Source organism: Echeneis naucrates, chromosome 18 (assembly GCF_900963305.1).
Source record: "Echeneis naucrates chromosome 18, fEcheNa1.1, whole genome shotgun sequence".
NCBI classification, from domain to species: domain Eukaryota; kingdom Metazoa; phylum Chordata; class Actinopteri; order Carangiformes; family Echeneidae; genus Echeneis; species Echeneis naucrates.
The window spans coordinates 14,468,284-14,590,179 of record NC_042528.1 but is presented as its reverse complement, the minus strand read 5'-3'; the positions used below and the strand labels follow the sequence as shown (position 1 = coordinate 14,590,179).

Below are 121,896 nucleotides of genomic sequence, written 5' to 3'. Positions count from 1 at the left end.
GACACTGCAGTTACTTATTGGTGGTTGGAACAAAGTGCTAGAGTCTTACGATTACCCTGCATTTGGAAATAGATGAAAGAAACATGGTTGTAAGGAGCAGCTGCCATCTTCCTGACAGATATTTTTAACCACCATTCTGGTTACGGTGATTCCTCTCAGTTTGTGTCAATTGGTTTCTAATGAACTATAACGGGACTTGAATCTTAAGTTAACAGCGCAATCCACACAACAGGCTATTTCTAAAACTCTTTAAATATCACATCATAATGGAGAAGCTTGATTCTGTTTTACACACACACACACACACACACACACACACACACACACACACACACACACACACACGTCCAAATAATGTCCTGAGTTTGTCTCTGCAAACGGCTGTGTAGACACCAGCTCCATGACAGCACAAAAAACCAAACAGGCTATTTACAGCAGGTGCCTGGAGAGTGTTTTTTCTGGAGGATTTTATGGAAGCCCATTGGAGTCTGAGGAAGTAATAGTAATAACAATAAGGTAATAGACAATACTGATGAAAAAACAAACAAACAAAAAAAATAAAATAAAATAAATCGCTCAAAATGAATTACATATTAGGAAGACCTAATTGAAATATCTACTGTTGGATAATGGGGATTTATAACTGAACTTGGGGTCGTGAATCGAACCAGTGACAAAATCTGATAAAGTTGCAAGTTTGAGGTTAAAACAAATCAATTACTAATTTCAACAAGTACAACATTTTAATTTTTTAATGTCAACATAAAAATCATATTTGGAATCAATATAGAATTACCCCTTGGGATTAATAAAGAATTTCTACTGATTCTGATTGAACTTAAACTTATAAAAATGTTTCACTATTTCTAACATATATACTTTTTATTTTTCCAGCACAAATGATCTTCCATAGAATCCCCTTTATTAAATTACTTATTACTTTCTACAAATGTCAAGTGTCATTTCCTAATGTTTACACACAGGACTTTAAGCTCTCTCCATCTTTTCCACCAGGGATGAAAACACCAGATGACCACCAGTTCACATGTTGACTTCTGGGGGGACATTATTTTTTCACACAATGAGTCCAATCAGAAAAAAAGAGAATGTAAGGCCCTTTTGTATAGGTGGTGGGCAAAATATCCCACATGAAGTCCAACTGCAATATCAATAAAAGACCAACACCTGTACAAAAGGCATCTGTGCTGATCATGTGACACTCAAACATGACTTTTCAGTGAATCAGGACTCAATATCTAAAAATAGGCTGATTTACAAAAAGAGCTTTCTAAAATATTTCTGCTCACTGCTCCAAAATCTGTGTTCTGGTAGCAGCAACTTGGCATGACAGGACTCTCAGGGACCTGGTCTGGATTCCCAGTGTGTGTTTAAAAAGGAAACGATAAAGGTACCAGAGGTGGCATGAAAACAGGCAAGCACCACTTCATTCCTCTTGAACGCAGAAAAAAATTTCAGAGGGCACCAAAGCTGCATTCATAAAAGTAAATAATTTCTAACTAAAGTCTAGTCTATTAGCTAAAACTGGATTTTCTTAGTTAGAATTAGGAAATGCGGCAGAAGATACAGGAAAGGAAGAAAACCCATCCATCTCTGACTTGACACCTGGTTACATGCTTTGCTAGAGGTGCAATGGAACTCCAGGTCTAAGAGCCCCAAGCAACAGCTCTGGAGATTCTGCTCAGCTCCTTGTGAGACAGGAAATGGCATCAGGAAAAATTGTGACAAGTATGAGTTGTAAAACATGCTGTGGAAGGACAAAGGCCTGATAAGCTGCATTTTGACTTGACTCATCTCCAAGGTGGGGCTGTTAAAGTAATCTATTTATTTCATCTCCACCACAGCATATCATCTTTTGAGTGTGGAGGTGGGTAAATCATCAGATTCCTGTTGAGATGTCCGTTAACATAACTGTTGAATGTAGTCCAGGTCTAATTTCTTCTGTGATCCTCATCCTGCCAGTCTACCAGCCTGTTTAAATTAGATTTGATTAGTTAGGTGAGAGCTTCATACTTATCATTAGGTTTCCTAATTTTCCTCCTTGTTATTAATTTTATTTTTCAGCACAGTTTCATAGCAGTATATTTCCCAATCAGCACATCTTTTTGTATTTTTGTGTTGCTCTTTGAAGCACTTTGACCCACATGTTGGTATGGAAGGCGCTATATAATTTATTTACATTATTCATTTCTGAAAGGCAGGAGTTTTTTTTTTTTTTTTTAACAGAGCATTTTCTTCTACATCACTTCCTTGTAAATGCTGAGCAATGTCAAAGCTACGACAAGCTAAGCCACACCCCTGACATCTCTTTGAAGTGTAAGCACTGACTGAATTTCAGGTCCAACTTCTCCTTTAAGGGAAAACATCTGTATCTCAAGGGTCACTTACTGACTTAATCTGAAGCTTACCTGGAAAATATGAGTAAATAGACACTGCAATATGATTACTTAACTAAGATAACCAAACATACACAAACAAATAGAAGTGGATCTCAGTTCAGCGAACCTGACTATGATATGGATGAAAGACACACACCTTTAGTCCACTGTGCTGCCAGTATGAACACTGATACACAACCCCTGTGAATCATGTGTATTCAAGCCCTTTGTACTAAGGGCCACTAATTGTTTTTAAGGCTTCACTGTGTGTGTGTGTGTGTGTGTGTGTTGCGACAAGGCTGTACTGTGACATATTGCATAAAGCACTACCACCACCTCTCTGGTGTTAGAGTTAACCATCAAACTAAATCTTATTAGCATCCTTTGTTATCCACAGTGAGGACTGAAGAGCACTACCTTCCTCTCTGTGTGTGTGTGTGTGTGTGTGTAAGACAGAGGTCAGAGTGAAAGTGCAAATCAAAAAGCATATCAGTGTGTGTCTGTGTTTGTCACCACCCTCAAAAGGGAGTCTGTAGGTGTGCGTATTGCTGTGATGGTGTGGAGGTGTTTGGAGTGGGGCTGTTAGTCAGGCGGGAGGAAGGGGAGGAGTCAGACAGCTGCAGTTCCTCCAGCTTCTTCAAGTACTCGTCTCTGAGGGCCAACAGCTCTTTGTAACGCTGCTCCACCGGACTCTGCTGCTGGATTGCGCAGATGTGCACGCACACGCCATACAGCCACATAACACACATTAGACACAGACAGGAAAAAACAGGAGAGGATGACCTGAATCAAATGGCCACACATCAAGCTCAAACCTGACCCAATAAATAAGATGCTGGTAGGTACATTTCACTTCATTCTCCATATGATTTCAGCTGATTCACACTTACATTTGCTTTTCCTCTTAAAATATTATTGAAATCTAATCTAAATCTAATATTTTAAATACTTTAAATTTAGAACTAGCCTTCTTCTTCTTGGCATGTTTACTTGAACCCCTAAGGTTGCCAGGCTGAAAGTTGCCAAAGATACTAATAGGTAATCAAGGTGAACAGTAATGGTGGGCACTTCATTCAAACCCTGCTTCAGGTCTGTGCATATATTTCATATTAAGAGGCTTCTGGGCCCCTAGAAGTCCTGGGGCAAGGGTAGTTAGTTGCTCAGGTCACAGTCTCTTATAGCAAGCATCACAGTGCTCCTACCTGCTGTCGGATGCGTGGATTCCAGCGTATGTAGTATGTGACCCACAGCTCCAGGTGACGCATGCTGGCGACGGGATAGAGAACTCTGCCAGATTCAGGAGTGTAAAAGGGGTTCAGGTAAATGTCCATCTTCCCATTGACTAGAGACCATAGGGACACAGTCTTTGATCTCAAATCCTGAGCAGAGAAGCAACAACATGTTAAACAATCTAGTAAGCTGCATGGAGGCAGGTATAGAACCCTAGAGTATTCAGTGTTAGAAGTCCAGATGGTCTTACATGCTGGTCTCGGGCACTCTCACAATTGTAGAGAAAGGTCCCAAAGCGACAGCTGTAGAGATGATCCAAGATCATCAAAAGGAGGCGCTCGTTAAACTCAAAAGCTGTAGGGAACTGAGGGGAAAACAATTTTAAAACTCAATACATTCCAGCTCAAACGTGCAATACTAGGGCAGGGCAATGACTTGATTAATTCAAATTTGTAGTTTAAAGATGATCTGTTTTTTTAAGTAATGTTTTTCAATGTCCCATAGTTCATGTGTGTTTGAGTTTGTCATTCCCTTATCTGGGTCACTAATGTATAGATGTATACAGCAGGTAAAGTAAGTATTGAACACGTCACCATTTTTCTCAGTAAATATATTTCTAATGGTTCTACAGACATTACATTTTTACCAGATGTCAGTAACAACCCATGCAATCAGAACATGCAAAGAAATCAAATCTTAGATGTCCATTAATTAAGTTATGTGTGATAAAATTGAATGACACAAGGAAAAAGTGTAAAACACACTTAAATTTATTTAATACAAACGCCTTTGGTGGTAATAACAGCTTCAAGTCGCCTCCTGTATGGAGAATCTAGTTGCATGCATTGCTCAGGTGTTATTTTGGCCCATTCTTCCACATCAAAAGCGTTCAAAACTTGAAGGTTCGATGAGCGTCTTTTATGAACTAAACTTTTTAGTTCTTTCCATAGATTTTATATTGGATTCAAGTCAGGTGATTGGCTGGGCCATTCTAGCAGCTTTATTTTTTATTGATATTTTTATATATTTATTTATAAAATCACACCTGAGCAATGCATGCAACTGGTTTCTTAATTCGGCCTGTGTTTCATCGCTGCCCTGCCGACAAACCAGGGCCGTCAATCCCGAGTTACAAGGAGGGCGCCCATCAGCGTCACGCACCCGTTGCTGGATCACACTGAGGTTGTCTGGGCAGAGACGTTAGATTTGGGTGTTTCACAAACTTAATGATCGGTTATTGTTGCGTGTTTTAACGGACCGCCAGGTCCGCCGTCTGCTATACTCGGAGGAATAATTTTAAGTTTCTGCCTGTTTAGATTGTCTTCACCAAGCTAAACTGTTTTGAGTTATCCCATTCGAAATATTTATTTGTTTGTATTTGCACCACCACGAGTGAAAAGCAAGTTGCTTTGTCAGTCTACAACCAGACACCGGGCTACAGACGACCTTCTGTATGTTCGCCCTCTGTACTCTGTAGTGGAAAGCAGTATTATCTGCATTTACAAGAACCAGGTTTACCCAATAACTTTGGTGGAAAAGGGTATTAAATATGTCACTGACCTGTTTTGTCATCTGCCAAACACAATCGATGAACTGAACAAAGATTGGTGATCTGTCCTGGTCAGCATGATTCTTGTCCCCGTGACCTATCCTCTACAAATACACAGTGAAGTGAGTCACTTTTAGTTTACCGAGCCACAGTGGATACAGAATCATACCAAATAATTAAATGTGAAACTGATCATTTTACTTACTGAGGCAAACTTGTGTCCAAAGCTGATCCACTCCTTTTCGATCAGCACCTGAAGATAATCTTCATCAGATTACTTCTTGATTTTCTCTCTTTTCACCACAGCTTTATTCAAAAAAATAAAACCAGTGCAGAGGAACTACTGCAGCTGTCACATGTGTGTTTTCATTAGGGTGCTGACCTGGAAGCCTCGGAGAGTGCGGTAATGACTGTCTAGCATCAGCATGGCCAGAGCGGTGAGTTGAGCAGTCCTATCCCAGCCATCGCTGCAGTGGACCACAACAGAGTTCCCACTAGAAACCTTGTCTGCTACCTGGATGGCTCCTGACAGCACTAGCTGCACATAGACAGGATTCAGACTGTAAGATTACAGTTGAAGTCCAAGAAGAAAAAATATAATGTACGGCTGGACACAGATTCTGTCCCTTACCTTGACATGTTCCAGCCAGTGTGTGGACTCCAGACTGGACAGCCAATGTGACTCTTCCACATTGGGGTAGACAATGTCTTTGAGCTTCTTAAGGGACTCCCTCATGACATGGATATTCTGGATGTCCAGAAAAATTAGCTCTGCATTCTGGTACTCGTCCCCCTCATAGCCTCCTCCAGTGGCCTGGATCAACAGTAAAGCATCATGTTATTAAATATAGAAATCAAGCATATTATCCTTGATTCCTCATTTAGAGATTTTAAATGTAAAAAACATCTTGGAAGCTAGTAAATCAAATCCAATTAAATGTATTAATTTCCTTTAAGAGGCAAAAACTTTGAGCAGAGCCACCATCTACTTTGACCGGTTGGGTTGAGAGAGAGAGAGCAAGAGATCGCAAGAGAGAAAAATAGAGATTAAGTCAAAGAGAGAGGGACTGAGAGAGGAAAGGCAGGGAGGGGGTGGAGAGAGAATACGAGCAAGAAGATGCAATAAATATGCAGATTGTACTTACATAGATAGTAATAGCATGTATCAACATTCATAACAAATTCATTATTATTCTTTTGTTTCCTATCTCCTGTGACCTTTGAACCCTGAAGGCACCTCCCTGGTGGCATTTCTACCTACACATGACAATACTTCCCATCCCCTCTTTGCTCTGACTCCTTAAACAAGTTCTTGTCCCTTGTGAAACCTGACAGTACTTCTTGTCCTAGCTAATCTGAGAAGATTTCCCATCCTCTCTGACTGACCTATAATTCTTGCAGTATTTTATTGCCATTCCCATCTGACTCTTAACAGGACTCCCTGTCACCTCTGACCTTGTTGGCAACTGCATTGACATTGGGTCTGGCATCATATATGGTGAGCTTGGTGGTGTTGTTGGCTTCCCTGATCAGCTCCAGGTAGCGCTCATCATCCTTGTTTCTCTTCCCAGACATGCCAACCAGAGGCTGACTGCAGCGGATAATGACAGCCTGGTTTTCCCTGTGGATCCATGATAGGACCTAAGGAACCAGGGAACATGTGAGTACTGTGGGATGTGGAGACACTGCCAAGTGGACTTAGTAGAAAAAGGACAGCTCCTGAATGATTGCATATTTTTATTTATTTATTTATTTATTTATTTATTTATTTATTTATTTTTTTTTTTACAAAAATTGTAGAAGGTCTGTTCCTGGGTCAGGTCAGCGACAACTGTGAAAACATGACAACGGTACACATGACTGCAGAGCAACAGCAAGCCATGAAAAAGAAGCTACTATATGCTCAATTATACTCCTTCTGTTTTAATTCTCTATTTGAAGCCAATGCAAGACCCATTTCACTCCAGTAAGTAAGAAGACCCAATGCAAAAGTTAAGCTCCTGAATGATTGCATATTTTTATTTTTTTTACAAAAATTGTAGAAGGTCTGTTCCTGGGTCAGCTCAGTGACAACTGTGAAAACATGACGATGGTACACATGACTGCAGAGCAACAGCAAGCCATGAAAAAGAAGCTACTATATGCTCAATTATACTCCTTCTGTTTTACTTCTCTATTTGAAGCCAATGCAAGACCCATTTCACTCCAGTAAGTAAGAAGACCCAATGCAAAAGTTAACAAGTGCACCCCAGGATAAGCTCTTTGGTCTCTTCCAAAACATGGGATAGCTTTACACAGGCCAGTGTGAACCTCACCGGGATGCGTCCTCTGGATCTGAAGGTAGCCACTCTCCTGAGGTCCTCCTCTTTACTCTTAAAGGGCACAGCCAGCACAGTGGGGTAGGTGTCACACAGCTCATAGTTCTTATTGATGAAAGTGATACGCCACTTGTTATTGGGTAGACCCTAGGAGAGACCATAGTTATCTTCATCATTAGACACCAATTTACACAACTGTAACACTATTTCTGTTTTATACAATAATCACTTACATTTCAAAACCATGTGAAGCCAGGTAAGTATTGGAAGCAAAAAGCAGGTTTGGAACAGATTCAAACATTTATGCATGCACACATGCACCGGCTGACAATTGTATTGAGTGTTTGCACATTAACTCGGTTCTAGCCAACTCAAACATCTTCTAGTTCCAGAGTTAAGCTTAAGATCTGTTTAAGGTAACTGATATCAGTTCTTTGTATCAACCTTGTCCGCAGCAGCTTATCGCTCAGTGGCTGCTGACTACAGACATGCTAACAAACACACAAGTAACAAGAACAACAGCTGGAGGAAAGTTCAAGTGTTTATTTCTTTGCACAAATAAACACTTTATCTTTACACTTTATAATTCTTTTAATGAACACTGAAATCATTAGACTGAGTATTATCAGTAGTTTGAAAATATAGGTGTAAGACAACTTGTATATGACATAACTACAATGCATTTAAGGTTTTTAAGTCCTATTCCGTGAGTTGTTTGGTTGTATGAACCTCGCTGACTCACTAACCACTGACCAAAAGAACATGGCAGCAGGTTAAGACAAAATAAAAGTTTTCATGGTGGTAAGTAGCCCGCTATATTTATTTTAAGCCAACCAAAGAACAAACAAACAAAACAAAAAAATAGTAGTGGAGGCCCTCCTGCAGAAATGACACCAGCAGAGGAACTAGCACTCAGCCCCAACAGGGAATGGCCTCAGGGGCCAGTATGTCAGAGGCATAGTCCACTAAGTTCCCTCCCCAGGTGTTGCTTCATCAGTTTGTATCAGCTGTAAAGGCTAATTATATGCCTATATCTTTCTGTGAGAGGAGACACCTCATTAGGCCCATCATCATGCAAGTTGCACAAAGCTGACTTGTTGATGCAACCCCAAACCCCAAAAAAAAAAAAAAATCTTCACCGTAAACCAATCAGGCATAACTTCATGACCACCTGCCTTATATTGTGTTGGTCCCCCTTTTGCTGCTAAATTGGCCCCGACCTGTCAAAGCATGGATTCCCCTGAAAGTGTGCTGTGGTATCTGGTACCACAATGTTAGCAGTAGATCATCACTAGTTCTGTAAGTTGCAAAGTCTCCATGAATCAGACCTGTTTGTATGGCACATCCCACGATTGGCTCGATTGAATTAAGCTCTAGGGATTTTGGAGGCTGGGTCAATCCATTAAACTCATTGTTGTGCTCCTCAAACCATTTCTGGACCATTTGTGCTTTGCTGCATGTTATATTATCCTGCTGAAAGAGGCCATAACCATCAGGGAATAACATTACCATTAAAGGGTGTACATGGTCTGCAACAAGGCTCAGGTACGTAGTATGTGTCAAAGTAACATCCATATGAATGGCAGGACCCGAGGTTTCCCAGCAGAAAAATATCCAACGCATCACACCGCCTCTACCGGGTTACCTTCTTCCAGTAGTGCATCCTGGTGCCATGTGTTCCCCAGTGACTGACATACACACACACCCGGCCAAAACAAGATGTAAAGGAAAACGTGATTTATTAGGTCAGGCCTCCACTTTTAATAGATGCTGACCACTGCAGACAGAGAACATCCGAAAAGAGCCGAAGTTTTGGAGATGCTCTGACTCAGTCAGCAAGACATCACAATTTGGCCCTTGTCAAACTTGCTCAAATTGAACACTTGCCCATCTTTCACGCATCAACTTTGATGACAAAATGTTCACTTGCTGCCTAATATATCCCAGTCATTAACAGGTGCTATGATGAGACAATCAGTGTTATTCATTTTGTCTGTCACAATGTTACATCCGATTAGTGTACATCCAATGGATCCCCTGAACACAGATGCTCAACTCACACCTGGCACATGGGTGAGTAGGTCTTGTTTAACACTGTGCATTATATGCATCTATGTCCTCACTTGCAGTAACTGAAGTTTTCTTCTATTTGCATTATTATGGATTTGAAGGCAAGAGGGCGATAGTGGTTTGGTTTAGTGGGCTGTGGTTCTTTGAGTGTGGCGATTATGGTGGTAGCAGTCTGGTATGATTGACAGAACAGTGAGTAGAGCACTAGCAAGAGTTTGTGGGCACAGGCCTTCAGTACCCTTGCTGGAATGCCATAAGGCCCTGGAGCCTTGCTTAGCTTGCATCAGCTGAGCTGGCACTGTACATCCTCCTCTGTCAAGGGGGCTGGCTTGCCTACTTCTGGTACGGGGAGGGTTTCCAACAAGGCTTTCCTCTCAGCTGTAAAATCCAATATGTCAAAATGGACAGAAAAATGTGATCAGTTGTCAGTTGGTTATTGTTCAGGTGTTGTATTTGGATTCACATGCCTTCTTGGTGTTCATGTTGGCAAAGGTACTCCAGTTTATCAGTGAATTTCAGTTTTGCCTTGAAAACTAAATGTTTTATTTTCCTGTTCGCCAATTTAAGGCTTGAGCCTAAAGGCTTTGCGTTTTTCCTTGGGGCTTTGTCTTATTTGTTGAGTGATCCAAGGTGTAGAGTTGGGATAATTTTTTATTGTTTTAACAGGAATGCTGGTGTTTATGCAGAAGTTGATGCAGTCTGTAATGATGGAAACTCTGTCATTCAGATTTTCATCAAAAATGCTCCAAGGCTCCCTGACAGTGCATGCCAAAGAGCCTTGGAGATGGGCAGTGGACTCCTCCAACCACTGTTGTTGTGCTGTAGCATTGTGGCTTGTGGCATTTCAATTCTTGTCTGTACAATGGAAGTAAACAGATGACATTGTGATCTGCAAGTCCAAATGGTGGATACGAATGGGCATGAAATGCATCAGTAATGTTATCGTAACACATATCCAAAATGTTTCCCCTTCCTCATAGGAATATGAGGAAATTAAAATGATCTGAAATTATGGTAGTACAGTGTCCAGTCTGCATGAGTTGAAATCCCTCAAAAGGAACACAGAAGCCAGGGGATACTTGGCTATCATGGCATTAGGATCCTCGGCTATCAGCTCTGCTGCTGTCTTGTTGTTCCTCCGCACCACACTCTTTTCCGTGGCCAAAGTTCCCGTGGCAGATCCACAGCAGGCCTTATTTTGCACAGAGGTGAGGTCTGGAGTAGCAGGAATTCATCATGGTTGTGGGTGAGTAGCCTGTGGCCAGTTTCATTTCGTACTGCAAGGTTATCACAGGCCAACGATAGAATTGCAGGCGAGTGATGATCACTTTGAGCAACTTGGTCATGTTCGAGACACTTAACAGTACCTAAACATACATAGACAGGATGTGGTGTGGAGTAAAATGGAGAATGAGCTGTGCTATTGCAGGGTGCATGCGCCATCTCTCGCTTTTCCAGCTTAAGAACAGCATTTCATGGAAATGGTAAACAACACTGTTTCACCGTGTTCACCGATTTGGAGCTTGAAGAGGAAAACATCCACATCCAGCAAAAAGGAAATAGGACTGCGCTAACTTTCAACAAATTTCACACTGATGGTCAATTGCTCTGGGACCTCAAAATCACCATCTGGCTCTTTTGAAAGGATAGGCACCATGAAAATACCAACATGGCATAATTAAGTCAAATGTATATCAAGCGGGAACATATGTTCTTCTCCCCAGTGTATCAACACTCTTTTTCAAGAATAGACTTTTTCCTGTCAAGCCATTCAATTAAAACAAAAATTTAACACCAGCATAGACCCAATTATAAGTCAGTGACCATGCACCATTGTCCCACCACCTTAAAATAGAATAAGACAACTAAAAAATGCTAAATTACACCTAGAAAATATCTTATTCGAAAAAACAAACCAAAAAACTGAATTTATACAACTCAGATACCACATTTCTGAACAAATCAGGCAAATTTCTTGCAAATCAACTCCAACAAGAAAGAAAATCTCTTATAGGTGCAATTTAGGACTCAAACAGCAAATACACCCGATTACTGCAGGAAATCGATCATATCCTCCATAGATTTTATCAAAACCTATATTCAACCACAACCAAAACCTAGAAGACATTCAGGCCTTTCTCAAAAGTCTAAATTAGCCTAAGCTAATTTAAGAACAAAGAAACTTGTTGGATGTGCCACTGACCTTGAACGTATTTCTGGTCACAGTTGGTGCCTTTATTCTTCAAGACAGTGACAGAGATTAAAAACACTTTTAATGTAAGAGTTATACAAATTTCATGAATTACTACTGCAGATCAACTGCAAAATGTTACTAAATGGATAAATCCAAATGCAAATAACTGTTACAACATCAGAATCTCTCACTTGCCCTTCATTAACATGATCCTCAAGCTTCATAGCTTTTCCAAAAACACAATTATTGCCTCCACCCTCTTAGGTTGGTGGAAAACTCATTAACTACAGATTCCCAACTGGAACCATGTCTGTTCTTCCCGATCATGCACAACGCAGACTTTGTAAATAATTAAGATCCTCTTCATCTCAGCATTAGGTGCACCCAACTCTATCACATCTTCAAGGACAAATTACTTTTGAAACACACATTTATTTCAAACTTTTGAAATAAAAGAAAAATAAATTTTGTCCAGTACCTACAAGTGAGAAAGACAACAGCCTCCATTCCTCCTTACTGGTTTTGCTGTAACCGTGTCCTGGGTTTCTGGCATGCTGGGGCCAATGGGATTTCCAGTGGGAAGGGTCCCCATGCATCTGGGGGCAGAGCCCAGGCCTTCCCGGAGGGTGAGGGGGCTGGCGGTGACTGGTGGTGACTTTCGATGGTTGACGTGTTGGTTCCTGGTGACTGCCAGGGTGACTGGCGTGCCCCTGTTGCTGCACTGCGCTGGGAGGGGGTCCGTTTGGGGGCTTGCCAGATTCCCTGGGACAACTGCCCTGCCTGCAGGCACTTGGACTGCTTCACCAGTGGCCCTCTGGCAGGGGACTGGGCCCTCACTTGCCTGCCTCCTAAATTGCACCACCTTCACTCTTCACACACCTATTTCTCACTGGCACATTTAGGCACACAACATACATCAAACACGAATACACCACACCTTGGTGGACGGACCGGGGCGGGTTCAGGGGACACTCTGTTGGGACAGGCTGCAGGTCAGCAGTGTGCTTTCCCCTCTGACTTGCCCTCACCCTCCTCTCCATTCCCATCCTGTCGTACTGCTTAAGATCCCTGGTGGGCCTCTTTGGCCGTTGGGGTGCCTCTGACTCCTCTGGTGGGTGGGGTGGTGGGGATTGGGGTACTTGATGGTGGCTGTTAATGGGCTGGTTGGTGGATCAGGGGCGCTGGGAATCTTATATGCATTTGCTTGGGCGGTTCAGTGGTTCTGGCAGTTACCCACTTGGAACATGGGGTAACGGCTACGCATACAGCGTGACACGCAGGGTGGCGTGCCTGGGCCCTGGCAATGGTCTCACTTACATTTAGTGAACTTGCCAGCTCAGGTTGGGTCACATCATGAAGAATTGATTAATCTTGTCAAAAATGGGCTGAGCTTTTCTTTTAATCTATCACTATGTACCCGATTTTTGACTGCTCCTCAAAGTCCAGATAGGTGCACCTATCTGAACTTACATCTCCCCAGAGATCTACACAGAAATCCTCCAGACTTTCATAATCTTGACTGAGGTGGCAGGAAAGCATCCTTCACTCCAGTACTTCCTACCAGCACCACCTGCTGCCCGTCCCCTGTCCATCCTTTTGCATTTTGCCTTTGTTCACCCCTACATTCACTGAGGTGTAGCACTGCCACCCCTGCATACCAAGGGCATTTTAATCAATAAAGATAAACAAACTAGTATCCAGGTAGGGTTTGCTGTGGTCACATTCACACTTTGAAAGTGCAATTACTTAGCTGCAAGACTATAAGTGCATCAATCTCATGAAAAGTTGACACCGTGTGGTGTTTAACTATGAGGACAAATGAACACAAAAAAAAAAGAAAAAAAGAGAAAGGAATTCATATAAACCACATTTGTGGAATGGGGGATTCACTAATTACAAAAAAGCACAGCTTTTCCTTAATTCTAAGGGTATTTTCCTCTGCACTGTTAAACTGACTTATCTGTTGTTTCTGGAATGTGTACAGAGCAGCAGCTAAAGAGATCAAAGAAGACAGTTCAGGAAGATCAAAGAAGTGGTTAATTTTCTCAGGCTGCTGTTTAACGTAACTTCATGTTTTATGAACAAGCTTACGTATAAATGTGTAAAAGTTTACTTTGTTTTGACAATTTAGTTTTAACACAATATGTCAGTGATATCAAACTATCACAGAATGAGGACTATGTGACCATTCCACCCAGTCCTTGTTCCATCACTGATTCCTTCTCACCTGGCGTCTGAACTCCTCTATGGGCTTGTAGATGTTCCAGCCATTGTCGCCATACTTCTCCTGAGACACATATGCAAACAGAGGCTGGACAGAGCACAAAAGAGGTTTCACTAAGAGACAATAATATACAACAATGAGTTGATTATTCAAAAAAAGGGTTAATTTGCTTTCTTCTCAAGAAGATGTAGAAAAACTAGTCCATGCATACCTCTAACCTAGAATACTCTTATTCATTACTATCAGTATCTCTTAAAAGTCTTCAGAAAAGACTTCAGTTGATTCAGAACGCTGCATCACTAACATTAACAGGAGCTAGAAAAAGAGATCACATTTCTGCTGTGCTAGTTTCTTTTTAACTGGCTCCCAGTAATGTTTCGCTCTCGCGCCCTCTCCCTCTCACCCATGCATCTACATTTCAACAGTAACTTTGTTTCTTCAGTAGTACATGTTTTGCCCCTCCTGTCCTCATCCTATAGGTGCTGTAGGATCATCTCTGCGCCATGTTCCCACTCAGTACTTGTTGTTAAATTTAGTTATAATTACACACCAGAACACTCTTCCCATTGTAACCTGTTCTTCTCACCTACTGCTAATACATACTAGGGATGCAACAAAATTCTATATTTTATTGAACCGTTTAATACGCCGTTCGGTTCAATACACAAAGGCAAACTTGGCACAGCACGTGCTGTACAATTAGACACAGTAGAGAGAGCAACACTGCTCTGTTCCTGAAGTCCCTTAATTTCCCAGGAGCCAATAAGCACCAATCAGCATACAAATACTGGAAAAGAGAGTGGAGAGTAAACCTTGAGCAAACATAGCAAGTGAACGGGACTCAGAAAAAAGAAAATTTGAAGAGGTGCCTCTTACAAGTCCTACAATGACAACGGACAACGAACAAAGCACGGTGTGAAAGCATTGCTTTGCAGTTGTTTAACTATTTTGAATTGATGCTGCACTTAATTTCATGTTCACATTTGTTGATTGTATTTGTAGCAGTGGGTTAAAATGTTTTAATTTTATTAGATACTACACTTTCTATTTGATATTGCCTATTTTTGATAAAGGGTAAGATGAGTGCTCCCTTTTTAATAATACTACATCTGTGCTATTCTCTGATATTCTATATGTAACAGTTAAGTAGTTTCTAATTATGGTGGCGACAATAAAGTTTGCTGTTTATTTTCTTATTACTGCAGTTTTTTATGGAAGGGTGTTAAATTTTTAGAATAAAATGGTTTGACTATATCTGTGCTTGCTTTTAATTATTTTTACATGAAATATATTGCCTTTTCTAGTGAGTAGTTTTTTATTAAAAGATATTGAAACCGAACCGTTACCATGGCCCAAAAACCATGATGCATACCAAAAAACTGTACCGTTGCATCCCTAATATTTACTATTGCACATTTAGAACTATGTATGTTTTGCTTGTATCTTCCATGGCATCTTCTTTTCTCCTGTTCTTGTTCTGTGTCCATCCCTCTACCCCCATCCTCTCCTTCATGCTCACTCTCACTGCCCCCTCACCCCAAAAATCGCTGCTTCTCTCAACCCAACCAGTCGAGGCAGATGGCTGCCCTCCGTGAGCCCATTTCTGCCCAAGGTTCCTGCCTCTTAAAGGAAGTCTTTCCTTGCCACTGTCACCAAGTGCTTGCTCTGTGAAGCATATGTTGCGTCTCTAACAACTCAATAAGACAAGCAGGTCTAGACCTGCTCTCGGTGCCAAGTGCCTTGATGTAACTTTGTTATAACTGGGGTGCTATACCAATACATGTGATTTGATCTAAACATCAAATTCTATAGACAAGCATTATGGTCAATCAAACCCTGAGCCTGAACATGTAAACCGTTCCTACAGGTTTTATGTTTTGTTTTTTAAACAAATGCTAAACACCTAGCACCTTCTGATTGTAATTGAAATGCCGTTCCGTCCATGTACAGGATTAGTGCTAGTGTCATACAAAGAAATCTGCATAAATTCAGACTTTTTTCCGAAATAAAAGGAATAACTGGTCAAGGAGCCATGTTCTCATGTTGTCAGTTGACTTTTGCCTTTGACTTTGATCTTAAGCGAAGTTAGCCAAGGGATGGTGGGCCTGATGTTTATGATCTTCACTGCAGATCAGACTCACACTATAAGCTAGTCTGAAGCCCCTTTATGTGGCTGGCCCCTTGTTGGTTGGCATGCAAGACAAAGAAGTTTAAAGACAAAACCCTGTTCCTTTATAAAGCTGGTGCTTGTCTGTTGTACAGTGTAGCCTTGACAATAGATTAGTTCGCAGAATAAATTGAAAGAGTTTCACTGTCTTCCCTAGTCTGGACTAGGCACATAGCTAAAGCTGTACAAAGGCTCAGACACAAAATTCATCATCCAAAGCCTTGCCGGTGGACAGGTATGTATTTTCATGAACAATGGGCTTTGAAACAGATGCAGGCCAGTAATGACTGCTGCTATAAATACACAAGTGATCAGCATAGGAAAAATATTCCTTATGACCGTGTGAGGTGAAACCTTGAAAACATGATCATCATTCTGTTCCAATATTCAATAGGTGTACCTTGTGGGCTTTTGAGTGAGGACATCTTGATCCCTACCTTACAGCAAGGGGATGGATGTAGTCAGACCCAACTTACCAGACCATGTGAGACAGGGAAGGCATGTCTGAAGAGCAGCTCAAAGATGTCTCTTCTGCTGTGGCCCTCCTGTTTCAAGGCAAACCTTAAGTTCCTCATGTCCTAAAGAGACAAAAATGGAAAACCTGTACCAGCAATACACAAATAGGTTCACACATACAGCACTGATGGCAGATAACATAAACAATAGTTTCAAGAAGTAACTAACTCCTGTGTGCTCTTATGCGGACACATGATTTCTGGGTTTTATAACTGAATTTCACTGAGCGTGGTAAAGTGATAGGTTCACATTGGACTCCTCAGATACTTCCAAACCACATTCTAACACCAATAAACCTGGAGTCCTAGTGTAATTCTATTATTGTGAATTATGTTTCAAGTGTTTTTTATAATATATATTTCATATCTCACATGAAAGCAATGCCATATAATTGTCATTTGCTAAGATACAATTAGCAAAGTAATGAAATGAAGGTCACAGTCATCACCCCATTAAAGAAAGATCTTTTATGGATGGTAAGGAAATCATTGCAGGAAATATCATGATTCTATAACATTGAATAACACCACCTCAGCAGTTGAGGTGGTGTGGGCATCTGGTTAGGGTGCCTCCTGGCTGCCTCCCTTGGGAGGTGTTCCAGGCACGTCCAGCTGGGAGGAGGCCCCGAGGCAGACCAAGGACCAGGTGGAGAGATTTTATCTCTACTCTGGCCTGGGACGCCTTGGGATCCCCCAGTCAGAGTTGATCTGGGGCTCCCTGCAGAAGTTGCTACCCCCGCGTCCCGAACTCGGATAAGCGGATGAAGATGGATGGATGGATGGATTAATGAATGAATAACACCATAATTCAAGTGTAACAATTTTCAGTCTACAAAGTCACCATTCTGTAATTTTTCTGGCATAAATTATAATAAATAAAGTATGGGAAGGAGTTATATATACCCATACAGGAGCTTAGTTAAAGAACAAAGACTTGTTGCACGAATTACATGACGATTAGATATAAATAAAAAACACACACCTTGCAGGTGATATCCAAGCCATAGGAGTTTTCTCCTCTGCTTGATGCCCCACCCATCTTCTCCACCCGACTAATAGCACCAAGTGGAACATCCAGTGTCACCATTACATCCTACAAAAAAGTGTCAGTGTAAAAAATAAATAAATAAATAAATCTTTTAGTCACTATTATTTCAGTTTTTGTGAAGTTCCTTGCCATGATGAACAATCAATATGGACCACCAAAGGAAAGAGTGTAGTTCTTCATTATAGTGGTTGATTTCAATATTCATGTAGTGGCAGCCTTAGTTCTGCATTAAAGCTATTAAAGGCATTTCCCAGCTTGTGAATGAACCTACTCACTTCTCAATCATACTCTTGATCTTGTCTTTACAAAAGGCCCTGAAATTGACCAATTAATATTATTTCCCTACAACCCTTTTCTCTCCGAACATTACCTAACATTTGAGTTTACAATAATTGGCTGCGCCAAATTTAAAGAGAACATTAAGTCATCATTTGCTATATTGCCATGACTAAATTCAATGGAGGATTTCACCCCTACACAGATTGATGAACTTGTGAATAGGACTATGGCCTCACTGTGTTTAAAACCTGATACTGTTTCCCCTCTGTAGATGAATCCTGCCTAGCCTGGAAAAAAAGATGAAAAACCTCTTCAAAATGCCAGAAGCTCCTACGATTCAGCATTGGTTGAAGTAAACAAGAACCCCAGGTTTTTCTTCAGCACTGTAGTCAGGCTAACAGAAAGACAGCACAGTTGAACTGTTGATTCCTTTAGATCTCAGGAGCAAGGACTTTATGGGATTTTTTTCAAATAAAACTGTAACAATCAGTAATGTAAGAGAGCTGATGTAATTCATCAGCTCTTAACTACAATTGGCCTACATAAAAAGAAGGCTAGTTTCAACCGTTTCAAAATCCAGACCATGAACTAGTATTTTAGACCCGATACCGACCAGGCTGTTAAAAGCGGTCTCTGTACAAATTAAAACATACATTTTGGTTCATATCAATGTGATTTTATTGTTGCATTATATATGACACACTTTCAAGCTCGATCCAGATGTCTTTGCTAATGACTGACCTATATCTAACCTTTCATTTTTACAAATTCGTGAGAAAGCAGTCACAAACCAATTATGTGAACATCCGCAAAGGAATGGCTTGTTTGTTTCAGTCAGGTCTTATAGTACATCATAGTACAGGAGTTTCCAAGTTCTCCCTGTGCTTGCCTTGGTTTCATCCAGGTGCTCTGGTTTCCTCCCAAAGTCCAAAGACTTGAATGTCTAGGTTAATTGGTGGCTCTAAATTGCCCATATATATATATATGAGTGTGAATGTGAGTGGTTGTTCATCTGTCTGCCTCCAGGTGCTGTCTGTGTGATGGACTGGCAGTCTGTCCAGGGTGTACCTTGCCATCACCCGGAGCACCTTGGAGAAGCATCATCTAATCATCTTAACACTCTGGGGCTCGAGCTCCACTACTGAGAATTCTGGGGTCATTTTTGGCCAGGATTTGTTCTTTGTACCACACATAAAACAAGTATTTCAGACAGACTTTTTTCACCTGAACAATAAAAATTACAGTAGCTAGAAAATGATAGCATTTCTCCTGTGCTAGCTTCTCCTCACTGGCTCCCAGTAAAATTCAGAATAGAATTTAAAATCTTTCTCCTAACATGCAAAGATCTTAAAGACCAAGCTCCATTGTATCTCAGAGAGCTCCTAGTTCCTTGTTGTCCACAGTAGGTCACTTCGCTTTTGATGTAGATTTATTTGTAGTTTCTAGAATAAATCCATGAGTAAATCAGGATGCAAATCTAGCTATCAGGCTCCTTTTCTATGGAACCATCTCCCAGTATCAGTCCAGAGGGCAGATTCTGCAGCTTTCAATTTCAGGCTTAAAACCTTCCTTTATGACAAAGCCTACAGTTAAAAAAAAGCTAAAGTTCAAGCCCTGTTTCTTTAGTTATGCTGCAATAGGCCTTGACTGCTGGGGGATGTACTGAGAACCTCCCTCCTACTCGCTCTTTGTCTCTCACTGGCTCTGTGGCTCTCTCTCCCCTATAGAATTCAATTCCATTCAAGTGTTTGTCATTGTATTCACAAATTAGTGTTTAAAAAAAAAAAAAAAAAAAAAAAAAAAAAAAAATCACATCCACACACAATAATTAAAATTCTAAAATTCGACAACATAGGTCTATCGTGCAAACCTGCATCAAACAGTAGTAGTGTGCAAATAACGTGGTGCAAAAATTTGCATGAATAATTGTTAATGAGATTTTGGTGCAGTCATGGTCTGGGATAAAAATCTGAATCTGGATGTGAGTCTTGAAACAGCATCTGCCTGTGGGGAGCAGCTGTTTATTGCCAAGGTGTGTGGAGTCTTTTGAAATAGTGGAGGCTCTTTTGAGGTAGTGATTGGTGGCAATGTCGTGTAGAGGGAGTAGTGAGCAGCCAATGACTTTTTCAGCTGTGCATATGGTCTGCTGCATTGACTTTTTCTCTGCAGCTGTACCACAATGCAATGTTGAATGTTATGTTAAAAAAATCAATAGCTAAAAAGTCACAAGCAGCTTCTCTTCCAGGTTGTTTCTCCTCAGCAGCCTGACAAAGTGGAGACGTTGCTGTGCTTTTTTGGTGATTTCTGTGGTGTTTATGGTCCAGATGATGTTATTAGATATATGAAGGCCTAGGCACTTGAAAGAGTGAACCTGCTCCACATATGCTCCATCAATACACAGTGGTGTTGGATCTTCTCTGGGTTTCCTCCTGAAATCTTGATGACTTCTTTTGTTTTGGTTGTGTTTCATTTCCGGTTATTTGTGTTTCACCATCTCAACAGTCTCTGGATCTCATTTCTTTAATTGGACTGGTATCACCCTGTTATGTAATTAGCAAACTTGATGATGCTGTTGGTTAGGTGGGCTAGGGACCAGTCATGGGTATACAATGAATAAAGCAATGGACTTAGCACACAACCCTGGGTGCACCTGTGCTGAGCAAGATGGAATAGGAGAGGTGCATGCCAAGACTGACAGCCCGTGTTCGGTTGGTGAGGCAGTCAGTAATCCACATGCAGATGAAAAGGGGAGATCCAGGTGACGCAGCTTGTTGACCAAGTAGTCTGGGAGGATGGTGGCGACTCATCGCCACATGTGCTGCCATGGAAACTACATCCTCAGTGGAACTTTGGGTCAAAGGAGGATGGGGGACAAGACCTGATGGCATGAGAGACCAGTCTGACTGATGTTAGTGCCACTGCTCTGTAGTTTAAGTCGTCAGCTGGGGCTGTCTTTTAGGCACAGGAATAATGATGGTGGACTTGAGGCAGGATGGTATGTTCTAAAACAATGAAGTGTTAAAAACTGTAGTTGAGACCCCAGCAAGCTGACTAGCGCAGGACTGAAGTGCCCTGCTTGGTATCCAGCAGATTTCCTTGGGTTAACTACTCTCAATATACACCTTACCTTGCGTTCCTGCACAATAGCAGTTCCCTTTACCTTGCAAAACCATGCAAAGTAGTTTTCCAGCTTCTCTGCTAATGAGGTGTCTGTATTGACAGCCTGTTGTTGTTGGAGCTATCTTTGTAGTTGGTGATATGTCTTAGCCCCTGCCACATGCCTGTGTTGTTTGACATGAGATGGCCCTCTACCCTCCTCTTGTACGCTCCCTTTGCTTCCTTGATGCCTATCTTTAGTTCCGCTCTCACCAAGCTCATATCTCCTTGTCCCCTACCAGAAAGCACAGTTGCACTTCTTAAGTGGTTTTTTAACCTCTGCAGACATCCATGTTTTCTGTTAGGGAAAAGACCTGATGCGGGGGAAATGCAAACAGCAGTAATTATCCCTGACGATATCTCGCAAGGGAGATAAATTGGTCTGCAGAGGACTGACAAAGCTTCTAGGTCAAGGGAGCAGTGGTTAGCAATAATCCTGCTATTAGTGCCCCAGTTGTTATTGAGGCAGATGCTCAGTCCCTCGCTTCTTCTCTTACCAGAGTCCTCGTTCCTCTCCTGTCGGTAGCTAGTGCAGCCTGCAAGCTGCACTGCTTTGTCGCGGATGAGCTTGGAAGAGGGATAAGATGCTTGGAAGTGAAGTCCGGTGTGGTAGCTTCCTTAGCCTAGCTAGTAGGCCTTGACCGACAGCCTTTCTTTTGCTTCCGCTCCTTCCGCCATCTCTGCTGCCTGGTGGAGCCGAAAACAAACCAGGGAGAGTCCGGTGGTCATGCGTTGTCCTTCGGAACATTGTGGGTGACAGGAATTCCATCGAAACAGTCAAGCTGTACCATAATCCAATGTCTATGAGGTCTTTCTGTTCATAGATTAAGTCCACGAGAGTCAATAACCCTAACCCTACACTCCACAAACACAGAACACCAACAGAGCCACCATGTTGTGCAAATAAAAAAATAAAAAAAAAAGAAAGGGGGGTGGTTCTACTGAACAAAGCCCCCCACTGCCTTTCCTTGCCTTGTTACTTCTGCCCCACTCATCTTCTCATTCTCACAACCCAACCCAACGAGGCAGATGGCTGCCCTCCCTTAGTGTGGTTCTGCCTCCTAAATAAAGTTTTTTCTAGCTACTGCCACCACATGCTTGCTCATGGAGGGATATATTGGGTCTTTTTAATAACTCCATAAAGAGTTTATATGTAAAGTGTTTTGATGTAACTCTGTTATGATTTGGCACTAAATTAATACATTTGCTTTGTAATATTATTTGATTATTGTTATTACATCTCAGCTTGGTTACAAGTTGCAATACATTTACTTCTTAAAGTATATTTGCACAGTGCCTACTTTATATGCAGCAAGAACAAGATCTTAAAAGCAACAGCATCACTAGCATAACTGGTCAGAGCATCAGACCTCAGTTTCATTGCAAAAAATATGGCAGCAAATAATCACAGAGATAGGTACGTTTTATGAACTGAAGGTGAATTATCATAAATGTAGGACTATATTTACTTACTTTTTTATTTTTATACTTTATGCATTCAGCTTCAGCTTCTATTTATCCACGGGAAAAAGGTTGTGGTGATTTGGGTTTTGTTTTTTGTTTTTTTCCACAAACCTAAGATACTTATTTTGCTATCAAGAAGCCTAAAGAATTGTGAAGATATTAGCTGGTGTGAATGTTTTGTCAATAAATAAATAAATAACAAATAGGTTCAATGTTAAAGTTCAGTTGGCAGTCAAGTGTCATTTCAATTTAGCAAAAGGTGTTTCAAATAAATGTTATGATGTGGAGAGAGCTCCAAAACATTTTCACTTTTAGTCAGTTGACAGTTTGGTTCACATAATCAGGATAGAACCACCTACAATCAGCAACAGCCAAGAAAAATCCAGCTCTCACTCTCACTGTCTAACTAGCTCTCTCTCACACTTACACACAAGGACTTACAGTGTCTGAGCTTTTGAAGTAGAGTCTGTAGTTGGTGATCAATACTTTTCCTTTCACAGCTCCACTGAAGGGACAGATGTAGATGATGTCTTTATCTGAAAACAAATAAAGCCACCCATTTCACTGTGTTATTTATGTCTGAGTCTCTCTGGCTGAGGCTTTGTCATAGCAGTGCCAAAGAGTCCAGCTAAAGTCTTGGGAGTACAGAGAAGAAGACAGAGGAGGAAAGAGATGCAACAGGGGTACTGTATGGCTGTGAAGGAAGCAGCGGCAGTGCATTTAAAAAGTGTGGACAGCAGCAGAGCTTTCCTCGTCTCATTAACCACTGAAAGCACTTTAAATTCATATATCATTCACAGGACAAATCACTGACCTTCAGATTACCACCATCCTCAGGTTGTCTATAGTTCTGTAGCAACAGTCATTATGGACATGAGGATAGGCTCACCTGTAATTCTCTCCTCTCCTGGCAGCAGACTGACATCTGCTAGCAACTCCATCTTCAGAGATTCTCTGGAAGCCTTCACACACATGCACGCACAGGCACACACACAGTTGTATTAATAAAGAGGGGTGGAAAAGCAAACAGATGAAGATGTGAAATTGTGAAACATCTGTAAGACTCGAAGTTTCATTTGTGAAGTATTAACATAGTTAATTGTTAATGTGTAAAAACAACTAAATGGTTCCTCAATATTTACTTAAGATCATCATTTAAAGATGCAGTGATCATCATCTTTAAAGTAAGCTTCTTGGCCCTGAACCCATAGATTCTGCCTGTAAGATCCTCTCAGAATCCACTAAACTACACAGAACGTCTCAGAACTTTGGGACCAGTCATCCTGAGTTGAGGTTTGGAGATTTTCCCATTTTCTCTGTTTTAATAAATTTTCAAAACATTTCTTTGCCAGAATAGATTATTGACTCAAGAGCAGAAATGTCTCAGTAGACAAGATAAATGCGTGTGCCGCAAATCCACTTACACTGGAGATGTGCGTATCCATGGCATTGGAATTGTAGACTGAAATTGGTGAGGCCATTGCTCGGGGGGTGGGGGGGGCTTCTACAGGCTGAGAGAGACAGATTGTTAGGCGGGAGCGGGGTCCTGGTCACAGCTGGACCACATACACTATAACCTGCAGGACTGTAGGGTAGCTTAGTCTACTGAGCTATATATATATATTTATTTTTTTTTCCTTTTCCCTATTTGGGGTCACCATAGCAGGTATGCTCTGTGACTTGCATGATTGATTTGGCCACAGTTTTTACACCGTTCCTGTCAAGACCACCCCATTTGTCTGGACTAGGGACCAGCACAATCCTGACACTTATTTGCATGAGATGAAAAACCTGCATTCTGATTGAGACAGAGATCTCCTCAATCTGAGACTTGTTGAGCTGAACCTGTGCTGAAAAACAATGCTGCAGCATCACAGGCTGTGACAGCAATGACGCATCAAAACTCACAAGACATGAAACTAGCAAGACTAACTGCTTCCTCATTCTCTGAAAGTGTCTGTCATTAGAGGGAGGACATCACCATGACAACTGTTTTTATTCTGATAAATGTTGTGTAGTATATTGAGAAAATGAGCTTCATATCACAGCTTCCTGTTTCTCAGGTTGATTCAGTGCTGAGTACCAATCCTAACCCATCAGTACAAGGGTACTGATAGGAGTGAACAGGTTAACTGTAGCTGTGCCTGAAAGGGACAGCAATATCCTGATAAGCCAGGCTCTCATCAATGTTGCACACCATACACCATGTTTGTTCAATAAAAAAATTAAATATTCAATAACATTTTTGAAATGTGCAATTCAATCAAGATTTTTTTTATATATTTTTAGATATTTGTCATGTAAATTTTGATTATACATTCTTTTTATTATTTTAATAGCAAATTTAATGTTTTTATATCTTATCTAGTTTATTCTTGTATTTCTATTTTACCCAAAATGCTTCAATTATGAAGACACATTTTATGCTTCTTGGCCATTTGCTGATATTTTTCAGTATAAACAGCCTGTGCAATAATTCACCTATTCATAATCAATCTGTTACAGCAACATCTGACCATTGACCTGAAACTCAATGATGATGATATGTTTTGTAAAAAATTACCAATATTTTTTAACTCATTCATCTGATGGCACGTTGTTTTATTTTGGATTAAGGGGGACTATGAGGGACTAGACCTCTTTTTAACTAGACCAGTTCACAGACTGGTTCCACTGTGTGACTGACTTGTCTAGATAGTAATAAAGAGCAGTGCACCAGCTTTGAGGTCTGAACAGTGAGGCTATGGGTTTCTCTCAATCGGCATCAGAGTCCGGTCTGACCCAGGTATTGTTAATACCAAGTTTCACACACCTAGAACATGAATCTGGATGAGATGAAAGGTTCTCTAACGCCCCTTAAGTTAACTTTAGCAACTTGGCCGCTGTGGTCGGTACGTCTGTGGAGTTGACCAGGAAATAGCAGAGGCCTATATGGTAGGACGGCTCGCTCCAGCCGAAATTCAGGCGGTTTCTCCGCCACAAAACTCCAAAACACCCGATAACCGCATCCGGGGAACACTTAGCGAGGATTCAGCTGGACTCCCTGTGGCGAAGTGTCTTTACTTACCCGCAAAGTGGGATTCTCCTGCGGCTGAATGTCGAGCTGTTTCCCTCGAGCAACAGCAGGAATTCACGATTGTCACGTGCCGGCTTGTCATGACGCCGATTGGCTGGTTGTCAAACTTAATATCGCAATGAATACTGGGAGACGTTGTTTCCACAGTGGTTGACATATTGCACATATTGCATTGTCGCATGCATTTGTCTGATAACTATTGCTATTTCTGTTTATTTGTTTGTTTTTGTTAGTTTGTTTTATGAACGCAGGTAAATTTGTATATGCAAAATGAAAAATATGTAATGGTTTAAACTGACGATAGATATGTTTTATGTATTCCACATCTGTGGCTCATACAAAACTCCATGTTGCCTAGTTTAGACATATGTTACATAGATCAAACATGTTATACCTCAATATAGCAGTATCCAAAAACTCTGGCACCACATTCACAAGCAGTGGCGGCTGGTCAGTGGAGGGCGCATCAAATCAAGAGATGAAAATCAAAAGAAAAAACAAATATGCTGTGAGATGCAAATAGTTATTGAAACATTGTGTTATTTCGGTCTGTGGGTGACTGTCAATAGTAATTTAAAATTTTATTTGGTTTTGAAATTGTTTTTATTTTATTTTATTCACCTATTATTGAAGTTCGTGGAGATATGGGAGCAGCAGGCGTTGCATGAACATGGGGTAGCGATTATTCACCACCTGCAGGATGAGGACAGGGAGAGAGAGGAGAGGAACTGTTACACATAGTTAGAACTGGGAGAAACAGGGACTTGCATGCATGCAAGAGGGAGGGAGGGAAGGAGGGAGGGAGAGCGAGAGGTGCTCAGTGCTTCTCTCTGCAGTCTAGCCATATAGCAGCATGGCTAAAGAGTAGATGGACTTTAACTTTTTAAAAATAAGCTCTGTCATTCAGAGAGGTTTTAAGCCTGGTCTTGAAAATTGCTAAAGAGTCCGCCACCCTACTGATACTGGAAGTTGGTTCCATAGAAGAGGGACCTGATAACTGAAAGATCTGCCTCCAGATTTACCCTTGGAGACTCTAGGAACCACAAGTAAACCATCTCTAGAGCAGAGTGGCCTACTAGGACAGTAAGGAACTATGAGCTCTTTTAATCCAGTGTGAACCCTCAAACATTTGATAAGCATGTGAGCTGAGGCTCTCTTTTAATTGTTTTGAATTAGATTCTTCACAAGACGCTTCTATGTACATCCTGTATGCATCCAAGAAACATCAGCAGCAAATCATTAGTATTGTGTCGTGTATTTTTTTTTTTTTTTTTTGTAATCTAATTTGATTTGACAATTCATTCCCAGATTTTGTATACTATCAAATATCTGAAAGGAACGAACGTTATCTTTGCAAATAATATAAATTCCAGATGGAACAAAGTAAATGTTCATGTTTTTCTTCCTGCTAATGTGTAAAACAAACTGAACCCAAACCAGGAAGAAAAAAACAATACAAAAGAACAGTGGTCTTGAAAATGTTACACCCCTACTTTATGTAGTTTTTCTTTTTTCACTGCAGTATAACTGAAGTTCTTCAGTAAAAGTTATGACCAATGAACCAGTGTTGCATGCTCACATTTTAAAAAATAAAAAGGACCAAAATGTTATTTTCTACCTTCTTTTTGCCCACATTGCCCCCAAGTGTTGTGCACTAGTAGGAGCAATTTGGAGATTGGCGATGAATATCAAAGATTATGGAAAATGATCATTGATATCAAAGACTGTTTACTTTAAGTAGTGAATTTCGGGGCACCACCCTGTTACCAGGGACCAATGTCCAAATTAGCAAACTCAATATACAGTCTCAGAGGGTTAACAGAAGGAGTGAAAAGTGAAATGTGAAACTGTTATGAATCTAGCAATTGTCACAATTATAGCCACAATAATCACAAACAATGACAGTTTAAAAAAAACAGAATTTATTCAGTAATAATTATTCAAAATAACATCACTCTGGATAAATAGCTGTTATAGCTTGATTATCCAACAGGTAACATACATAATAAGAATGGATAAGCAATATCGATAGCCTTAGTGATGGTGATAGCTATAGCGGTAACAGCAGTAATACATATGCAGCAATGCAGCACGCTAATAAATAGTGATAGTAATGACAATCACAATAGCACAGCAACCGCAAGTGTGTGTGTGTGGGTGCGCGTGTGTATATGCATATGGGGAGGAGAGAATAGGAGTGTATGACCGTATGGGAGTGTGGGTGTGTGTATGTGTGTGTGAGCAGTAAAGATGGCCAGAGAGTCACGTGAGTGATGTCTTTAATTGCCAAGATGGCGACGGAGTGGTGTCGGCTACGCACTTGTCTGAGCCAAGGTGGCGACTGATTGCCGTGTGTGAATTTGTGTCAGGGGAAGAAAAGAGAAGGAGAAAGCGATCGCAGACGACATCACCGCATTTGACTATTACAATATCACTACACAATAGCCGAGCCGCGAACAGAGCTCACGGGTCGGGTATTGGTCCTTTAACTAGTGATATTGCTCAATCACTGATCACGGTGACGGCGGACACGAGATCTGTAGCACCAATCAATTTTACAATTTATGGGATTTCAGGGAAATAAAACAAAGCAAAGCAAATCAACAATCCCAAATAAACAAAATACATGGTAAAACAAAATGCAATTCATGCAATTCTAACTGCCCAGACATAAGCCTCTTACTTTTGTTGCTCCGCTCCTCTGGAGTAAGGGAGTAAAAGGGAGAGAGAGATTAGCTCCGAGTGTCCGCAACGCGTTCTTCGGCTCGGTCAAGCGGTCCGTGTTGCTTCTCAGACACAGCGACGTGATGAGTTCTTTGGCAGCAGTGGGGAAGATCACGGAAGATAATGTTCTTTGTTAGCTTCGGGTAACAAAGTTGGCATGCTGGTCTTTGCAGCAGGTGGAATCAGATCATTGCGTGGCGGTCCGTGCTAGGTTCAAGGAGAGGAGAAAAAAAAGAAAACAAACAAACAAAAAACACAGCAGTCTGTGCTCATCCAGCGAGTTGACTGTGACCCAGGTTTTGTGGTGGTAGGATCCAAATGTTTGGTGTTGCTCCCTTCGGTGATCCGGTCGAATCGAAAGCTGGGACAGCTCTCTACTGCAACTAGAGCCTTTGAAAAAGCGAAAGTGAATGGTTGCCATGGATGTTTATCACCTGGGTGACGTCACCGGTGTGGATCGTGTGGGTCATGGCGCTGTTTCCAAACAGGCAGACAACTCTGGCCCAGGCTTCTGGAGGGACATGTAGGCCTCTCTATGATCCTTTTTAGAGCACACGAGAGGCAATCCCAACACAAGCTTGTACCGAACTGTGACTTCCGTCTACCATTACACCCCTATGTAATCCAAGGTAAATTGCGCTCCCCCACAAAAAAATTTTTTGCACTAGTCACCACTGATGTGAAGATAAACATTTATTATGAATCAGTCAATCAAAACTAATGTAAAAAAAGACATATAAACATAATTGTGGTGGGTATGGACTTTATTTTGAAAGACTGTTGCTGGAGTTCCTTTTCCTGTCTGTACTGTGTGTGGGTTGCTGACCTTTCCCCAGAGGATGGTCCCATCCCCCGCCCGTGGCACTGAGGCTGAATGCACTCACCTGTTGCCAATCATCATCTCCAAGCCTATAAGACAGCTGCAGACTTCAGCATCAGTGCCAGAGTATTATCGCCTCTATGCAGTGGTACACGGCTCCTCTTCGCGTCAAATAAGTGTTTTGAAAAGAGATTTATCGTACCAGCTTACCTTGGCTCTAATCCTGTCCTCTGTTCTTTCCAGTGTCTCCCTCCATGCCTCACACCAGTTCCCAGACCAGCACTCTCTTCCACCTGTTTAGTTTCACTAAACAGGTGGACTGATGTGCCTTTGTTCCTGTACCTTGTGCTACAATAAAACCTATTTTACCAGCCTTCCTGATCTGAATCCGAGCGGTGGTTTGTTGTTGGACTTCTGTGCTAACCATGGACTGTCTGTAATGAATGCCATGTTCAAGCATAAGGATGCTCGTAAGTGTACTTGGTACCAAAGCACGCTAGGCCAAAGGTCAATGATCGATTTTGTGATTGTGTCATCTGATCTGAGACCGCATGTGTTGGACACTCGGGTGAAGAGATATACAGAGCTGTCAACTGATCACCACCTGGTGGTGATTTGGGTTAGGTGGTTGGGGAAGATCTGACCTGGCAAGCCCAAACGTGTAGTGCGGGTGAACTGGGAGCGTCTGGAGGAGGCCTCTGTCCAACAGATCTTCCACTCTGACCTCCAGTGGAGCTTTTCTGGCATCCCTGTGGATGTTGGGGACATTGAGGGGTTGATGTTCAAAGCTTCTATTGCTTAAGCTGCCATGGGGAGCTGTGGCCTCAAGGTTCTAGGTGCCTCAAGGGGCGGTAACCCTTGGACACCATGGTGGTGGTCAGGGAGCCGTCTGACTGAAGAAGGGAGCCTTCCAAGGTATGTTAGCCCAGGAGACTCCTGAGGTGGTTGGAAAGTACCAACAGGCCAGAGGGACTGCAGCCTCAGCGGTGAGGGAGGCAAGGCAGAGGGTGTGGGAGGAGTTTGGAGAATGCATGGAGAAGTTACTTTCGGGAGTCACCAAGGTGTTTCTGGAAACCATTCGGCATCTCAGGAGGGGAAAGCAGGGTCATTTATGGTAAGGATGGGTCACTGTTGACCTCGACTAAGGAGGTAGTCAGACAGTGGAAAGAGCACTTTGAGGAACTCCTCAACCCAACTTGCACGTCCTCTGGGGTGGAGGCAGGGCTGGAGGATGATGGAGGATCAGCGTTGATCTCCCAGGAGGAGGTCTCTGAGGTAGTTAAACAATTCAACAGTGGCAAAGCCCCAGGGATTGATGAAATCCATCCGCAAATGCTGAAGGTTCTGGGTGTTGAGGGGCTGTCGTGGTTGACACGCCTCTTCAACATTGCATGGAAGTCTGGGACAGTGTGAAAGGAGTGGCAGACCGGGGTGGTGGTTCCCTTGTTTAAAAAGGGGGACCAGAGGATATGTGCCAATTACCGGGGTCATCACACTCCTCAGCCTCCCTAGGAAGGTCTACTCCAGGGTGCCGGAAAGGAGGGTCTGTCCAATTGTCGAACCTCAGATTGAAGAGGAACAATGCGAATTCCGTCCGGGTCGTGGAACAACAGACCAGATCTTTACTCTTGCACGTATCCTGGAGGGGGCCTGGGAGTATGCCTATCCAGTCTGTATGTGTTTTGTAGACTTGGAGAGGGCTTACTGGCATGATGCACGAGTAGGGGGTGAGGGGCTCTCTTCTGAGGACCATCAAATCCCTGTATTCCCAGGGCAAGAGCTGTGTCCGAGTCCTTGGCAATAAGTTGGACTTGTTTCGGGTGGGGGTTGGCCACTGCCAGGGCTGTGCTTTGTCACCAATCCTGTTTGTGATTTTCATGGACAGGATGTCGAGGCGTAGTCGGCGGGGAGGAGGGCTGCAGTTCGGGGAGCTGAGGGTTACATCCCTGGTTTTTGCGGATGATGTGGTCCTATTGCCTCCATCAGTCTATGACCTCCAGTGCTCACTTGATCAGTTTGCAGCCGAGTGTGAAGCGGCTGGGATGACGATCAGCATCTCTAAATCAGAGGCGATGGTTCTTAGCAGGAAACTGGTGGATTGCGTACTCCAGGTTAATGGAAAGGGAATGAGTCTTTCCCCCAAGTGAAGGAGTTCAAAAACCTTGGGGTCTTGTTCACAAGTGGGAGAACCTTGGAGCATGAGATTGACTGGAAAATCGGAGCAGCAGGGGCGGTGTTGCGTTTGCTCTACCACACTGTTGTGACGAAGAGGGAGCTGAGCCAGAAGGCAAAGCTCTCTATCTACCAGTCAGTCTTTGTTCCTACCCTCACCTATGGTCATGACTGAAAGAACGAGATTGCAGGTACAAGTGGCCAAAATGGGTTTCCTCAGGAGGGGGATGACTTCTCCCTTAGAGATAGGGTGAGAAGCTCGGCCATCCATGAGGGACTCGGGGTGGTTAGGTGGTTCAGGCATCTGATAAGGATGCCACCGGGACACCTCCCAAGGGAGGTGTTCCTGGCATGTCCGGCTGGGAGGAGGCCACGGAGCAGCCCGAGGACCAGGTGGGGAGATTATATCGCCACATTGGCCTGGGAGCACCTTGGGCCCCGGATAAGCGGATGAAAATGAAGATTAAGTGAAGTTAGCAACACCAGTGGCCAAAGTTAACTGTATACCGGAGGCCAGAGCAGGCGACATCCAGTCATACCTGAAACTGCTAGGTGAGGATAAACGTAAATGTGGTAAAATTGTTATTCATGTCGGCAGTAGACACCCGACTTTGCCAGTCGGAAGACATACATTAATGTGGAATCAGTGTGCAAGTTTGCTAAAACAATGTCGGGCCCTGTAGTTTTCCCCGGCCCTCTCCCCAATCGGACCAGTGATGACATGTATAGCCACATGTGGAGGTGGTGTCCTGAAAACAATATGTGCTACATAGAAAACTGGAAAATTTTCTGGGGGAGTATATATATAAACCACATGTCTCTGAAGTCCCCATTTACTAACGATGTTTCCCTGAAGTCTCTGTCTCAGTCTCAGTTCCTCTCTTCGCTCTTCCAATCCACAAACTTCATACAACATAATTTCTATGAACTTCATGCAGCATCATATGTTCCTGCCTGCAAAGACCAGTTCATACACCATGAACTGCAGGGCCACCAAAATGCACCAACTGCGTCAGGAGACACAGGACAAGAAGTCTACTAATGAGAAGAAGCAGTCATTGGCAGAACTGGAAAACATCCTGTAGAAGGAGCTGATGGTCCTATAGTACAGGAGAGAGAGAGCGAGCCAGCAAGCAAGCAGCCTTCATTTCCAACCCCTATGGCTTTATGAAACAACTGCTTAGGGGCAGGTGCAGTGGTTGCCTTGAGAGCTCAACAGAGGAAGTGAATCACTTCCTCCAAGACACCTTGAGTGAGAGGGAAATAGCTAGGTGCCAATTGGGGCCTAAACAACACCCAGCAACACAGTTCAGCCAGAAGGAACCAAGCCTAAAGGAGATTTAAAAGACAGCTCGATCAGCATCTACCCCAGGCCCCGGTGGTGTACAATACCTCATCCATAAGCGGTGTCCAGACCTTGTCCAGCACCTCTGGAAGATCTTGAAGGTGATCTGGTGGAGCGGGTGAGTTGCTGACCAGTGGAGGTGTGCTGAGGAGTTTAGATCCACAAGGAAGAGAACTTGACCTGGGAAAAGCAGCTGACATTCTCACAGAACATTGCAGCAACTTCACTCAATCCAGAGATGATCATCATCTCCGAGGCCCAAAAACACCTGATCATGCAGGAACTGACAGTGTCTTGGGAAGAGCGCATTGAGGAAGCCAATAAGAGGAAATGGGCTAAGTACCAGGAACAAGTGGTGGAGTGCATGGGCAGAGGCTGGAAAAACATTCTATGAGCCCATAGAAGTTGACTGTAGAGGCCATTCTTTCTGCAAGGTCCTCACTTGGTTGGGCGTCACAGGAGCAGCCAAGAAGAGGGCCATTTAATCCGCTAGTGAGGCCACAGAAAAAAACTGCTTTTGTTAAAGCGGGCTTATCCATGGGTAGCTGCGAGGACACAAGTTTGGGTTTAATTAACCCTGGCTGGGTTGCCTGGATGTATGTTGTGAGATCTGAAACATCTTATGGCTCCAGGTCACAACACAAATGGTGCATCCCAGTGCAACCTGGAGATGCTTGTTGAAGACATATACAAGGTTGCTCAGAACCAGGCTCAGGGAGGTCAGCCACCTGCTTCAACTAGTTGGGCAGAGAGAGAGAGGGAGAGGGACAGACAGACTGACAGACAGTGAGTGAGAGCGTGAAGAAGAGGGACGGTGTTGGGGGGATGAGAGATGGAACGAGGACAAGAGCAGGAGGAGAGTATGCAGAATAAAAAATGCAAGCAAAACAAACTGATGTAAGTCATGATTCAAGCCTGGCACCTCTAAAATGTGTACTATTAAATGTTAGCAGTAGGGGGAAAGGGTTTTAGCAGAAGTATCATTGGGAAATGAGTGGTGGTAACAATTGCAGGTATTGAGCAAGAACATGGAGCAGAGATGATGGTAGGATGGAGACAGGAAGAGAGAGGACAGGAGGGATTAGAAAAAAATTAGTGATATGTATTATTGTGTGTGGGGGGGGGGGGGGGGGGGGGGCAGAGAGAAAGAGACTGATAGAGAGAGAGAGGAACTCAGTGCATCCCCCAGCAGTCTGGGCCAATAACAGCATAACTAAGGAAAAAGCAATTGAACTTTAACATTTTAACTGTATGCTTAATTATAGATAAAGGTTTTAAGCATGATCTTGAAAGCTGCGAGAGAGTCCGTCCCCAGACTGATACTGGGAGTTGGTTCCATAGAAGAGGAGGTTTCTGCTTCTCAATGTAAGGGTTTCCTTGTCACTGTCGCTAAGTGCTTGTTATTGGAGGGATTTGTTGGGTCTCTTTTATAACTCTATAAATTGTTTGGTCTAGACTTCCTTAGATTTTTCTTCCAGTCTCTCTAAGATCCTGGCAGATTGACACTATCCTTTTTACAAAACAAGCTGGCACTTACAATAGATGAGTCCAATACAGTTAAAATAAGCAAGCTCCAAGCTCCAGAGGAAGCTTTCCTGCCCTTTCTCAGTGCTAGAGAGACATTTGTCCAAAGATCCCAAACTGTCTGATAAATACCAAGGATTTAATAAGCTAGTGGAGCCTGGCTATGTTCAAAGGATCCCCAGTGTGAAGTTAAATGACTCAAGGTTGATTTATTGTCATTTGCATGTTTGAATATTTATAGAAATTTGTTCCCAGGTCAGGAAGCATAAAATATAATAAATCAAAAATTAAGAAAATTATTTAGAAAAAAGTGTCAAGCACCTGCATAACTATGACACATCCTGGCAGAATGTAACACAAGCTTCAAATCAAATCAAATCAAATCAGATTTATTTGTATAGCGCCAAATCATAACAAAGTTACATCAAGGCACTTTACATATAGAGCAGGTCTAGACCAAACTCTTTATAAATTTATTTAAAGAGACCCAACAGATCCCCCGATGAGCAAGCACTTGGCAACAGTGGCAAGGAAAAACTTCCTTTAAGAGGCAGAAACCTCGAGCAGAACCAGGCTCAGGGGGGGCGGCCATCTGCCTCGACCGGTTGGGTTGAGAGAGAGAGAGAGACAGGCAGGCAGGCATTGGAGGGGGGGGGGTGTAGGCAGGAACATGTTGTTGCATGAAGTTCAAGGAGTTGAGCTGTAATACAGAATTCATGCTATATGGGACCAGCAGGTGTTGCAGGAACATGGGATGGAGATGGGTCACCACCTGCAGGATGAGGACAGGGAGAGAGAGGAGAGGAACTGGGAGAGACAGAGACTTTGGCAGAACATGGTTAGTAAATGCAGTATAAATGCTTAGAACTGGGTGAAACTGTTTTGTTTTGTTTTTTTTGTTTTTTTTAAGAAGGATGGTTTTTATCAGCGCATGCAAGGAGGGAGTTAGAGAGAAAGAGGGAGAGAGGGTGACAGGGAGAGACAGAGAGCGAGAGAGAGAGAGAGAAGCTCAGTCCTTCCCCCAGCAGCCTAGGCCTATAGCAGCATACCTAAAGAGTAGAGGACTTTTTAACTGTACGCTCTGTCATACAGGAAAGTTTTAAGCCTGGTCTTGAAAGTTACTAAAGAGTCCGCCCCCCGGACCGATGCTGGGAGTTGGTTCCATAGAAGAGGAGCCTGATAACTGAACGATCTGCCTCCAGATTTACTCTTGGAGACTCTAGGAACCACAAGTAAACCTCCATCTAGAGAGCGGAGTGGCCTGCTAGGACAGTAAGGAACTATGAGCTCTCTGAGATACGATGGAGCTTGGCCATTAAGAGCTTTATATGTTAAAAGAAGGATTTTGAATTCTACTCTATATTTTACTGGCAGCCAATGAAGAGCAGCTAAGACGGGAGAGATGTGATCTCTTTTCCTAGTTCCTGTTAATATTCGTGCAGCAGCATTCTGAATTAACTGAAGGCCTTTTAGAGATTTGTTTGGACATGCAGATAGTAATGAGTTACAGTAGTCCAGCCTAGAAGTTACAAATGCATGGACTAGTTTTTCTTCATCATCCTGAGAGAGGATGTTTCTGATTTTCCTAATGTTTCTCAGGTGGAAGAAAGCTGCCCGACTAACTTGTTTTATGTGAGGGACAAAGGACATGTCCTGGTCAAAAATTACTCCAAGGTTTCTTACAGTGGAGCTGGAGGCCAAAGTAATGCCGTCCAAACTGATGAAATGATTAGATAGTATTTTTCTGAGGTGCTTAGGACCGAGTACAATAACTTCTGTTTTGTCAGAGTTGAGAAGTAAAAAATTTCCAGTCATCCAGACTTTTATGTCTTCAAGACATGCCTGCAGTCTGACTATCTGACTGACTTCATTTGGCTTCATTGATAGGTACAGCTGAGTATCGTCTGCGTAGCAGTGGAAATTGATGCTGCGTTTCCTGATAATGTTGCCTAGAGGAAGCAGATAAAGCGTAAAGAGGATTGGTCCAAGTACCGAACCCTGCGGGACTCCATGACTGACTACAGTACATGAGGAGGAGCTGTTGTTTACATGAACAAACTGATGTCTATCTGATAAGTAGGATTTGAACCACTTTAGTGCAGTTCCTTTAATTCCAATTTCATGTTCCAGTCTCTGTAGTAAAATATTATGATCTATGGTGTCGAATGCAGCACTAAGATCTAGAAGGAGAAGTATGGAGGCTGATCCATTGTCTGAGGCCATTAGAATGTCATTGGAGACTTTAACCAGCGCTGTTTCTGTGCTATGATGGGCTCTAAATCCTGACTGAAACTCTTCAAACAAACTGTTCCCATCCAGATGCTCGTGTAGTTGTTTTGCTACAGCTTTCTCAATGATTTTAGAAATAAATGGAAGGTTCGATATGGGTCTATAGTTTGCCAAAACATCTGGATCAAGATTAGGCTTTTTAAGCTGGGGTTTGATGACCGCAGTCTTAAGTGCCTGAGGTACATAACCCAGAAATAAAGTCAGATTAACCAAATCTAGAATAAACGGCTCAATTACATAAAAGATCTCTTTAAAGAGGCTAGTTGGTACTGGGTCTAATAGACAGGTTGACGGTCTGGATGATGAAACTATAGAAGCTAGCTCTGAGAGATTTAGAGGTGAGAATGATTCCAGATGTAAAAGAGGCGCCGCAGCTGATTCAGCAGTTGCCGTCTTCAGAAGGGGATTTTTATCTAACGTAGGCAAGAGCTGATAAATTCTTTCTCTGATCGTGAGAATTTTGTCTGAAAAAAAAACTAATAAAATCATTACTGCTTAGAGCTAAGGGGATCACTGGTTCAACTGAGCTATGGCTCTCTGTCAGCCTGGCTACAGTGCTGAAGAGAAACCTGGGGTTGTTCTTGTTTTCTTCTATGAGTGCTGAGTAATATGAACTTCTAGCACTGCGGAGAGCTTTTTTATACGTTTTTAGGCTGTCTTTCCAGGCTCTGTGAGACTCTTATGACTTACTGGAACGCCAGTTTCTTTCTAATTTCCTTGATGTCTGCTTCAAGGTACGGATTTGGTAACTATACCAGGGAGCCATCCTCCTCAGATTGAATACTTTCTTTTTGAGAGGGGCAGCATTATCAAGATTCGAACGCAGTGTGGCCATAGTGCTAGTCACAAGGTCATCAACCTGCGTATGGGAGAAATCCTCATTTACCACCACAAATTTTGACTGGAACCTGCCTATATATATAATAGCTTTTAATATATGTAATATTAATATCATGTAAAAATCCCTCTTATCCTCTACACGACGAACTGTGGCTGATAGGCAGCTCGATCAGACAGCGGATCATCCCACCCCAGTGCAGAACTGAACGCTTCAGACGGTCCTTTATGCGCACCATCATCAGACTGTACAACAGCAGTTTGGACAGCACACAGTTCTCACCTAGCTGACTGGTCTCTATTTAGTTTCTAGTCACTTTGTTCTTGGAGCAGTTTTTTATCTTATTGTTGCCTCTGTGTCCTATTTGATGTCTTTATTTGTCACTTGTTCTCTTGCCTTGTGCTGCTGTGGCATTCACATTTCCACAATTGGGATCAATAAAGTATTATCTAATATTTAGATTTTCCTTTCTACTTGTACTGTAGCACTTGTAACAAATGGAATTATCCCTTGGGATTAATAAAGTATTGTGATTCTGATGTCTAATATTCAGGCAGCAAGGCAGCATAGTGGGTAACACTGTTGCCCCACAACAAGAAGTTCGCAAGTTCAGCTCCCAGGCCTGGGACCTTTCTGCGTGGAGTTTGCATCTTCTCCACATGCTTGCATGGGTCTCCTATAGGTACGCTGGTTTCCTCCCACACTCCAAGCACAAACATGATAGGTTAATTGATGTCTGGAAATTGCCCAAAGGTCTGAGTGTTAGTGTGAGAGGTTTTTTGTCTCACTTTGTCTCTACTTGATGGCTCTGCAGTGGGCTGGTGACCTGTCCAGGGTGTACTCTGACCTTGCCCAATGTGAGCTAGAATTGGTTCCATCACCCCATGTGGCCCAGAACTGAATAAGCAGTGCCATAAAAGCTTTCAAATCAAATCAGATTTATTTATATAGCACCAAATCATAACAAAGTTACATGAAGACACTTTACACATAGAGCAGGTGTAGACCAAACTCTTATTTTTTTATTTTTTATTATTTTTATTATTTAAAGAGACCCAACAGATCCCCCGTTGAGCAAGCACTTGGTGACAGTGGCAAGGAAAAATCTCCTTTCAGAGGCAGAAACCTTGGGCAGAATTGCATGAATGAATTGCAGTGTTTTTGCGTCGGTCTATGCATCAACCACAGATTACAAGTTCTCTACTGAGCTAAAGCAATGACAACCTGTGCACCATCAACACTCCTCTGGACCTATACGGCTCTAAAAGATGACAGATGGATATCAATCATCTCATAAGTCTCATTCAGAAACTACTCTGAGGAGCCAAACAGGCTTTGTCAGTCTGAAGAAACTCTTGCCCTTTTGAGGATCTGACAATGTGCTCCAAGCTTTTTTTGCTTGGTTTAGCTTTGTTTTGTTCTTTTTTAACTCACTTACCATGTATAATCTATAAACCCCTGAAGCAGGACCTCTGCCAGAGATTACATCTTTCAAATTATCTCTATTTAATTTTATCAAGTAGACTTAGGGCAGTATATTTAAGTGTACAACTATTCTCAATTATCTCCCCATGTATGTATATCACACCATTAAATGCCACTAACTTTGTTTCTTCAAGCTTTTTGTGTTTTTCCCTTCTGTCATCCTTTCCTTGTCCTTATCTTGCAAGTAATCATCAGTGCCCCCTGTTCCTGCTCAACGCACTGCAATTTTTGGTTGCACTGTTGCTGCAATAATTATCATTAACTGCCATTATAAATAATTTCTATATCATTTCTTCAGTTATTTATACTCACTGCTAATATTTATTAATGCATATTTGGTGGTACCAATCAATCTTCTATACATCTTGCATTTTTATTGTTTTCTTTCCTCCTTTTCTTGTTCTCTCTCTATGCCTCCGTCTTTCTATTTCTCGTCCCCATTTAGTCTTACATTTATGACCTTGTGTATGTTCTTGTGACTTTATATGAAAACAAAATTATATGCCTATTACATTTAGAGTGCTTTCAAAGAGAAGACAGAAATATCTACACATAAAAAAAACTTCTGCTACAACCATCTCTGCAATTTCTTGCTCTTTCTCATAGGCCCATGATATTCAGTATATGGCATTATGACCTAATTACACCTACACATCTTGCAACCCTAAGACACCTTTTTACCTGGGTACAAACTGTTTATTTAAATCAATTATTGGCTTTTTAGCTTTCCATAGATACAAAGAATATTATTTATTAATTTCATCCAACCATTTCAGAGGGATTTCTAAAGGAATAGCAGAGAAAAAGAAAGTTAATCTCAAGACCATGTTCATTTCAAGCACTTCTGCTCTCCCCCAGTGTGATAGTGGTAGATTTGTCCATCTCTTCAAATAATCTCTGACAGTTTTTAATATTTTACGGGCTGTTCAGCTAGGTTGGGAATCTGATATTAACACCTTGGCCTTTCACACTACAGATGATGAATTTGAATCACTAGAATGCGTGAAATAACTTAAAGGGATTGCCTGGTTTTTACCAATAATATTAATTATTAGTAGATAAAATTAATGTCCAGTTCTGGACAATGTCAATAAAATATATTTTGCATAAATTTGGGCTTTAAAGTGATGGTTAAAAAGTGTGTCTACATTAGCAGGGCATGCTCATCAGTTCCTGAGGACTCTGAACGGGAATCCATGTCCCGGGATGATGACATCAGCATTGTGTAGGGCCTCACGGCGGCTGATCTCCTGTGCTGAGGTGTTCATACTCAGATGCCGCCAGCGGTCTTCATCTGAGCAACACTCAAATAAGTCCCCTGCAACAAACACTGTGCCTACTGAGGTTCCCTTAACCTGAACGCTGACATCCTGTCCTGTGTGTCCTGGACTAGGAACCACAGCAACCTGTCAAAGACAATAGAATATGGTTAGAAACAGGGAAAAAAAAAACAAAAAAACAATAGTCAGGCTGACTATGGGGCCGTAGTTTTGATTTAGTCTTAGCCATGAGCTCAAAGTTTAGTCAGTTCCTCCGTAGCTATTACGCTAAAAACAATTAAGTTGTAAACACAGAGGGAGACTCCTCTCATGTTCTACGTCATTAGATTCATAGCACATGTTCTGAACCAACACAGCTCTGAGTCAGAGCTGCACAGTGCTGGTGGGAACAGTGTATGTAGGTGCACACATGTACCTATGCAACCTCTCAGAGACTGTGAACATGTTTTTGACATGATCCTGAATGTTTCTGCTACTATAAGAATGGATGGAAATGATGATGACAATGAGAGGAACTATAATGTAGTGTGTGTGAGAGAGACCAGGTGTTTATTGAGCAGTTGGTCCCTCAGGACTTACAGTCCTCATTGATACCACCCTCACTTTCATCACTGGGGTGATGGCATTATGTTTTTGTTGACAGATAAAACTCATACAATATTACATCTGAAAATCTCTGGTTAGTTTATCTCTAGTTTAGCTCAATGGCAGACATGCAGTGGTAAACTGGTGAACTGGAATACTAATGAACTGATAAAAGTTGTTTGCTAATGTACTGGTGAATTAACAAACTAACATACTGATGAAATTAGTAAAATAATGAACTTGTGTACTGATGTGAACTGAGTGAGATCATGAAATGATGCACTGGTGAAAATTTGTACTGGTAAACTGGTGGATCATGGCACTACTAATGAACTGCTGAACTGCTCTACAAATGTGTGAGTGAACTACATAGATTGGTGAAGTAACGTACTGGATACTAATATGCTGATGCACACTGATGAAATTAAGAATTGATAAACTGGTAAACTGACGAACTGACCTGGTGAACTAACGTACTGACGAGAAAGTAATCAACTGGTGCACCGATGCAAATTGGTGAAATTAGTGAAAACATCAATTGATGTCCTGGTGAACTAGCTTGCTGGTTGATGCTGCAATGTTTAAAGTCGCAGCAGCGATGTAATTAAACAGATTTCCACCCAGTTTTTCGCCAGACCCCAATTCCTTTTACCACTGTCTGCAATTAAGTTGACACCTACGTGCTCGTCGATGATGTAACTGTGACCATCTGCCAGCTTGTTGGCGTAATATCTGTCCCCCTCACTGATGTCGTATCCTACAACCAAAAGTGCTGCTGGGAAAAGACCCAGATTTCCGATATGGTCTGAATGTCCGTGAGTGGCCACGACCACGTTAATGTCCTCCGGTTCCAGAGCCCTTGCCTTCAGTGAGACGACGAGAAAATCTCGATCCCACGGTCCTCCTGTGTCCACCAGAATAGTCTTGGGTCCCGTTATGAGGGTGATGGTCCCATCAGCTTTCAAAGTCCCATCGGCTTGCAGGATACTATATCCAGGCTTCAGGACAGATACAGAGTACGGTTGACCGATGAAGTCCAACTGAGACTCTGACAACGGGATTGTCAGAATCTGACCTGAGATCACTTTGGTATCTGTAGCCATCAATGTTTTTTTCTTCTTCCCTTTTTTTCTTCTTCTGCTGCTTCCGCTTCCGCTTCCTCTTCTTCGTTTATTACAAAGTGCCTTTAGAGACAGAGTGGCGACGACTCCGTTCACTACAATGGTTTAGTTTTTTCACAGCATAAGCTAGCCGCTCAATGTATTTCAATGGACCTACACTTTTTCAAGGTAAAATGTTTAAATAATGTGCATCGAAATTAAATTGACACGAGTAATTAAGTATGTTGACGGATTGTCACCGTCTTCAGTAGTATATTTAGAGAATATAAACCAATAAACGTTTAGGCTAGCACACTGGATAACGATAGCGACAGATGCCACAGCCTGTTAAATGAAAACGTTCTTCTTAAAAGGCACTCTAGTTTATTGCCAGTTTGCAAACAACGTCCGTTTATATAACCTTCACAAAGCTCTACAAGACTATTCATGTCCAACAAATAAATTATTTTTCTCACACTTTATATATATGATAACCAAAAACTCAAAATCAAAATCTTAATCTTATTTCTGGGGGCGCTGATGTGGAAACGATTATGGGTGCAACTTCCTGTGGGACACCGAAAGCAGTGATGATGAGCAGATGAGCAAGATGAGATGGATCAGAGCAAGGAGCTATGTGCACAGCTGAAGTCATTCTGTGATGCACAAACACACTGGTCAGACCCGGGGATAGAGGATTTTAAATGTTCTTTCTTGTTCCTGTATTCCACTTTCTCTGTACATCAGTGTATGATGTCCCTTTCCTTCCCCGTCTGACTACATTCGCAACCTGAATTGAAAATAAATGATATTATATGTACAGTACAAACTTTTTTTTAGAAAAGCATCATACGTCATCAAATGCAATTAAAATGATTTGTTAAAAGTACCAGAACAATCAACCTATATCTTCCAAGAGGCGCTCTCTTTCTGCAGGATCTCGTAATTACGAGATAATGTCTTTTTTTTTTATTATCCAGTAAATGCAATGCGCTTCCGTACCTTTTCGCTCAAACTGAACTGCGTGTGAGATCCAGGTTACTGTTTTGTTTTTCTTACTGTTCACTTATTTCAATGATTCCTAAATGTTTTTTTTCTTCTTTACATTGTTGTACATGATCGAAATAAAGATATCAATCAATCGAAACGCCTCAGAGGTTTTAAGATTATTCATTGCCTCACCGTCCGAAGCGACGTAGCTAAAATGCTATTGTATAATGTTACCCCATATTTCCCTGCTTTCTTGAAAGAGCTTTCTGTTCTTTTGTGATTTTCTTAGAATTATAAACTCTAACAATGCACAACACCTTTATCAACATTTAATTGGTCTTTCTCTTCATCAGACCCCAGAAATCTAAAATCGACGTATGTATTGTGACTTTACGTTATTTTTCTAGTCTTGTATAGATTTATTTACCTTTCCTGTATTTAATATTTACTTTATTTGTTTCCATTCTTTTTTTTTTTTTTTTACTTTATTTATTTACTTTCATCATTTTAATTTGATTGTGTTACGGACCTCTATGTTGGTATGCCTGTGTGGGAGTGTCTGTGTGTGAAGTGCCTCTGTGAACTGTCTGTCTGTGAGTGTCTGCTAATTGCAGGATTGCCCTCACCTGGACCCATAGAGATAAGAGGAGCAGAGGGAAAGTGGCTCTTTCTCTCCCCTCTCGCCAGTGAGGCAGCACCACCAGTAAAATGGCAAACGGCAAGCTGACCGTGTGTTAGACAGTGGGGTTTGAAGCGTAGACATCAACTGGCGTCGTGTTGTCAGAGTTTTGTGTGTTTTAGAGTTAATTAATCGTTCTTACTTAACTGTCCTGTTTTTGAGAGGATCATTTTCTGTTATTTCTTATATCATCCTTAGGTGTGTGAGGATTGATTTTTGGTGTGCCACTGACCTGAGCTACCTAATTACCTAATTTAATGCTTATACCTACCAGTCTTTCTTGTTTATCCATCTCTACCTGTTCTTTTTTTGTATAAAATACTACCTTTGTTTGCCCTGAGATACCCCTAGCTGTCAGGACATAACAGATGGCTTTTTTGTTCTATTCATTAATGTTATAGTTTACCCAGAATTGTTGTTCATCTTCCTCTCATTCAATCTTCAGATTTTTTTCCTCTAGTCTTTCATATCTTTGCAGCCATTCTTTTATATTGTATGAAACAATGAAATGTGGGTGTGTTTAAAACTTCAGAGATGTCATTACATATCTTTCATACCTTGTGAAATTCATCATTACAGTATGGAACTAAAGGCAGCCTTATTATAACCAGCCTTCCTTACAGTTCTTTGACTGGCAGCCCAACCAATGGTCATACCCTCTAACCTTTTCAAGTATTTATTGTACCCTGTTCTCTCTCTAGAGTTGGAAATTAAACAGCCTCTGAATTTTTTTACCTTTAAAAATTCCCATCTCACTCTCCCAAAAAATTTGCCCATCATCACTTCCATATGCTATATTGTCCATTACTTCCCACAAAAACTGGCTGCTAATGAATGTGACACAAGCTTAAAAAACAAATTTAGTGCCCTATGATACCAGAGGAATCCATGAAATCCTCCTCTTCCTATCAATCTATTTTTATCTGACTTACCCCCAGCAGTCTAGGTCTATAGCAGCATAACTTCTAGCTCCACTGTCAGAAATCTTGGAGTAACTTTTGACCAGGACATGTCCTTTGTCCCTCACATAAAACAAGTCTGCAGTGCAGCTTTCTGTGCAACATTAGGAAAATCAGACATATTCAGTCTCAAGAGGATGCAGAAAAACTAGTCCATGCATTCATTACTTCTAGGCTGGACTACTGTAACTCATTACTATCTGGATGCCCAAACAAATCTCTGAAATGCCTTCTTTTGGTTCAGAACCCTGCTGCACGAATATTAACAGAAACTAGGAAAAGAGGTCACATCTCTCCTGTGTTAGCTGCTCTTCATTGGCTGCTGGTAAAAATCAGAATAGAATTTAAAAAAACCTCAGTTAATGTAAAAAGCACTTAATGACCAAGCTCCACCATCTCTCAGAGAGCTCATTGTTCACTGTCTTAATAGGCCGCTCCGCTCTCTAGATGGAGGTTTACTTGTAGTTCCTAGAGTCTCCAAGAGTAAATCTGGAGGCAGATCTTTCAGTTATCAGGCTCCTCTTCTATGGAACCAATTTCCAGTATCAGTCCGGGAGGCGGACTCTTTAGCAAATTTCAAGACCAGGCTTAAAACTTTTCTATATGACAGAGCTCATAGTTAAAAAGTCAAAGCTCACTTACTCATTAGCTATGCTGCTATAGGGTAAGACTGCTGGGGGAAGCACTGAGCACCTCTCTCTCTCTCTCTCTCCCTCCCTCCCTCTTGCATGCATTGCCAACATGCCACTAACCATGTTTCTCTGAAGTCCCTGTTTCTCCCAGTTCTAACTATGTGTAACAGTAGAGACAAGTAGAGGCAGACAGAGATGAACAATCACACAAACTCAGACTCAGACCTATGGGCAATTTTGAGGAATTGATTAAACAACCATGCATGTGTTTGGACTGTGGGAGGAAACCGGAGTACAGGGAGAACTCCACACAGAAAGGTCCCATGCCTGGGAGTCTGTCCTCATCCTGAACACCCAACACTCACTGTCAATCTTCTCACTTGCTTGAAATTTGCCGACAAAGTGATAAAGTGTGATCTATATTCCTTTGTTTTTTCTTTTTTGTTATGCAGAGGTTATCTTATAACAACTTTATAGACAAATTATACTACGGCGGAGAGTGTGTGTGTGTGTGTGTTGGGGGGTGGGCATTACAGAAAATAATGGAGAAGCACTGCCTTAAATTGTGATGCGTAGTGCAGTAACATAGTTGTGACAGAGAGTGACACTAAAGAGCTGCACAGTCCGGAGAGCAGTATTGAGGTAGATCTGGACAACAATTGTGACCTTTTTTAAGACTTCGACACACCCCATGTCTGTAACATACCAGTGAAAATGTAATGTATCCAGGAATTACGGTCATGAAGATGCAAAAGATGCAAGATGTGCATCATTTTAAAGTGACATTTGTGTTAACTGCTTATGAAATCTTATTAAATTGAACTACAGTAGGCTACGTTTACACCTGGACGGCTATTTTCACAAACGGACATTTCACCCTCCCCGAGTTCACGCGTACCCGTATTCAGAATTCACATTCATTCGTGTGTATACCGTAAGGATATTCCAAACAGTAGATGGCAGTGTGACGAGAAGCTCAAGTCCACGTTAGCCAATCATAATCCCGAAAACAGCAACAACAGCGGAAGTTATGTTTTACTGTTTACATGCTAACGTGCAACCGAAGTTTTTAAAAAACTGCACTCTGCCCGGAGTTCTTAGAATGAATCGTTTTCAGAGGCGAATTCTCCTTTTGTGTGTAAATGAAACTACTGGAAAGTTCAACTTAAAAAAACAAAAAAACATGTACATAGCCAAAGAAAAGTACATTTAATATAAATATAAATGTGCCCATAATGCTTTGGCGAAATATTATATTCATTACTACAATTTCAGCAGTATCAAACCTCTGTTTATTATTTTTGAAATATTTGAAAAGGCATTACATGAAAATATTTTAAACTTAGTAATTAGCCACTGCTAGTTAGTACTGACTAGGATTGTATACGTACTACGTTTTAGTTTTGCTTCAATAATTCAAGAGCTGAGGGTTGGCCCTTGAGATTAGATGGATCCTGTGTTAATAGTGTTGGCACTTAAATGGTTATGTGAATAATAGCAATAACGGAAACTGCATAGCAATAGCTGGAAAAAAAAAATGTTTGACTCCTTTCGGGAACTCCATCATCACTTTTAAGTATGTCAGAATGGGAAAAAAAAAATAATAATAAAGGGCTAGAAACGGTGGGAAAAAAAATAAAGCAAAAGTTACAACTGATAAAATAACGGTTACTTCCTGTGGAACCTTTGCATGTGAAGGGGTAGGACTCCTTAATTGTTACACAATCAACCGCAACGTCATATTTAATGTTGACAATGGCGGACGAAACTGTGCTGGGTAAAGGTTCCCTTTTCACGGACCTTATTAAAGGGCTTCTTTTGACACATTTCATGCCAGAATCGTGTTACGATGAGTTTTTCCTCAATTTCAACTTCCTGAACGGTAAGTGGACATCAGCTCAAAAAGCGGAGGGACGCGAGTCAGGGTGTTAAAAGCTAAAGTACTGCTGAAGGAAACTAGCAGCTTCTATTTAATGGAGATAACGAAGAGGAAATCAGGAAAAGTATTTGCTGTTACGTTCATACGCCAACATCCTGAAAAATCGTATTTCTAGTCACTTAAATATATGTCTTAATTGTTAAGATATGTGTTGTAAGTGGGATCAGGCCTCTACTGAGACAGTTTGTGTTTATTGGTCGGAATGGCAATAGAAAACACATAATGTGCTGTATTAACGTCTCAGAAATTCAGTCTCGCGTTATACAATTAAAATTCCTTATCTGGAACAGAAGCCTGTGACTATTGGTAGCCTCTGCGTTTTTATGTTTTACATCAGTGCCATGTCTGAAGATTGTTCTGAGCAAAGGTCTGGGTATCGGCATCATCCTTGGCTCAGTGATGGGTAAGTCGCTCCATTAATTAATTATTTTTACTCAGTTTCAGACAATGTAAACATTGATGTCAGTGACTCTTATCTCTAATTACACCAAATTCAGTCTCATTATGGCATTATGAATATAAATAAAGTTTGAGCTCTTTCCTCTTTAAATTCAAAGTCATGTGAAGGGACAGGTTTATACATGTTGTTTCTATTGAAAATAGAATAATGTGCTTCGTATCCATTTTCTTTTGAAAGTCTTATTTATTTAACTGTGACAACGTCATGATTTTCTATAGAGTAGAAAATGTTACAAGATAGATTTCTTTTCACTGTAGCTACTTGTAGAAACTTTTCTTTTTTCACAGTCAAACTGCCTCAGATCATGAAGTTGATGAGAGCAAAGAGTGCTGTGGGACTGAGCTTCAAGTCTGTGGCATTGGAGCTGCTAGCCATCACAGGAACCATGGCTTACAGCATCGCCAATAAATTTCCCTTCAGGTTTGGCAATGACATCTGCGTGTTGTACTGTGCCTAAATCTGTAAATTGAGTTAGAGACGTAAACATGTGTTGGCTGTTTCCTCAGCGCCTGGGGTGAGGCTCTGTTTCTTATGCTGCAGACAGTCACCATTGGCTTCCTCATCCAACACTACATGGGAAAAACTAGCAGAGGTGAGACATCCCCAATCGGTCGAGGCAGATGGCCACCCCCCCTGAGCCTGGTTCTGTCCGAGGTTTCTGCCTCTTAAAGGAAGTTTTTCCTTGCCACTGCAGCCAAGTGCTTGCTCATCGGGGGATCTGTTGGGTCTCTTTAAATAATTTTATAAAGAGTTTGGTCTAGACCTGCTCTATATGTAAAGTGTCTTGATGTAACTTTGTTATGATTTGGCGCTATACAAATAAATCTCATTTGATTTGATTTGACATCAGTATTGACAGAGACATGTCAGAGGGATGAGTTCTGATATTTGATTTTGTTTTGTAACTGGTCTCAAGTCAGACTCATTTGGCACGGCCACTTCTGACAACATACACTCCTGTAGAGAGTGTCAGTCAAAATTCTTTATTTAGATATTCAATTTAATTTTTACTAGACCATTATAGCTGTTAAATAGCTAACTGCAGATGGAGAGAGACCAGTTTCTGTTCTGCAGAGACATATGATCCAGTTGTGAATTGAATAAGACAATGTAACTAGCTTCTACAGACCTGTTAGTCTCTTCTATCCCAGGCTTCCTGTTCTTGGTTTTGTATTTTGGCCTCCTGCTCCTTCTGCTGTCTCCAGTCACTCCCATGGCTGTAGTTACATCCATGCAGGCCTCCAACATGCCAGCTATCATCATTGGAAGGGTAGGCAGCATCAGCACAACGCATGCATATTAATACAAATCTTGCATTTGTAATGGTCGTCTTTTTAATCCCACTCTCTCTGATATGCTGTGCAATCACAGTCCTATTTGTAGTCCAATTGTTTCATCTGATTTAACAGGAATCCAACCCCTGTTAAGTGCTGTGCCATGGTTACAGCACAAACAGCAGTCAATATGCCTTGATTCACAGCAAACAGAGAATAAACAAATAAAAATGAAGAAAAAGTTCAAGAATAATAAACTGATGCAGATGGTGATGATGGTGTGTGTTTGTGTCAGTTGTTCCAGGCAGCAGCCAACTACAGTAATGGACACACAGGGCAACTCTCTGCTGTCTCTGTCTTCCTGCTGTTTGTTGGGTCACTTGCTCGTATTTTCACCTCGCTACAGGTGAGAGGTTTGTGTGTGTGCGTACACTCCTCTTTATGTATATAGATAGAGGTGTCTCGAAATAAATTAGAATCATCAAAAAGTTGATTTATTTCAGTAATTCAATTCAAAAGTCAGACTCTTTAGATTTCTTACACAAAAACTGATATATTTCAAGTGTTTATTAACCTTCTTACAGGAAACTGACCACATAATGAAGGCAATACCTTTGCAGCAATATGAAAACTGCTTGGAATTTCACTGTTAAATGCTTAATCTGCTGTTTTCCACTACTAAGTACAGTTGCATGTCTGATACTACAAATACCTTTCCAGCGAGTTATTGCTTTAGCAAGGGTTTAATTTTTTTGTGAGTTTGGCTCCAAACAAGGACAGAAGAGTTGACTGTGTTAAGGTCATTATTTTCATGTTCAAGTCTACCTCTTAACCTTTTATCAGGTCAGTGTTAATAAATGGTAACATATTAGTCACTTGCCCGATAAAGGGTTAATGATGACTGTGGAGATGTCCTGGCATAGTTCTCATGTTGCCTGGTAAGTATGCTACATGCACAAATTTTATAAACTAGCTTCCTTGTACTCAGGGAAAATCTAAATATTTCCACACCAGTGATTTCAGGAGAGGGGTTCAGTTCAGTTAATGTGTCTTCAATATCAGCAGTTGCCATGGTGTCTTTTAATTAGCTGCTGATTCAAATTGAAGGAGGTCATGTTGACTGGCGGAACTACAATCAATGTGGGGGTTTTTTTTGTTGTTGTTGTTTTTTTTTTGTTTTTTTTTTCTTTTCTTTCTTTTTTTTTTTCCTTTTTGGCACGCATGCGGGACTTCGTGTTCAGGGTTTGGCTCCATCTGTGATTCCACATTTGATTTCAAAGGTCAAAATTACAATGTCATTTAGATCTGTATCCAATTTATAGTTGGGAATTGTAACACCCCTACTCACAAAGACTGTTTGCTGTATTCTGAGGTACATTAAAGGTGTAGCTTAACAGGTCAGCTCAATCAATCAGACATTATATGGCACCTTTCTATACAGAGTGTAACACAAAATGCTTTAAAGAATAAAAACAATCAAAACCACCCTCACATGCACAGCCTGTGCATGTGTTAATCACTCAAGCTCATTTCAATAGCAAACTGAAAAGGCTCTTCCAAAAACCTGCTCTAGAGCAGACGAGACTCTAGAAAGCCTTAATAGAAAACAATCTTCATGCTAACATAAATGTGACTGAGGTCCCACTGCATCCAAGTCCAGGTTCAGGAACAAAGCTGGAGGTCATTGGCTTGTGTAAGAGAGATACCATGTGGCTTCTATTGTTGCAGGAAACTGGAGATTCACTCATGGCCCTCACCTATGTGATATCCTCAGCCTGTAATGGCATCATCACTCTACAGGTGCTCTACTACTGGAACAAATCCCCAGACTCCAAAAAGAAGAAGAGTGAGTAGGTCAGGACTGACCTTGATTCACACAACTGCTTTGTCCATTGTTCATCTCCAGCTACTTAAAGGTGTCCTCAAAGCCTGAAATCAAACACAAATAAGGGCACTAAATCCACAGAACTAAGATTGTGGACCAGCCATCCCAAGGTATTACACCAAGGGAACCTGAGGCTCTGATTTCTTTTACATTCCTCTTGATGCAGTTTTCCTCAGTGTGATCTAGCTCACTGAAGATACTCTGTGCACTTTTTACCCCCCCCCCCCCCCAATCCCATCACATCAAATGGCTTGAATGGTGTTGACTGTGGTTGATGTCCAAAATGGTTTGTTATATCATTTAACATTAACACAATCCATCCTCTGCTTTATTAAGATTTGCAATTGTACTACATTATTCAGGATCTCAACAGCTCCCAGTAACCACCACAAATTGACTGAGGTTGTCTGAAATCACTCTGAATGCTGTAGACATTATGGTATACTATGAAGTCCAGGTGAAAAGGCTGTAATAATTCAGACACCCATGCATTGGACTGTTGAGGGAGCAGACCTCTGTGTGGCTGTTTTTGGAGCGTGTATTGCGCCAAGCAGGTGCAACATTTAAACTGTTGTACTATTTAAATACAATGTAAAACAACAGTGTTTTCACAAAGGCAAAGTCAATTTATTCATTGATCTAAATTGACATAAAATGTCATGTTGAGATGCAACATAAATCCTAGCTAAAATTATTGCAGCTTTTTTTTCCCTTGCACACCAGGACTTCGTTTAAAACATGTTTAGATCCACAATTCTGATTGAAATGAGATATTGTCAAATGTTTGTAAAATAAAATTTTTGTCATGGAATATGGAATTAAGTGTTTGTATGTGGCAGTACAGCAGCATAGTGATTAAGCACTGTTGCCTCACACCAAAAAATAATGTTGTGGGTTCCATTCCTGGGTCTGGGTCCTTTCTGTCTGGAGTTTGCATGTTCTCCCCTTGCTCGCATGGTTTCCTCACGTAGTCCAAAGACATGCATGTCTAGGTTGATTGGTGAGTAAATTGCCTGTAGATCTGAGTGTAGGACCTGTACTGGACTGGGGACCTACACCAGATTGGCTACAGCAAGCCCATGAGGGTAAGTGGTAGAAAATGAGTGAGACAGTGAGGGTTTGTGTCATTCATTCACTCCAAGGGACTGTATCCAGTCTAGGTCTGGATGGTCTAGCTTGATGAGGATGGGTGCACCTGTCCAGGTCATCCCGTTATGGGATTGACATAGAAACTCTGCTGCTCTTACTTAAAAGCATAGTGGTTAGCGCTGCTGCCCCACAATAAGAAGGTTGTGGATTCAGTTCCCAGGCCTGGGTCCTTTCTGTGTGGAGTTTGCATGTTCTCCCCACGCCATTGTGGGTTTCTTCCAGGTACGCCAGTTTCCCTGTGACGTCATGTTTTGGGTAATTGGTGACTAAATTGTCCGTAGGTTTGAGTATGAGCGTGAGTGATTGTTTGTCTGTATCTGTGTGTTGGCCCTACGATGGACTGGCGACCTTTTCTGGGTGTACCCTGCACTCGCCCAGTGTGAGCTGGGATCGCCTCCAGCACTCCTGCGACCTGGAAACCGATAAGATGAATGAATAAATGAATGAATTTCTTTTGTCCTGTTCCCATAAAAAAATGTAAAAATATCTTAGTTTCATTGTTTGTGATGCCTGAGAAATTAAATGGCTGAATGAACATTTTCTTTTGCTTTAGTTTTTCCACCTCGTTTAATATTTAAATTTTTTATACTCTATATCAAGTTCCAATTGTTTTTGTAAGTGCTCTCACAGTGGCAACACCCACCTGAAACAAAATACATACATACTACAGTGACTTTAGCATAATAAGTACTTAGTCTTTTGTATGGTTTACTTTAAAATAATGCCAATGTCACAATGACTATTGCTATGAAATAAAGTTATTTACATCTTGTGAATGTCTCGTTTTTTCCCACAATGTACGATAAGCTGCTACAGGTTGCATGTAAATGTATATGACAGGTTGAATTTACTGTTACTTTTCTGGAGGACACAATTTTTGTGAGATGGGATAGCAGGCTCACTGTGAGGGTTTTTGCTCCACTGTGCAAAAAATATCTTACTTTCACAGTAAATGGATAATTGTGTTTCTTCAGCTCATTGTTTTAACATATACTCAATGAAACATACTATGCACAAGTACAGTGCTTTCTGAGCTGCCACCACTACTAGGGTCTGATGCCTCCATCAAGAAGGAATTAAAAGTGTGATCCTGAATAAGACCCCCCCACTCCATCTTTTTCATGTCACATTTTTTCCTGTGGGCTGCAGACAATATCAAATCATTGTCATTGTGATGATCCTAAAACAAAGATTCAGTGTATAAGAAGTACAGCTTTATCCATGTTGGTTAGTCCACAACATAGAAACAGCGGTCAAGAGAGAAAAAAGAGAGCAAAGGAGTGGTGATAGAAGACTTACTTAGTTACAAGCAGAGACAGAAAGATCGCCAAGAACAGAGTTAGAGTCAGGAAAATAGACAGGAACAGAGTCTGAGAAAAAGACAGAAAAGGGGCCAGTGATGGAGACAGTCACAGTGAAAGGTTTCAGGCACTGTCAGAGACAGAAAGAGAAATGGACAGTGAACAATTAGACACAGAAAAAAGACATAGAAACAGAGTTATAGACAAAGATACAAAAAAACAAGACAGGCAAAAAACAAACTAACAAACAAAAACAAAACAAAAAACCCAACAACAAACAAACCCAAAAACTCAATGCCAGAGATAAAGTGTGTAAAACATAAAAAGTCATAGACAGTCATTGAAAGAGACATAAAAACAGCCAGAGACTGGAACAAAGACAGAAAGCTACTGTATAGAGACAGGGTTAGAGACAGAGAGATCCAATGGCAGAAATTGCGCACACACACACAAACAGGCAAAACCTCAGAGACAGAGAGCTAAGTGATATAAAAAGAGACAGAAAAACAGGTGAAACAGAAAGAACCAGAGATAATCAGAGAAAGAGAAATGGGAAGGAAGAGAAAAAGAGTTGGGACCAAAAAGAAAAGAATCTGAGAGACAGAAAAATTGTCAGAAGAGACAAACAGAAAAGCGGGCAGTCAGAAAGAGACAGAAAAGGATTAGTGTCATAGACAGAAAACGATATAGACAGGAAGAGAGACAAAAGAGGAGTCAAACAAGAGTCAGAGCCAGGAATTTTATATCAGTGGGTTTTGGAACATGAAGTTTGCATCTCGATTGTGTGTCAGCGCTGGAGAACCTGTTGGTAGCTACCAACTCATTCTCTCTCACACACATGCCCACACACACAGCCTGACCACAGCTCTTTGTCAAGACTTTTAAGTCACTCTCAGTGGATCCATGGCAACCACTTGTTGAAGCCTCGCTGCTTGTTGCTAAGTGATAGGATGTATTAGACCAGAAAATCCCTCTATTGACACTCCCTCAGTCCCTTCTCCACCCTCTCACCCTATCTGCCTGTGGACCACAGCCAAAACAACCCTCATATACACTCTCACTTCCGTTAGTTACAGCAACAAAAGTTTGTTTATATTCAGAGTGCATTTAAACACAGAAATTACATCTGCGCCTAAACATGGTTCTACAAGTTCCATACCACCTTCTTGTTTCAGGATTGACCCCAAATCTGTCACAGCAGCAGAACATATACCTGTTTTTAAAGGAAAATTTTGATTTTTGCACATAAACCAAGACCAAGGACCTCATCTCACTACGGTCCCAGGAGTTCCATAAGTCCGTATTGAGGTTTATGCTGATGATGTTCCTGTAGCAGCACCCTGTAGTTATAATTAACCTGGTACAGGTTTGATAGTAAAAGACTTTATTAACTTAACTGTAATAGTTCATACCATATTTTATCTGAACGGTTGAAAATATGGTGGATGCACTGAGCGCCCCCACGCATCTATTCCCCTCCTCCTCCAGTTGATCACGGGCCCGCGTGTTTTCTCCCCTCCCCTCGCTGACCGATTAGCCAGTGCTTTCACATTTCCATGAGAAAGGCGGCGATCGGTGAAAGGGTTAAGCCTGAGGACGAAGCCCCTAAAGCAGCTCTAATTTTCTGCCCGGCGGGGAGTGGGCGAAGCGAGGAGAAAGAACAAAGACGCCTGGGGGAGGAGCGGAGACTCCGGCTTTACTATATGCACCTGCGGCCTGAAAAGCCGCGGACAATGCCCCTCCGAAACGGCCAATTACGCGTGGGCCATCCGCTGGTTTTCTGTGTGGAGAGGGGATGACAGAGAGGGAATGAAAAGCCGGGGAGTGGAGGAGGGGAAGAGGGAAAGTGAAATTTAAAAGACATTAAAGATAAGAGAGTAAATAATCAAGCTCTAAAACGTTTGGCTTCATAGCTATTCATCCTCATCCATCACATCCTCTCCTGCTCACCGCTTTGGCTTCTTCTGTCCACGGCTTCAGTGAGAACGGCCGCGGCCGGAGGACCCTGACCGTGGGAAGGGTCTCGTTTGGTCTGTACTGGTCTGCTTCTTCTCTCCTAAACTGAGATGCGTCTTAAAGGGGAAGGGAAGGTTTCACCAGTGTGCATGGCGAGGAACCTGCACATTTGTTTTAAACTGCTTTGTTGTTTCCCTGTTGTGGTATTTTGATGATGGAAACGTGTAATGGCGCTGTAAAAGCATTGATTGTGTTGCCAGTGAAATAAAAGACTGAAGTAACGACTCTTGTTATCGGCCAACACGAAGCCATAGATGTGCTTTTATCGTCAATAAAAGTTAATGTTGTAATGCATTTACTTAACGCAAATGGTGTAAAAATCAGAAGTGGTTTCAAATGGAAGTGGTGATCAAGTATTTCCAACCTTCGGCTACCACAACCTGTGTCCACTTCATTATGTCCACTGGTTCAACTGTCGTTCTCCGTCAATGAAAGATGTATCTCAAAGACACATCTACATGAAAACACCTCATGATTTTTATGTCCAAATCCACATTGCAAAAAGTAGTATTTATATGATTAAGCAGTAAGTTGACCTTGAATTGGAAAGAGTGGCTTATTTGTGGTGTCCCAAAGGAATAAAATGATTCATATGCAGAGATTCCTAAAAAGTCTGGTTTTGAAGTAAAGCACAGAGATTATGTGAATGAAAAAAGATTTGCTCTTTTTATTAATAGTGTCATTAATCCCATAAAAGATTATTCAATTGAAGAGGAATTGACTCTTAGTGCAAGAGCCTAAAAATTATGTGTACAGTATTTACATGAATGCAACAAATGAAGTCTACACAGCAGCCTTTACACACAATAATGCATCCTAACATCAGTAGAAAAGTTAACTTTTAAAAAAACTGAGGCACCAGTGTAAACGTTGATCCAGCAGTTACAGTAGAGAAGGTCCAGTCCAAGAACAGTAGCAGAATCAAAACACATTCTGGTACAGAAGTAAAGACCAGAGCTACAGGTCTAATGTGAGACCTAAAAACCTCTCTGAGCACAAATAAAGAACTGATTCAAATGCAACATGTCCCTCTATCTGTTTGTGGACCTGCTGGAAGTCCTCTGAAATGTGCCATTTATTAAATTCAATTAAGAAGAAGACCTAAGATGAAACAACTCCTGCCTAGAGCAAAGCGACAAAGCAGACGCTCTCACAACAACATTTACATCAGATGATTAAACCTACATCTAATTAGAAAAAAGAAAACAGGCAGCAAGAACAGTCTCCTGGGACCTGGACCTGCAGGGTGAGGAACTGGGCAAGTTCAGGTGTTTGTTTCCTGTGGATGCAGTGCCGATTGTCCAACAGGTGTCCACAGGGGGGCTCCATGGTGCCCAGCAGGTAAAATATAAAAATAAAGAGTACTAAACCAAAGCCAAGGCACAAAGAGTCCATTTAAGAACACCTCTGTAATTCAAGTTGTGTATTTCGTTCCCTTTTCCCCACCAGCACCTAGCTCTCAGCTCTTCCCATGCAGCAGGACAGACCACCAGCCCCCCTTTCTGTGTGGTGGAGCTGTTAGTGCAGTGTCACAAATAAGGGAAGAAAAACCTTTTGACTCAATAAGTTCTAAAAATATAAAAAGATGACATAGCATTTTATAATATGTACAGGGTGGGGGCATGTTTGATGGGGATTGCTATTTGAACTGATGTGGCATCAAGGAGGTAGAAAAACAGCTGTTCAGCAATTCAAACATTTTCTGTTTGTCTGCAGGCACAAGTAGATATGTGACACCACAGAATCCTTCACACTGCCCATCTAATACCCCCCACCTTCGCCCCCACTCACTCCACCTCCTGTTCAGCCAGCTGTGCATCATGAGCATTTCTGGTGTCCCAGTTCAACTCCAAAGCCCAGTCCTAGATGTGTGTGAGCGGAACAGTCCCAGTGAGGTAGTGCTGCTGGACGCTGGTGTAGCCCCTCTGTGCTGTCGAGGGGTCACCAGCATCACCTCCAGGTCCAGGAATGTACATGCTGATCATGTCTCTGAGGTCTCCTTGCAAAGGTCCCCTGTGGTGGTTGGGTGCCCCAGTGGGAGGCGAGTGGGTCACTGGCTCTGCCTTCACCATAGACATGGTGACAGGGCTGGGCTGCTGGGGGCTACTGCTGTAGGACATGGGGCTGTGGAGAAGATAGGACAGGTTAGACCCATGAACTGATTAAGGCAGTAGGCTGATTCACATATGGTCCTCTAAACACTTATCTAAAGAGAGCATGTGCCATCGCTGGGTTTGTCTGCAGTACTTGTGTGTTATGGTTATTTCCTAAGTTGCTTGTTCTTCTCATGTTTACGAAGCCTTTTAACACCTATTCAATGAAAAACACAGGTCACTCACAGTAATGTAGATATGGTAATAAGGGTCTGACACTAATCACAAGTAAAATATTTTTGACAACTTATGTAAATATAAGTGTTCAGACTGGGCCTTAAACTGAATCTGATGGATTGAGACTTACTGATTCAGGTATTTCAGTATTACACTGACCTGCAGTAAGAGTATCAATTTTACACATAATTGTTCAGCATCATAATTTAATATATTTATCCTCAATTCCAGTTAAAGTTTTACTGAACAACAGATATTACTTCAAGATACTGAACCTTAGCTGGTTTCTTTCTGTCCTCACTGTAATTCTGTGCCAATGTTAACTCGTTGGCTCAAGTCAAGCGGGTGACAAGGTAATGACCTCACAAGCACCTGCTACAACATTAAACCAACATTATTTTGTCATAGGACAATGTCAAAGGATGAGCTTTTAGCTCATCACATCTCATAAGATTCAACCAGGTTCAAAGACCTCATTCTGGCTCCCCTTTAGACCCACTTATTCTTGTTCCTTCAATGCTGCGGTGGAGCATTTGTATTTCTGATAATTTGTGATTCTGCCACTGCTTTTATTGTCAGTTGTTCCTCTTGTGGGACAAACCACCTCTACTGCCAATCAGACACTGGTTCCTTTAAAACAGTGAGTCAGAACAGCAAGCTATTCACGATGAACGCCTGCATGTTGAGACAGAGCCAGAAACAGGAGGGAGTGCTGCAGATTGGAGCTTACCTAGTTCACAGTGACACCTAAAAAACATCACTCCAGCAGAATTCCTGTAACCATTCCTACAACATGCTGTCACTCATTCAACACATGAACCAATCATTTGATATTCCATCCTATGTTAGTAACTGCTCTGGCAAACTAGTAGTTCTCCTGACCAGACTCTGATCCCTGGAGACAGGTCATCTGCACACAGGATCAACACTGATCCACCTGTCTGGACTCAGTCAGAAACATATAGCTGTAAAATTCTTGCAAAAATTAACTTTAGGTCAGGGGAGACAAATTAGGACATCACAATTTCCCACAGGCTGAGTGGACACTGTCAAAATGGCCTCCCAGATACAGATGATCAGGTGAAATTTTACACCAATTTACCCTAAAGCCAACATATTTATACCTCCAACTGAATTTTGCCACTTTCAAAAACAGTTGTATTTTTGTTACAAACTATAATGATCCAAATATCGGTTAAGGTCTGCTCTTAGTTTAAAGCAGCTGCTGTTGCCCACTGGCACAGAGCCAGGTTCGACAGGTTCAGTAACCAAAGGGACTCAAAGTTCAACAACTGAAAACACCTTACTTTAGATGAATTCTTCAGTGAAACTGACTGGGGACATTTAATGAAATATCCAAGTTGAGTGTTGGGGGTGGGGGGGTGGGTGTTGAGTCTGGAGGCTGAGACCCTGAAGTCTGAGTGGGGACAATGGTTTGCAGGAGCAGAGGACTGTGGGTATACGACCACACACAGAGTTGGCCTGCCTGCCATCAAGTCATCCTGATCAACATTCCAGGCATGACCCAGCCCAGAGCACAGTGTCGCATGCATGGCAAGTAGACAACAGACTTCAACCCTGTTTCTCAGTTACTCAGTGGGAGTGAATGTGCTGCTTCTCTAGCAGGTCAAAGCACCTCTGCCTCAGATCACTCTCCCAGCAGGTCCACTGGGAAAGTAAGCAGTTATTTTAATTTTATTCAACTTTACTCAGGGAGTTTTAGCTCACAGTTCAATTAATCCACGATATAATCACAAAATAGTTGTGTAGGAAAAAACAGCACCACACATACCTACATGCAATAATAATACTAATGATAAAAACTCCACTGACCACTTAATGTCACCTGAAGCACGCAAAAGACTCGCCCTCATAGTGACTGAGACTCACCTGTAAGAGTTCGCTCCGTTCATGTACGTCTGTGCTGCCGTCATCGTAGGTGGGTACTGAAGCGCAGACAGGTCATACCGGTGGAGCTGCTGCGTGTAGCCAAGCGCCTCGCCCTGCATGCCCGCGTAACCCCCGGTGGGGCCCCAGCCGTAGCTCTCCATCCTCGGACTACCACTCTGGCCCTGTGCAGCAGCCGCCAACAGGTTCCCCGCGGACAGTGGGTACTTGGCGACCTGAGCGTCCTTCTTGAGCAAAGGCTTCGTCTTGCGGCGCGGCTTGTATTTGTAGTCGGGGTACTCCTTCATGTGTACGGCGCGAAGTCGTTTGGCCTCGTCGATGAAGGGTCGTTTTTCGGAATCAGTCAGCAGCTTCCACTCGGCCCCCAGCCGTTTACTGATCTCAGAGTTGTGCATCTTGGGGTTTTCTTGAGCCATTTTGCGCCTCTGACCCCGGGACCAGACCATGAACGCGTTCATTGGCCTTTTCACTTTATCCATGGGGTCGGCACCAGGTGGGCAAGTCGTCTTGGAGCTTGGATGAGAATTCCCGTTAGTGCCCATGTTCCCGGTGACCGGAGACATTCCCTGAGAGGTTTGGTGGGACGGTGGCTGGCCCGTAGGCTTCAGCTCATGTTCCATCATACTGTACATGTCAAGCAGGTGCAGTGAAGTTGCGGACGTACAGAACAGTTGGAGCGTTTTGTCGCCGTTCACCTGGCGACTTGAGGCCAGGTTTCCCTACAGGTTCAACGGGAGCGCCGGGTGATCCAAATCAGCTAATTACCTCCAGAGACAGACGGAGCGCACGGGCTAGTTACGTTGTCTGTCCTGGGTGAGGAGTGCGGCAGTCGGCTGGAGTCAGACCTCCAGCTCTCTCTCTAAACTCTGTACAACTGTTCCTTCAAAAGTTCCCCTGTCCTTGAGCAGGCAGCCACTCTCGGACCAATGGGAGCGCAAAGAGCTTCCGCCTCTGCGCGTGCATTTGCAACTGAAAAGCCTCTGGCGGTGCGCGAGACACTTGTTGACAACGGAGGCGGAGTGAAGGGAAGCATACCTGGCTCATCTCAAAAGATAGTGATCAACTGTTCTGACCGAGTTGTACAAAGCTGCCATAATGACTTGACCACAGCTGACATTAAACACACACATTTTGTTAGCCTTGTACTAAATGGTTTATCCGCAGACTGATAAAAATGTAACTCTTAAACTCTCATCCATTGTCTCACCCATCTCAAGGTGGGTCCTCATGTCCCCTGATTCAGACTGAAAATCTCATCTGATTAGATCTTTACTTGCACATAAAAGTTTGTATTGTGTTAGGTTGTGTTGCATTGATCTGTGCTGTGTGGTGTTACGTTGAGTTACAGTACTCAAAAATGAGTACTCCCCATTTGAAAAGTAAGAATTTTATCAATTTCTTAGTGAATATGAGAACAATTTGCTGTATTCTGACAAAACTCGATTTTATTAAGTATTTATTTTTGCTAGCATAAAAGAATAGTCTTCTAACATCTTTAGGGTAATAAAAATAAAAATAATTTGACTTGACATATTGTTTAAACAAAGTGTTGGTTAAAAATTACACTTGACAAAAATTTCTACTAAATGTAATATTTTGTATGGGATGGGTGAGACATCGAAGAAGTTGATGACACACAGCTACATCTGTCATTCTTCATATTTGGAGATTAAACACTTTCAGATCCCAGATGCTGGATCGCTGTCTTTTCAGAACTTCCCACAAGCAGGGTGAATCACTTTCAGCTTGCTCTTTCTCAGAAATCAACCAATGGTCTTTGATTATATATATATGTTGAAAGATTTCCCTATGACCTAAGGAGTGATGGTAGGTTCTTTCAGTATTTCACAGTACAGCTGACAATACTTTCGTCAAAAAATGCTAATGTCAAAGTGTTAACTTTGTGAATGACATAGGCACAATGAGCTTCCAACAAGTTCATAATTGCTTTGATCACATTTTCTACTGTATTCCAACTTATTGGCAATGCTTTACTCATTGTTTTGTAACCTTCACCTTTTTGGGGAAAATTATTTTCTTCTTCATGTCTTGTGACATTTCTCTTCAATGTGGTGCCATTTTTGTCTGCATTAAATGAGAGTGGACTTTCTTTCCTGAATACCAATACCACTAATTGCCGCTTATCTTGTAGTCCCTGAGTGACAATCAATTAAACTCACCTGTCATTGAATTCCTGTTCACTTGAAATTAGGGTGTAATAATTTTTGCACATGATATGAAATCATTTTGTTAGGAAAGCCAATCCTAGCTCACGTTGGGCAAGGGCAGGGTACACCCTGGACAGGTCACCAGTCCATCACGGGACCAACATATAGACACAGAGACAAACAACCACTCACGCTCAGAACTATGAGAAACTATGAGAAATTTAGAGGAACCAATAAACATAGACATGCATGTCTTTGGACTGTGGGAGGAAACCAGAGTACCTGGAGAAAACCCAAGCAAGCATCAGGGGAATATCCACACAGAGAGGCGCAGGAATTGAACCCACCACCTTCTTGCTGTGCTGTGCTATGTGTTAGCATATCCCCCTGGGACCTAGGAAAAAAATGACTTTTTCATAAAAATTTGACTTTTTGGGGATAAATTAAGTGTGGGGATGGTAAAGAACATTTCAAAGAAAAGAAAACATTATTTAAATGTAACTTTATTAAAATTTTATAGCACATGCACTGCAGTGGACAACAGGGCATAATTGATGTCAAACATAAAACATTTTGAATGTGTTATCTCTGCGTCAGGTGCATCCAAAAGTATTAGAGGAATCAAGCAAAAACTAATGTCAACTACAGACATGGAATGAATTGCCGGGTCTCAAGAGGATATGACATTGAAATTGACCAATTAATAATATTTCCTCACAACCCTCTTCCATCCAAACATTACCAAATAAAATTTGAGTTTACAATAATTGGCTGCACAGCATCTGGGGATAAATTCAACTATAGCAGATGTTTATCTGAAAATGTTGTGGCCAAATTTAACAAGAACATACAGTCATCATTAGCTAAATTGCCATGTCTAAATTCAGAGGACTTCTCCCATAGTTCAGTTGAACCACCGATTCCTTTAGCTCTCAGCAGTGATGATTTTATTGGCTTATTTACAAATAAAATTACAACTATCAAAACCAAAATTCATCAGGTCTTACCTACGATTGGCAGTAATCTACTATCAAATGCAACAGGTTTTGAATCAACTGTAATCAACTGTGTGATTGTGTTAGTTTCAGTAGTGTGGTTTTGTGTGGTCAGTTGTCGTGTTAGTACTGTGTTGGGTTGTGTGGTATAGTGTTGGTTTGTAGTGTTCGATGTTAGTTTGTTCCGTGTGGTGTGGTTATGTGTCAGTGTTGTGTTGTGTAAAGGCCTATATCTGTTAAAACTGTTCAGAATAATTTATCGTTGATAACTTTTGACAGTTGATAGTTGCTGTTGAAAATTGGTTTATAATAGTGGTTTAAAAACATTGATATATGTTATAAATTGTTGATTACAGTTCAACCATGTTGAACTTCAGTGATAACTGTTCAACTCAACTGTCGTCAATAACTCCTGAAACCTGCTGATAAAAACTTGTGTGTTTATTTTTGATTGTAAAGCCATCTCTTAAATTCATTCTTTTATGTATTTCTTTCTCCATCAGTGGACATTTTCCCTACTACTAAGCTTATGCTACTCTTTGAATTTGAGCTTTGAAAGGTAGTAGAAAAAAAAAAAGGTGATCTGAAGAGGGGCAGCGGCCAGATTTCTCTTTAGCCCTGTATCTCACTTGCACTAAAACTGGAAAAACAGAGGACATGGGTCTGTTACTTTAGAGGAACCAGTCACCCATCACAGAGTAACCTCAAGGGAACATGTCATTGGAGAGTAGGGTGTGCCAGGTGTAGGGCACTATTGGCTCAAGGCATATGTATTGGCACGTGTGCACAGGTAGCAGGAGGAGGAACATGCACACAAAAATACACCTCATGTGGTCTGACTTTCTGTGGCACATCTTTTAAATGTTAGGGTTAAAATTATCATTGTGTGGCTACAGTAATAAACAGGTGGGTCAGGTTCAGTAAAATAGCCAGTGAATGAAGAAGGATCAGCATGTCATTCAGGTGTGTGTTTCTAAGTTAGTTGGTGAGGGCATTATTCAGACGTGTGTGTGCATAGTGCAGGTGTGTGTTTGTGGCCATGTATTCGTGACTAATTGGGAATTGTGAGGCTCCATTCATCTGTCTCTATCCCCATGACAACCCCCAAAGGAATCCCTTCACAACCTTGCCCTTATCCCTTCTCCTTCTCTCTACTCCCTGGTTTTACTCTTTCACAAACAACTTAGCCACACTGACAGTCAGTTGATCTTCATCTGTATCCCAGATGGAGCTGCAGTAGAGTTTCTCAATTCTCTCTTTTCCCTTACATTCCCTTCTGTAAGGTAACAGAGGGAGTCTCTGTGTGTCACATCAGGAGATGTGAAGATAGTAGTTTTTATTAGCAGTCTCTATCTCCACCTCTCTGCTTCTCTAAAACTGATGATCCATTTCTTTCCTTCCTGACTAGTTCATGCAGAAGTTGGACTCCACAACCTGCATAGCTTCTTATTTCTTCTCTGGGATGTTTGAGCTTCTTTGTTTTTGCTCACTTTGGAAAGTTTCTTTATGCTCATTCCTAAGAGCTGAGTCTGTGACTGGTAATCAAAGACTCAACTATTGTCCAGTGATGCTTTGAGAATTGTTTATTCTCACAAGTGAACAACAGCGAGAAGGAGCATCATTAAAAGCAGAACATTTTCTACTGACAGGTTTCAGCTGGGGACATGATGACATCATTTATTATTGACCATTACCAATGTACAATAATAAACAAATCTAGATCGCCTCATCATCATCATTGGCATTAGCAGAGGAGATCATCCTTTCATACATGAGATGGAATCATCATCATCACTGCATTCTATTTAGTCTGAAAAAACTGATAGGCTTCAAAAGAATTCAACTGAGACATCACCCACATTCCTTGGTTACACTGATGGTAACAATGGATTCAGGGTTCTAATAAAATCACAAAAAATCAACACAAGCTCAGTCATCCTTTTTGAGACCAATAAACCACAGGAAAGAAGATATCAGAGGACTTGAAAGACAATTCAGGTTTCCCAAAATCCATTTTTTTAGCTTTATAGTAGATCCAGGACATAGACAGCAGATCAGATCAATGATGTTCAGACCAGGGCAGGAAACCAGGAACACCCAGCATTGAAACTGTTGAAACAGCAGCCACTACTACAGGTGAATCCCAGATCAGGGGATCTTACCCTTGAGAAGACTCGATGACTGAGTTGACCATAAAATTCCAGTTTAAAGGCTCCTTCATATGAGTCCTTCTTTTGGAGATAACAAACACCAACTGTTGGAGCCTTCTTTCATTGCCCAACATATCCCATGATTCATAGCACACTGGCAATGAAAACAATATGACATTAGACCTGAGAGAGAGCCTAACAAATGGACTGTTAAATTCTGTATTGTGATTGAATTCAGCAGCAACAATACAACTGTTAAAACCAGGACCTGTGGAAAGTTACTGTGAAAAGTTTAAGGAGTTGGAAATCCCCAGTCTACTCAGAATCAGAGAGACTATAAACACATGAGATGACCTTATTTTGCTGAAGCTCAGTAGTCATTGGGTTTTGTTTATGACTAGAACATCAGAAACATCAGTTTCTATATCAAGATGACCTCAATATAAGATGTTTTGGAAGAGGTAGTGTAATCACTACTACATCAAATCTACAGTGTCCTGACATGAATTTTGGTTCCTAGTGTGACAGCCTACATTCCACCTAAAATATTTATGTTGAATCTAAGAACGTTGTGGCTAGTTGTAGGGCCCTTGCAATGAGACAATAGGTAAGTCAAAGAAATTAAAACAGGACGTACGCCTACAAAGTCAGATGTAGTCATGGACTAAACTAGCGCAAAAAAAAAAAAAAAAGAGTGAATACTGAAATCAATCACCTGATGGACATAAACACATTAATATAATCAGCTGAAATCTTTATACAGAGTGATGGGCCTATGGTTCAATATTTACCTCCTGCCTCCCAGTGATTAAAATGTGTTGAATACATCTTAAACCAAATTATGCCATAATGTATCCTGCTGATTCAAATGTGGACTTAGTCAGCATGTCAGAAAATCAAGTCACATGACTTCTTTTAGTATAAAGAGCTTTGACCATGACAGTCTATTATAAGTGCTCATTCACAATAGGCATACGATAATGAGTGGATTCAAATATTATGGAACTCAGCAAGGTAAAAACAGCTTGATGGAAAGGAGGGAAAATCTGAATGAACAGAAATTAAGTGGATGAAATGAGAAGGATTGAGGAGGGCATGGGAGTGGAGGTGGAATGTAGATTATAAAGTGAGAAAGAGAAGTGAAGACAGGCAAATGAAAACCACAAAATGAAGGAAGAAAGGGAGACTGAGATGGAGAGGAGTACATGGGAGGAGGAAGGATGAAAGGATGAAGGGATGGATGATAAAGGGGTGGGGTGTGAGGGTTCAGTGCAGGAGGGTGGTTTTGGGTGACAGGCCTCATTGAATAGGCTTCTATTCTCCCCGCCACTGGCTTCTCTTCTCATGCAAAACAGGCCTGTTCAGCCTCCCAGCCATCCGTCACACAACAGAAGGACCATGGCAGGCCCTTTACGAGCCCCACATTCGCATAATCCCCACCCGCCATCCACCCCACTATCCAGCCCCCTATGGGGGGTGGAGTAGGGAACAGGATTGTGTGTTGGGTAGCTGGGGGATGGGCACAGTGTCTTCACCATAGAAAGTGCCTTTGGAGGACAGGCCACCAAGGCTGAGAGTAGGAAAAAATGCAGAGACATAACATGTTTTGAAGCCGAGGGTCATCATATTGGGGGATTGGGGAGGTTGGAGAGGTTAACCTGCCTTGAGCAGGATGGGTTATTGATGAATGCTCGTACAGGGACCTCATTCACATTTATTGTGCATGGCAGAGCTGCTTGTATGTGTTTTCTACAGAGATGCTTTAACAGAGCATGAATCATCTCATTTAGACCTGTGGTCGTAGAATACAGACGAAATCCCATATCATCATCACATAACCTTTATACTGGGGACAGATAGGCTAGTTTAGATAAGGATCACATGCCTTTTTTTGTCATTCTGGAATTAGCATCTGGACCATCATCACTACAGAATAACTCACATTGTGAAGTGGCAGTAATAAATAAACCCATACATGAGCACACCAATGAGAAATGAGCTAGATGCACCTTTCTCAACTCAGTAACTAGTAACAGAATAAACTGCTCCCCTACTGCACCTTAATTTCATCATCACAGAGATGAGGCTATTCTCAAAAAAAGGAATCTCTTTTAACCACTTCCATCTATCTGCAGCAGGAGGGAAAATGTCCTGTGAAGAGAGAGTTCATAAGGATTGAAAAAAATTATTGGTGACTGTTCAGCTTTTTCCTATTTAAACCAACTTATATAAATTCCACTATAACCACAAACTGGGTATTTACCTTATTGATGTATCAAAGTGTAACTCAAGTCACTGATCAATGATTTCTGATCATGATGCTCTGATTATATATCATTGTTAAAAATTCATTCCCACATACATGCCTGAAGGTGAAGGGGCTTACAGGACTATTATGTGTGCTGCGGTGAGCAGTGGTTTGATTTTAGCAGTTAGCAGAGCTCAGTGACTGACTGAACAGATATCAATAGTCTGAAAAGACAAATGAAGAAAACATAAACAGAACCAGGCAGCAGATCTCAAAATCTGTAAGGACTCCAAAAGAACTGAAAGAGTGAGAGTTCTGTAAGAGGACAGCAGGGAGATCTGTCTGTCAATAGAGGAAATGAAGTCTGAGTCTGGATGTTCTGATGCTGTGACAAAGTTCTGATGTGTACCTTTTATGGTTGTGTAGGAGCTGAGAGCCCAGGATCTTGTGTGAATTTAATGTCCAACCAGTATGAAACACCTGCTGATTGCTTTGCACAGTATGATACAACAGGACAGATATACATCTATAGTCAGAGACCCAAATCTAGATCACATCACAAATCTGACAGGAAATGAATAACAACATTTCCCTCTAGTGGAGCTATACGATTTCTCCTCACTGACTTGCACTGGTCTGACTGCTGGGATTCAGTGACCCCTTTTGTTAAGATGGACCTTCTCAGACACAATCAAGGAGTTAACCGTGTTCAGATGCCTAGAAACTTAGCAAATCCTACTCAAATAATGTCACAAGTTATACGTTTATATCACTTGTTTTGTATGTAATGTTTATTATCACTGCTTCCTGTGGGTTGTCAAGTTTCTACTTTACTTTCTTCATGGTCAAGTCATAAATGGAAAATGGGCCAAATACAGCAGTTAAAACACCATCAATGTTTTTAAATTTTCTACACACTAAAAATAGGTAGAAATTCATGGTATACAAGATGTGTCACAGAGGACTTTCCACATTCAACTGCTACCACATGACTGGCTAAAGGTAAAAGCATATTTTATGTGGTCCTTTTTTTAACTTTTCTATGTGGCTTTATTCAGTTAAGCGTTGCTAACCACTAAATGCATGTGTGGTTTTCAGAACCAAAAATCATCCAACCATAGTCTTAGATCCTGTATCTCTGGTAACAGGTCCTTGTCACAAGTCTCCTCTCTGATGGACTTTTAAGTGATCCTCTTCAATATAATCAAATAAAAAAAAATAAAATAAAAATAAATAAATATAGTTAACAATCCAATTACAAATTCCTGAAATGGCCAGATGGTGGGTCAGGACTTGGGGCTGAGGGCAATGATTGTTTTGTGATCTCACCTATTTCCAAGTCCTGTTCCTGACAACCAATCTTTAGGTGCAGCTCTGAACATTTCCCTATGGATTAAGTACTTTCTATCCAAAGGCAGAATTTACATTAAAAGCGAGAGCAACTTTCTACTCAAATACCACATGGATTTCTGCCTGAAAACTGTATGGCCCAATAACCAGACAAGTTGCAGGGCGTCAAAGGGAATCCAAACTGCTGTGTCAGCAAGATGGAGCAGATCTGTGTTGAAACATCAGGAATGGGGACATCTATTGTCTGTCTGTGGTAATGAGAATGCTGAGATGTAGGAGTCGATGGGTATGTTTGAGGTCTCACTTTACAGGCAGCGGCTGTCCCAACACACCAACTTTCCATAGGCTTTGCCCTGAATTTTTCATGCTAGTCAACGATGCAGAGCCAGGTTTACACTGTTAAAGGAGAAACCTTTATTTTATTTATTTATTTTTTTAAAGACCATTAAAATAAATACTATACAGAATCCAATGTAGAAAACTTGATACATGGCTTCTGTCTCAAAAAAGGTTAACAACTTGATAAGTTCATTTTAAAAAAATAGCAGTGACCCCACACCCCAAAACATGGTTCTCCTAAACCACACACACACTCCACAATGAGTGGCATTAAACGAGTGCTCAGAGAAGGGAGGGGGTCATTGCTCCATGCACATCATTGCCTGTAGTTTGGTCCTTTCATGTCAAACAATCCGCCTCCTCCACGTTTTGGCAAGGTGGGTTACCTTTTGACTCCCCCACCCTTCAAACCACCACCACCTGAATCAAAACCCTAATACTTGTTGAGGGGGGAAAAAAAAAATAAAAATAAAAAAAATTAACAATAAAATTCAGAGATGAAAGATGAAAACCCAACAAGGAGTTCAGGGACAGAGGTCAATGCTCAACAACTCACCGTCACGTCAGCCTCCCCTTCCACAGCTGCTGGTTGGGCTCTCCAACTGTATGCTACTAGAGAGCGAGCGTACGAGTGGAGCAATATGTACAATAGTTAAAAATAATAAAATAAAAAAATATGAGTATGAAACAGCAGGAAACAGATCAAAGGGTAAACAACTCATTCATGTTGGATTTTACTATACAGCTCTTTTTATTGAATATGCCCTGTGGACTCTAGATCCCACCCGACCCCCCCCCATAACCTGCATTCTTAACATGATCATAAATGTGTTAAATGCTGTTTTAAGTACACTGGACGTTTTTTGTTTTGTTTTTTTAAATACTGATTTGGTCAAATGGAGCACATCTAGTTCATTGTGTTAAGTTCAGACTGAACTCTGCAGCACCTGCTGGAGGTGAACAGGTGCAGATGACCATCACATTTGACAAAGCTTCACCACTGCAACAGTTCTGCTAATTCATTGCATGTTAATCCTTGACAGTCAGAGCTAGAATAATTTCAACATTGTGTTAATGTACTTGTGGGAAAGTATTTGCATTTTGCACTCTTGGAACTTGATTTAAGTCGATGTTCTTATGAGTGCCAACTGAGAATTGGGCTAATTGGAGTGATGGACTGGAAGGAGATCAAGCAAAGTCATCTTTCCATTATGTCCAAAAACTGTATCAAAAGTGAGGGAGGAGCAGCTGCACCCCCTCCATCCACCCCTACCTGTGAAGGTTGGGGTATGGATAGGGGTAGGCAGAAACAAGCTTCAGCTTCTAAAATAGGCAGGGCAGGGGCAGACAAAGGGCATGTGGAGTCATCTAAATAAGATCAGCCACATTCATCGGCATTTCCTCAATGGTCGTGTTGTAGAATGTCTCAATGTCCCTTAGGGTGCGCTTGTCATCCTCAGTCACCATGTTGATGGCCACACCTTTCCTGCCAAAACGACCACCCCGACCAATCCTAGTGGAAAGAGAAGGATTATCAGCCATCAAAAGATATGTTTAAGTGGAATCCGATTGGTTCAGATACATATAATTGACAACTGGGGTGGGGGAATCTTCCATCTGACAGAATTTGGCTAGAGGATCGATTATGCTGATGCACTGAACTGGTTTTACCTGTGGATGTAGTTTTCCCTGTTGGTCGGAAGGTCATAGTTAATGACAAGTGACACCTGCTGGACATCAATACCCCTGGCCTGAGAACAAATAGGATCAGTGTTAATAAGAAGTCAAGCATTGTTTTCAGATTGTTACAAAGAAACAAGCTTCACACAGCATCCATTCACCACAGACAAAGATAGTTGTGTTAAACAATGTTGAGGAAGGTTTCCTTTTTATTCTAATGGTAGTGTAATCCACCAGTTAGTTGTGAGTCCAGGATTTAAACCCAGTCACAGTGGAGGGCAGACAGGCTTCTTTACCAAGGAACTTTCAGTCCTTCACCAGCACTGCAGATGGGAGGAGAGGGAACCTTGGAGCAGTATTTGGAAAACAACCCTCAGAGCAAACTGATGCGAGACCAGCAAACTCTTTAGTGGAGCTCCTTGTGAAGAGCCAGGGTGAACCTACCAGCAAGTCAGTGGTGATCAGGACACGACTAGAGCCAGAGCGGAACTCCCTCATGATCAAATCTCTCTCTTTCTGATCCATATCACCATGCTAGAAGAAAAGATGAAGACAGAATGAGTGCTTTCATAATGGATGCCAGGACAGGTGGGGTTTAGGGGCTCTACTACCTATAAAACTAAACCTATAGCCAGTTGTGCCATTCATTTCTGGGGCCACATTGGTCATCAAATCAGGGCAGCTCAGGTTGGGGACATGGTGGCCAGAGGCTCGTACCAGAGCAGAAACTGTGAAGTCTCGGGCATGCATCTTCTCAGTGAGCCAGTCCACTTTCCTCCTTGTGTTGATGAAAATTACAGCTTGTGTAATGGTCAAGGTTTCATACAGGTCACAAAGTGTGTCCAGCTTCCACTCCTGAGGAACACAACCACATGAGATAGTCAGAAGATGCCCAGAGGCCTCAGGTGGTGCACCATCAGCCTGATAGACCAGGCTTGAGACATGGACATAGATACACTTCCCTGTGTATAGGGAAGATGTGTGGAATCCACACAAGTTGCTGTCCCTAATTCAAGCACTAACAGCACAGCTGTTGCTTGACAGTGTCACTGTACATGATCACATTTTTCCGCACCTCTTTCTCTACATTGATGTAGAACTGACGGATACCCTCCAGAGTCAGCTCCTCCTTCTTCACCAGGATCCGGACTGGCTCACGCATGAACTTCTTGGTGACTTCCAATACGTCAGCGGGCATCGTGGCTGACAGAAGGACAACCTATCCAATACAGAATCAGACAGGCTGGCATCTTAATCCCAGATCAGGTCAGACTATAACTACCTTCAGCCAGAAGCCCTTACCTGTGTGCTGCTTGACAGTTTCTGAAAAATCTCATAGATCTGGTCCTTGAACCCCCGACTAAGCATCTCATCAGCCTCATCCAGCACAAACATCTTGATGTACTTGGAAGCTGCAAAAACAAATGCAACATATGAACATCATTGGCACAGCCAAGAAAAATCCTTATTATTTTATAGGCCTTTCTCTCCATACACTTACACCCTGATGTTGCAAGCTAAGGAGGTGAGAAATTACCATTTAGTCTCATCCCTATGCAGCTGAGGGAGTGAGACCCTTGGCCTCTTCAGGGCTTGAACCAGCACAACATGCATGGTTTTCATCATACAGCAAATCTGACTACTCATATCAAATTAATCCATCACTCCAGGGAAGGGGAAAAAAATAAATAAAAATTAAAAGCTGCCTGCACATGCTTTTTGTTCTTGATGTTTGGTGTCACTTGGCTCACAGCAAGACCATGGTTTGAGGTCCACTCAGGTCACTTATTCTCATGACGACTTACACAGGTTTTTGCGAGTCAACATGTCAAAGACACGGCCAGGAGTTCCCACCACAATGTGAGGTGCCTCAGCCTGCAGCTTCTGGACTTCACTGCGGATGTTGGTCCCTCCAATGCAGGCATAACAACTGGCCCCCATGTAGTCACCCAAGGCGAGCACCACCTTCTGGATCTAAAAAAAAAAACAACAACAAAACAAAGTCAAACAATATTTTTCAAACCACATTAAACTCAGCCATACAGCCTGAGATTTTGCACCACTTGAATGGGGTCAACACTTCAATCTAGAAAATTTCCAGATATTTCCTCAGGAGACTATGCGTCATCTCTGTCCCAGAGCCATGCATGAAGAAAGTGAACACCACTGACTTTAACCCAATGTATGTCAGCTGATAAATCGCTCTCACTCTTGTGTCAAAGGAACTGGCACCTGCAGCACACACCTGTATCTGAGACAGCTCTGACACGTAACAAGACCATAATCTCTACTACTCTGGGGGGGGGGTTAGGGTTAGGGTTAGGGTTAACCCTAACCCTAACCCCTAACCCTAGCTCAAATGTGTGCCCATGAGGACAATTTACAAATATTTTTAATTTTTATTTTTAACCCTAACCCTGACAATTTTCTGATCAGCTCTACTGTAATGATACTTAACACTAAACATTTTGTACCATACACACCCATTAAAATGAAAATTAGAGCATGACACTTAAGACTTATTGCTCAACATTAATAAAAAGATGAAAACTGATTAATAGAGAATTCACAGCTCAACATGTACTGAACTGATTACAAAACTGAGGTACATAAAAATGCCCCTCTGAAAAAGAAGTAAAACTAAATACACATGTAATAGACACCCATTCATCTTTTGTCACTTCTTTGCCCCCAAAAGTGTCATTAATAAAGAAGAATAAGAAACACGTGCAACAACAGTGTCTTGGGGTAGAGGCACTGGCTATAGCGGTCCACTGACTGTGCAGGGGCCTGTAGCTTTAAAATTAAACATGACCAAGAACAATAGTGACTTGGGCTAATGCTGTATTCAGAAGTAGTGTTGCATGATCATGTCTCTGGGTCCTTGATGTCCTGAGGGCTCCAGCAAACAGAACGCTTACTGGCGCTACAACACCAGGAGTTTAGAGTCAGTTGACACGCATGAGCTTCATCATCATACAGCAGGCCTGACTGCAGCTGTTCTATGATCTTGGCCACAATTCAGACTTTAGCCTATTCAGCAGCAGGGATGAGCCCATCCTTAGTGAGCATATTGTAGAAAGGCCACATTGAGTTTATGAGTCTAAAATTGTTAAATTGTTTCAACTGTTTCTCACCCTCCTTGGGGTGCAAGTGTGTGGTTTTCTTTGCATTCCCTTGGTATTTTGCCTATTGCATTAAAGAACTGAAATGTGTAAAAGAGACTGATATGTGGTGATAGCAGTGGATAGGACGTGAGGTTAAGAGACATTTATGAGGTCTCAGAGCAAACAACAGATCATGAAGAGGAATGAGGTGTTGCTGACCTCAGATGGGCTTGGGTTGAGGCTTGACTGAAGAATTAGGAGGTCAATGGTGCCATCTTTCCGGCATTTGAATTTCAACCAACTATTTGGTTGCAATGATTCAATGCAACCAGGGACGAGTCCAACCCCCCCGTAAATTCCTGATATTGAGTTAGGATTGTATGCAATATCTTGTTTCTGACACAAGAGATCAAATCAAGACAACCTTTGAAAACAGCTACACTACACTGTGTTTTAATGAGCACATACCTGCTGAGCCAGCTCCCTGGTGGGAGCCAGGACTAGAGCCTGGGTGCTTTTCAACTCAACATCAATCTGCTGGAGGATGGATATGGCAAAAGTGGCAGTCTTCCCAGTGCCAGACTGGGCCTGAGCGATCACATCGTAACCTTAGGAAAGAGGGGGGTGGGGGGGGGGGGGTGGGTAGGTAAAGTACACATTCAACTACTGTTGTGCACTTAGAAGGCAGAAAATAATGTTAATGGAAAAGCTAGTTACTGCTGTGGAATCATGTAATTAATGTTTACACACCTCAATTTAAATATCCAGTAGCTTTCAAGTATGATGGAGCTCTTTAAGTTAAAGAATCTGACCCTAGTCAAAAAAAAAAAAAAACAAAAAAAAAACCTGTTTGGTTTAACCACTGACTACCCAGCTCTTGGTGGTCGTGTGAAACGTGCATATCATGAAATGCCATGTAGTTAATAAGAGTTAACTGTGGTGTCGCAGCATTTAAGATATGCTGTTCCCACACAGGAGTGAAGACTACAATATCTCACAAGATGTACTGATTGCAGAACCTTAACCCATTTTTTAAACATACCCTTGATGCAAGGGATAATGGCCCTCTGCTGGATAGCGGAAGGCTTCTCAAAACCATAGGCATAAATTCCCCTGAGCAAAGCCTCACGCAGGTTCATCTCATCAAAACTGTCCACGATCTGGTTCCAGTTGCTCTGCAAAGCCAAGACAAATAGGAGAAATCACATACAGACAAAAAGGTTACCACGCTCAATTAATATTTACATAAGGAGCCCTTTCCTGTTTGCTCTACATCACTTGATGACATTTAACTAAGCAGAAATATTACTGTGGAGAGGTTTACCATCTTTATCAGCATGGACAAAACTCACCTCAATGATCCCATCTGGCTCCATGCCCTCTGGGCCATTGTCTCTGAAAGACCAGACCAAAAAAAAAATATTAATAATTATTATCCATATTTAAAAAGATGAGCCCAACAACAGAAATGTACTTGCCAGGAGTTCTGCCAGTCTGCCAACTTTAAATTTGTAGGTCTGTCAAATAATGGCAATTTCATATGAAAAGAATCAGTAGCTAAAGAATAATATACTGCCTCCTCTACAGCAGACACCACCTTCATGGTTGTGAGCTCTTTTCTCCTGGTACCTCACAGTTGACTTTCGGAGTCCGCCATTTCTGCTACATACATTCAAGATGGTCGTTTCTCCAGTGAAGGCACAAAGTCGGAAATGAGGTGATAGTATAACAGCCATGACTGCCACAGCTAGTACACTTCAGCTACTTCACTAAACTTAATTTAAAGACTGAACGTTAACTGTGACATTGGATTTCAGAACTATACGCTAGCGTTAAGCCGTTGGTAACAATAAAAACACAATCTCGTCTACCTTTAGCACTGCGCTGCTAGCGCCACTGCAAACAGGCCCCGTTCCCCTTTGTGTGGCCTTTTACATTTCTTGTCCGGTCGGCAAAACCTATTAATAGGCACCTCTCATCGACAACAGCCACACATTTGTGTTACAGGCACAGCACAAGAGCGGAAGCGTTAGAAGCAGTTTCCAGCGGCCTGCGCTGTATTATCCAAAGTCGCCGGTTTTCACTACTGCGACCATGTGGCCCGTCGATTGAGAATAAAGATTCTGCACGTTTTCAAAACCGGCCCCTAAAGACGTCATCTACCGAAAGAAGATCCGATAGTTGTGCGTGTTCAACAAACATTTATCGTTAATATCAGAGGAATAATCATGTAGCAGTTCAAAATTAACAGCGACTGAGGCCTACACGAGCCTCACTAACGTGCCACTTTTCCATAAGAGCCAGCTGCATTTCATTCCACTGTACAGAACCCCCACGAACTAGCAATATTTATGCCGCTTCATAAAAACATATTTTCGACAGCTTACCAAGCAACGATTGCATTTTAGACGAAAATACTACAAACGCACCCCCGACTATTTGGTACCGTTTGGTGGAATCTAAGACAGGCTTTTCACATGTAGGCCTCATTGCTAGCCCGATAGTCACACAAAGATTCTTCACTCAAATTCCACGACCAGGAGGTCATCGATAACAGACAATGACAGACTACCGCTACCAGATACATTAGCGTCTAGGCTTTTGTGTGATCGTGTTAATCGACTGTTAAAAAATTCCTTACCTATTGTCATATTCTGCCGACATTATTCCAAAGAAAGATACTGCGGCAGAAATGACTTATATACGCTGACAACACGCTAAGAGGTTCTCTCATTGCTACAGAACACCGTCATTTAGCTCTGCTCCCGCCTATCGACATTTCTGATTGGTCAATTTGTACATCACATTTGAAGTAGGCGGGTCATAGTGTCTTCGTAATCCACGATCATTTCTGCTCTTACACTAGATGGGGCGGAGTTGAAGTTTAGTAGCCATTCTGTCTGAGAGGTAGGCAGAGTCCTATCAGTGGGCTACCCAGCTAGAGCCCACGTCCCCTTCACATCGCAATTTGTCCACGCAGATAGAAGCGCGGAGTGTAGCTTCCCGTTACTTGTAATCTTTAGCAGATCATCAAGTGGAAAAATACAGTAGTGACACAATCAGTGATGTAACGACGCGTCACACTGAGTTCCCAGCTCCTATCATAGCCCGATGAATTAAAACTACTGGTTTCGCACGCTCAGTCTCCAGACCCGAATAGACACCCCTTCCGAATATGGCAGATTAGGGGGACCAGTAGGATGAATGTGATGCAGCTATTAAGATCCAGAACACGAAGTACGGAGGATCTTGATCATTAGCGTTATATATATATATATATATATATATATATATATATATATATATATATATATATATATATATATGTATCACTAAAGAGCATCATAAAGCACACGCCCCTTTACCAAAACATCAAACTCGTCTCGTTTTCGTCTGTAAAGACAAACTCTAAGAATAAACGCATTAAAGACTTAAAATTTGACTCACTCCACCGTGCGTTTCTACAAGAAGTTAGTCAGTATGAGCTACAATACTTCCACCTAAATGTAAATTCCCTCGTAATGTTGGAGGACATGTGGTAGCATCAATAAAATGCAAGATATCATTTGCCACACGTTTTATTTTTAATCAACCATAATGCATTGTAGAAGATATATAAAACTGTTGAATCTGTTGCATCAAGTCGTTTGAAAAACAAAACGAAAACACAGCTATCAACAACTCTGTCTTTCATAAAAAAAAAAAGAAAAAAAAAAAGAAAGAAAAAAAAAAAAGAAAGGAGGGCACTGTAACTCCATTGTGTACATGCTCATTCTATGTGTAACTCTTGTGGTCCTCACTAAATGGCTTCAAATTCTCAGAAACACTAACCAGAAGGGTTCTCTGTACCTACTCCAATAACACTATTTAGTCATCCTCCTTTTAACATGTTTAAATCAAGAAGCATATCAACACAGTTACTGACAGAGATTGAACACAGTAAAAGATAAATGCAATGCAACTCCCCCTGTCCCCCAGGCTAATGTTATCATTGCAGGTTTTTTGGGCAGCGGTTGACGTATGCAGATCTGGTCTCTCCTGTGTCAGACTGGCAAGACAGATGAAGGCAGAGTACGTTTCTGGTATGGGGGTCAGGATGTGCTGTGTCCCATGATGTAAATCCTGATTTCCCTCAGAGCAATGAACTCGAACAGCTTCAGCAGTTCTTGCATCAATTACACATTTGATTTCCATTCTCAGCATTGGTTTAAATACATCTAGATGTCAGATAGGAAGCTGTCAAACAGGTATTATACACTGGAAAGGTCATGTGGCACTTCAGTGGCAAACATTATGCAGTGACATGACAGACAGTATGTCAACATAACATTGGTAGCATGGTGAGTGTTCCATGTTGGATGATGCTGTGAGTTGTTCTTTTTTATTCAATGAGACTAACCACACTGACATTTGGAATGGAGGGCATGAGAATCCACATTCACATCACCCTGCTGTCTACACACTCCCTCTGCACTCACTGCTCAGGAATCTGAGAGTAAAATCACATTGGACTAATGGGTCCAGTTCTTCATCTTAACCGCTTCTTCAGGTATCTCAGAGACCTTTTTCCTGCTACCACCCAGACTGAAAAACACACATTGACTACAACAGGATGAAAGATTACCACATGAACCTAGTCTTGGCCTCTGTCAACCACAAAGGAATAACCTGGACATTAAATCAGAGGTTTCAAAAGTTGGGAAAAGGGAAGCAAAGAGAAAAAAAACAAAACAAAACCATGACATCACCCATAGTATACATTTCTCTGGATATTGGCAGAGAAATGCAATGTTTCTCATTTTCCAGTCAATCACTCGCTCCCATCATTCTCTTCTTGTAATATCATTGTCCCTCTATCTTACAAGGGTTAGGAGCGAACAGTGGGCTCATGATGTTTTTTTTTTTTTTTTTTTTTGGGGTGGGGGGGGTGGGGGGCAGGGACAGGTGATAATGGTGGTGGTGCGGGGGGGGCCTGATGGTCACAGGATGAGCTTGCAGTGACACAGTTCCTTGTACATTTGCCTCCTGAGCCGGGGCATGTCCTGTTGGCCAAAGCTGAACGGCTGTCCTAGCGCCAAACACTTGCAGTACTGCAGGAGGACAGACGGACAGAGCAGCAAGTTATTGCCTGGATCAACAAATAATTCAAAACCATACATTTGTATTTCAGCATCCACCCTGTACTCAACATGAACCAGGTATCTGTATGAGTTCCATTCAGTTACTCCAGTTCTGCCCACACTTCTAAGACATGCTCATTTAGGTCAACTGGTGACTAAAATTGCCTGTGAGCATGATTGGTAGTTTGTCTCCATATGTCAGCCCTGCAATATAATGGCTACTTGTTCAGAGTGTACATTGCCCTCACTGATTGTCAGGTGGTATTGACTCCAACCCTATCAAATCTGTGACGGATAATTGGTACAGATAATTGATGGATGGATCTAAGAAAGTATCATTACTGAAATGAAAGTCTGAAGAATAATGGCTAGTGAACAATGCTGAGTAAATTGTAATAGTTCAGCTAAGTCAAACATACCATCAGTCTGAAAGCCAGGGGCTATGTCATGCAGTAAAGGCTCCTGCAGCAGACTGACTATTTGTGCCACAGGACATGACATCATAATTTGATCATTTGAAAGGAAAACATTACCCCAGCAACCAATAACAATGCTACATAATTAATATGTACGTCTTTGCAAATAACCAAATTTGACTGTAAACGGTATGAATTATGTAATCAGTCCTGTCCTCCAAAGTTGTCATATTTCTAGACAACTGTAACATGCCAACTAGTACGCTGAATCGTTGTTCGCGAACATTAGCTAGCAAGCTAGCCGAAGCCCCTCTGTCCTGTATAATTGTTCCAATGCGTGTGTGAGTTTATTCATCAAATGAAACATGAAGGATGTACAAGCAGTGAGTAGAATAAATTCTGGCATTGCCATTGTGGAAAATGTACCAGCTGGGGTAAGTGGTTCACGGTTGGTTTCTCGTTTTTATGAACCTTGTCATCGCTCATATCGAAAGATTTCAACTCTTAGCCCAGCTTGGTACTTAGGGCCAAGGGGTAGCAGGCAAGGGCTAGTGGTGGTGGTGTTGGTAAGGGGTGGGTATTGGGACTGGGGCTTAACCCACCTGCAGCACAAAAGCCCCGCAGTCACTGTCGTTGTTCTGACGACCCACATTCTGCAACATAATGTAACATTAACAGGAGGTCCTGAGGTCAAACAGGAAATCTGTGAGTCATGGCAATAATAGACGATGATTGACATTCAAACGTCTCACCATTTTAAAAAAGCCTTTCCATCCCGTCAAAAAGTCTCGTTGCTCTTTTTTGATGGCTTCTGCTTGAAGGTACTTAAAAATGTGCTGAAACAAGACAGGTCACTGATGTGCGTGTGTATCAACAATAAATTTTCAGGTCTATAATTAAGTTTAAACTCGCTCCAACCACTGTCTGACACGCCACAAAAACAAAATCGAGACATTGGGGAGATGTTAAGATGACAGGGGTGCAAAGTATGTATAAAAATAAATTAATTACCAAAATAATTGATGATTTTTATGTTTTTGTCACCACATTTCTGTATTTCATTTCCACCAGACAATCAAAAAGCAAATTTGGCTCTACAAAGCAGGAGAAGGGAGTAGAAAGGGGCAATGGAGGTCCTCCGGAGAGCCTAATCAGCCAGTTTACAAGCTGGACCTCTACTTTCCTCGACTGCTTTCCAGCTCTGATACAGTTAATGATTGCTCAATCAGTTTATGATGTAAGATCTTTCAAGTCCATTACTGGTAAGGTATTTCATATCCACCTATCAACCCTGTGCTGACTGTCAGGTGCCCTAAACTGCCTGGTGAAAACAGTACATTGTGTAACAAGTCATTATGTTACAGAGAAGCATGGTAGGCACCATCATGCTATATGGGCGGTGAGGCTAAAGGTGGGCATGATTACATACACCTGCCTATAAACCATAGCCATTATGTGAACCAGCCTATGTGTAAAACTCGCTTATGACTCACATAACAGTTTCTCTACTGCGTCTAACAATAATGATGATGATCTAGTATGAAAGCATGCGTTATGTCCTACCTTTGGGCAGCGTCTGTTAAGGGTCCGCTGAGAGTCAAAGTATGTGATGGCTCGACTCGGAATGTCAACACTGACCAATGACCAATGAACCTCGAGGTGGATGGGGATCAATAAGAGATCCTTCTGGAAGATGTCAACCTGCTCAGAATTAAGTCAAGTGAGGAGACAGAGGAAAGGGACGGAACAGAGAAAATATCAGCAGTATACCTCACAACATGTGAGCACTCAAGACTACCTCCTACCAACAGAGGGAGAGAGTATTGTTACAGCATACTCGTTGCATTTCAATTAGTTTTCCGCAGAAAAGCAATATTGCTAAAATTTTGACAGAGTACAATTGCAACTTGCAGGTTTTTCCATTTAAGTGTGTTTTGTGAATGGACTGTAATTCTTGTCTACTCTCGTGACATGCCATAATTCTTGTTAAATGTCTTCCAACAAGACTCCACTTTGAGGAACAATGAAAGCATTTAGCAATTTCATGGTCTTGGAGCACTGATTTGCAGTGAACTATGACCCTCTACGTTACGTCCAGTGCAATATCCACCTAGATTGACACGTCTGGAAAAAACCACCTCACAAGAGCGTAAAAACTTTAGTGATATATTTGATTTTTTTTTTTTTTTTTAATGTAGGCGTTTCCATTACCAGTTTTTTATTGCAATATTTGGATTTTGTGCATTTGTTGGGGTAATGGAAACACCTACTGGTACAGACGTCAGAACATGTTGGGCCACAATAGTGTGTAACATCAGAGCTGGACTTCAGTTAGCAGGATAAATAATTAAGGTGCCCCCCCCCTTCAGATACTGCAACAAGTGACACTCACTTTTTCAGTCTTGTTAACTATAGCACTGACTGTAACTGGAGGGGGAGACTTCCTGGTTCTAAAGCTGGTACCATAAAGTTCAAAGATCCAGACCCACAGAATGTTGCATTCAACCCAAAGGACTCACCGGGAGATTCAAAGAGGCTGAGGAGCACCATGTGAACAGCTCCAGTGACAGTACAAATCAGACTGATCAAAGGAACACTCTTTTTTTTTTTTTTTTAAGTTCCCTGCTGAAGAAATTCAGTGAGGAAACATTCACTTACATTTTTTGTCCATCGTTTGACTCCTTCATAGCCTTTAGTCCTGAGCTTATCATAAAAGAAACTGTTGAAAAAGTGAACCTGTGAAAGACAACAGAGAAACTGCTCATGTAGTTGAGCTATTAAGACATCACCACTCATACTGATCTTTTGAAGCAGCACCTCAGCAACACCAAACCCTAACCCCCCCAGACCTATCTTCACTTTATAATCATTTAAATTAACTTTCCATACCCTCTCTGGCACAGAGTCCATGACCAGATCTCCATACATGTTCATCACCTGGAGGGGGGAAAAAAAAAAATCCTCTGTGAGCTTTTCTGTTCAGGTAGCAGCAATGGCTGCCATCTGCTGCATTTCTAGGGACTGATCTTTTAAGTATTCTGTCCAAGTTTAAGGGGAGGTATGCATTTAGTCTTTGCCAATTAATTATTTTATCATCTACACTATAGAATCAGAAATACAACAAGCAACATTATTTGTTCTGCTATAAACTGCTGATGCTTCTGTACTCATGCAAACCACTTCAGAGATCATCTCTCTCTTCAGCAATGAAACATCCTCCAGGGAGGTGGACTGCAATGATTTCCAGGTCAAGGGTGTGTGGATATAGATATCATTCAAAAAAGATGTATGGGGTGTAATGCTGTACCTGATCGTTGAGCCAGTTCTGTCCATAGAGAGTACCCAGGTCATCCATAGTCAGAACATGGCGCTTATAGTTGACTCTGAATGTTTTAGCCAGGGCTGATCCTGATGAACGTTGGAAGGACTGTATGAGGTGCTGGACCACTGCTTTCCTGATGAAGAGCATATCAAATACAGCTGACTCGAACAAATCAACTCACAAACAGTTAAAGTTCAATTCTGCCACTAATTAATTAACAGTTAAACTGTTATCAATACCAATTATTAGATGAGGACTCATTTAGTTTTTATTCTTAGTAGTTAACGTTGGTTTACTAAAATTACAATTAAGCAAGACAATAATGGATCCCTGCACTGTTCACAAGTAATGATACCATGGACTGACAAAGCAGCCTGTCTGACCTGTGTGGCAGTGAGAAGCTTTCACTGAAGATGTCCTGCAGCTTCTCCATAATGTCGTCCACATGGATGGGGATCAAACTGCCATACTGCTGTAGAGACTCCTCAAGAATGCCTGAACACAGGTGCCACAGGACATTATCATCATATTTGTCACAACAGGCCAGAAAAGATGACTGTTGTGCCCATGCAAAAAGATTGACATCTCCCTTTAAACCTTTCTGTTTGAAAATAAAAATGAGACTACCATCTGTCTCTCAGTTCCAAATATTCGTACCCACGGCAAAATCTAATGACTTATTATTTGGTCTTGGTGTGATGTTTCATCCATCCATTTTACTTACAGCATGAAGGAGCATCTCTTTCACAGTTTCCTTTGGATGTCCAAGCACTTCACTCTAAAGGTAAAACTGAGCCCAGACACCCCATAAAGGAAATTAATTTTAGTTGATTGTGTCTTTAATCCAATTCTTACTGTCACTACTTAGGGCTCATGATTAGAGGTGAGGGTTTGAATAAAGATGAACATGAAAAAGAGAACTTTTAATTATAATCTCTCTGCACCACAACTGTCTGGCAAAATAACTGCTGCTACTGCCACATTGAACTAATCTGTTGGTCAAGATTATCCTCCCTTCATCAGCGAGGATCCCATCTCACATTTGGCAAGGGTAGGGTACACCCTGGACAGTACGCCAGTCCATCGCAGGGCCAACACATACAGACAGAGGGGAACACACTGGCACGGGGAGAACATACAAACACAGCACAAAAAGGCCTGGCTAACCACTATGCCATACTGCCATCCTTTGGTTAAACAAAGACATAATAATTCAGTGATTCATAGGAAAGCTAAATCAAGCATTTTTAGTATATGCACAAAAACTTTGAGTTTTTAAAGAGAAATGTAGACTCTACAATTTTTTTTAATACCCTAATTAATTTTTCTTCACTTTTTGTAAAGAAATAAATTGAATGCATTTCAATGTTTTGAATTAGAATAGAACATGCAGTTTTCCCAAATACATTAGCATGTATGGAAATAAAAGCTATTATAAGGATCTGTATCTTTACTCACCTTTTTTCCCCTGCTATTATTTTGAACACAACCAAAGGCCAACCAAATCCGAAGCCCTTCTTTACCATGATGCATGACACCATAGAAGGGAAACTGTCTCTCTCACTCACATCCCACAGGATTGTTCCCTAATTCCCCACATGGGGATTGAAGACGCTTTCCATGATACCAGCCATAGACTCCAAGAAGGCCTGGTACAATGAACATGTCTTGGGTACATAACAGAGCTTTCGCCTCAGCAGCTGCATAGAGACAACCCATCTCCTTCACCAACTAGAACTTGGTGCTTAACCAGTGGCTTATGAGCCTATTACGTTGGGCAACTCCAGGAAAGATGAGCCCTGGTCCTCTCCTGGAATTTGGTTTCAGTGTCTCTGTTTTGCACCAAGATGAGGCTATCTGTATATAGATGGGACCTTTCCATGTACTGCACAGGCGACACTCCATGTGTCTAGGACCACTATAACACTGACACTGTCAGCATTCCTTACCTTCATCTGCACCTCAATCAACATCACACCACACTGCAGCATCCAGCACTGGTCACCTTTAATATCTGCCTCCAGTAGAGGTACCTGTTTTTCAATTTACAGGCAAGGAGCAACGGCCCTTACATTGCTTTTGTCTTTGAGATTATATTAACTTGAAAATCTAACCCTAAGCGTGTCCATAAAGAGTTATGCTGTTTTGGTATTTTGGGGTTAGTGGTTACATGTGAAATCATTTGGTTAAAGTATATATGAAGTCAAAGTCTTCAGTAAGCACATTTACATGCACAGTTAAGTCGAGCTATGGTTACAGCTCGATAATGCCATCTCATCTGACTTCTGTCCTTGTCCCAGTACACATGTGCAGGAGTGAAATCGATTTATTTGTTGAAAACATGCTGCCTCCGCTATGATAGGTGGCGATATGCACGCTTTTGGTTTGTGGGTAATGGGCCACTACCGATTGACCTATGACGTCACACACAACAACAGAGGTGGGAAGAAAAAAAGACTGGTGAGCTAGCAAGTTAGCCTCTGTATCGGTCCAAAAATTAGCTTTTGCTGCAGCCATGTTCGACACGTTACAGTTAGCCAGCTTCTTTTGTCGGACCTCCTATGTTTGCGTTTTAAATGCCGTTCAAATTCCAGGTCATAGCTTCGCGCAAAACTTTAGCACATGCATAGATCACCTCCAGCTCCAGTCCGAACTATTCGTATACATGCAGCAGCATCGACTGCATGCATCGACTTTCCATTGCATTATATGCATGTGTTAATCCAACAATTTTAAGTTCGATTTCAGTCGAGCTAACGTGTTTACATGCACTTTAAAAGTCCAGTTTGGTCAGACTAAAACAATAACTCATGTAAATGTGCTTAGTGTTTTCTTCTCACCAGTCACACAGGTCATATGTTCTTCAGTAAGAGCCAGTTCCACTGGTTTCACCTCCACTTCCCGTTTCCCTCGGACCTCTTGCTTCTCTGGACAGCAGCCATTTAACTGCTTATCTGCTAGAGAGGAAAAGACATTTTATTTATTTATTTATATATATATATATATATATATATATATATATATATATATATACACACACACACACACACATACATACATACATACATACATACACATATATACATATACACACACACACAAATTTTTAAAAGACCAATTTTCCACTCAGCTCCAACTCCATCTCCTGTGTTGACAGCTTTATAGCCAACATCTACCCTAACAACAGATGTCAGACTGTTAAGGACAAACAAATGACCTATGTTGTTTACTAGCTAAAGAGCAACATAGTCAGCAGTTAAAGCAGCCTCCAATGAACAGACTTTAAAATTCCTTGTTTGGAGAATTTTTAGTGTCCAGCTGGAGTACGAATAAAGCTACATATTGATGGACTTCACCAATAACCTTGTGGCTCAGAGCCACCTATAGAGAAGACGATAGTAATAGTAAGTTAGTAAGTTAGATAGTGATAGTAAGTTTAAGTAAATACATGTTAGTACCTCTATTGGACTCTGTGAACCTCTCATCAGTGCTGTCGTCCTCTCCATCGGTGTATAGTGATGGCTGATACCTTTTTATCCTCCTCTGCCTGCCGTAAAGATTGTACCTTTGGCCTCTTCGGCTCCACCGGTGCCCCAGAAAGAACACCCACTGGGCCCTCTGGCGCCAGGTTTTCCAGTGCTGAGTGAGTCGAAATCCAAGGCTTCCATGAGATCGCAAGCGCTGCCAACGGCGGAGCCTCCTCAGAGCTCTGTATCTGTTAAGGTGGGACCTAAACAGGTCCCCAGCCTCAGCCTGGGAAAGGGTCTGCACTGCAGTGACACCAGCACCGTCCTCTACTTTCTGCTGCTGTCCATGTTGTTCTGAATGGGGCTGATCCGTGTGCTGGAACGGAAACTCTGGGATCTCCCACTCCACTTCTGCTTGGTCTGTTTCCTCTTCTACCTCCTCTTCCTCATCGTACTCACCATCATCCTCATTAACATCCCATTCTCTGCCCTCAAACTCACCCTTGTCTTCCCTGTTGTCTTCTTCCTCATCAACTATGGCCTCGATCCCTCCCAATCCATCTTCCTCCTGCTCGTCTACATATTCATGTGTCCACACTTTCTCTTTCTGTCCCAGTCTGAGGTGCATGGAGCTGGGCACACTATGGCCTGACACTGGGACTATGAGATGGTCTCCAGGAATGCCACCTAAGCACAAACATGAGGAGAGATTAATTGTATAGGCTAAAGGCAGGGGCAGCCAACCAGTCAGACAGGGCCACACCAAGCACCCCTTCCTCTGCCTTATACATACATTCACTTATCCGATGAAATTTTAAACAACTTAGAATGACACACACAAACACCCTCATATGCTGCTCAGTCACACTGCAAGTCCTGTTATCACAAAGGATTTGAGCAAGGTGCAACAAGGTGGAATAGTGGCTAATGCCATTCCAGGGTTTGATTCCCAGGTCTGGGACCTTTCTGTGTGGAGTTTTGCATTTTCTCCCTGTGCGTGGGTTCTCCACGGGTACGGGTAGCCAATCCGGACAAATAAATGGCATGGATAATGGGACAAGATTTAAGCAAATCTACATGAAAATGTGATCATTTACAAAGCATCCACACATCTCTGCACAGCAGATTTAAATATCATGAAGGACACATGCACATTCACATGAAATTTAAATTTACAATAGCATTCAATAAATATAATGTGACAAACGTTTTCTCTTTGCTTTGCTAACAATGCATATCAGGCAAAGCAGTTTGACATTAATATAAAAAAAAAAAAAAAAAAGTAAGCATCTTCCCCATCTATTAAAAATGTCTCATGTTTATCCTCAGAGTTACACTTAGTTTTACAATTAGTACTGTTGTTTTGGATTTTAATATTTAAATAAAGATTTATATTTTTTTAATGTGCTTATTCATTCATCTTCAACTGCTTATCTGTTTCTGGGTTGTGGGGTCCTGGAGCCAATCCACCTTTCTGGGTGGATTGGCTCCAGTGGCAACAGCATTAACCACTATGCCACCATGCTGCCCAAAATATGTTTATTGATTGTTCAAATGAGATTAATTATGAGCCCTGAAAATCTTGTAATGACAGCCTCACATTAGTGCCAACATCATGCATAATAAGACAGCTAACTTGACTATGAATTTTGTTTATTAAATAACAAATAAAATGTTCACCTCCTCCTGTGTCCTCCTGCCCCACAGCAGTCAGACCCAGGTCTCCCTGCCAGCAGTTCTGGGTCAGACTACCACCACTGTCTCGCATTATCCACGGACAACCCGCGACCTGCGCCAGCTCGGCACCTGCAAAGAACAATTACAGTTATTGTCTGGGTGTGAAAATTCAGTCAACTAAAAAAATTGATTCAAGAAACTGTGACTATGACTGATGTAGTCTTTCTAGTTGGTCTGACTTGTCACACTCAAAGCTGCTTGGATGCTCAGTCCTGCACTTGAATTGTCAGAGCCACTTTAGTTTTGTTTTGTTTATTTTTTTTGCATGTACCACAAACAGGGAACATTGTTGTTCCACAGTGAACAACTCTCACTCCACACTGCTCACTTTTTCAATTGATAAAATTTTTCCAAGCTAAGGTTCTTATCTATGAAGCACATCACTGTGTTTCTGTACCATGAGGTACTCCATCAACTATTCTGCAGGCTGCATTGCTGAGGCGTGCATTTGCTCTATCAATGACCTTACAGCGCCAAGATATTCTAGAGTCAATTTAAACCCTGCACCGATCATGATATCACACATAATCACACATTCAAATGTATTTAAAGTTCTGTAAGGACCACATGTCAGGGCAGCAGAGATTAAAAGCCTTGGTGCTAGGTTCGTCGAGGTGTGCAGATAGAAAGACAAAAGCCTTGTTAAGATGTAAACCCCTGCTTGATATCAGATGCTCTACTTGGATTAGTCGGTGAGCTACACACTGGCTCTGCCTTCTAGGGACAGTCCTGCTACTGGCACTAGAAGCGAGAAGCTGCATCACTTCCCAATGAATCCACTATTACCCACATATAAACTTCCAACATTTATTTCACTAAACTAAGAGGCAGCTTCTAGTTGGATCTAGTTGTGTGCGATAAAGAATTCAACAACACCGGACTCTTTTACCATGTGCACCAAGTCAGAGTGCAGATAAGTGCTATCGCATGCTAACTGGAGAGAGTGGGTTTGATGTACCAACACTCGCCCATATGAGAACACTGAACAGCTGAGTGGATTACCATTTATAACACTGAATACTTAATGCGTATTCTGTGCGGGTGGTTATTAGTCAGAAAAGCGTATCTAAGATGCGAACAGTTCTTTCTGTTGCAGGAAATAGTCCTCGCCATCGTTCGCTTGGACGCGATGGCCGCTAGCAACATCACCACCATAGTTTAATTACTGAACATAAATAATATGCACACCAATTGCAAACACTTGTTAGTTGCTATGGGAAGCCAAATCAAGCGCACAATCATTAAGAACAAACGGCAATTGTCAGACTTCTTCCGCAATCCGTTTTCTGTCCATGCTAACAAATTAGCTGATTAGCTTTGTTGTCGTTAGCTAGCTAAGCGTTACTTAGGCATATTCCCTGTTAGCAACAACAAAATGAAACGCCCGGTTTGAGGATATCTTAAATAGGCATGGACTAGGCGTGTTCGCTTACCGTTCACCCGCAGATTTATAAGAGTATGTGTCCGGCTACTTCTGAATGACAGTTGGGCGATTATATATTGTAAGCTACCGAACCAAAATAGATGCTAATTAACGTTAACCTCATTCAATGAAGTCAGGTGTGAAGCAGCCAGATGTCACCTCCTTGCGAACTTTGATTTCTTTTTGGTGTTCCGGTTCAGAGAAAATTTTGAATACTCATCAAAGACGGTGGATTAGAGTCTATGGTGTGCGTGAAAGCGAAAGGAAGGATTTATTTCAGCCTAAACAGGTCTGTACGCAAAGAAGCTGTTCCCAGAACCGGGCCGCTGCAGATTTTTTGCTCTGATAGCAACTACAAGTCTGTCGCGGAGCATTGGCGTCACACAGTCTGTTTTGTTTTGTTGTAAGAATGGCAGTGAAATTGAGATCCTCACCTTGGTCCTCTAAGAAACAGAAAGTAATATATTTTCCATCCATGGCTAGGTTTGATGAGGTAATAAAAAAATCGGTTGATTCAGTCAATATCTGTTTGTTAACTGAATTAGATTTGATTACTTTTCATTCATCTCAGTATATGAATATATAACAATAAAGCTTGCATTTCCTTTATTTTTCCCTGATAATATTTGGATTAGTTGTCAAGCGAAGGAGACAATCAGGAGAGGAACGGTTTTGATCACTATTCAGTGCATTAATGTAGGCTACCCTTTTGTCATAGGAAAACATTCAACCATAGGGTGTGGGCCTTCAAGGTATTCAGTGAAGGCCTACGAAAATATATTGAAATAATTTTTGTACTACTAGTTATTATATATATATATATATATATATATATATATATATATATATATATATATATAACATTCATGTGACAGGGCTCTGCCTATTATTTGTATTGCCATTTTTAATCTTTTACTGCTACTTGTGGTCCTATTGAGGGCCCAGGGTCTGGATCCACAGTTCGCCACTGCATCCAAGTCCTCATTTTGATCAATGTGAAGTAAAGGCAACAGTAGAACCAATCCCAAATGGTAGTGAGCAAGGGACGCAGACACCCTGAACAAGATGCCAGTCCCTTACAGCAGCTGTGTATAGCGAACACGCTCAAATTGACGTCTACACACAATTCTCTGTAACATATAGTAACATATAATACACAATATAGTAACATATTGTGTATAATAAACGTGTGTGTACATGTGCGTGTGTTCACGTTCATGTGTGTGCATCAGTAGGTGGACAGAGGTATATGAACTATTCTAATTTTATGCTTCCTGGTTTCTTTTGGGAACAAATGGCCTGTCTGATAACAGTGAGTCTCAAAATGGTATAACAAGCAGTTACCCATCAATGCCTGTCATGAATTTTCTGACATGGTATAAATGTGAGGTTATTTATTATTTATATGCATATGTATGCTTCCTGAGGTGGATGAAAATGATTAACAATCACTGAAAATGCTTTACTAACAACAAGAATTCCAGTATAACAAAGACTTTAAACGAGCCTGCATTTTTCTCTCCAACTCAATTACCTGGCTGACCATATAACTGACATGTAGAAAAGAAATCCAGTCTACCTGCTCACACAACACACTGGACTACTGCTACACATCTTGAAAGGATGCCTAACAGTCTTTCCCCCATGCTTCTTCGGGTCTCTCTGATCACTGTCTGTGCCATCTCGTACCTACCAACAGGCAGAAAAACTTCTAAGCCAGTTGTGAGGACAGTGAGGAAATGGACAGATGAGTAAAAGCTGGAGCTACAGACTGGCTTTGGCTACATGAACTGGGGAGTCTTTGATGCAGCCACCAAGGACTTCAATGAACCTAGTTACACTGTGACATCATTTCATCAGTTTTTGTGAGGATGTGGGTGCGGACCAAAACATTTTCATGAGTATAACAACAACAAACCCACAGTTCCCTCCTGGTCTGAGGAAACTTGGTCTGGCCAAGGAGGAGGCCTGCAGGAGTCTGGACCAGCTCCTGTTCAAGCGGGCCAGGAATAGATTGACAAAGGGGATCAGAGTTGCTAAGAGGAATTCAGGCAACAATCCTGTCATTCTGGAGAGGCCTTCAGAACATGCCCAACAATAGAAGGACACCCTCCCACCCAGGATGGTAGATGATCTTTTTTTTTTTTTTACTTTTTTCATGACTTTTTTTTTTTATTTTTTATTTTTATTTTGATGCGCTCTTGACTACGTAAATTTCCCCTTGGGGCTCAAAAAAGTTATATCTAACCTCTATGAACTCAACTTTTACACCAAGTTTGAAAGGAACTCACTTGCACCCCGCATTAACTCAAATACACAAGGACTATGTCAAGTTTATGTTAGTTATATACTTCTATATTTAAATATGTACATTGAGACCAAAGCTCAACTGGAGTCAAATTGCTTGTTTGTGCATGCATATATCGCCACATGGGCATCATTTGGATCCCCCTTATTATGACATGTGCCCCAGTAAAATTGAAACTTTAACCATTAACCACTAAGTTTCAGGGCTCACTTTTGCTTGAGGCTATTTTGCCTTACATTTATTTATTATCTCGGGACCGAGAGCCGCTCTACCTTCTTCTCGCTTTTCTCTCTTACTTACTAACACACACACACACACAGACACACTTACATTCAATCGCGCACGGTTCGCCCCGCACATCCAATCGCTAGATAACACCGGTATAGCCTTATCCCTCCGTTATGTGCTATCAGATTTGTGCGTGTGCAGAAACGCCCCCGACCAAAGGTTGGCGCTGTCTGCCATTGTTAACCGGAACCGCGGCAGCTCAGCCGGTTGTTTAAGTGCCTCCCTCGGAAGCCGCGCTATCTTGGACCACATGACTTCTCACGTGGTCTAGGCCGGCCATTTTGAGACACACACATATACAATTACATACACACACACACGCTGTCTTTATACCACTGTTGTTTTATGTGTTTTGCTTAGCGTTAGCTGGTAGTATACCATTTATTAAATCAAACAATTGTTGACTTTGTTAATTATTGTTGCACTACTGATAATATAGACAGTTTAGTGATCTTAATGATTGTTCAGAAAAAAAATGGTAACTTGTAAGTTTATTTGTGCCGCAAATGCCATGCAAAAGTGCTTTGCTGAAAATAAAAGAGCATAGATTAAGATTACAAACCAGAATACAAAAAAATGAAATAAATTTAGTAAATTTTCGAAATGTATGCATTTAGTCTGTGGCTACTGTTTTCCAAGGCTGGTCCTGCGATTTACAGATTAAATATTTTGTTCCCCTCGAAATTCCCCACACAATCCCCTATAATGACAATGCTAAAAAAGTTTGAAAATGTAAAAAAAAACAACCAAAACTCTAAAATATACGTAATTATTCAGAGCCTTTGTTGAGCCACCCAATTACAGCCTTAAGTCTTTTTGAGTATGATGCTACAAACTTGACACATTTTTCGGGAGTCTCTTGCATTCTTCTTTGCAGAAGCTCTCAAACTCTGTCAGATTGAATGAATGAATAGTTTTGTTTTGTTTTGTTTTGTTTTGTTTTTTTTACAATATACAATACTTAAATTGTGTGCAATCGACTGACACAACACTATGATACATACTTGGACTAAACATTTTTCATCCATCTTCTACTGCTTTTCTGTTTCCGGGTCACGGTGAGTGCTGGAGCCAATTCCAGACAACGTTTCAGGAGAGGGGCGGGGTACATTCTGGACAGGTCACCAGTCCATCACAGGGCCAACACACAAAGACAAACAGAGATGAACAACCAATCACACTTGCATTCAGACCTGCAAACAATTTAGAGTCACCAGTTAACCTAGACATGAATGTCTTTGGATGGTGAGAGGAAACCGGAGTATCCGGAGGAAACCCATGCAGACACGGGGAGAACATGCAAACCCCGCCCAGAAAGGCGGAGGCCTGAGCTGTCACATAAGCTCACTTAAGCGAAACTGAATGAGAATCAAATACATGTCTGTACCATATCTGATCTGAAAAAAATGTCACCTTTGAACAGACTCACATTAGTGCCAACATCATGCATGAATAATACAGCTACCCTGACTTTGAATGTTGTTTATCAAATAATAATGTTTAAACCCACGCAGACAACATGCAAACTCTGCACAGGAAAGACTCAGGCCGGAAACTTAACGGCAACCGGCAACCTTCTTAATGTGGGGTGACAGTGCTAACCACTGTTTTTTAAATAATACCAACAGATTTCAGAGATAATTTTAACAGACATTTTCTGTTAAAATATTCTAATCGTGGCTTCGATCTGAATTTATGATTAAAATTGCTCCCAAGAATTTATTCATATATTTTTTTAATTTTGACTCCATTTAGTATTATTTTAAATTTCTTTACCTTTTTTTTTTTTAAACTCAAGAGAGATCTACACAATTTCGATTAATCACTGAGTCCATTCCATAATTTAACTCCCAAAAAGAAAACACATCTGAGTCTGGTTCTGCCCGAGGTTTCTGACTCTGAAAGGAAGTTTTTCCTTGCCACTGTCACCAAGTGCTTGCTCATCGGGCGCTATACAAATAAATTTGATTTGATTTTGATTTGATCTGTATTTAGCATTGTATTTACACATCCTCTTAAATTATATTTTTTTCTTTTAATTTAAAAAAATTGTGAAAACAGGTGTGAAGACTTTCATTCTTTACTCGAAATTTTACCAGTTAATAGATTCAAATCTACAGCAATGTGTGTGTCGGTGCGCGCGCGCTTTTTTCAAACGCAATGTTAATTTAACGTTATCATTTCAGTGTTTGCTTGTGTCCTGAATTCTTTGGTGTGGGGAGTTAATTAAACTGGGTAAGGTAACGTTATTAATTTGTAACGTACGTTATTAACTTTAACACAGATTGAAATTACTTTGGGGCCAATATATTAACTTATTAACGTTAGTCATGAAAAATTTCACGGTGAGGTTAATGATGTGAGGCAACATGAAGCTATAGTCGGCTTTGCGAAGCAGCCCGCTTTTAGTTTGAAAAAACTTTGCCAGCTTGGTCTGCTCTGTAACTTGCAGCACTTTGGTCGGCTCGTAACATTGGAACACTAGTTATTTCAACTAGCCCAAGGTAACAGTAATCTGTTAGTGTAAAATGCCGCTCATTGTCGCAGTGATGTGATGTGTCATAAGTCATGGCAGCTGTCACCTCCAGCTTTGTGTTTTCTCATGTACATTAATGATAATGCGCTAAAAAGAGACCTTTGATCGCGTTTTTTGTTTTTTACAAGATGGCGCAGCACTAGTGGCTGACAGTTGCAGCAGCTCTGAGCACTGAGACACTCTGCTGTAATCACAAGTGTCGTCTTTTTTGAGAAGCTGCTGTAAGTTAACGTGAATCCCAGACCAAACTGTTTATAAAATGACATGACTTTTCTTATTCTTTAATTGAATGTGATTCATAAAAGTTGGTCTTGCTGCAGGGCTGTTCTATTGTAATGCATTCACTTGTTGTTATATTTGTGTGTTTTGATAATGAGGATTTTGTGCTGATGCTCTCTGCAGGAATCATGTTGCTCAAAGCCAAACTTGGTGTCCAAAAATTTGTGAGAGTAACGGAGCCAGATCTGAAAGAGTTTTTATTTGCAGGTAAGAAATTGACACTGTGTTCTTACATTAGCAGTTCAAATATGTTCCCTCTCCATCCACATTCTTTAACTTTGAATGCATATGTTGCTTCAAATGCAGTTATACTACAAAGTAAGTTTATTTCACACATTATGTGTTAGTTCAAAAGTAATGTTCCAGATTCATTGAATATTGGTACGTCAATTATTAGACAAATGTGAACTCATAAGTTACAATTACCTCTTGGTTTACGCATGCTTTTGCCCTGTTCTGTAGCATTTGCAAAGTTTGGTGTGCCAGCTATAACGGAAGGCGCAAAAGTTTTTGACAGTTCGGGGACTGAGGTGGATGATGACGTTTTTGAGGATGTGGTTAAGGATCCCTCAACTGGAGTGCTAACCATCAAATACGACACTGGTTTGTTTCAGTTTAATTTCTATTACAATCTGTATGTATTTATTTCTGATCTATTTAATGGATATGCAAATTATTTGTGATATGAATGCTGTATTGTTCATTTGATAAGGAATGGATATATTACTGCAGAGAGCTGTGTAACATTTTTGCTTCCTCTATCGTGGTCAGAATCTGTCTCCGCGGTATCCTCTCCTGAACAGTCCCACCCACCATCCCTTGATTCGTCTGACTCGCAAGATACAGTCATCATTTCAGAGACTCCTTCCAGTAAACACCAGAGGCTGGATTCAGAGGCCAAGCAAGTAAGAATTAACACACAAACTGAACTTTTGGGTGACAGGGTTCCCATGGTCATGGAAACCCTGTAAAAGTCATGTAATTTTCCAGGCCTGTAAAAGTCATGGCATTAAGTAAAATTGTCAAAAGTTATGGAAAAGTCACAGATTTTCGTTGTCTGTAATTTAATTGATTAGGCTATACATTAATAATGGGTGCAAGAGTGCCATCTTTCCTAAAACCTCCTCTAGGTCATGGAAATTTATATTATGGGTCTCTGAAAATGTGTGGGAACCCTGGGGTGAAATGTTGCTTTAACTGTGAATTGTTGAATCTATATATTCCCAACATGCGGAATTGTTTTGTTTTGGGTTTTAAGTTGGTCGAATCCATTCTGACCAGGAAATCTGGTGGGGAATGTATAATAAATGAATATAATCAAAGTGAGTCCTTGGCGGATGAAACCAAAAGGAAAATGGTGAACATACTGGCAGCTGACATGACTGAGAAGAATGGGTAATTTGCTCATTGATTTTAGTTAGTCCTTGTGCTGTCAATCTACTTTTCAGATTAATTTAAAATCTGAGTTAAATTCAGTATATATAACAGAGAAATCCTGTCTTTAAAAAATAAATAAATAAATACATAAATAAATATTGCAGTACATCACCACCCAGACAGGTGAAAGAAATGTATGCCAGAGGAATTGTGAGCTTATTCCCCTACCTCAGTGACCCATACTCCAGGAATGGTTATGTAAGTCACACACTATAATGGCTGTGGCAATGTTGAATACTACATTGAAATATATTGATGATTCCTATCAGAGCATGTTGTTTCTAAAGGTGCTGCAAGTGCTACTTTTTGATAAAAATGGCCGATATTTAAAATCACACCCTCCCCTTTTTCTGTGTGCGTCCAAAATCACTTTGTAGCATCTCAAACTTTAGATTTCTTTCATTTCAACTTTCATTCTTTCATCCTCAAAGGAGCATTATTACGATGGTGAGAGTGGCACTGGGTACTTAGCCTGGAGGATTAAAACTATTCAGAGATCCACTGCTAGAGACAGACGGTCATCATTTGGAAGTAACACTAATAATACAGGATGATCTTCAGAGCCTTATATATATATATATATATATATATATATATATAAATGTGTAAAGTTTTTTTGCCTGGCAGTGTAAATTGTTGTCAAACAATGGTATTTCCTATTTTGTGTAGTATCTGAAGGAACATCTCATGAAGACCGGTCTGGAGGACCAGCTGCCAGATGAGAGTCTCAGTTTTTTTCCTGAGTGAAGAATCAAGACGAAGATGAAGCTGACATTTGACTATCGCTGTGAAATGGTCTTTGACCCTCAGCAGTCAAGTAACATACTATCTGTCTTTCCACGTTTCAAAGACATCAAAGGCTTGGTAATATTTCCTCATTTTGACAATTTAATAGTTTTTATTAGACAATATCACACTGAAATAATTGTCACAATTAACTTTGTCTTATAATTGTTGCCCATTATCACCACTTTAGGTGGAACAGGATTTTGTTCTGATGTTCGGCGAGGGTGTCTTAGGCAAACTTCTGGAGAAATGCCCTACTACATTCAAGAAAAAGATCATCCAACAATACAGAAAGCTTCCATCCACCAGTGAGCTTGAAGATCTCCTGGCAGCTGAGCCACCTGAGGATGGCACTGAAGTGGATGTCAACTTTGGTAAGTATGACCTTGAAACCACACACACACACACACACACATTCCATTGGCTGCACTTGTTAGGCACGCTGCGCTGTAACACAGGGATAATGTTCCATGTTTTAACAGTTGATTCCATTTTATTATCACCTGTTTATCTGTGATTCCATCCACATTGTGGAAATCATACTGTAGGAACCAATATACAGTTCTTGTTCTATTGCACTCAGACTGAACTTTTAGACTTGCAATTTATCGACATGATGTATCATGTAAACATTTATACATATTTAAAGCTCAATTGAAATATAAAACATAACAGTGGGAGAATTTATGATCATATAAAACTGCTTTCTTTTTGGTATTTTCTAAAAGATGTTGAAATTGCAGAAGCACTGAATTTTGATAATGGTCCACTTAACATAAAACAGATTGGGACAGTGACCTCTCATCGATTTTGCTGCTGTTACACCTGATCCCACCCTCTGCACAGGGTTGGAAGAGACCAGGAAAGGTGTCTGCTTCCCATGCAGAGAAGCATCTGATGGTGATCAGGAAGGTTTGTATTTGTTTGTAATTTTATGTAACCTTTTATTCAGTGATGTGTCAAGCGAGTGTGACCCTCTGTTTTGCAGGAAAGCCATTATCACATTCACACAATTACACATATTCAAAACCTAGAAGCAGTCGAGAGAGACACACACTGAGACAGATTAAGAAACAGAGAGAGACACTGAGACACAGATGGAGACCGGGGGGGGGGGGGGGGGGGGGGCACAGAGAGAGAGAGAGAGAGATGCAGAGAGACACACACAAAGACACAGATCTAATTGTCTCCATGTGTTCGTGTTTTATCTTCTCAGAATGGAACCAGCATCCAAGAGCATCTTGATGCCATCAAGATACCAGCAGGCAACCCTATCTTTTGGCTGTTGGAGTTAGGGAGAATGTTTGTTTTGTTTGTGAAACTGAGTTACCTTGTGCAAATAAGCTTGTTAGGCATTTACAAGTAGTTCATGGTTACTTAGATGGAAAAAATCTTTGCCTTAAATGTTATCAGAATGGATGTGGCCGTGTGCTTGTAACTTTTTCTGGGTTTTGTATTTAAACAGCAAACACACTGACAATATTGACCAACAGGTTGACAGTGACATTAATTTAAGCAGAGCAGACCTAGGTGATGCAGAAGTGCTAATGTAGACGAGACAGCCACAGTATCTACACTGTTGACAAAGTGCAATAGCAGCACTTTAGATAGGTGTGCCACTGCTATCACACAATTTAAAGCAGCTGGATTAAGTCAGTCTAATGTTAACAGGTTTGTCTCATCCATGGAAGAAGTGATTTTTGAGATTCAAAGTCAGGCTAAAGATGGAGCTTTGCAGTGCTTATCTCCACAGGATACAGAAAATAAGAATAAAATAGAACAGTCCTTCCAAAAGTTGGAAAATCCATTCACACATTTAAATTCTAAAGCTAGATTAAACAAGCACTTGAGAGAGAAATGGGGACTTATTGAACCTGTTCAAAAGGTGCTTGGCACAAGATTCGACAGCAGAAGAAACAAAACTACTGGGACATATTGTTATTGTATTTTATTGTATAATTGTTACTGATAGGTTTGCATATGTTCCCATTTTGGAAACACTCAAGAGAATTTTGCTAAATCTGGAGCTTGCAGACATGTTCAAGCCAAGCCAAGAGATGCCACCTATTTGAAAGAAAGTCCCCTTTTTCCAAAGAAAAAGATGGTTTATATAAATTAGGTGGTATATATTTTACTTTAAGGAATTTCCCCCTAATCTTTAATTCATCATTGACTAATATTCATTTATGTGCTCTATTCTATGCCACTGCTCCTTCGCGTGGAAAGGAGCCAGTTGAGGTGGTTCAGGCATCTGTTAAGGATGTCACCGGGATGCCTCCCAAAGGAGGTGTTCCTGGCATGTCCAGCTGGGAGGAGACCACGGGGCAGGCCGAGGACCAGGTGGGGAGATTATATCTCCACTCTGGCCTGGGAGCGCCTTGGTATCCCCCAGTCAGAGCTGGCCGATGTGGCCGGGGAAAGGGAAGTTTTGGGTCGTCTGCTTGATCTGCTATCTCCGCGACCTGGTCCCGGATAAGCGGTTGAAGATGAGATGAGATTCCATGCACAAGACATCAATCATTCCTATCATAAAACATGCGATTCATGGTACTCTAGTTCAGGTCACTGGGGATAATCTTGGTCTGCATGGACTGTTTGGCTTCGTGGAGTCATTTGCGGCTCGTTACTGCTGTCGTTTCTGTCTCCTTGAGAAACATTGTTTTCAAACTGTATTCTGTGAAGATGATCCAGAAGTTGTTCTAAGAACTGTTGATATGCATGCACAGCATTGTCAAACTGTACAAACAGATCCTAGGTTGCCTCATGTATATGGTGTGAAACGTGTTTGTCTGTTGAATTCACTCCAGTATTTCAACACAGCCAACAATTTCTCAGTAGATATAATGCACGATATTTTAGAGGGGGTTGGACAATTTGAGGTGAAACTGGTTCTGAAGTACAGCAACTTCCTAAATGCTGAACAAGTGGCTGGTAGAATATATGCTTATGACTATGGTTTCAATCAGCAGAAAAACTGTCCGTCTCCACCAACAGATAAGTGGAAGCAATGATTTGGGGTTGAATGCAATACAGTCTTGGTGCTTATTACGCAATATGCCCTTGCTATTCGGTGATTTGATGGAGACAGAGAATTACCATGCCTTTAAGGTCAGGCTGCATCCAGACAGGGTTCCAAAGGTGTTGCACATAGATGATCTTTTCACATTAAACCATTTGATGTTCAAATAGTCAGGTTTTGAGTTTAGTCTGTCTAGTGTTCTGTCCCTGTAACTTCCTGTTTTATTTTGAAGTCCTGGTTCTGTTGTGTTCCCTGTTACTTTACTTCCTGGTTGAATCCCCTGTTTGTTTTCCCTGTCCTAATGTGGATCACCTGTGTCTTGTCTAGCACTGTTTTTAAATCCTGTTTTCGGTTGTTCGGTGTGAGATCCTTTCTGTTGTCATTCCATTGCCCCTGCTCTGTCTAGTCCTTGTTAGTTCTTTGATTCTGTTCCTGCTCTGTCTGTTAACTATTAAAGTGTTTTTCATCGTCACCTACCTGGTCTCCGGTTCCTGCATTTGGGTCCTCACCCTACAACGCACTTCACCACGTCTCCCGGTGTGACACAAATGAAGTATGGAATGACAGATTCCTCCTTGTATGTTGTTAAATATTGCCATTTTATGCAGACCTTGGGTCAATGTTTTAAAGTGTTGTTGTTGAGCTGACCAGAAGATTGTTTTTCAAGTGATATTTTTATGCAGACTCTGGCGTTCATTGTTGTAGGGCCATGCCGCGTCTTGCATGCTCAAATAGTTCAACATTTTGGGAATGCCACAAGGGCAGATGCTACAGATGAGTTGTATTTGGTTGCTTGGCATGGCAGGCATACCTGCAACGGTCTTCCTGATAAAACTTTCAATTTACTGTCCACTCCAGAGCACTTTAATGTGCCTCATGTATACAAGTTGCTGTATTGGGTTGCTTGGCACAGCTGGTACACCCATTGCTCAACTGTCCACTTCTTTTTAAAGTGCAGCATGTGAACATGCCCTTACATGTTTTTTTTACAATCTTATATTGTTAAATGCCTCTTTAAAAAGCACTTTTGTACAATTTTGAAGATAGAATAAACGTATTTTTAAAAAATAAAAAATGTATTTTTGTGGTAACTTTTTTTACTCATTTAATAGTACATTTGAAAAAGCAATACTGCAGTGTTTGAAAGGATGCAATTTGATACAACAAAAGGGTAAATTAAAGTGAAAAATTAACACCAATCATATTTATTTGTGCAGTGTTAATGGGTGTTAGGATGTGACTCTATTCAAGTATGTTTTGCACTGCAACAGAGTAAATTATTAGCACAGTAATGTGTACCATTAACGCTTGTTAGAGTTAAAATACCCTCCAGTGTTAACCTTAAATAACTCAAAACAGTGTTAATATGCATTAGAATCAGAGTAGATTTGTTATCTCAGAAGAGTAAATTATCAACTCTGCCAAGAATCATATTTCCACTCTCCAGAGTTATTTAACCTGTAGTGTTAAGTTTAAATAACACTATGCAGTGTAAGCTAGTGTTAATTTTTTACTCAATTTTGAGTTAATTTCACTCTGAAATTTTAACACTATGGAAAGAGTCAATTTAACACCAATTCCAATAAGGACAAAATACACTCGGGAGTAGTATTAAATTTAACCCTTTAAGTGTTGATTTAACACTTCCAAATTTACTGTTCATGTTCTTCATGCATTTCCCCAAACCTCAGCGCAATATGACGTATATGCCATTATAAGTGAAAAATACAATATATGCAGACCTTTCTTGTTCAACAAACTATCCATCACAGGAAAATTTTGAGTCACTAGTTAACCTAGACATGCATGTCTTTGGACAGCAGGAGGAAATCAGAGTACATGGTACAGAGTACCCAGAGAGAACATGCAAACTCCACACAGAAAGGACCCAGGCCAGGATCCAAACCCGCAACCTTCTTATTGTGGGGCGACAGTGCTAAAAACTATGCCGCAGTTCCTTGTTTTGTAAATAATACCAATAGATTATTTCTGTTTAATATATTCTATATGTGGCTTCCAATTGAATTTATGATCTACTCCCAAGAAATTTGTTTCTATACTTTTTCAATTTTGACTCCATTTAGTATTCAATTGGGGGGGGGTGATGCTGTAATACAGAATTAATGAGGATAAGGGAACAGCAGGTGTTGCAGGAACATAGGATGGCGATGAGTCACCACCTGCAGGATGAGGACAGGGAGAGTACGGAGAGGAGATGGGAGAGACTTCGGGAAAACATAGTTAGTAAATGCAGTACATGTCATAATGATTAAGATCTGGACCCAAGATGCAGAACAGAGATCAAGCAAAGGTGAATCCAGTGCAGGGAAGCCAGGAGATGGGGGTGTAAGAGAGTCCAAACCAGAGTGTAGAGCAGGAATTCAGACAGTCCAAGGGGTAGTGGAGAGCAACGGAGGGTTGCTGGGGAGCTGGGACGGTGTGGAGTTTTCTGGAGCAGGAGGGTAGCTGGAGACTGGGAGTCTGTGTACAGAAAGGCAAGTGAGCAAAAACAGAAGGCAAAAAGACAAAAACTTTAGTTTTACCCATGCGGTATAGACCTGTGGCTATGCTGCATGGGTAAACTGACGATCTGGCGAGGAGTGGAGTGCAAAACTGGTCCTAAATACTGTGAATGCAGGCTTGGTGATTGCTGGCAGGTGTGAAACTGGCTGATAGGTGACAGGTGTGTGGACTGCTCAAAAGACACTCCGACTCCGCCTGGCTTGAGGCTCACCTCCAATGCATACTAAAAAAAAAAACACAAAAGGTCTACACCCCCAAAAGGGAAGTGGGACAATGAGGAAAAGCAAAAAGAAGGAAAAAACAGGGACCCTGACAGTACACATGGGGGAGAGAGAGAGATGCTCAGTCCTTCCTCCAGTAGCCTAGGCCTATAGCCACATAGCTAAAGAGTCGATGAATTTTAACTTTTTAACTATAAGCTATGCCATACAAAGAGGTTTTAAGTTTGGTCTTGAAAATTGCTCAAGCGTTCGCCCCCAACGGATACTGGAAGCTGGTTCCATAGAAGAAGAGCCTGATAACGGAAAGATCTGCCTCCAGATTTACTCTTGGAGACTCTTGGAGGAACCACAAGTAAACCTCCATCTAGAAAGCGGATTGGCCTGCTAGGACAGTAAGGAACTATGAGCTCTCTGAGATATGATGGAGCTTGGCCATTAAGAGCTTTATATGTTAAAAGAAGGATTTTGAATTCTATATTTTATATATTCACTATATTTTACTGGCAGCCAATGAAGAGCAGCTAACACAGGAGAGATGTGATCTCTTTTCCTAGTTCCTGTTAATATTCGTGCAGCAGTGTTCTGAATCAACTGAAGACCTTTCAGAGATTTGCCTGATTTTCCTGATGTTTCTCAGGTGGAAGAAAGCTGCCCTACTGACTTGTTTTATGTGAGGGAAGCCAAAGTAATGCCGTCCATACTGATTAGATGATTAGGTAGCGTTTCTCTAAGGTGCTTAGTGAGTACAATAACTTCAGTATTGTCAGAGTTAAAAAGTAAAACATTTTGGGTCATCCAGACGCATGTCTTGAAGACATGTCTGCAGTTTGACTATCTGACATGATGCTGCAAACCACTGTGCTTCTCTGTAGGGATGGTATTGACCAGGTGATGGGCGAATCCCGGTTTCCTTCAGACATGACACGTGGCATTTTGGCTAAACAAGTACATTTTGTTTCTCATGATCTGAGAAAACTTCGGGTGCCTTTTGGTATGCTCCAGGCAGGAGTGGCTTCCGTCTGCCCATTCTACAATGTTGCCACTCTCCCCCCATGCTCCCCCCTATAAATTTACTGGCCAACCCTCTCGCCGGTTTTAAAGATCGTAGATTATACGTTATTACGGTATTCAGGATTTCATATGCTTCGTGAATTTATATTAAAAGTGTGCACCAAAATTACATTTGTGAAATCCGAAATACAACTACGAAATATATGCATTCGTGAAAAGGCCCGCAAGAATTCATTAATTATGAGACTCTCCGCTCTCGACCTTCCATCACCAGTGGCGGACTTAGCCATTTGGGGGCTCTAGGCGAAAAGTTTTTTGGGGGCCCCTGTATCTATCTAAATGTAGAGAGGGCGTTTTTGGGGGCCCCATAGCATCGACATATATACATAGACGCTGCATTGACTGTGGAGAGAAATGCCTAAAGCGCTGCCATCTTGGTACAGGGGTAGCAGAGGCGGTAGTTCATGTACATCTATGGAGGTAAGAGGTACTCCACAATTTCAAAGTAGAATTATTCACTGAAATCTCGACCGATTTCCAAACTGTTTGATTTGTTAAAAATGTCACACATGTAGCAATGGCACAGTATGCTTGGATATTTTAAAAATGTTGGTTTTACTACCCAAACACAAATTCTGCTTAATGTTTTCAGCAGACGATCATGACAATCCTGACGACAAAATGCTGGACTTTTGTGCTGCTTATGCTTGTTCCAATGAGGGGAACATAAATATCAGGTCCCGTTGAATCACTTTTCACAGTTAAGGTGTAAGTAAGAGACAATATCAAGTGAGCTGGTTGTTAAATTGTGAAATAAACTCCAACAGGACATAATATAACCAACTCACTTTACGTTTCCCTGCGTATTACACAGCTGATTATTTGTGAAATAACTAATTTTCAAATTAGTCTCACAGACAAAATGCGGATTAAAATGCAATGTTATTTCATTTATAAACTGCCTCTGGTCTGGAAAACAAAATAAAACAAAAAAACAAAAAACAAAACAGACCTTATACTGCAGTGACACCAGTTAGAAGATCAACGGTTTGATAAACTGTTTATCATCAACATTGACACCTTGATGCTGATAATACCTGAGCTGCTTCAAGTCCAGCGGTATGTCTGCACCTACTGGTTTAGTCAAGATCACTTGGCGCTTCTCTTTAAGTCAATCAGAGCATCAGGTAAATTTCACATTTTACAGTCTTAAAAAAAAATCATGTGTGACCACAAATACCTTCCCATGCATTTTGGGGTCTTGTGGACAATGCTCTGGTGTACATTGCAGGATTTGTTGTTGGGCAGGTTCTGAGAAGGCTCTCTTGTGATGTGTGCCGTGCCAGCTTTGTGAAAGACATCATACCCACGTCATTTGATGAGAGCTACCACCTTCTTGTTCTGAAAAATAATGGTGACCTGATACCATCGGATTGCACAGTGAAGGTGGTGAAATTAGCAGAGCGGGTGATTTGCCAGGTCCAATAAGGGCAAGTTCTCAAGGCGTCAGTGGTGACTAATGTTGTCCATGAAGATATCAGTACAGATAATGTGTTCTTGCTCAGGGAACATATCGAAGAAACACAATTTGGCATCAACTACCACTATTCAAATTTACTGAAATTAGTAAAGTGTCCATGTTTCTCAAGATTAGGCTGCACCACATTGCAAAGATGACATCACTCAGGTACCATAGTGGCAGCAGAAGAAGGTAACTGTGAAACAGTTCTCTTTCAGGAGTTTTAGCCTTGATGGGCCTGATTAGTGAAAGACAGGTCTTGTAAATATTTCGTTATGGTCTTGCACTTACATTAAATAGTTCTGGTATTTCATCCTACAATATTAATGATAATAAAATGATAATGATAGTATTAATTATCATAGTGATAATAACGATAATATATATATATAATAGTAATCAAATGAAGCAATTCTATAAATAAAGACGCGAACACACTAAAAACGTTTTCTGGGCTCCTTTTGTTCTATTTATGTCTTTGTCTGTCTGTGCCCCATGTCTGACGTTTGTAACAAACAACCTGCGTGAACGTATGTTGACAATATGTTTTATTACAATTGAGCGATTTAATGATCACTTAAATAGTGCAAACACGTCATTCCTCTATAGATGTAATGAGCCGTAGGAGCGAGTGGCACTGTACCAAGATGGCCGCCGTGTAGGCACGCCGCTCCAATCGGCAGCAGCAGTATGTGCTCCTAAGGGCCTTGTATGGGGCCTGGGGCTCCAGGCGAATGCCTGATTTGCCTACGACGGTTCGGCTCTGTCCATCACTCACAGTAGTACCGCCCCCTCGCCGCTGTTGAGCGCTCCGACAGCAGCGGCTTAGCTCGTGCATGTTATCGATCTCGAGCGTGAAGAGAGAAGACGAAAATTACATTAGAAATTAGAAAATTACAAGTACGTAAGTAAGACATACATTTCTGCAGTAAAAGGGACGTGCTTTTTAAAGCCTGGTTTATGGTCCTGCGTTAAAAATGAACGCCGTCGTCAACTCTTCGAACAGCTTCATCATGTGCAATTTACCCCCAGAGCGGTAGGAAGCTGCGCTCCTGTCCTGATTGGTTACCGTCGTCTCTGATTATTTCGTTAGCTTCCGACATTTCCGGTCACCGTGATCAATAGCTACAGAGAAAGATTAAATCTTAATGGAGTTGGTGTTTTTTTTTTTTTTTTTTTTTTTAACTTCCTTTATTGGAGATATGCAACAGTACAATATAAAACAGCAACATACAAATTTCTGTCCATTTGTACAAATTCTGTCACAATAAGAACAAAATCACATCTCCTGCATTATGCAAAAATCAAAAACACCTGCTATAAAGGGAGAAAAATTTAATAGCAAAAATAAAATGAATACACAAAAAACTGCTGAGAAAAAAAAGAATGGTCTTACCATTCAATCCATTTGTTGGGTTGTTTATTTAACCCAACCTAGAGAGTTACATTAACTTTATTGCTGGGTTGAAAATTAACCATTGGGTTATTTTCATCATCTTGCTACTTTTACATGTAATATTAAATAATGTGAATATTTATTTAATATTTTGAAATTAGTTAAAAATTGTCATGTTAACTTGCGGGGGAGAGGGCAGAGCTAAGTGAACTTCATTCAACCAATTACATAACTAAACTAAATTATTAATCTTATGGTTGGGAGAAAACTATACAGAAAAAATAAAATAACATAAAATCAGCATGGATCATGTATGCACAAACAGTTCTTAGAAACTTAAGTGAAAAAGATTCATGTCCATCAATGCAGTATACAGCCTTTTGAATAAATTCCCAGGTGGGGAGGCACTGCTGTGTATCATTTATGTCCAGAATAAAGAATACATTGAAGCAGACATCAACGCTCCCAGCAAAGACTCGGATTCTATTGCATAGTCTGTGATGATGGTGAAGGCCTGGGATGTGGTGAACTCATCCCCAAGGCACAAAATGTGAGGAAATGGTAGCCTCTGCACTGCAACCCTAACCCATGGCAAACATGTTTCAAATATTAAATACATAAGTGTTCAGCCTCACTCACTGCTAAAGAGATTACTTGAAACAAATTATAGTATTAAGTACTTTAATTTTAAATCACACTTGAATGAGTCATTTTTGACCCATGTGTATAAACTTGATGTAGTAAAATGAAATATTTTTGTTCCTTAAGTATGAAAGGAAAAATGGAAATAATGATTGGTGGTCATCAAAAACAAGATATTTAAAGAATACTTTGAATATTTAATCATGAAATAAATTGATTTCAGCCTCACTGTGGTCTGAGCTGTCTGGTCGTGTGGGAATTGCCCTGGAAAACAAGTGAAGAGATCAGTGGCAACCAGAATGTTTTGATAAGTGTCTGTGGGCCAACCAAGGGATAGAAAATCTGGCCCTATCACGTCTAAGGGATAGAAAACAGTAATAGGGATTAGTGGGGCGCTGGGTTCTACCCTTTCCCTTTGCAGGCTACAGGTAACACAACTCAGATGGTAAGAACACACCTCCCCCTCCATGTCCGGCCAGTAAAACGAATCTGAGATAAGGTCCTATCCACACCAGCATGGGCAGCTGCTTTGTGGATCTTCCTCCAGACTTCCTGAGACCTTGAGCACAGAATCTGCAAATGCTCCTCATCAGTGCGTGAAGCAATCACCTTACAACACAATATATTATCCCCGACTCTGGGGGACATGGCGTGCCATTCAGGTCCTGAGGGTTTTACTCATCCCTCCTCATACCTCTTGACAGTCTGTACGTCAGGGTTGCCAGCTTGGGCTTCCTCCCATTCACTGTCAGCCCACTCCTCACCCCCTCCTCCAGGGGCTAGCTCCACAGCCGCTGAGAATGCAGAAACTCCATCAGCATGCTCTTTAGCTGGGGTCTCCACTGGAAACCTGGACAAGGGATCTGCATTTACAGCGCCTTTGCCTGAACAGTACTTGATGTCGTAGTTGAAGGAGGCGAGCCACCCCACGTTGATCCACGGGACCAAGATGAGCTGTCTGAAGATGAGCAACAGGGTTATTATCAGTATATACAGTGAATTGTGCCCCAGTCAGGAAGTCTTTGAATTTCTTGGTCACTTCCCATTTAAGAGCTAGAAGCTCCAATTTGAACAAGCTGTAGTTGGCATCGTTCTGCTTGGTTGGGTGTAGGCCTCAGCTCACATAGGCTGACACGTTCCTTCCCCTCTTGAACTTGGGCTAACACTGCTCCTAGCCCCTGGTTACTGGCATCTGTGTATAGGACGAATGGGAGGGAGTAATTCACATATGCCAGCGTAGGGGCCTTGGTAAGCGCCGCCTTTAATACAAGAATGCCTGGCATTCTAGGGACCATTGCATTGACCGTGTCTGTCCGTTTATCAACCGGGGCGCCTGCCAACAGTGCATTTAGAGGGCGTGCAAGTTTGGAAAAACCAGCTACAAAACGTCTGTAATAACCAGCCAGTCCCAGAAAGGCTTGTGCCTCTCTCTGAAGAGGGAACTGGCCAGTCCAGTACAGCCGAGACTTTATCTGGGTCAGGCCTTACCCCTCTCTAGTCCACTACATGTCCCAAGAATTTCACCTCATGCTGCAGGACCTTGCACTTATCCAGTCGTAGCTTCAACCTGTGCCGCCACAGCCTTTGAAACACTTCATCCAGATGCTGCAGGTGATTGGATAAATTAAGTGAGTAGATTATAATGTCATCCAAATATACCAATAGTGACTCTGTTACCTGACCACTCAAACACTGTTGCACCAGTCGTTGAAACATGGCCAGGGCATTACACAACTCAAATGGCATGCGTTCAAAATGGGTGGTGAAGGCGGTTTTCTTTGTCCTTAGGATCCATCTCGACCTGCCAGCTGCTGGCCAGGTTGAGGGTGGGAAACCACTCTGCTTGTGTCAGGTTGGTCAGTGTGTCTTCAATCCTGGGCAAAGGAAAGGCATCTTTATGGGTTACAGCATTTAATTTCCTTAAATGGACACTGAATCTATCACCAGTGTGGATCTGGTGTGGTACCAGGTCTGTCAAGCCGAAGTCCTCATGTCTTGCAAACACTGTTTCCCACTTGAGCAGCAGGGTAGGCAACTCCTTTTGTTGCTGTTCAGTGAGGTTGGGTCAGTTAGTCAAATCGCTCACTTCCTTAGGAAGTTCCCGTTGTAGAATCCACCAAAGCCACTTCAACAACTCCATCCTCACCCAGGGACAAGCTGAGGTCACAGGGTCCATGCACAGCCGCTTCATCTATGAGCTACAGCTTGCCCAGCTTCTCGTACTGACCTATACACAAACTGTAGGGGTGGGGATTACAGATACACAGAGACTCTTCTGTTCCTTAACACTGTCAGTGTCCTGGCCATCCCCACACGTCCGACAGTGCTTCCACCAGGGCACAGAGGTCTGTTCCTCTCGGGCCCCTACAAGTATGGCCCCACACCAGCACCTCACTCTTTAGGGGACCCGTATGTTGCGCCAGCGTGCTGGCCACACATATCTGAGCAACATGTCTGCAAGTGGCGAAGGCATCTCTCCAAACACTTTGGTTCATCAACTGTTGTGGGGGGGAGGAGCAGACTTCCCGGGCCACTTAAGCAGGGCGTTCCAAGCAGTCACAATGTTCATACCTATAATGAGCGGGTGTGTACAGTGCTCGTCCTTAACAACAATTCCCCGCCCTGGTATGCTAATGCCTTCAACCTGAAAATCTAACACTGCGTAGCCAGTGTAGGGGCTCTCTAGACCACTGGCTGCTCTCAATTGGAAAAAGGGGCCCTTCCAAGTTCAGCTTGCTTTTCACCATCTTCCAGGACACTAACCCGGCGTTTGGCTTACCCAGCTAGCGCTGCCAGGACAATATCAACCTTCTTACGCTCTGCAAATACCTGTGATCCTAACAGTCCTGTTATCTGCTTCTTCCAGTCACAATACTTTAAAATCATCCTCAGACCCTTTAAACTTAGGCAGCCAAGGAGCACCAGGATATACAGGATATACATCATGATCACATTCCTGCCAACAACGCCAAGATGTAAAAAGTAAACATGACCTACGTTGTTCTGTAGCGATTGTTGGAATGACCTGTGTACACATATGTTTATAGTTGAAGGTCAGTGACGCCTCCAGTATTTGCCAGTACCTGCTTTTTCACAGTAATTGAATGGTTTTATTGTGTTTTATCGCACGTTGCTTTGATTGCATGTTGCATGTTTTGTTGTGCTTTTATTTTGAAAATCCTTTACCCAGTGCTGACGCCCGACTGCTGCAATAAATTAATGATCACCTGCACCTGTGATTGGCGCGAGTTGGGGACACTTAAGTGAGCAGCACAAGAGAAGACGGAGAGAGAGAGAGAGAGCGCTCCCGAGAGCAAGGAACTTTTGGCTGAAGAAAGGGACAGCGTGGGCGCGAGGGAAGCTGGGACAGTTAAACTCTCAGAAGGAACAACACAGACAGCGGACAGAGACAGCTAAGACTGCTTCCCCTGGATCACTTTAGTGGACTTTTATCTTTTAGTTTTTATTAGGCCTTGTGTTTATTTCTGTGAATAAATTATTTCATATCCTTCCTTCTGCTTTTAGCTTGTTCTTGGTTTTAACATACTGTTTCCACTGAATTGTTTTATTTATTTACATAGAGACCGGGAAGGGACAGGTTGGACACAGCTGAGAAATGTTAAATGTACAAAGTTTCAAAAAAATAAATAACTCAAGTGAAGCAGACTTTACAAACTTATCAAACTTTATTTAAGTACAGCACTCAAGTAAATTTATTTCATTACTGTCCATCACATTTATTTATTGTATAAATTTGTAAGAATTTCAAGCAAACTTTTTCACCTTGTCGTTTTGGGGCCCTGTTTGCAGAATTTTGAGATGAAAAGGAATTTAATCCATTTCGTAATAAACCTGTATCATCATAAAGGTGGAAAATGTGAAGCGCTGTGAATAACGCACAAAATCCTGAATGAGCCCTAATTAAACATGCCTTGGTTCTGTCAGTGGGATGATATGCGGTTTAATTCGGAGATGGCACTAGTTTCAATAATGCTTTCTTCGATTAGCGGGACTTTATTTATTTACGTTGATGGAATACCCCCATATGGTGACGGCACTCTTGCAGAATATACACCGGAAATGTTGATGACGCTAGCGGAACTTACGCAGCTGGAGGCGTCACTGACCTTCAACTATAAACATATGTGTACACAAGTCATTCCAACAATCGCTACAGAAGAACGTAGGTCACGTTTACTGGTCAAACTAACGTGCGAGGTAAGACAGTACTAACTGTTACTACAAGTGCGAACTGTTGACGATTATGCTAGTTTTTCCATGACCTGGAAGCAATGATACACACAACGTGAATATTAGACGAACGTGAATATTAGAACGAACACACACATACAAAAGTATCTCTCTTCTGGTCAAGCGCTAAACAATATCAGTGTGAAAACAGGTTATTAGCTGGTTATTATCTTGTTATTAGTCATTATTTATCAATTCAGGCTACTTCCCCCTTCTATTTCTAAGTTCTGTGAACCCACAGGCATGTTGAACCTTGGACTCCGTTCAGAGATAACACTTTATTGCCTGTTCGCACACAGAAATTTGTCCTGCTTGCGAAGCAGAGTACGTACTGGTATTACAAAAAGTGGCAGAGATAAGTGTACTGCGTGCTGTTCTCTGAGTGGTTTATTGTTGTCAGCGATAGCAAACACCTGAAGTTAGTGTGACGTTGGAACAACGTTGTCTCCCAACATTTGATTATTATTGGATTATGATATGGATTCGGAAATTGGGTTTACGTTAAAAACCTCACGTTGGCTTGATGTCTAATTATAGTAAGGCAACACAGACTAAATGTTGGGTGATGATTGGTTGACAGTACTACATAATTAGTTATCTAATGTTGACTGACGTTGCTATCCGTATCCAACCAAGGACCAACGTTAATACAACGTCTCTGTGTCAGCTGGGAATGATCAGACGATCATCAGCGGCTTCGTTTCTTACCAAAGTGGCACTAAATTATTTTGACAGATTTTTGAGCACAGTATACCATATAAAATTGGTCTAGGTCAGTAAGCACAACAAGAATTCATACATAAGGCGCACTGCTGATTTTTGAGAAAATTTAAGGATTTTAAGTTTTATATATATTTATAACCATGCAGCACTTTGTGCGACTTATCTGCTTCCATAAATTTAGGTTCACACAAGCGTGCGCATATGCATTCCTGGTGCCATCCAAAGACCTAACTTTGAAGACATGTATTACATGACAAAAATCCAGTGTTATTATTAAGTTTGACCCTCTAATCTCTCGCATCTCAAGCGTGTGCTTTGAGTAGCTTAAATAAAGTTTAACATTTTGACCTTTATTGTTGACAAACAGAGAAATCCTGATGAAAACAACAAAATAAGAAAATAGATAAATAAAAAGTACATATAAAGATTGAAGGGAAATGTAAAAGCAGGCCTACTGGGCATGTGTAGTGAAAGGTTGGGCGTGGTTGTGAGCGATGACTATACTAGGGACCTCATTTACAGAACAATGGTGACAAGTTGGGCTGCTCACACTTGAGTTAGGATATTAGTTCCAGACTAATCCAGCCATATTGCTGCCCATTGGGCTCTGTGGGTAGAAAAGCCAAATAGCTGTGGTAGTTGTAGTGTTAATAAAGGTCTGTCTTGGGTGCACAAGCTGCATGGCTATGGGCCAGAAGAGGTTAGGCAGCAGGATGCAAGATAGAACTTGTGCTCAACATACAACACAAAGTGCAATACACTATCTGACCCAAAAATTCCCTCAACAACTATACTCCAGCATACTTTATTTGGGTTTAAGACCTCTACAACATGAGGTTATTAAGAAGGAGCATTCTGATGACTATGTGCTTTTGTTGATAAGCAATTTATTGGTGCTTTTCTGTATCCCTACATCCCAAACCAAATTATGTTAAAATTATTAAACCAACTGACACTAGACCTAAACCAGCTGAGACTATGCACAGTTGTGATTAAAGCTACTAAGTTTGAAACATACCATTGCAGGAAAAGCTAAACCATGGATCCTCTGCACTGACCTATATTAATATGTAAATGTGTCATCATCAAAGTTTCAATAAAGAATGAACACAATCAGTTTTAACTATTAACAGAAGTATTTGTTCATATTCAAAATTTTTATAAACATTCACCGCATAGTTTGGAAAAAGATTTTGAACCCCTTGGGGCTTATTCACTCCTGGGGTCAGGAGTTCATACCTGAACTTCAGTCAATTTAAGATGTGGATAGAGTGACTTAATATCTAAAAACATGTGAAGATGGATGATCATAAGAAGCTCCTGCAATTATGAACTATGCTGCACACACTGCAACCTTTTCTTGCCACTATACATACATTCAATCATCTTCTACTGCTCACCCATTTCACAGGGGTTGCTGACAGACAAAAACAACCACTCACACTCACTGGCAATTTAGAATCACCACTTAACCTAAACATACATGTCTTTGGATGGTGGGAAGACCTGAGTACCCTGAGGAAACCCACACAAACAAGGCCTGTTACAGGTCTGGGAACCAAACCCACGAGCCTCTTGTTGTGAGGCAACAGCATTAACCGCTATACTACCACCATACTTCACCCCACCATACATACCAGACTGGTGTCCAGGTTTACCTGAGAATCCCATTTTTTCCATAGTTTGCCCCCAGAGACCACAGTTTCTCAGGACCTTGCATGAAACATCTTCAATCTGAACACAAGATGAATGAATATAAAGTGGCTGACCTCCCAAGTGGCCCCCTGGATATCTACAGGAAAAAAGCCTCATTCAACTGGAAGGAAATGCTTCTCTTCTTAGATGGAGAGGAAATCCTGGCATTCAAGGTAACATTAGCTTCCCCTGGTTAACTTTTCTATAGTACCTTATAATTTTTTGTTGGTAGTTTCAGAAATACACTACAGCATCGTACTGGTAGGTTCGTGGACCTCTTTAATGGAGACAAAAGTGATGCAAATACTCCTCAAAAGAGTGAAATTGTATTTAGCTAGGTAATCGAAAAATATACTGATCATTCAACATGTCATTAGTCCAAAATGATTTCACATTTGTTACAACTGAAGGCATTGCTTGTACAGTGCATTTATTTTCAGCATTCTGCTGCTCTTGTGAAAAAGGGCAGGATCCCATAGGTGGGAAAATTAATTACAATGTGGGTGTTAAGCACACTTTAATTTTCCTTTAACTGTTTACTATTCTTTAATGTAATAATCATAAAATAATGGGCATCAATCACAATCAGGAGAACAACCACATGTTTTTAATAATAACCATCCATTGTTGTCTCCTGTGTCCTTCCAGTGAATATTTTTTTTCATACGGTACATATTTTTTGCCTCTGCTTGCAGGAACATATCTTCCGGACCATGGAGAATGATCTTCTGTTTGCTCATCAGCCTGGTGATGATATTCCCATGGAGAAAATGAGAGAGCTCACCTTCCTGAGGTTCAGGATAATTCATTTTAGCTCCAGTAATATTGTCATATTGTTACATATCAGCTTTTCATCTATACACAGAGACAAACATAAAGATTTAGGTGAAAATTCACAGGGTTAAGAAGCTGTTCCACTACAACTTCCTTCCACAAGAGGAAATTATGTCTAATCCCTGGAAGACGGTGGTCCTCAGTGACTGTCTTGGAATGTATGACCCTGCCTTGCTCGCCAAGTTCTTCCTTAACAAAGGGGTCAGTGAGTATGCATGGCTTTGGTGGGATGCATAATTAAACACTGGATCTATCAAGGAGGCTCAACATGGCTGTAGCTGTAATTCAATAAATGACATTCCTTCCTCCATGTCAGATGTTTAAAGATGTTGTGACCAACTCAGGATCAGGAAGACACAGCAGATATGTAAAAAGTACTGAAGACATGACAGTAAGCAATCATGGGGTGAAAGTCACAAATTGGAGAATCAGCTGCTTACCTGAGAGTTTTGAGTTTTTAGTTATACCTGTCTATTCATCTTTTCATAGACGTTTGGCTGCTTTGCACTGACTGAACTTAGTCATGGCAGCAACACCAGAGCCATAAGGACTACAGCCACATATGACCCCATGACCCAGGTCAGCATACACAGCACTCATATTCTGAATGTCTTATGGCATGCCAGATGAACAAAACAATCTGAAGATGGAGTTTTCCTTGATGATGATGTTTTCATCAAGACCAGAGATTACTTTTGGTCTGTTATTTTGAATATTGTAGTTTAGGTTAAATAGGTTAAAAGGTAGGTTAAAATATGACAGTGTGTTTCGGCCTATGATAAAAAGGAAAATGAGGACACAATTTCTCTCTGTATTACTCAGATAATGGGCACTGGTATAAAATATCTTTGCCCATACTAGGGATACAACAATAGTCAATATTTTATAGAGCCGTTCAATACATCTTGTTTGGTTCAATATACAAAGGCAAACAATGGTATTTCAATAAATATCAGCCTGTCACAAAACTTTATCAAAACTTGGTGCAGTGCATGATGCAATTCCAATGCGCTCGAAGAAGACACAGGTGAGAGAGCAGCACTTCTCTGCTCATGTTGCCTTCAGAGCCAATCAGTAGTCCCTGAATTTACCAGGAGCCAATAGGCGCTCGGATTTAGCGTCAACTACGATGACAACAGAAAAATTACGGCTGTGATTGTGTCAATTTTTTGGTTTCCCAAAAAATGAACAGGTAGAGGATGAGAAATAGATTTTTTCAGATTTTCAGATTTTCTTTTTTGAGTGGGTTTTAGATGAGTGGAAAGATCCTGAATTCAGTTGACCACTTCACCAACAGCAGCTGATAAATTCTGCTGGTTCAACCATGTTAAATTTCTCAATCCCTCTGTTATGTGTCTGACAGTAACATTCTTTCTTCAGGAGTTTGTGATCCACTCTCCCGACTTTGAGGCTGCAAAGTTTTGGGTGGGGAACCTTGGTAAGACTGCTACCCATGCTGTAGTGTTTGCTCAGCTCTACACACCTGACCAAGTCTGCCACGGCCTGCACTCTTTCATCGTCCCAGTAAGACTCTGACCATGAACCCCTTACCATATTTCAGCTGGTTGCATCATTGCACAGCTGATGTGTTGTTGCATAGCAGTGACTGAGGAGACTGAGAGAGGAATGCGGTGATCCCTTGTAGGCATTGATTTTGCAGAACTCAACAAAGACACCAAAATCAAATCAAATCAAATCAGATTTATTTGTATAGCGCCAAATCATAACAAAGTTACATCAAGGCACTTTACATATAGAGCAGGTCTAGACCAAACTCTTTATAAATTTATTTAAAGAGACCCAACAGATCTTCAACAAAACTTCATTATGTACCTTCCCACTCTAATTAGTAGCATTCATTCTCAATCTATGGGGAAACCACTACACACATTTACTGTATAAACATGCATAATTGTTTTAGCCTAGTTATATCTATGTATACACATATATGCATAACATACACCACATAATCTTGCCCAATGCTTAAACATCAGTTTCAATAACATTCCATAGTTGTACCCAGTTCTGAATCACGCTCCTCCTACGACTAGCAGGTGGTTTGCCACAGGAAATATGAATACTTCCTGATACCGTAGTTACTCCTATTGGTGGAGGAGACCGGTGAGTTCAAGGTAAGACTGAGTTTTGTTGTATGTTAAGAGAGTGGCCCACGTACCAACAAACAATAGACATCTGGCATGCCTGTTTGTGGTATTTGCCCCACTGCTGATTTATGTTTCACATTATGTTTGGGACTGACTTCCATAGCTGCCAAGAGCTGCAGGCTGAAGAATCCTCCTATGTTTCATAAGCAAAGCAGCATTCCTTGTTTAGTTGGCTTGCCACAACCACTGAGGATCTCCTCCACCTTACAAAACAGGAAGAATCCCAGCAGGAGAAATCTTCATGCCAGTCTTGGAACCAGTAAATGAAAAAGAAAAGACCTGGCCTATATAGGACAGAAATAGGTCAATGTAGTATTCTCATAAACAAAAATATACCTTTACATATAGATATATAAACACACATATTACACATGCACTCCTACATTATAACATTGTTTCTAAATTATTGTAACAGTTTTTGTTTTTTGTTTTATTGTCCATCATATGAACTGAACACATTTTTAAATATTAACATGAAGCAAAATGGCTGAACATTTATTCTCTGTTCGCCTCCCCTTTTTTTTTTTTTTTTAAACCGCCACTCACTCACACAGAAAACACAGTGAGGATAATGTAAATAAACCATCATATGAACAATTTTCTTTTTAAACAAAAAATACATGAAATCAAACTGTTTTGTTAATCTGTTAACACTAGCACATTTTACTCCATTTATGAGACTAATATCAGTAAAGTTTTCTCACCAGAGACTCAAGCATCATTCACACACACAATTTCCCTGGCACAAATGTAGATCACACGAAGGTTTGTCATCTGTTTCATCCAGTGAAGCTGTACACCCATATGCTGCAGGTAAGAGACCCCAGGACTCTGCTGGCTCTGCCTGGTGTGCTGGTGGGAGACATTGGGAAAAAGCTGGGCCAGAATGGACTCGATAATGGGTAGGAATAAACTAGGAAAAACAATGGTCTGTGTGAGCCATCGGGAGGTTTGATATCAATTCTATGTAAAGTGGTTATTCTCTGGCTGACAATGTGGCATTGCAGTTGATGTAGTGTAAGACAGTTATTATTGTATGATTTCCTCATCTGGTCATACAGACCAGATGACTTTGTGCATTGTAGCTTCAAATATGGGCAAGCTCCCTCTTTCTTCACTGTCTTTGTGGTCTGTCTTTCAGATTTGCTTTGTTCGACAATGTGAGGATACCCCGGGATAATCTGCTGAATAAGACAGGAGATGTTACTGCTACTGGATGCTATGTGACACCATTCAAAGTCAGTCCTTTTCCCATAAATCTAATCACATCAAATTAATTTACATCATACCAAATCATAATAAAGTTACATGAAGGCACTTTGCATGTAAAGCAGGTCCAGACCAGATTCTTTCTAAAATTATTTAAAAAAGACCCAACAAATATCCATGACCAAGCACTTGGTGACAATGGCAGGAAAATTTTAGCACTTTGGAGCAGAAAGGAATCACCCACCTCCATCACCTCTCCCAGGAAAACCTACTTTTGAAACACACAGATTTATATGAGACTTTTGGAATAAAAAGTGGAAACTTTCTCCAGTACCTCCAGGTGATTTACATGTAGAACCTAGACTTAGGTTCTATATGTTAGGTGTAGACCAAACTCTTAATAAAATTATTTAAAGAGACCCAACAGATCCTGATGAGCAAGAAAAACTTCCTTTAAGAGGCAGAAACCTTGGGCAGAACCAAGCTGGGTGGGGGGGGGGGGGGGGGGGGGGGGGGGCATCTGCCTCGACTGGTTGGGTTGAGAGGGGGAGGGAGAGAGAGAGAGAGAGAGACGAGGGGTAGAGTAGGGAGAGAATGAGAGCAGGCGAGGGGGATATTCAAAACAGGTGTAGGCAGGAATGTGATGCTGTATGAAGTTCATAAAAATGATGCTGGATGGAGTTCATGAAGATATGGGAGCAGCAGGCGTTGCAAGAACATGTGATGGCGATGAGTCACCACCTGCAGGCTGAGGACAGGAGGAGAGAGAGGAGAGGAGTTGGGAGAGACGGAGACTTAGGAAAAACATGGTTAGTAAATACAGGAGACATGACTTTAACTTTTTAATAATAAGTGCTGTTATACAGAAAAGTTTGCCTGGTCTTGAAACTTGCTGGAGTCCGGCCACCGGACTGATACTGGAAGATGGTTCCATAGAAGAGGAGCCTAGCCTGATAACTGAAAGATCACAGATCACACTGAAAGAACCACAAGTAAACTTCCATCTAGTGAGTGGAATGGCCTACTAGGACAGTAAGGAACTATGAGGTCTCTGAGATATGATGGAGCTTGGCCATTAAGAGAGATTTGTTTGGACATCCAGATAGTAATGAGTTACAGTAGTCCAGCCTAGAAGTTATGAATGCACGGACTAGTTTTTCTGCATTCTGTTAAGAGAGGAGGTTTCTTATTTTCTTGATGTTCTCAGGTGGAAGAAAGCTGCCCTACTGACTTGTTTTATGTGAGGGACAAAGGACATGTCCTGGTCAAAAGTTACTCCAAGGTTTCTTACAGTGGAGCTGGAAGCCAAAATAATGCTGTCTAGACTGATTAGATGATGAGATAGGGTTTCTCTGAGGTGCTTAGGGCCGAGTACAGTAACTTCAGTTTTGACAGAATTTAGAAGTAAAAACTTCTGGGTCATCCAGACTTTTATGTCTTCCAAGACATGTCTGCAGTCTGACTATCTGTGTAACTTCATTTGGCTTCATTGATAAATACAGTTGAATGTCGTCTGCATAACAATGAAAATTTATGCTGTGTTTCCTGACAATGTTGCCTAGAGGAGGCAGATAAAGAGTGAAGAGGATTGGTCCAAGTACCGAACCCCTGGACCCCATAATTGGCTATTGTGTGTGAGGAGGAGCTGTTGTTAATGTGAACAAAATGATGTCTATCTGATAAATAGGATTGGAACTATCTTAGTGCAGTTCCTTTCATTCCAATTTCATGTTCCAGTCTCTGTACTAAAATATTATAATCTATGGTGTCGAATGCAGCACTAAGATCTAGAAGGAGAAGTATGGAGGCTGATCCATTGTCTGAGGCCATTAGAATATCAGTGCAGACTTTAACCAGCGCTGTTTCTGTGCTGTGATGGGCTCTAAATCCTGTCAGAAACTCTTCAAACAAACCATTCCTATGCAGATAGTCATAATTTCTATGCTACTGCTTTCTCAATGATTTTACAAATGAATGGAAGGTTTGATATGGGTTTGCCAAAACATCTGGATCAAGATTTGGCTTTTTAAACTGGGGTTTGATGACTGCGGTCTTAACACTATAGTGTCGTCACTAAGAACAAAGCAATGGAAATATAATTTCTTTGCATTTTTATTTCCTTGTGCAATAATAATATAGGCCTCTACCAAACAGTTGAGAGGACACTTAATGGTAAATGTATTAAAATACATTCAAATATCAAAACGTGTTCTACCAAACAGTTGAGCAGGACATTAAAGGGTTAAGAGTCTGAGGTACATATAATCCAATCTAAAATGAATGGCTCAGTTTAGTAAAAAATCTCTCAGCACCGGGTCTAAAATACAGGTTTATGGTTTAGATGATGAAACTATAGAAGCTAGCTAGATTCAGAGATGAGAATGATTCCACATGTAAATGAGGCATTGCAGTTGATTCAGGAGTAGCTGTATTCAGTAGAAGATTATTGTCTAATGTAGGTAAGAGCTGATGAATTCTTTCTCTGACTGTGAGAACTTTATCTGTAAAAAAGTCCATAAAATCATCACTGCTTAGAGCTAAGGGGATCACTGGTTCAACTGAGCTATGGCTCTCTGTCAGCCTGGCTACAGTGCTGAAGAGAAACCTGGGGTTGTTCTTGTTTTCTTCTATGAGTGCTGAGTAATATGAACTTCTAGCACTGCGGAGAGCTTTTTTATACGTCTTTCCAGGCTCTGTGTGACTCTTCTGACTTACTGGAACGCCAGTTTCTTTCTAATTTCCTTGATGTCTGCTTCAAGACACAGATTTGGTAACTATACCAGGGAGCCATCCTCCTCAGATTGAATACTTTCTTTTTGAGAGGGGCGGCATTATCAAGATTCGAACGCAGTGTGGCCATAGTGCTAGTCACAAGGTCATCAACCTGCGTATGGGAGAAATCCTCATTTGAATTTAGATATGGCATTGTTGGGAATGATGACCAAATGTTCTCTTTAAATTTAGCCACAGCAGCTTCAGATAAACATCTTCTATAGCTGAATTTATTCCTCAATGCTGTGGAGCCCATTAAAGTAAACTCAAATGTAATAAGGTAATGGTCAGACAGGAGAGAATTTTGGGGAAGAATTGTTAGCTTGTCAATTTCAATGCCATAAGTTAGAACAAGATCAAGGATATGATTGTAAAAGTGAGTGGGTTCATTCACATGCTGGGAAAAGCCAATTGAGTCTAGGAGGGAAAGAAACCCAGAACTAAGGCTGTCGCTTTCTACATCAACATGTATATTGAAATCTCCCAGGATAATGATTTTTTCTGTACTGAGTACTAACTCTGATATAAACTCAGAAAACTCTGATAGGAATTCTGAGTACGGACCAGGTGGACGGTATACTGTAACTAACAGAACTGGTTTTTCATCTTTCCAGTCTGAGTGGGAAAGACTAAGAGTGAGGCTTTCAAAAGACCTGAAGCCAGATTTTGGTCTGGGGTTGATTAATATGTTTGACTGAAATATTACTGCCACCCCCCCTCCTCGACCTGTGGTAAGAGGGATATGAAAGTTAACATGAGTTGGGGGTGTAGCTTCATTAATGCTAACATACTCATCCTGCTGCAGCCACGTTTCAGTTATACAAAATAAATCAATATGGTGATCAGCTATGAGAATGTTAACTAGTAGAGATTTTGATGATAATGATCGAATGTTCAACAGTCCACATTTGATCGCAGTGTTATTTGAGACTGAATTTTTGGCTGTTTTAATTACAGTTAGGTTTTTGTTTTTAGCTCCTGTTCTGTTTAATTTGGGTTTTTTAACTTTTCTAAATTTAGGTGGTCGGGGGACAGACACAGTTTCTATAAAGCTAAACATAGACAGAGACTCTATTCTATTCTCGGCAGGTGACCGCTCTGACTGAGGCGCAGAGGAGCGTGTTAAACTGCGGCTCTGCCTCCTGGTCTCGACCCGTGATTGTCAGGGTTTTGGATTTCTAATAAAATCGGCCATATTTCTAGAAATGAGAGCGGCCCCGTCCACGGTGGGATGGACACCATCTCTCCTAATTAGACCAGGTCTCCCCCAGAAAGACTTCCAGTTATCTATGTAGCCCACGTTGTTTTCGGGACACCACCTTGACACCCAGCGGTTAAATGACGACATGCGGCTGTACATGTCATCACCGGTCCGATTGAGGAGGGGGCC

The 121,896-nt window shown here is 41.3% G+C and overlaps 7 protein-coding genes and 1 non-coding gene across 18 annotated transcripts in view; 2 read left to right on the top strand and 6 right to left on the bottom strand.

Moving 5' to 3' along the window:
• Positions 1–2,168: 2,168 nt before the first annotated feature.
• Positions 2,169–25,733, bottom strand: mtm1 (myotubularin 1). 5 transcript variants are annotated; one of them, XM_029525794.1, is made up of 16 exons: positions 25,678–25,733; positions 24,035–24,121; positions 23,500–23,572; positions 23,052–23,146; positions 17,646–17,756; positions 16,625–16,726; positions 13,985–14,068; positions 7,491–7,640; positions 6,631–6,816; positions 5,807–5,989; positions 5,558–5,713; positions 5,381–5,428; positions 5,187–5,279; positions 3,877–3,990; positions 3,599–3,775; positions 2,169–3,088 (listed from the first exon to the last, which is right to left on the bottom strand). In XM_029525794.1, the coding sequence occupies exons 2-16, from the start codon at positions 24,089–24,091 to the stop codon at positions 2,915–2,917; spliced, it is 1,803 nt and encodes a 600-aa protein (XP_029381654.1). In that variant the 5' UTR covers positions 24,092–24,121; positions 25,678–25,733; the 3' UTR covers positions 2,169–2,914. The 5 variants fall into 5 exon arrangements, with proteins under 5 accessions (XP_029381654.1, XP_029381653.1, XP_029381652.1 ...); XM_029525793.1 differs by having other exon boundaries at positions 2,169–3,091; positions 25,678–25,732; XM_029525792.1 differs by having other exon boundaries at positions 2,169–3,094; positions 25,678–25,731.
• A 12,682-nt stretch (positions 25,734–38,415) lies between these two features.
• Positions 38,416–41,882, bottom strand: mblac1 (metallo-beta-lactamase domain containing 1). Its single transcript, XM_029526609.1, has 2 exons — positions 41,429–41,882; positions 38,416–40,289 (listed from the first exon to the last, which is right to left on the bottom strand). Exons 1-2 carry the CDS (start codon positions 41,849–41,851, stop codon positions 40,050–40,052), a joined length of 663 nt encoding a protein of 220 aa, XP_029382469.1. The 5' UTR covers positions 41,852–41,882; the 3' UTR covers positions 38,416–40,049.
• Positions 41,883–46,852: 4,970 nt separating this feature from the next.
• Positions 46,853–51,566, top strand: mpdu1b (mannose-P-dolichol utilization defect 1b). The gene is made up of 7 exons (XM_029526288.1): positions 46,853–46,990; positions 47,385–47,450; positions 47,795–47,927; positions 48,014–48,099; positions 48,659–48,777; positions 49,077–49,187; positions 50,510–51,566. The coding sequence occupies exons 1-7, from the start codon at positions 46,855–46,857 to the stop codon at positions 50,633–50,635; spliced, it is 777 nt and encodes a 258-aa protein (XP_029382148.1). The 5' UTR covers positions 46,853–46,854; the 3' UTR covers positions 50,636–51,566.
• A 4,220-nt stretch (positions 51,567–55,786) lies between these two features.
• Positions 55,787–60,305, bottom strand: sox19b (SRY-box transcription factor 19b). Its single transcript, XM_029526777.1, has 2 exons — positions 59,353–60,305; positions 55,787–57,256 (listed from the first exon to the last, which is right to left on the bottom strand). Exons 1-2 carry the CDS (start codon positions 60,000–60,002, stop codon positions 56,995–56,997), a joined length of 912 nt encoding a protein of 303 aa, XP_029382637.1. The 5' UTR covers positions 60,003–60,305; the 3' UTR covers positions 55,787–56,994.
• Positions 60,306–69,459: 9,154 nt separating this feature from the next.
• On the bottom strand, positions 69,460–76,155 carry eif4a1a (eukaryotic translation initiation factor 4A1A). 2 transcript variants are annotated; one of them, XM_029525842.1, is made up of 12 exons: positions 76,049–76,071; positions 75,663–75,668; positions 74,760–74,802; positions 74,450–74,582; positions 73,876–74,015; positions 72,106–72,274; positions 71,603–71,712; positions 71,376–71,519; positions 71,018–71,155; positions 70,745–70,834; positions 70,292–70,371; positions 69,460–70,133 (listed from the first exon to the last, which is right to left on the bottom strand). In XM_029525842.1, exons 1-12 carry the CDS (start codon positions 76,069–76,071, stop codon positions 69,989–69,991), a joined length of 1,221 nt encoding a protein of 406 aa, XP_029381702.1. In that variant the 3' UTR covers positions 69,460–69,988. The 2 variants fall into 2 exon arrangements, with proteins under 2 accessions (XP_029381702.1, XP_029381701.1); XM_029525841.1 differs by lacking the exon at positions 75,663–75,668 and having other exon boundaries at positions 76,049–76,155.
• On the bottom strand, positions 73,145–73,280 carry LOC115059349 (small nucleolar RNA SNORD10). Its single transcript, XR_003842206.1, has one exon. It is a non-coding gene; the product is annotated as a small nucleolar RNA SNORD10 (small nucleolar RNA).
• Positions 76,156–76,993: 838 nt separating the features above from the next.
• senp3b (SUMO specific peptidase 3b) lies at positions 76,994–89,238 on the bottom strand. Of its 3 annotated transcripts, none has more exons than XM_029525838.1 (12): positions 88,903–89,238; positions 87,413–87,538; positions 85,724–86,419; positions 85,106–85,222; positions 82,649–82,760; positions 82,251–82,398; positions 81,833–81,880; positions 81,602–81,679; positions 80,507–80,644; positions 79,696–79,779; positions 79,546–79,596; positions 76,994–78,497 (listed from the first exon to the last, which is right to left on the bottom strand). In XM_029525838.1, exons 2-12 carry the CDS (start codon positions 87,498–87,500, stop codon positions 78,387–78,389), a joined length of 1,671 nt encoding a protein of 556 aa, XP_029381698.1. In that variant the 5' UTR covers positions 87,501–87,538; positions 88,903–89,238; the 3' UTR covers positions 76,994–78,386. The 3 variants fall into 3 exon arrangements, with proteins under 3 accessions (XP_029381698.1, XP_029381700.1, XP_029381699.1); XM_029525840.1 differs by having other exon boundaries at positions 85,106–85,219; XM_029525839.1 differs by having other exon boundaries at positions 89,012–89,238.
• Positions 89,239–110,979: 21,741 nt separating this feature from the next.
• Positions 110,980–121,896, top strand: part of acox3 (acyl-CoA oxidase 3, pristanoyl) — a 25,232-nt gene continuing 14,315 nt past the window's right edge. For all 4 annotated transcript variants that reach the window (XM_029526217.1, XM_029526215.1, XM_029526218.1 and 1 more), the window contains exons 1-9: positions 110,980–111,075; positions 113,514–113,699; positions 114,222–114,319; positions 114,426–114,561; positions 114,677–114,751; positions 114,850–114,939; positions 115,741–115,884; positions 117,339–117,427; positions 117,667–117,763. In XM_029526217.1, coding sequence (XP_029382077.1) covers positions 111,001–111,075; positions 113,514–113,699; positions 114,222–114,319; positions 114,426–114,561; positions 114,677–114,751; positions 114,850–114,939; positions 115,741–115,884; positions 117,339–117,427; positions 117,667–117,763 — 990 coding nt within the window. In that variant the 5' untranslated portion in view covers positions 110,980–111,000. The remainder of the gene's footprint in view (positions 111,076–113,513; positions 113,700–114,221; positions 114,320–114,425; positions 114,562–114,676; positions 114,752–114,849; positions 114,940–115,740; positions 115,885–117,338; positions 117,428–117,666; positions 117,764–121,896) is intronic.

Bases quoted from the DNA above. Each gene is read 5' to 3' on its own strand.
- mtm1 (XM_029525792.1), bottom strand. From the start codon at position 24,091: ATGGCCTCACCAATTTCAGTCTACAATTCCAATGCCATGGATACGCAC. The intron at 5,990-6,630 runs GTCAGAGGTGAC...CTGTTGATCCAG, and splicing joins TCAATGCAGTTGCCAACAAG to GCCACTGGAGGAGGCTATGA. The intron at 3,776-3,876 runs GTAAGACCATCT...TTCTCTGCTCAG, and splicing joins AGAGTGCCCGAGACCAGCAT to GATTTGAGATCAAAGACTGT.
- mblac1 (XM_029526609.1), bottom strand. From the start codon at position 41,851: ATGGCTACAGATACCAAAGTGATCTCAGGTCAGATTCTGACAATCCCG. The intron at 40,290-41,428 runs GTAGGTGTCAAC...TGTCTTTGACAG, and splicing joins GTTACATCATCGACGAGCAC to GTTGCTGTGGTTCCTAGTCC.
- mpdu1b (XM_029526288.1), top strand. From the start codon at position 46,855: ATGTTGACAATGGCGGACGAAACTGTGCTGGGTAAAGGTTCCCTTTTC. The intron at 48,778-49,076 runs GTAGGCAGCATC...TGTTTGTGTCAG, and splicing joins CAGCTATCATCATTGGAAGG to TTGTTCCAGGCAGCAGCCAA. The intron at 49,188-50,509 runs GTGAGAGGTTTG...CTATTGTTGCAG, and splicing joins GTATTTTCACCTCGCTACAG to GAAACTGGAGATTCACTCAT.
- sox19b (XM_029526777.1), bottom strand. From the start codon at position 60,002: ATGTACAGTATGATGGAACATGAGCTGAAGCCTACGGGCCAGCCACCG. The intron at 57,257-59,352 runs GTGAGTCTCAGT...TCTTCTCCACAG, and splicing joins AACGGAGCGAACTCTTACAG to CCCCATGTCCTACAGCAGTA.
- eif4a1a (XM_029525842.1), bottom strand. From the start codon at position 76,071: ATGTCGGCAGAATATGACAATAG. The intron at 71,520-71,602 runs GTAAGGGCTTCT...TGTATTGGATAG, and splicing joins AACTGTCAAGCAGCACACAG to GTTGTCCTTCTGTCAGCCAC. The intron at 71,156-71,375 runs GTGCGGAAAAAT...TGTGTTCCTCAG, and splicing joins ACATCAATGTAGAGAAAGAG to GAGTGGAAGCTGGACACACT.
- senp3b (XM_029525838.1), bottom strand. From the start codon at position 87,500: ATGCGAGACAGTGGTGGTAGTCTGACCCAGAACTGCTGGCAGGGAGAC. The intron at 82,761-85,105 runs GTGAGAAGAAAA...ACCTGTGTTCAG, and splicing joins ACATATGACCTGTGTGACTG to GCATTCTTGAGGAGTCTCTA. The intron at 82,399-82,648 runs GTCAGACAGGCT...GCTCTTCATCAG, and splicing joins AGCTTCTCACTGCCACACAG to GAAAGCAGTGGTCCAGCACC.